Source organism: Convolutriloba macropyga, chromosome 14 (assembly GCF_964194025.1).
Source record: "Convolutriloba macropyga chromosome 14, txConMacr16.3, whole genome shotgun sequence".
NCBI classification, from domain to species: Eukaryota; Metazoa; Xenacoelomorpha; order Acoela; family Convolutidae; genus Convolutriloba; species Convolutriloba macropyga.
In genome coordinates this window covers 816,049-960,227 of record NC_134481.1, presented here as the reverse complement: position 1 = coordinate 960,227, position 144,179 = coordinate 816,049, and the positions used below count along the sequence as shown (strand labels likewise).

The 144,179-nt window shown below is 36.2% G+C and overlaps 2 protein-coding genes across 2 annotated transcripts; both read right to left on the bottom strand.

Annotated features, from left to right (window-relative positions):
- Positions 1 to 43,948: 43,948 nt before the first annotated feature.
- On the bottom strand, positions 43,949 to 141,630 carry LOC142353351 (serine/threonine-protein kinase 36-like). Its single transcript, XM_075405584.1, has 29 exons — positions 141,476 to 141,630; positions 141,075 to 141,215; positions 136,031 to 136,108; positions 135,612 to 135,742; positions 129,887 to 130,003; positions 129,623 to 129,713; positions 124,162 to 124,203; positions 123,992 to 124,085; positions 123,175 to 123,387; positions 111,557 to 111,690; positions 111,209 to 111,271; positions 110,716 to 110,978; positions 110,169 to 110,277; positions 100,117 to 100,311; positions 98,681 to 98,888; positions 95,823 to 95,956; positions 93,901 to 94,104; positions 82,557 to 82,715; positions 82,077 to 82,262; positions 76,317 to 76,625; positions 73,887 to 74,161; positions 72,472 to 72,557; positions 72,140 to 72,216; positions 53,507 to 53,732; positions 52,825 to 53,015; positions 49,653 to 49,782; positions 47,780 to 47,852; positions 45,147 to 45,243; positions 43,949 to 44,470 (listed from the first exon to the last, which is right to left on the bottom strand). Exons 1-29 carry the CDS (start codon positions 141,557 to 141,559, stop codon positions 44,117 to 44,119), a joined length of 4,464 nt encoding a protein of 1,487 aa, XP_075261699.1. The 5' UTR covers positions 141,560 to 141,630; the 3' UTR covers positions 43,949 to 44,116.
- Positions 141,631 to 141,682: 52 nt separating this feature from the next.
- LOC142353353 (phosphatidylinositol N-acetylglucosaminyltransferase subunit C-like) lies at positions 141,683 to 142,835 on the bottom strand. The gene has a single exon (XM_075405585.1). It carries the CDS (start codon positions 142,557 to 142,559, stop codon positions 141,705 to 141,707), a length of 855 nt encoding a protein of 284 aa, XP_075261700.1. The 5' UTR covers positions 142,560 to 142,835; the 3' UTR covers positions 141,683 to 141,704.
- Positions 142,836 to 144,179: the final 1,344 nt, after the last annotated feature.

The following is a 144,179-nucleotide window of genomic DNA, read 5'->3' as shown; positions in this document are numbered from 1 at the left end:
ATTTTTTGAAAATTTTAACTTAGTTTCTAAGATAATTTTCTGCCGTTCGCTTTCGCGGATTAGTATCATGATTTATTTGTGGGCAGTTGATTGACCTGTCGTGTTTTCTAGTTTATCAGTATTCTTACCATTCTGATTAATTTGGGCTTTTTTAACGTTACCAAAGGTTTAATAAAGGTAATGGCTTCAGCTGCATTTACGGTGTTTTGCAAAGCTTGGATGCTTCGAGTCGCTTGCGGAATTCTTCCGGCTTTGTTTTTTGTTTCGCCGTCTGACGCTCTTTTTTGTTTTACTTTTGTTCACACGGTGAAGGTGAATGAGTCAAAATTTCTGATTCTTAATTTTGAGCATTCTTTTGAAAGATGCAACTTATTTTCTAAGGTAGTTGTCTGCCGTTTGCTTTCGCGATCTTTTTCAGATTAGAATCATGACTTATCTGAGGGCAATTGATAGCACTGTCGTGTTTTTCAGCCTATCAGTTTTTTACCATCCTATTTTGTTCAGGCTTTTTAACGTTAACAAACGTTTTCACTAACATAAAGTTTTACCACCTTTTCGTTCTCTTGGTGACAGCGGTTTAAATTTAACCAATTTTTAGATTAGACATGGGGAGGTAATTAGTTAATGGTTTAATACAGATGGTAATGGCTTCAGCTGCATTTACGGTTTCTTTGTGAAACTTAGATACTTCAAGTCGCTTCCGGAGTTCCGGCTATTTCATTTGTTTCGTCGTCTGACGCTCTTTTTCGTTTTACATTTGTTCACACTGAAAAGCTGAAATGGTCAAATTTTCTGAATGGCTTCTTTCTAACTAATGGCGTTTGAGCACGTGACGTCATTTCTCACTCTCTTTAGCAAAAGTGTTTTGCGTGATTGGATTTCGATAACAAGTGACTTAGTTCTCTCAATAAAATGACCTTTGCACTTTAAAACTTAAAATTAATTTGAATTTGTTTAAGGTCAAAGGAACTCATATGTGCAGTAAATGTCCCGAATAAGAGGCTTCTGCGGGATGAATTTTAACAAGGTTTATTAATTTATAGCTGAATGTTTCTTAACTAGCTTTTTGAGCGCCCTCGATTTTTTTCAATTTAGATGTGTCTCTGTTTCTACTTCTATTGCACGGCACTGTACTGAAAATGGAAAATGGGAACTTTTGTCCCAAAACTAAAAAGGGATGTTTTATCCCACTTTTTAAATGGGAAATTAATTCCCACACTGCTGACTATATATAGGAAGCAAATTTTTATATCAGTTAGTACAGCACAGTTCAGTTTCAGTTCAGTTCAGTTAGTAGTTGATATTCCGTTCTTCAATCACCCAGTTTTATAGCTATCACCAAGCATTTGTTCAACAGTTGTCAACCAGTTGTTCTCGTTGAAATTACCAGCAGTTGTTTTGTTTGTTAACAAGTTTTAACATATGATATCAATCTTGCTTAAATCCTTATTTATTTTGTACCACCCCAACTGTTTTTATAATAAAATTTTAAATTCTATTCCTTTTATCTTTAGAACATCAAAGCTAAACTCTCTTTGTATACTCCCATTTAAGCGGCGAGTATAAATTGGTGCGACCAGTGAGGCTCACTCAAGGTTAGTAAATTCTATGTTCTAAAGACTCTAACTTTAATATTTAACTTAAATAAAATCTGCTGCGAGGCAAAAAACTTAGGAAAAGTTTCCAAGTTGTCTCATTTCTATGTTCTGACTTAAATAAGTCGAACTTAACACTTTGTTTTAAATCATATGTTAAAATTGTATCAGCTATTACTAAAATTTTCTATCTTTCGTCAGTTATCTGACTTTAATAAAAGACTTAGAAAAATTTCTAAGTTCTCAAATAAAAATAAATTGTACCCAGAGGACGTAATTCTTAGACTATCTAAAGTTGTCTCTGGTACTTACAGAAACACTTAATTTATCTTAGATAAAATAAAGACTTGGCAAACGTCCAAGTATTTTAAATAAAAATGGCTGATGCTCCTATTTCTCTGAGTAATGTATCTTTAACTACTTTTTCAGGTAACGATCCCAGTCAGAGTGCTCTTGACTTTTGGAATTCTGTTGATCAAAAAGTAAAATTTTCGTTAGGAGTTGTTCCTACTGATCCTGATAAGAAAAAGAGTTATGAAAATAGACAGAGATCTCTATTTGGGTCCCTTTTAACCGATACAGCCTTAGAATGGTTTAATACTATCGATGAGGCTAAAGTCTTAAATGATATTAAAAACGACTTTCTTGATAGATTTACTGACGGTCGTGATAAATTTAAGCATAGATTAGAGGTAGAAAATGCTTCTAGACAAGAAGGTGAATTAATAAAAAATTATTTTCATAGAGTCAAGCACGCGGTTGATAAAGGTTGGCCAGAAGACTTAACAAATGTAGCTAACGCTGATCGAGCGCAAGAAGCAGTAATACAATCCATACAAAGAGAACAGAAATATATTGATTTTGCTATAAGGGGACTGCAACCCCCCTCACTAAAGCGAAAAGCACATGAACGACGTATCAAGAAACCTAACGAAAGTTGGCATGACTTAAAAGAACATCTAATAACGCAAGATTTAACTTGTATAGTTATTAAAGAGAATTCGGCTAAACAACCTTCAGACAAAATATCGTCCTCAGAGACTCAAATTAAGGAACTTACTAGCTTAATAAAAAGTAACGAAGTAAGTGCTATACAAAGTACGAACAACTTCAATAGAGACCCGAATATAAAAGGACGAGCCAATAATACTAGGTTCTGTGAGTATTGTAGAAATCACGGACACTCTATTTCTACTTGTAACAAAAAGAAGTTAGACGATGAAGTACAAAAGATTAGAAAGGAATTATTAGAGCAAAAAGAGACTAAGCCTACATTTAGTAATAACTACAGACGAGGTGCTTGGAATAACAACCAATACAATAGTAGAAATAATAGTTATAATAACAGAGCCCAAAACCCAAATTCCTTTTATAATAACCAGAGCGGCTACAAGTACGGCAATAAATTTAACCAAAATAAGCAATATGACCAAAGATTCCCCCGAGAAAATTCATTTCGGCAAAACGAATATGCTGCTAAACAATTTTATGAGCGTGAAAACAGCCAATTCAATAGAAATCAAGCCCATAGTAATACAAGGCCTACTTTACAACAAGAGACAAAGTCATATAATACGCAAAATGAAAACAACGTTCGTTGGATTCAACAAGAAGAAAACAACGTTGACTATTGTGACGCTATCTCAGATTTATTTCCTTTAAACTAATACGGTCTCCGAAAAATAAGAATAACACATCAAATCCAAAAGCTCGAATTTTCTTGAACTTATATCACTTTGCTACCGGAGACAATAAAAAACATAGTGGCTTAGAAATAGAATTCATGATTGACCCAGGATCAACTTGCACTATAATAAATTACCCAACATTTCTTGAGCTTAACCAATTGGGGCAACAAATAAACATCCAGACTTCAGGCAATAAAACAAGAACCTATAACGGTTCTGAAATACGCATGATAGGCTACACTATACTAACTTCATACTTTGATACAGACGGGAAATATAAAGCAAATCATAGGGTATGGGTTACTGAAGAGAAAACTTCTAATTTACTAGGAGTGGATTTTTGTCATACCTTTCTTAAAGCATTATACTTTGACATCCCAGCAGTAGAATTGAAGACTAACGATAAAGGAGTTCTTAGTTATGGCTCGCTAAATAATGAAAAGGAATATCCCCAAGTCTCTAAATTGAATGCAGTGATAATACATCAGCCCTTATATATCCCACCTAAGTCTACATTTCTCCACAAGCACAAGTGTAGTGAGCAAGATATATTTCCGAAAGGCACTTCTTTTGTACCTAATAGGACTACAGTAAAAACCGAGTTGTGCTTTATAAATACTATTTGTACTAAAAAGGAAAAGCAAATTCCCCTACTCATTGAAAACCACAAAAATCATCAAGTTACACTAAATAAAGGGATAATTGGATTTACTATATGTGATATTACAAACAACACACAAAAATACAGTATTCGTGACTGTAACGAATTTACTTATTCTGTTATCAATAAATGCGAAGAGCTTGATAGTTGCTTTATGTTAAATACAATTACAAATACTATATCCGAATCCACTGACCTAACTGCTGAGTGCATTAGGTATATTAACTTTGACGAGCGTTCAATATTTGACGCCAATATGCCTATTATTCATACTATATCTAGAGACTTAGTATTAGACAAAGGGTTTCCTGCCTCCCTCATTAAAAAATACCCCAACTTAAAAGGAAATATTCTACAATACTTTAAAAGTGTTGGATCGGAGAATGAGGCAGACCACGAGCTAATACATTTTCAAGATGAGTATAGTCAGCAAATAATTTATAGCCTTGTAATGAAAGAGTATTATAACTCTCCCCCATACGAAGCAAGTAAAACTTGTTCAGTATTATGTGAACTACAAAAAACACTTATGCTTGACGGCATAAGATGTATTGCTATGCCTAAGATAGCATGTGGCGGAGACCCCAGACTGTGGAAAAGAATAGCTAAAGAACTAGAGGAACATTTTAAATACACAGGAATAATTATTTATGTATACATTAGTGGCAAAGAATTACAATTAATAAATAATATAGAAAATCGCCCTCTCACTGACGAGCATATCGCCGAAATAATGGAGCTATCCGCAGGAGAACTAGTAGAGACATGTAAAAGCGAGGATGAAATTGCAACTGACTTTTCTAAAGAGGCAAAAAGGATATGCCAGCCCAAATCAAAAGAACAATTTCCAACATTCCGCTCAGCACATCAAGTAAAAGAGTTAATAGATAAATTTACTACGAGTATACATGCTGGACAAAATACTCATTTCAATAAAACAGAATTCTTACAAAAATTCAATTTTACACAAACCGACTTAACTGAGAACGAACTCTTCCGACTTGCAGATATACTACTTACAGACAACGATGTATATTCACATCATAAATATGACATTGGCTGTACTAAACAACAATTTAATATACCCCTAATAAAAAATGCAGAATTCAAAAAGCAAAGACCTAGTAAAGTACCCTTCCATTTAAGGGATAAACTCGAATTACTGATGGACGAGTTAATACAAGCAGGCATTATAAGAGAAATAGATGAACATGACGATATGAATAGTTGGTTCGTTAACCCGATCATAATCCTTCCTAAGAAGGATTACGTCAAACTAGTAATAGATGCTCGCTATCTAAACTCTATTACTGACACAAGTAATTCAAGTTGGCCGTTAGAACCACTACAAGTCCTAATAACCCGAGTAAATGGATCATATTTTACAAGCAGCGACCTTTCTTGTGCTTATCATCAAGTGCCGCTAACGCCCGAAACACAAAAGTTAACAGGATTTATAATAGGAGGAAGACAGTATACTTATCAAGTCGGCTTCTATGGATTGAAGCCACTACCCAATTTCTTTAGTAAATTAATGCGCTATGCATTTGGACCTCTTATAAAAGAAAAGAAGGCTATCACATATATTGACGACACACTACTACAATCTAATACTAAAGAGGAAATGTTCAATATAATAAAAGAATATCATGCTCTATTAAGAAAGGCTAACTTAAAAGCCGCACCGGATAAAACAATGTTCTTTTTACGAAAAGTAAAATTTCTCGGACATGTTATATCAGAAAATACACTTTCTCCAGTTATATCGCGTATTGACGACATTAGAAATTTAAAAACTCCGGAATCAAAAACTGACGTTCTTAGTGTATTAGGAGCAATGGGATTCTACTCAAACTATGTGATAAATTTTCATATAGATGCTAAGCCCTTGTACGATTTAACAAGAGGCGATGTAAATTTCAAATGGGAAAAAGAACACGAGAAAGTATTCAATATACTAAAAGAAAAGTTCGCACATGATATATCCCTAGCAATTCCAAATGCGAACTACCCCTTTCATATACATGCTGACTCATCTAACTTAGGCACTGGTTGTATACTTATACAACAATTCCCTGATAGAAAGAGAATTGTATCAGCGAACTCTAGAGTATTCGACAAAGCTGAACAGAAAATGTCCCCACAGCATAGAGAATTATGCGGAATAATATCTGCACTACAAACTTACGAATTTTATTTAATAGGCTCCCCATTTCCCATATATCTCTTTTGCGATCACAGGCCAATACTATTTTTATGGTCTAGGCGCGGACAACTTTCGCACAGATTTTTCAAATATCAAGTCGTCCTAACTAAATTCCAGAACTTAAAAATTATATACACCGAAGGCAAGAACTTAGCATTTCCTGATTTACTGAGTCGACAAGTCCCAATAGAGGAAGCGAAGAAATTTCAGATTGAACATAAAACAATACCTAAGGATATAAATTTTTACACTTCGGATTTAAAGCCAGTCTCTTACTCTGTTTTGCACAAAGAGGATAAAACAAACTCATCTAACGATTCTTATCCTATACTAGCACAAGTACAAGGTGGAACAAGAAAAGTAATGAATATATCGGATAATGATTTTAGTATTTCTGACGCACCCGAAGGATTTACAGACTCTTGTAATGCTATACATAATGTAGCCGACCATTTCAAATTTGGCAAAAATATAAATCAAATAGTTAAGCTCACAGATAGTAAACAATCGGATAATACATATAGTGAAATACAAGAAGAAGTAAACTATGTAGAATTGGACGACTCAGGATATAATGACGACAAATTTAGTGACGTTATAGATAATTTAGTCGATCCAACATTAATACATGCACTAGAGAAGGCAAAAGAAATCTACAAAGAGCGTACAAAGCATTATACTATTATAGAGTCAACAGCACTACATAATGAGAATGTCAAATCAGATTGCTCTGATTTGCTAACGAAGTTAACTGAATTTGCTAAAAAGGCACAACTAGATATTGACACTATACTACAAGAACAAAATAAAGACCCAGTATTACATATAGTACGGAAATGGATAGAATCAGGCAAAGAACCTGAACACTACTATATGACTCGACAATGTAAAGCATTAAAAGCTTACAAGAGTATATATAAGTTATTATTACTAGATGAGAGTTATAAACTACTATGTTACAATAAACCTAATGAGAATGGTTCCTTCGAACTAAAGATATGTATCCCTATCTCTCTATTTCTAAAGTGCTTCGAGCTAGCACATAGTAACCCAATGAGTGGCCACCGTGGCGATGCTAGTACCCTAAACAATATATCCAGATTCTTTTACTGGCCTGGAATGTATAAATGGGTTACAATGTTAATCCACGATTGTTTAGATTGTCAAAAGAATAAAAGTAAAAGACACGATTTAAACGAAGCACCCTTACAACAATGGGGCGAATTGGAGACAATTCCCTTCCACACTATACATATAGACCATAAAGGACCTTTTCGGCCTTCTAGTAATGGCAAGTACTACTGTCTTGTAGTTGTAGATTCATTCTCTAGATATGTACAAGTATATGCTGTTAAGTCCGCTACTTCTGACGATACTATAAAACAAATGGAGAAATTTATAACTGGCTTCGGAATACCTCAACACATAGTGCATGATAACGGTACTGCTTTCATGAGTAGTGATTTTGTAAACTGGAGTTTTGAGCTTGGAATTACACTGAGGCCACGAACAGCATATTCCCCTTGGACTAACGGGAAAGTAGAAATTCAAAATAAGCACCTTACAAACTATCTTAGACACTTTCTAAATACCACTGGAAACAATTGGGCAAAATTTGTTGACAAATTTGCATTTGCGCATAATACAGCAGTGAATTATAGTACTGGTTATACGCCGTACGAGATTATATTCGGAATAAAGCCACAAATACCTATTTCGCTTAGACTAGGATTGCTGCGGGATAATAAGAAGAATTGTATATCTCAATATTGTCAGGACTTGCCGTCACATACACATTGTAAAAATTCGTGTAGAAACGAAAAGGTAGATAATCTACTACAAAATAGATTATCCAATACTGTACTACAACGTGAAACAGATTTTAAGAACATATATTGTAATACTTATACTCGTTGTCGTCAAGTTACAAATAAAGCCCATGAATATAGAAATAGATTTAAGCTCGGACGACCAATCAGCATTGGAAGCAAGGTCCTATTAGAGAATCATTCTAAAAGCTTACTTATATCTAAGAAGCTACAATCACTTCGGTCCGGTCCATACACTGTTACAAAACATATAACTAATACAACATATGAAATAGAAGGAGACGAGACACAACAAAAAAGAGTAGTGCATAGAAATCACATAGTAGAGTATTTTCCAAAAGAAAGAGAAATACAACCCTTAATCGCCGATTATACTACTGTATATGCTGAACCCGAACAATTCTATGATAACTATAACAGGCATTACATAGACAAATTTAACACTACCCAACCTAGCAATATTATGCACTATATGCCTTGGCCAGTATTCAACAATGTTGAAACGCCGCCGCAACTCCCAAATAGTAGACCCACTACTACTGCTTCTACTAATACTACTACTAGATGTAGTAGCAGTAACCCTCCGATTGATTCCGGCATTGACACATTAGGACTCCGAACATTATTTAATACACAACAGCAAGTTACTTCGCCTAGTAAGTCATTTAGGCCACAGCATATATCTACCCCATATCCAAGAGGACCTCTTAGTTATCCACAAACACCTCATTCCCCCCAGCCGCTAGCACATGATATAAGTCCCTTTAACCTTCAGAGTAGTTCAAAAGTCATTACTACACAACCTACAACCCCACTAGCTAATAAATCAGTAAATGAAAAATTATATACTACTGAACCCAGAAGGTCAGGTAGACAAGCAGTTGCTACAAAGTTATTTAATGATCCTATTCCATGGGACGCTTTCAAGGATAAAAAGAAATAGACATTTTAATGCACAAAAAAATCCTTAAGGAACAAAATGATTTTATTATTAGCCAATCAAATTCTAGCATTTATAAATAAAAGGAGAATAGAAACTCCAAATCCTAAAAACCAATAAACAATGAAAACTTGAATAGAAAAATGGGATAAATATTCCCAAACTATGAAAACCAATGAAATTGCACAAACTGGTTTAAAAAATGGGAATATCTTCCCAGCCAATAAAAAGAAAGAAACCGTCACTAAAAATGGGAATATTTGAGACATATTTCTAAAAGTGAGATGAAACAGCCCATTTCCTACACTATAAATAGGGAAGCAAAAACGCCAACAATCATTCTTCCTTCTTCATCTCTCTCTGTCAACGATTAAATGCTTATTAGGATCAACGGCAAACTAGCCAAATTGAAATCCACTTTCTTTCCTGCTAACGACTTAAGCGTTATTTACGCTACTTTCCTCTTTTCCGATTTAACCACAGAGACTTTTCTAGTGAAAGACACATCAAGTCTATTCGCTGCCTTAAAATTCAACTTCGAATTTAAAATCCCTTCAAGCATTCATACCTTCACTAACATAATTGAATATTAAGATGAATTCAGAACAAGAAACAGTTGAGCTAACCAGCTTTCAGTTCCCCGAGCCCGATCCAGAAGTGTTGGACGAAATAATTGAAGTAAGTAAATTTATAATTCTTCTTTGTTCAAACTTCTACCCTTTCAATATGAGAGTACCTGTAATTGTACCTCTAATAATTTCCACACTACTTTCAATAAATGGAGCCAACGCAGACTCCGAATTTAAAAATACTCTAAAGAAAGTAAAAGTAGGACACTTTGATTGTTCTAAAATAGATTCTAATAAAATGTACTCATTAAACAAAATAGCTCCATGCGATATCGATACTGAGAAAATAAAAGTAAGTGAGGCAACTGCTACTATTATGCAGCGCAATTATAAGACTAAATTAGAAGCAACTATGTGTAAAGCTACACATCAACGCCTAAAGTGGTATTGTGATACTTTTGACGATAGTGGTTTATCCGCTACACAAGCAACTATTAGCTCAGATATTAAATTAACAGCCGAGCAATGTCTCGAAGCTAAGAGAACAGGCTCCGCGACTATTAACACTAACAAAGTTCCATTTACAAAAAATGTAAAGAAACAAACAGTTATAAATAAGGGCGACGTTAGTGATAAATACAGTAATGAGTGCACAGAAACAGGATGGATCTACCACGATACTTACGAGACATATATGCAAGATATTAAATTACTAGTAAATTTAGAAGATGGAACGGTAAATAACCACTATAATATTCCTCTGCCTTGTAGCCTAAACAAAAATGGCTGTGACAGTGGATCAACTGATCCTTATGCATATACATGGGAAAATAGAGAAAATTGTATAATAGAAGAATTACACACAGCTCCAGTAAAAATGATACAAATAGATAGAAAATATTATATAGTAGGAGAATAAGAATCTGAACCTGAATCAACAGAAGCTGTTATTAGACGTGCGCAACCATTTAAAGGGCCACGAAATACTTTCATTTTTCAGATTTATAATAATCCACAGTCAATTTGCGACTCAAACAAAATAGTTTATCCTACTCCTTATAGCTCATTATATATACATTATGAAGGAGGATTCGATATGGATACAGGAAAGGCAAAAAAACCAATTCCAAATGTTGTAAAAAATACTTATGTAAATAGCACAAGAGGCAAATTGCTCGTAAAACGAACTTCATATACAAATGGAGAGCCAAATATTGATCTGCACTCAGGAATAAATTATGAAGCCCATATGGGAACGAAATTTGACTATTACGAATATACTAATATAAGAAGACTACAGCTTTTAGATTTACAAATGATAAAAACCGATTGTGAGTTAGAACGTGCTATAAAGAGAACAAATTTAGTCTATTCGCATAGTAATCCACGTATGGCTGGATTCTTACTAACAAATAATCGCTCAATGTTCTTAGAGACTAATGATAATGTTGCATGGCTATATCATTGCCCACAGTATTTCTCACTCTTACAAATTATGGAGAAATGTTATAATAGATTTCCAATAATGTATCAAAATAAAATACATTTCGTTGATCCAATTACTAGGAAGACATACACTAGCGCTGAAGAGCGATCATGTGTAGATAAACACGATAATTTATTTCAATTAGATATTGAAGATGATAACTCCTGGGTTGAATTAACACCGGGTATAACTAGAGTCAAAGGACCCTCTGTTTTTGAGCCTAATATTGCTCCACAAAGATTAACTAAATACAAATTCCAGGATAGTGATGAAATATATTTATTTACTGATCAAGAATTAAAGAAATTTTGGCGCGGAATTAAATTCAATAACGAAATGAAAGATGCTATACAAACTTTCTCTAAAGAACTTGTTGTTTCTCAAGATAATTTTAAAAGTGAGGATAGAACTTATCTTAACTATCCAATGAGAACAGTCTACTTAGACTCTTTTATTTCTCCTAATTTCTTTGATAACCGCTATATAGAAATGTTCGGTTATACACAATTTATCTTAGAGCAATGTGGAATTTATTTTGCCGCTTTTCTTTTCTTGAAATTTATTATTCAAATTGTTGTAACAATTGTAAAAGCCCTACAAATACATAAAATAACTGGAGCTTCTGTTAATTTTTGGAAAAATCATCTTATTTGCCACTTATAATATTCTGTTCACTTCTATTATGACTTCTATCTTTAAAAATGAGCCAACCAATGAAAAACAGCCAGATGATGCTGAGCATTTAGTAACTGAAATGAAAGAAACACATTTTAATTTATATCCACATATTCCGCACCCACTATATAGTGCAATTAGAAATGAGAGACATGAAAACAATGCTGCAATAGAAGAAAATGGAGATAATCCAATTTCTCCCGTCTAAAAGCAATAATGACTTTAAAAGATATATACGACTATAAATAAAAACACAAATAATTAGTTTGTTATATATATATATATAGAAAATAACTATCTTATCCATAATACACACTTATGTTGTTTCTATTTTTAGAATTTAGGATACGAAGGGGACGACGACATGCCGGATATAGACGACTTCATTCTCCCCGATACCTTCGAGGAACTAATGGGCCAGCAACAAGAACCGCTAGAGCAACAACCAGTACAAACTATACCAGGGAAGAGTATGCAAAATATCAATACCGGGAGAGGAGAAAAAAAATTGGATTTAACAGAAGTAACGATTGCTCCGACAGCTACACACTTGAAGCCCACAGCTACAATCTGCCCTATACAACCACGGATTCTTAGCATGAGTCAAAGATTAGAAAGGCAGAAATTCAACGAAGAAAGAACAAGAAATAGGCAATTCAGAGGACACCCAAATTTTGACTGGGGCCTGCAATACAGAGTATTACCAGAGGGAAACATTTATAAGATTCAATCTTATAACTCGAAATTAAAGACATATCGCCTAAAGAACATAGCACTCGACAAACAGAACTTAACAGTCCCTTACCAGTTTATAACAGCAGACCTCAACAACGAGAGAGACACATACACACTAGGACTGGAGCAAAACTTCCTACGAGAAAAGAAGAAGAACGCAAACCTGATGAATCGAATTAAATTTTTGCAAAACAAAATAAATCAACTCGAAGGAAACCAAAACTAAAAACTCTTATTCTAAATTTTGTTTTTAAACATGTTTGTAAATTTTTATATATAAATTTCTATCTAACCTTGTATATCCAGCCAGTTACAACAAAAACTGCTAAATCGCCGGTTGGATGTACTGAAAATGGAAAATGGGAACTTTTGTCCCAAAACTAAAAAGGGATGTTTTATCCCACTTTTTAAATGGGAAATTAATTCCCACACTGCTGACTATATATAGGAAGCAAATTTTTATATCAGTTAGTACAGCACAGTTCAGTTTCAGTTCAGTTCAGTTAGTAGTTGATATTCCGTTCTTCAATCACCCAGTTTTATAGCTATCACCAAGCATTTGTTCAACAGTTGTCAACCAGTTGTTCTCGTTGAAATTACCAGCAGTTGTTTTGTTTGTTAACAAGTTTTAACATATGATATCAATCTTGCTTAAATCCTTATTTATTTTGTACCACCCCAACTGTTTTTATAATAAAATTTTAAATTCTATTCCTTTTATCTTTAGAACATCAAAGCTAAACTCTCTTTGTATACTCCCATTTAAGCGGCGAGTATAGCACGCAGGTCTATTCTTTCGCAGCTATTCCGGCAATCTGGCGGCTATGTTCGTAGTTCAAAATAACCGTGTTGTGGATTATAGATACAATGTTTTTGAAATAAATTTGCAGAATTGGTGTCTCGTCATACAGAAAATGTAAGTTTTTAGAATTGGGCTACCTAATGATGCAATATAGTCTTACTGGTTACGGATGTCTGTTACCTGGGTACAACACTTCCCCTCTCTCAGAAATGTCTGATGTTAGTCAGATATTTTGTTAAACAGTGTCCAGTGACGATATGGGGCTTGCTTCGCCGATGCGTTGTTCTTTTCTTTGAGGGTTTGGTTGTTCTGGTTTTTGCTTGTGGTTGCGTGTGGTCCCGTTGGACTATTGATTCAATTTCTGAATATTCTTCAGTTGACGCGTGTTCATTTCCGTATTGGACTTGTATGTTTTGTGTCGGCGGTGTTGATGTGAGTGGTGATGTTTTGACCGTGGCTTTTGCCTTGATGTCGTTGTGGTTCGTGTTGCCTGCATTTGATTGATATCACATTTGGGCCTTAATTGTTGCTTTGGAAAATGGGTGATGGTGGGTAGCTGTCTTGCTGACCGGTTGATCGTTTCAATGAGAGTGTCGTGTCCATGAACCCTTGGGGTTACTGGACGTTACCGCTTTTAGTGGAATTGTGTTCGTTGAGTCAGAAACAAGGTTTACTACCTCGATTGTTTTTGAGTTTGACCAGCCTGAGAGGTCCGTATGGATTTGGGAGCTCGGGTTCAATTGATTTGTCTGTTTTGTCATCGCTGCAGTCGATTTTGTGTGTGCTAGGGCTGGCTCTTTGGAATTTTGTCGGAGGGAGCCTTGTGTTTGTTCCGTTTTGGTACCTTTGTTCATTGGCGAAAGACTTTTTCCTGCGTTCTTTTTCGTGGAGCTGGCTTAGTTGTGGCTTGTTTTGGTCGGGGTTGGATGAGGATGATACTGTTCGTTCCATTTGGGTTTTCGGTTAAAATGGTCCTGCTTGGCCCGTTCGGACTTTTGCCTGCTCTTCTAAACAAATAAGTTTTATTTTTTGTTTTTTGCTTTTATATTCACCTATTGTTTTGCATGAAACAAATAGTATTATTAGTCGTGCTTCTGCCTATGTTGTTTTTGCGATATCGCTTTTCTTAATTACAGCATTTTTCTAATATATTTGTCTAGTTGGACTGTGTGCTGTGTGTAAATAACTATGGTGCCAACCGGTAGTATGTTCAAATGTGCTTTTAAAGTTACAGGTGGTTCTGGTTCTCGGCCCATCGAAGTTTTGCGTGCTTTTTGTCTTCTTGTTTTGATTATCTGCCGTTCTGTCGCAGAAAGTGGTTGTTGTGTGAGTAGGTGAAGTGAGCTTACATTTTTGTGGATTCTCGGTTATCAGTGTGCTTAGTGGTAGCGTGTCTGATTGATCATTCGAAAGTGGAGCTGTGTTGTATTCGAATTCTAGGTGTTGTTCGGCATCCGATTCGTGATTCTGAGTTGCTCCTTGGTCAAGCATGAGTTGTTTGAGAAGATTCTTGTCAAATGGATTGATTTAAATTTCTATTTGACCTATTGGAGTGGCGTGGTTTACATAGCATGCCGCTTAGTAAAGTGTTCTGAGGTATGACGAAGTTGGCTTCAAATTCTGTTATAAGTGTATTGATGTCTGGGTTGATTTTATATTTTCCATTTATTGTGAAACTTTGAGGGTAGTGTTCTGTTTGACCATTTTTGTCAATATTTAGTATTGCTACCCGTGTTGAGAAATTCTTCCGATTTAAACATAAGAAACCGTCGATTTTCGTCGCTTTTACTTCGCCAAAACCGATCAAAGCCCTTACGCTTTTTTCGTCGTTTTGATCGGTTTTCGTCGGTATTTTAACGTAAGAATCGTCGGTTTTTGCCAAAAATCTAACAAACCGGACAGTCCCTGCCAGGATGCGAACCTTGGACCCCTATATTACTATCCACCTTCTCCTCCCCTGCACCACTTGTCACTTAGTTGTACTCTATTTCTTTTGTATTTAAAACAAATTGAGACTGACAATACCGACAAAATCTACGCTAATTGACACTTCTTACATCAAATACCAACAATACCGACGAAAACGTGGATAATCGACGTTTCCTACATAAAAAACCGACGAAATCGACAAAAGTCGACCAAAAACGACAGTTCTTGCTTCGATTTCGTCGCAATTTCTCAACCCGGGTAGGCTTCTTTTCGTGTTTGGAGGAGCCTTTCCACCATCCTGTGCCCCTGTGGTCTCACGCTAGTGCTAGTATGAGAATGATGTTCTTGTCTTGACAAAAATTTGACCAAATGGTTCTTGGTATGCCGCGATATTTCATATATTGCGTTAAGTATATGTAGTTTCTTTGTGACAATTGTGATGTAGATGGCATGTGGGTAGCATTAACAACTTTACACAGAAACTAATATAGGTTTCTTTTTTGCTCTCGCAGTTTGGTACTGCAAAATCCATCTGGACTTCTTCCTTTCGTTCTTATATTTTGCTATGGGTTGTTTTGCCCAGGCATTTATTGGTAAGACCGGTTTCAAATTTTTATCTAGTGAATGGTTTGCAATCTTGTGCCAACAGAGAATGTCTTTGTGTATCGTGAGATACCACAAAAACTTTGTCATATATACACCATTTCGGCTGACTCTAGTTGTGTCCGATGTATAGAACTCAACAACATTGTCCTTAGTTGGAGGGGAGGTATAATTTGCCGTCGTAGCAAATGCATTTTTGTCGACCCAAAAGATTTTTTGTAAGGTAAGCCAATGCCGTGCAAATGCTTCCTTAAATGATGTTCCAGTCTTCCGGATTTTCCGTACTTTCAGGCTGTGGAGATCTATCTAAAAAGCTGCTGAGATAAATGATTCGTTGAGGACTCTATGTAGATTGGTTAGGTACTCAAGTTTTTATTCGCTGGGGTCACTTTTGAAAGGAACTTCACAAAATTTGCGTGACCAATCTTTGCAAGCTTTTGCAATTGTTGCAGGTGTAATCTGTTCGTGTCCCAATTGTTATTCATTCTTTGTTTCCCAGTCCTGTACCTTTGTCCCTTTGTGAGGTGTTGCGGGTAATACATTTGCTTGGGGCTCTAAATTTTTCAGATTTTTTTCTGTGATTCCTTTTGGGAGTGAGCATGAGCAGACGTGGATAATTGAGACGTAGCTTTTGACATTAATGAGATTTAATTGTTATAAGGGTGAACGAAAGCACCCTTATTTTCCCGACTCTTTCGTTAAGTTTCATGCACACAAACTCCGGGGTTCCTAACGCAGCTCCAAGAATTTCAAGGCCCAACAAATTTCTTCGTTTAATTCTTTTATCGAGTCTGTCTAAATCTATTGTAGACAACAGTTCGCACTTTTCGACCCTTTCGTGGAGGCTGCGATCATGTCCGAGCTCGCTTAGAAGTTTCCAAGATCTATTGAGATCGTCTTCTGAGCCCATCAAGACACCGTCATCTAGAAACCAAGAATGTTGCTGAAACTCTGGCGATGATTCCTGAATTTTCTCACTAATGGGCCGGCGCGTCAGAGAAAAAAGCAAAGGGCCCAATTGGTCCCCTTGTCGAACACCACTTTCACTACTGACAACAAATTTGACAGAAAAATTGGCTGTGTTGTGAATAACAGAAATTGGTAAAAACGGCAATGCCAGGCAATAAATTGGCAACGGCTTTTAGCATTTCAATGCGTTTTTTGAATTGATTGCATTGAAAAAGTCAACTTGCAAAATACCCGGGGAAACTGACGAGGTGAGTTATTTTTCATACGAAAGCTTAGGCGAATGTATTATGCCTTCCGCTCAACCCTTCACTCCAACACCCAATTGCAAGCACTTTTGGCCTACAACAGGCTTTTCTTCAGTGGCATGCAATTTTTTCAGAGTATCGAGAGTTGCTTTTTTGATTGGTTAAAAACCATCAGAAGCCAAAACTTTCGGTGCTCTGCCGTGTTGGACCTGGAAGCACAATTTCTTTGCACGTTTGATAATCTCTTCAGAGTTTGTATCATGTGATGGTTTTGATTGCTTCAAAGAGCAATCTTCCTTATATAGCCCTCTGTGATACCCGAACATTCATTTATTCTTTAATTTCATTGATGCAGTAAAATTTATATGATGCCTTTAATTTAGTTCATTCTTTTAATCTTAATCTTATGATCTTGTTTCAACTGTCTGGTTGGTTTCCCGCTTCGTGATCAGACATGTCTGATCACGCATTCACGTTGTGCCCGAGTGGCTTCAGTTTATTAATTTCATTGTTCTGACTTTCTGCAACTCAATTCAGTTTGCAAAACCTTCTCTTGATTTCCCGCTCCGCAAGTAAGCGAAACAAAAGTGAAAGTAGATTTCGCGCAGCGAATACTCAAATAATATTCTCTCTGTAATATCGCACCGCGAATCACCACAGCAAAATAGTAAAGTACGACATGACGCAGCCAGCAACGAAACGAACACCCCTTGGAATCGACCCTTTTTGGGACAAACCAACACCGGATCCACCACTTCGCTGGGAGAAGTGGAGGGTACAATACAAACTGGCACTCTTAGCCAAAGAAAACATCATTTTGGACACGCTACTCGGCCCAAAACCTGACATGGTAGAGCTACCTCTAGAGCCAATCTACGAGGAGACAATTGTGGGTGCATCTGCACAATCAGAGAGGGAGAGGAACGCGCGCAAAGCGCAACAAAAGATGAACTGGCAAAACAAATGCCAACAACTTATTGAGGTAGGCATCATGTGTGGCGACAAACCGTGATCCTTGGCAGACCGAAAAATAGTCTCCCTTCTTTATTTGAACATCGGAATAGAGGGACGCCGTATCCTTAACTGTAAGAACCCGCATATCATGATAGACACCCTAGCTACTATCGATTTTTGGAAAATCGTGGAGGAAGCATTCATCCGCCCGCGCAACATATCATTTGACAGACATGTCTTCCTGTTCACAAAACAGCTTAGGGGAGAAACGGTTGAGCATTTTTATGGTAAATTAAAAGAACGGGCGGAAAACTGTGATTTTGAAAACAAAGAAGAAACTCTGATACGCGATGTATTCATCACAAATCTGATCGATTCCGAGATCCAAAAAGAATTACTAAAACAAACGGTAGAACCGCGACAGGCGTTGGAACTCGCAATCAATATGGAACTCGGAATGCGAAACTAACATCAAATACAACAGGACAATAAAATTGTTGTTCCAGCGAATGTCAATGCTGTTCAATTCAACAATAACTCACGAAGACCATATTGGCAGAACAATAATAATGTTCCAAAACAAAACAATAGATCAACACTCTATTGTTCGAATTGTGGAGGAGTCTGGCTCCCAAATCATCGTGAAAAGTGCATTGCAAAAGAAAAAAGACATGCAACAATTGCGGGTTATTAAACCACTTTGCAAAGGTCTGCCGTAAACAGCAAAAGAACATCAACGTCAAACCACAAGATCCTAAAAAAAAGATGGTTCGGGTGGTAGAAGAAGAGCCACACCCAGAGGACTCGGTAAATTTTGTTCAACCGGCAAAACTCTATGAATCAGACTACAGCAGCGGTGAAGAGGACAATACAGTCGCAATGATTGAAACCACAGTGGAGAAAGTTGAACCCCTCAATCTGCCACTCAAGATCGGAAATGTCAATACAACTCAACTCGTGGACTCCGGGAGTGCATGCAGCATACTTCATCATTCACTCGCGTTGCAAGTGGTACAAAGCAGCCCCCGCGCTTTCTGGATTCATGAATCGTCACCACCACAACTACGAAACTTCTCTAACGAACCAATACAGGTACTGGGGAAGATTCAAGCCCCCGTAGCGAGCAAAGGATGGGTATGCGACTCAGCAACTTTCACAGTTGTAGCCGACGGTTTAAAGTCCTTAATAGGTCGTGATTTGTTCGACCAACTTGGACTTGCTGTAACTCAGTCTACACTTCTTAAAGACGAGGACACAGTGCTGCCAGAAGAGATCCTGCCTGACGACAAGTGGATTAATGGATATCGGAGTGATGTAGAAGTAGAACTTGGCATGACCCGAGCTACTACAGAAGCACGATCCAGGGAGCAGGCCAAAACAGATGGGGAAACCAGATTCCTCAAGACCAAGGCGATCCGCCCCATTCCTCTGAAAGAGCGTACGGCCGAATTGAATCTCGCTAGAAAGGTGCACGGCAAGAGACGCTCGAAAAAGAACTTGGAGGGTCTATACGAGGTCCTTGCCCCTGGGTCACACATCCTTAAAGTGAGCCCCACCACGTCGATCATAAAAGAACCGGGCGAGCCAGTGATGACAGTTCGCAATAGCGATATTGCGAAATTTGGCACACAATTGGAGAGGCAAACTCCACTGAAAAATTTTGCTGATAGACGCGAACCCCGTTCTGGAGAAAAAGTCGTAGAAGAGCTGATTCACAGCCATATTAAGGAGTTAACCCGGAAGCAAAAGGGTGACAAGAAAATGAAGCACAGGAAGAGAGAACCGGGTAGCGGAGTCTCATCACAAAGATCGAATATCTCACGCGCGATGCGGGGACGCATACCTAAAGTACCCAACTTCTCTGCGATACGCACTCAACAACCTCCAATCTCGACTAGCGAACCAACCACAACTATGTCTACTAATCCGGCCACAACATCATCGACTACGAGAAGTTCAGACCGTCCTCGTCGAAGCCCATCTTATTATGGCACCGAGACTTCTCCACCAGCGTCTGACATCTTGCCTCCACCGAAACGACCCCGCCGAGCGGGTGATGTGGAAAACTTTGCACCACCTGACACCATTGTCGAATCGGTACAGCAAATTGTGGAAAATCAACCCGAGGAACAACATGTGTCACCCCGTATCGGCTCTGTCTCGCCTCCCGCTACCCGAAATCCGCCTCTGCTATATATGGACATCCCGACGCTGGTTCGAACGATGACAGTCCTCGATGCAGAGAAGCAAGATTCTGACAATGAAGATTGGAATATGTAAGGCTCAAAACATTATATGCAAAAACAAAACATTGTATTGTATTAATCATCGTATTTTTAGCTATGATAACCAGTAAATATATTGATATTATCTATTTAACCGGGGACCTTGTATTAATTTGTAAATATTGTTATTATATAAATTTCGAAAATTGTATTTTACAATTTCCTCTTGCTGCGAAGGGTATGTGATACCCGAACATTCATTTATTCTTTAATTTCATTGATGCAGTAAAATTTATATGATGCCTTTAATTTAGTTCATTATTTTAATCTTAATCTTATGATCTTGTTTCAACTGTCTGGTTAGTTTCCCGCTTCGTGATCAGACATGTCTGATCACACATTCACGATGTGCCCGAGTGGCTTCAAATTATTAATTTCATTGTTCTGACTTTCTGCAACTCAATTCAGTTTGCAAAACCTTCTCTTGATTTCCCGCTCCGCAAGTAAGCGAAACAAAAGTGAAAGTAGATTTCGCGCCGCGAATACTCAAATAATATTCTCTCTGTAATCTCGCACCGCGAATCACCACAGCAAAATAGTAAAGTACGACACCCTCCAAAGTTTCCGCTGTTCCAAGGAACAATGCTTTCGAGATTTCTGAGGTCTTTGCTATTTAAAACTACTGTGATAACAAATTATGTTAAGGTGAAAATCATAAAACATGGTGACACACTTCATTTGGTTTTTAGTAGTGAACTCACACCACTTGAATACAGCTGCTAACACTTGACAAAAATTTAGATCACGTGAGACAAAAAGTCAATGACACAATAGTCAAAATGGTCAAGCAAAAGTTTTGCAAACAAAATAATTAGCACGTTTAACAACAATTGCTCCAAATATCGATCAAGAGCTATTAAAAACTGAATTTTTTCTTTATCACGTTTCTAATTCATTGCCCGAGTGGAAGTTGTCAGAGTACAATGGTAATCCCTTGCATTGGCATGAAAGGTTAGAACAATTTAAAAGCGCCACAGACTCACAGTCCTTGACTGATGATGTCAAATTAACATACTTAATAACTCTTTTAACTGGAAAAGCTAAAACAGCTGAGTTCGCATATTGTGGTGTAATGTATAAGGATGCACTTAAGACACTTGAACGTAAATTTGGCCAAACCTAGGCAGTAGTCAGTGCATACTTAGACAAATTCAGCTCTTTTTCACCACTAAAGATGCACAATAGTCATAACATAAACTATTCTGCAACAATTGCAAGTCTTATTGGGGTCTTTAATTCACTTTCATATGACGCAGAACTTAAGAGCGCCTCACTTCTTAATACAGCTGTGCAAAAATTGCCGCCCAATCTGAAAGAGTCTTGGTCACTCTTCACAGTGAAGAAACATTGGTTTAAGCCAACACTCTTTGACTTCAACTATTGGTTGAAGGAGATGGCCGAGGCACATGACTTAATGAAATAAACTTCATCAAAGGCAAGAACTGAGGATAACACTAACTAAGTAGTCAAGACCAAAGTTGCTCCAAGAACTTTTGCTACTAATACGCAAACTAAGGGCGCTCAGAGACCAGCCTCAACACCGGTAACTCCTCCCACCCCTCGCTGCATTGTGTGTAAAGATAACCACCCCATCTGGGAGTGTCGGATACTCAAAGAAAAGTCACCTACTCAGCGAGCAAAGGTAGTGGCGGAAGTGAAACTGTGCTTCTCATGTTTTAGAGAAAAACATTTCTTCAAGCAAAGCCCAAATCCTAGGAAATGCAGGAAGGAGGGATGCAACAGCTCCCAAAATACACTTTTCCATGGAACTGAGAAGATTTATCCATCAAAATCCTCTTCAACCAACAACAAAAAAAATTCTAATACTAGCGCAAGTAAACCTTCCAGTGTCCAGTAATACTACAACTTTGTCATCTATGAGTAATGTGAAAGGCCTCCTTCAGGTGACTGAATTACAGTTGACGAGCTCTTCCGGTAAAGATACCACGGCTTTAGTTTTGTGCGATAGCGCTTGCAGTAACTCTTGGGTGTCCAATGATCTTGCAAATAGACTTGGTTTGCATGGAACAGCATTTAAACTAACAGTCAAGGGATAAATACCGATGAAGTTGCTGACACTAATTGACGGTAACACCAAGTCACAACCAAGCATTTGAACCATTCAAAGTCAGTTCTTACATGAAAGAAGATTTTGAACGTAGGCGCCGACGTGATCAACATTACAGCATTTCAGGAAACATACCCACACCTACCATCTCCTCTAAACCCAGTTACATATTGCTATGGAAACATCGAGACGATACTTGGACAGGATGTGTATCATGCCATCCGCCCGTCAAAGTACTTCGCTGCCGACGAGAAGTGCTCGCCCTTCGCTGTTCACTAATCATAGTTTGGGTTCTAAGCGGACCTCTACCGTCGTCTTCAAATTTAGTCTTTTTGTTTTAAAGCAAATATCGAGCAAGATTTTGAGCGCGCTAGTCAAGTAAAGTCTTGGTACGACAGAGAGTTGAACGGTGCATTGAAGCAAGTAGACCCACTGTCCGCCAAGGATGAGCGTTCGCTTGACATTTTTGAAAACAATACAGGCCATAATGGAAAAAGTTACGATGTCGGAAGACTATGGGCTGAAGATAACATCGAACTGCCCAACAATTATTTCTAAGCGCTGGTTCAATTGAAATCTTTGAAAAATCGGCTTACGAAAGACCAGCTTTTGAGGGATAAGTATTCGAATACCATCAAAGAGGACTTAGACAGGGGTTATGTAGTAAGGGTCAAAGATGCCCATAAAATGGAAAGTCGCTCGGAACGAGAGTGGTACCTACCACACCACCCGGTTGTCAATCCGAACAAGCCAGGCAAGGTTCGTAGGGTACTAAACGGAGCAGCTCGGCAATTGATAACGCTAAGGAGTACCCAGAAGCTGCGAAAGCTGTCCTTGAGAACTTCTACATTGACGATCACTTAGACTCAGTGGAATCCCCCGAGAGGGTCCTCATTAGGTCGAAGTAATTGGTACATCTTCTCCATCTAGGTGGGTTCAAGCTTACTAAGTTTGTAAGCAATGTACCAGATCTGGCTGACCGAATTGATGGGTCTGCTCAATCCACTGAACCTAAAAAGTCATCGTTTCATCCAAGGAGCAATCAATGCACGTGCTTGGGCTTAAGTGGGATCAGGGGTACTAACAGCACCTTGCCTGGAGTGTTGAAGTGCCGCAGTTAGCTGAGATCACTATACCAAGAAGTTACTTTTCAGGACCATTCCAACATCTTGAACTTCACAAGTTTGCTGATAGCTCGCAAGACGTATTCAGTGCAGTAGGTTTTCTTCCGGCTCAAGTATTTTGCACTTCGGGGAGATTACAACAGATCTGGCGTTCGTCTTGGGCAAGGTCCGTGTTGCACTTATGAAGGTAATGACAGTTTCTAAGTTGGAATTACAAGTCGCCCTCCTCGCTGCCCGTTTAGAAAAGGAAATCTGTCGAGCGTTAACGGTTACTGTGGATAAAGTATTCAAGTGGACAGATAGTACCATTGTCTTGCAGTGGATAATTTCAACCAATAAACACCCTATCATCATTGTAAATCGTGTTAGTGAAATTCTGGACAACACCATCGTTGACCAATGGAACCACGTCGCTACTTGTGAAGATCCAGCAGATGGGGGCACGCGTGGTATGTCCGCTGAAGTTTTGCAATTCAGTAGCTGGGTGAGGACCTCTTGAGAACCAAGCAATTCCATTTCGTACCAAATACTGACGTCGTTGATAACATCAGGCTCGGCGTTGTAATCAAGGAACAAGATGATGACTCCATCTCATCTTTAGCCGCATCCGTAACCAAGCCCCTGAAGCAACAAGGCATTAATCTAATCCCGTTTGACAAGTTCAGTTCTTATCAAAAACTAATTCGTGTCACCGCATATATGCTCCGTCTTTAACCATCTCATGAAAACTACCGTACTGTAGACGGCAGCATAGCGAACCCTGTTAAATTTGACGAAGCCGAACGTCATCTCCAGTACCTGGTTCAAGGAGAGTCCTTTCATACCGAAAGAAGGGATCTTTTGACAACAAATCCGTTAAGAGGAGCCGCTGCAATGCTCATTTTACTCTGCTTATTGGGTCTCATGGTCTCATCCGTTCTTCTGATCAACTCCGAGACGGCTAATGGAAAATGACTTTGACACTGAGCATCCTATTGTGCTGGATGCGCGTCATACTTTTGTTAAACTGTTCCTGCGGCATACTCATCTGAAGAACTATCATCAGGGCATCGATTACTTACGGTCAAAGGTACAGGAACGTTATGCCATCCATGCGTCTTGTGTAAAAAGTTCAGTGCCGCATCCATTCAACAGATGATGGCAGACCTCCCAAACGAGAGACTTGCACAACAGTCTCCTCCCAATACCACCAACTTCGTTTGTCTGACTACTCGTTTTGTCCATGTTGAATTCGTTCCATCCATGGACACTAGTTCCAGGGTAATGGGAGTGGAGCGGTTTGTCTCCCGTCGGGGTACGCCCGTTTTGATTTGGTTAGATAATGGTACGAACTTTATCGGAGCGGAGAAGAGCTCCGTGAATGTAACGAAAATTGGATTAACATCGCCGCCTAACTTGCACATAAGGGCATTAAGTGGAAGTTCAATCCGCCAAGTGTGCCACTTCAAGGTGGCACCTGGTAGAGGTGGGACCGTAGCTCTGAGAGGAGGGTACTGTACACTCTCCTCGGTACACGTCGCCTCACAGATGAGGTGTTGAACACTATTTTTTGTCTCGTTGAACACGCACTAAACGCACGTCCGTTAACGCCCGTAAGCGTCGACCCGTCCAAGCTAGGCGCAATAACACCTAATCATTTATTAATCGGTAACCAAGCAACCGGAATTCCGTCCATCGTTGGCGTCGATGAGTTCGATCATTGTAAGCGGTACGACCGTGCACAGTCCTACGCCAAGGCAATTTGGGCACGTTGGCTTAAGGAGTATGTACCTGCGCTGAACCGTAGATCTAAATGGCAGACGCCTGCCGAGCAGCACCTCAAGATCGGTGATTTAGTTTGGATCGTTGAAGAAAGCAACCCTAGGGGTTACTATCCAACTGCTCTGATTGAAAAACTCCGATACGGCTCCGATAGCAACGCACGCTCCGTTGTTTTGCGCGCCTCCACCGGTTCGCTCAACCGCCCGCTGGTAATATTAGTGCCGATTCCCCCAACATCTTTTGGGCCAAAGAATGCAATCTAACGAACGTAGAGAGCTCCGAAAATGTTCATTTAACGAAATTTTTGTTAAGACTACTAATAAACTAAATCGATTGCGCTCAATTTAGGTTTAATATTTTTATGTTTCAAAAACGTATCGGTGACTGATCTCAGCCAAAAATTGGCTCAGACAAAATACCTGCTAACAAATACAGATAGTATTGCCGAGCCCTTATGACGTGCTTTTTTGCTTTAATGTAACTGGGAGCAGTTGCCTTAATGATGCTTTGTAGGTTTTATAGTTAATCGTTGCTTGCATCATGTTTATGCCTCTTTATGAATTGAAACTTCGATTCACTGATTTGTCAGGAACACCCGACACACATTAAAACAGTTGCCTACAAGCCTCTAGTGCTCGGTTCTAATGCAGCTCTTTTCAATCATTAGGCTGAAAAGGATAGGGGCTCTATGAACATCATAACGGGCCATTATAGATAACGGAAACAGCAGATATAAAACATAGTCGACTAAGTGTTGGGAGAAGTGCTCTCGAACGACTATTGGGAGCGGCAATCGATTGCAGCCTGCTTCAGTCATGGGGAGGGGAGCTTAAATGGGAATGATGTACATAATCATTTTATTTGATGCAGTAAAATTTTTATATCTTCTCTTAGTTTTGCACCTCGAGTACAGTTGCTCAATTTAATTTATAACTTCTCAGTCGTATTTACTATAGGAGTAAACTAGACAAGTATTAGACAAGCAATTCGCTAAGCGAATTCAAGTACAAAACTGTGTTAAGGGCACTCGCCGCACAAGTAAACGAAACAGAAATTCTAAACGTGATTTGCAGTGCAAGTTCAAGTACACAATATTGATTGTGTACGACATGGCTCAGTCAGCAACGCAAATGCGAACCCCACTTGGCATCGAACCCTTCTTTGAAGAACCTAGTGTAGACCCTCCGTTGAAATGGGAAAAATGGCAGATGCAGGCGAAACTGGCCCTTCTTGCGAAGGAGAATATTGCATTGGATTTTATGCTCGAACCAAAGCCCGAGATTATTCAACTTCCGCTAGAACCGATCTACGAGAGTAGAATAACAAGTTCCTCAGCCCAATTGCAACGAGAACGGTTAGCTAGAAATGCACAATTGAAAATGAACTGGGAAAATCGATGTCAGAAACAGAAGGAGATAGGGATCATGTGTGGAGACAAGCCATGGACACAGTTGGACAGCAAGACAGTATCTATGCTATATCTCAGTTTAGGCGCCGAAGGAAGACGTATCATTTGTAGCAGAAATCTGCATCTCAAGATGGACTTATTGACACCGGTGGAACTTCGGTAAATAATGGAATCTTCGTTTATTCGTCAGCGAAACATTACCTTTGATAGGTACATGCTCCTTACCACCAAGCAGTAAAAAGGGGAATCTATCGAACATTTCTTTGGCAAATTGATGGAATTGTCCAAGAATTGCGATCTTGGAAATCAAGAAGATACTCTGATCAAAGACCTCTTCATTGCCAATATGCAAGACCCTGAAATTCAACGAGAAGTACTTAGAGAAACTCACATGTTTGGTGATAGCTCGCAAGACGTATTCAGTGCAGTAGGTTTTCTTCGGGCTCAAGTATTTTGCACTTCGGGGAGATTACAACAGATCTGGCGTTCGTCTTGGGCAAGGTCCGTGTTGCACTTATGAAGGTAATGACAGTTCCTAAGTTGGAATTACAAGTCGTCCTCCTCGCTGCCCGTTTAGAAAAGGAAATCTGTCGAGCGTTAACGGTTACTGTGGCTAAAGTATTCAAGTGGACAGATGGTACCGTTGTCTTGCAGTGGATAATTTCAACCAATAAACACCCTATCATCATTGTAAATCGTGTTAGTGAAATTCTGGACAACACCAGCGTTGACCAATGGAACCACGTCGCTACTTGTGAAGATCCAGCAGATGGGGGCAAGCGTGGTATGTCCGCTGAAGTTTTGCAATTCAGTAGCTGGGTGAGGACCTCTTGAGAACCAAGCAATTCCATTTCGTACCAAATACTGACGTCGTTGATAACATCACGCTCGGCGTTGTAACCAAGGAACAAGATGATGACTCCATCTCATCTTTAGCCGCATCCGTAACCAAGCCCCTGAAGCAACAAGGCATTAATCTAATCCCGTTTGATAAGTTCAGTTTTTATCAAAAACTAATTCGTGTCACCGCATATATGCTCCGTCTTTAACCATCTCATGAAAACTACCGTACTGTAGACGGCAGCATAGCGAACCCTGTTAAATTTGACAAAGCCGAACGTCATCTCCAGTACCTGGTTCAAGGAGAGTCCTTTCATACCGAAAGAAGGGATCTTTTGACAACAAATCCGTTAAGAGGAGAGGCTGCAATGCTCATTTTACTCTGCTTATTGGGTCTCATGGTCTCATCCGTTCTTCTGATCAACTCCGAGACGGCTAATGGAAAATGACTTTGACACTGAGCATCCTATTGTGCTGGATGCGCGTCATACTTTTGTTAAACTGTTCCTGCGGCATACTCATCTGAAGAACTATCATCAGGGCATCGATTACTTACGGTCAAAGGTACAGGAACGTTATGCCATCCATGCGTCTTGTGTAAAAAGTTCAGTGCCGCATCCATTCAACAGATGATGGCAGACCTCCCAAACGAGAGACTTGCACAACAGTCTCCTCCCAATACCACCAACTTCGTTTGTCTGACTACTCGTTTTGTCCATGTTGAAGTCGTTCCATCCATGGACACTAGTTCCTGTGTAATGGGAGTGGAGCGGTTTGTCTCCCGTCGGGGTACGCCCGCTTTGATTTGGTTAGATAATGGTGCGAACTTTATCGGAGCGGAGAAGAGCTCCGTGATTTTTTCGAAAAATGGATTAACATCGCCGCCTAACTTGCACATAAGGGCATTAAGTGGAAGTTCAATCCGCCATGTGTGCCACTTCAAGGTGGCACCTGGTAGAGGTAGGACCGTAGCTCTGAGAGGAGGGTACTGTACACTCTCCTCGGTACACGTCGCCTCACAGATGAGGTGTTGAACACTATTTTTTGTCTCGTTGAACACGCACTAAACGCACGTCCGTTAACGCCCGTAAGCGTCGACCCGTCCAAGCTAGGCGCAATAACACCTAATCATTTATTAATCGGTAACCAAGCAACCGGAATTCCGTCCATCGTTGGCGTCGATGAGTTCGATCATTGTAAGCGGTACGACCGTGCACAGTCCTACGCCAAGGCAATTTGGGCACGTTGGCTTAAGGAGTATGTACCTGCGCTGAACCGTAGATCTAAATGGCAGACGCCTGCCGAGCAGCACCTCAAGATCGGTGATTTAGTTTGGATCGTTGAAGAAAGCAACCCTAGGGGTTACTATCCAACTGCTCTGATTGAAAAACTCCGATACGGCTCCGATAGCAACGCACGCTCCGTTGTTTTGCGCGCCTCCACCGGTTCGCTCAACCGCCCGCTGGTAATATTAGTGCCGATTCCCCCAACATCTTTTGGGCCAAAGAATGCAATCTAACGAACGTAGAGAGCTCCGAAAATGTTCATTTAACGAAATTTTTGTTAAGACTACTAATAAACTAAATCGATTGCGCTCAATTTAGGTTTAATATTTTTATGTTTCAAAAACGTATCGGTGACTGATCTCAGCCAAAAATTGGCTCAGACAAAATACCTGCTAACAAATACAGATAGTATTGCCGAGCCCTTATGACGTGCTTTTTTGCTTTAATGTAACTGGGAGCAGTTGCCTTAATGATGCTTTGTAGGTTTTATAGTTAATCGTTGCTTGCATCATGTTTATGCCTCTTTATGAATTGAAACTTCGATTCACTGATTTGTCAGGAACACCCGACACACATTAAAACAGTTGCCTACAAGCCTCTAGTGCTCGGTTCTAATGCAGCTCTTTTCAATCATTAGGCTGAAAAGGATAGGGGCTCTATGGACATCATAACGGGCCATTATAGATAACGGAAACAGCAGATATAAAACATAGTCGACTAAGTGTTGGGAGAAGTGCTCTCGAACGACTATTGGGAGCTGCAATCGATTGCAGCCTGCTTCAGTCATTGGGAGGGGAGCTTAAATGCGAATGATGTACATAATCATTTTATTTGGTGCAGTAAAATTTTTATACGATGTAATTATTTAACGATTGTACCTAATCTTGCAGAACGTCTTTTAAAGTCATGTTAAGTTCACTATCTACCGCTTTTTTCACGTAGTATGTCTTTTGCCCTAATTCCCGCACTGGGAATTATTTGTTCACATTCTATATGACTTCTGTAGTGGTAATTTATTATAACTTTCTTCTCTTAGTTTTGCACCTCGAGTACAGTTGCTCAATTTAATTTATAACTTCTCAGTCGTATTTACTATAGGAGTAAACTAGACAAGTATTAGACAAGCAATTCGCTAAGCGAATTCAAGTACAAAACTGTGTTAAGGGCACTCGCCGCACAAGTAAACGAAACAGAAATTCTAAACGTGATTTGCAGTGCAAGTTCAAGTACACAATATTGATTGTGTACGACATGGCTCAGTCAGCAACGCAAATGCGAACCCCACTTGGCATCGAACCCTTCTTTGAAGAACCTAGTGTAGACCCTCCGTTGAAATGGGAAAAATGGCAGATGCAGGCGAAACTGGCCCTTCTTGCGAAGGAGAATATTGCATTGGATTTTATGCTCGAACCAAAGCCCGAGATTATTCAACTTCCGCTAGAACCGATCTACGAGAGTAGAATAACAAGTTCCTCAGCCCAATTGCAACGAGAACGGTTAGCTAGAAATGCACAATTGAAAATGAACTGGGAAAATCGATGTCAGAAACAGAAGGAGATAGGGATCATGTGTGGAGACAAGCCATGGACACAGGTGGACAGCAAGACAGTATCTATGCTATATCTCAGTTTAGGCGCCGAAGGAAGACGTATCATTTGTAGCAGAAATCTGCATCTCAAGATGGACTTATTGACACCGGTGGAACTTCGGTAAATAATGGAATCTTCGTTTATTCGTCAGCGAAACATTACCTTTGATAGGTACATGCTCCTTACCACCAAGCAGTAAAAAGGGGAATCTATCGAACATTTCTTTGACAAATTGATGGAATTGTCCAAGAATTGCGATCTTGGAAATCAAGAAGATACTCTGATCAAATACCTCTTCATTGCCAATATGCAAGACCCTGAAATTCAACGAGAAGTACTTAGAGAAACTCACATGTTTGGTGATAGCTCGCAAGACGTATTCAGTGCAGTAGGTTTTCTTCGGGCTCAAGTATTTTGCACTTCGGGGAGATTACAACAGATCTGGCGTTCGTCTTGGGCAAGGTCCGTGTTGCACTTATGAAGGTAATGACAGTTCCTAAGTTGGAATTACAAGTCGTCCTCCTCGCTGCCCGTTTAGAAAAGGAAATCTGTCGAGCGTTAACGGTTACTGTGGCTAAAGTATTCAAGTGGACAGATGGTACCGTTGTCTTGCAGTGGATAATTTCAACCAATAAACACCCTATCATCATTGTAAATCGTGTTAGTGAAATTCTGGACAACACCAGCGTTGACCAATGGAACCACGTCGCTACTTGTGAAGATCCAGCAGATGGGGGCAAGCGTGGTATGTCCGCTGAAGTTTTGCAATTCAGTAGCTGGGTGAGGACCTCTTGAGAACCAAGCAATTCCATTTCGTACCAAATACTGACGTCGTTGATAACATCACGCTCGGCGTTGTAACCAAGGAACAAGATGATGACTCCATCTCATCTTTAGCCGCATCCGTAACCAAGCCCCTGAAGCAACAAGGCATTAATCTAATCCCGTTTGATAAGTTCAGTTTTTATCAAAAACTAATTCGTGTCACCGCATATATGCTCCGTCTTTAACCATCTCATGAAAACTACCGTACTGTAGACGGCAGCATAGCGAACCCTGTTAAATTTGACGAAGCCGAACGTCATCTCCAGTACCTGGTTCAAGGAGAGTCCTTTCATACCGAAAGAAGGGATCTTTTGACAACAAATCCGTTAAGAGGAGCGGCTGCAATGCTCATTTTACTCTGCTTATTGGGTCTCATGGTCTCATCCGTTCTTCTGATCAACTCCGAGACGGCTAATGGAAAATGACTTTGACACTGAGCATCCTATTGTGCTGGATGCGCGTCATACTTTTGTTAAACTGTTCCTGCGGCATACTCATCTGAAGAACTATCATCAGGGCATCGATTACTTACGGTCAAAGGTACAGGAACGTTATGCCATCCATGCGTCTTGTGTAAAAAGTTCAGTGCCGCATCCATTCAACAGATGATGGCAGACCTCCCAAACGAGAGACTTGCACAACAGTCTCCTCCCAATACCACCAACTTCGTTTGTCTGACTACTCGTTTTGTCCATGTTGAAGTCGTTCCATCCATGGACACTAGTTCCTGTGTAATGGGAGTGGAGCGGTTTGTCTCCCGTCGGGGTACGCCCGCTTTGATTTGGTTAGATAATGGTGCGAACTTTATCGGAGCGGAGAAGAGCTCCGTGATTTTTTCGAAAAATGGATTAACATCGCCGCCTAACTTGCACATAAGGGCATTAAGTGGAAGTTCAATCCGCCATGTGTGCCACTTCAAGGTGGCACCTGGTAGAGGTAGGACCGTAGCTCTGAGAGGAGGGTACTGTACACTCTCCTCGGTACACGTCGCCTCACAGATGAGGTGTTGAACACTATTTTTTGTCTCGTTGAACACGCACTAAACGCACGTCCGTTAACGCCCGTAAGCGTCGACCCGTCCGACCTAGGCGCAATAACACCTAATCATTTATTACTCGGTAACCAAGCAACTGGAATTCCGTCCATCATTGGCGTCGATGAGTTCGATCATTGTAAGCGGTACGCCCGTGCACAGTCCTACGCCAAGGCAATTTGGGCACGTTGGCTTAATGAGTATGTACCTGCGCTGAACCGTAGATCTAAATGGCAGACGCCTGCCGAGCAGCACCTCAAGATCGGTGATTTAGTTTGGATCGTTGAAGAAAGCAACCCTAGGGGTTACTATCCAACTGCTCTGATTGAAAAACTCCGATACGGCTCCGATAGCAACGCACGCTCCGTCGTTTTGCGCGCCTCCACCGGTTCGCTCAACCGCCCGCTGGTAAAATTAGTGCCGATTCCCCCAACATCTTTTGGGCCAAAGAATGCAATCTAACGTACGTAGAGAGCTCCGAAAATGTTCATTTAACAAAATTTTTGTTAAGACTACTAATAAACTAAATCGATTGCGCTCAATTTAGGTTTAATATTTTTATGTTTCAAAAACGTATCGGTGACTGATCTCAGCCAAAAATTGGCTCAGACAAAATACCTGCTAACAAATACAGATAGTATTGCCGAGCCCTTATGACGTGCTTTTTTGCTTTGATGTAACTGGGAGCAGTTGCCTTAATGATGCTTTATAGGTTTTATAGTTAATCGTTGCTTGCATCATGTTTATGCCTCTTTATGAATTGAAACTTCGATTCACTGATTTGTCAGGAACACCCGACACACATTAAAACAGTTGCCTACAAGCCTCTAGTGCTCGATTCTAATGCAGCTCTTTTCAATCATTAGGCTGAAAAGGATAGGGGCTCTATGGACATCATAACGGGCCATTATAGATAACGGAAACAGCAGATATAAAACATAGTCGACTAAGTGTTGGGAGAAGTGCTCTCGAACGACTATTGGGAGCTGCAATCGATTGCAGCCTGCTTCAGTCATTGGGAGGGGAGCTTAAATGCGAATGATGTACATAATCATTTTATTTGGTGCAGTAAAATTTTTATACGATGTAATTATTTAACGATTGTACCTAATCTTGCAGAACGTCTTTTAAAGTCATGTTAAGTTCACTATCTACCGCTTTTTTCACGTAGTATGTCTTTTGCCCTAATTCCCGCACTGGGAATTATTTGTTCACATTCTATATGACTTCTGTAGTGGTAATTTATTATAACTTTCTTCTCTTAGTTTTGCACCTCGAGTACAGTTGCTCAATTTAATTTATAACTTCTCAGTCGTATTTACTATAGGAGTAAACTAGACAAGTATTAGACAAGCAATTCGCTAAGCGAATTCAAGTACAAAACTGTGTTAAGGGCACTCGCCGCACAAGTAAACGAAACAGAAATTCTAAACGTGATTTGCAGTGCAAGTTCAAGTACACAATATTGATTGTGTACGACATGGCTCAGTCAGCAACGCAAATGCGAACCCCACTTGGCATCGAACCCTTCTTTGAAGAACCTAGTGTAGACCCTCCGTTGAAATGGGAAAAATGGCAGATGCAGGCGAAACTGGCCCTTCTTGCGAAGGAGAATATTGCATTGGATTTTATGCTCGAACCAAAGCCCGAGATTATTCAACTTCCGCTAGAACCGATCTACGAGAGTAGAATAACAAGTTCCTCAGCCCAATTGCAACGAGAACGGTTAGCTAGAAATGCACAATTGAAAATGAACTGGGAAAATCGATGTCAGAAACAGAAGGAGATAGGGATCATGTGTGGAGACAAGCCATGGACACAGGTGGACAGCAAGACAGTATCTATGCTATATCTCAGTTTAGGCGCCGAAGGAAGACGTATCATTTGTAGCAGAAATCTGCATCTCAAGATGGACTTATTGACACCGGTGGAACTTCGGTAAATAATGGAATCTTCGTTTATTCGTCAGCGAAACATTACCTTTGATAGGTACATGCTCCTTACCACCAAGCAGTAAAAAGGGGAATCTATCGAACATTTCTTTGGCAAATTGATGGAATTGTCCAAGAATTGCGATCTTGGAAATCAAGAAGATACTCTGATCAAAGACCTCTTCATTGCCAATATGCAAGATCCTGAAATTCAACGAGAAGTACTTAGAGAAAGTCTCGAACCACCACAAGCTCTATGATTGGCCATAAATAAGGAACTCGGACAACGGAATTAGTAACAGATTTCAAACACACACACCCGCATCGCATGTGAATGCAATCCCTTCACAACGGTCCTTTCGCCAATCAAATCAACGACAAAATCCTTCAGTCCCTATCCGACAGACGAATCAACTATGCCGAAATTGTGGCCTCACTTGGTCGGCAAATCACAAGGACATATGTATTGTAAAAGGCAAGCCTTGCAATAATTGTGGTTCAAATAATCATTTTTCACCTGTATGCCGTAAACCGAAGTCTTTGTCTAATAACTCAACTCGTCCTAATGTCAACTCCATTGAGGAAATTACAAATGAACAGTCTATCAATGCAATCTAAAATGCCAATTATAATCCTCAATGTGAATCCAACTACGACAGTTCGGATGATAACATGGTCGCTAGCATTGCTAGTTCCATAGTTCAAATCGAATCCAAAAATACAATCTTATAGATCGGAATTACTAAAGTAGGACTTCTCATTGATTCGGGGAGTGTGTGTAGCACTTTGAAAGAATCCCTTGCTACTGAAGTAAACAGCAATTCTACACTAGCACGATGGCTGACAACAGCACCTGCACAAGAAAACAAGACCTTTGCTAACGAACCAATACCCGTCATTGGCATGATGCAAGCGCCGATAGAGATTAATGGTTGGCGGATCGATGACGCCGAATTTGTGTTCGTTCGTGACGGATTGAAACCACTGATTGGTTGAGAATTATTTGAAATTCTGGGAATTTCAATCACTCAAACTTTTCGCTCGGATGAAGGTAGTATGATCAACACTATCACAACTCAATGCCCATTCAAAACACGCATAGCAAATCATTTTCCTCAACTTATCTCACGCCTTGGCAGATCAAAAGGTCACATTGTTAAATCTAAATTTCACAAAAACTTTCAGCCTGAACATCAAAAGGGTAGAAGAGTACCCATTAATTTACAAGACCGAGTTAATAATGAAATTAAAAAACTTTTTGAAGAAGAACACATAGAAAATCTTAACAATTGCTCCGATCAATATTTTATCTCTCCAATAGTTATTACAGTTCAAAGAGATCAAACGATAAAGAGAGCTTTAGACTCTAAAGTTCTCAAAAAAGCCATACATAAAAACAAGTACCAAATGCCGAATATTGAAACACTTATAGACACCATATCACAAATAATAACAGATTACAAAACAGAACCAGCTGATAAATTTTATTTTTTTACTATAGATCTTAAGTGTTTGTATAGTCAATTGAATCTCCATCCTGACACAGCCAAACATTGCAATTTCAATATTTGCAATGGTGATATGACCGGCACATATCGATTTAAAATAGGTTTTTGCCGACTTACAGACATGTCTGCCGAGTTTCAGAAGGCAATGGATTATACTTGAATTGACCTTAAAAATACATTATGTTTACTTGATGATATCCTTATTGTAAGCAAAAGTTCAGAAGAAGATCACGTTCAACTTGTACTGGATTGTCATAAAGAAATTGGATGCGGATAACCTTCGTATCAATCTTCCCAAATGTCAATTTGCGAAGCAAGAAATTTCATTGTTGGGGTATAATATTTTTCAATCCGGAACGTCACCTCTTGAATCTAAAACTTCGCAATCTTTTCATTGCAACCACCTATTACACTTAAAAAATTACGTTCTTTCCTTGGTTCGGTTCACTATTTTAGTAAATTTTTTGCCAATCTGGCAAAACTTAGCTATCCCCTAAGATCCCTTTTCCGTAAATCTACAAAATTCATCTGGACCGACGAACACACCATAAATTTTAAAGCTATAAAAACGCGAATCGCGAATCATACAGAAAACAATCATTGTAACCCGCAACTCGAAACACGCATAAATTGTTATGCTTATCGCTCCGGCTTAGGAGAAGCATTAGAACAATTGACCGCCAATGGTTGGAAGCCGATTTCTTTTGCACCTAGATTTTTGAATAGCAATGAAGAACGCTACAGCATCAATGAACTTGAACTCCTTGGAGTGGTCTGATCCATGGAATATTTTGAAAATGATCTTCATGGCAAAGAATTTTCTATTGTAACTGATCATCGAGCTCTTCTTTCAATTTTAAAAAAACATAGATCCAATAAAAGCTATAACAGTCGTTTATCACAAACGGTTGATCGACCTTTATCCCACCAATTTAAAATAGTACATTTGCCAGGCGCAAAGATGGGAATTGTTGATTATATATCCCGAAACCCTTATCAACCAGCCAAAAGTATTCCTAAATATGATGAAGAATTCATAGTTGCAACATTATCACGTATACAAACTGATGCCAAATTACTTCAAAAAGAAAAACATATTTCGGTCGTCACTCCTTATGAATTTTACCACGATAATAAACCTGTTATACAAACATCTAGCACTACACATACTAATGAAGTACTGAATATAAATTCCGTTAAGCCTAAGTTAATAATAAAAGACACTATGTCACTCGCTCCGCCAAGTCTTAGTCCGGATTTACCCATAAAAACTAATCATAATTTTATTATTGACCCCGCAACGCGTGTACGCTTAACTCAAATTAATCCAACACTTGCCACGCGAAAACATCAATCAAATATACCTCCTTCTAACAATATTAATTCAGATAGTGAACACGCAATGCGCGTACGCTTAATTCAAAATAAATTAATATTCGCCAAGCGAAAGTCTAATAAAATTTCCTTCACATTAATTGTACAAAAATTGATAGCACACCCGCATCGTGAGTACATTTAACTCAGAATTAATTAACACCTGCTCAACACTTTAATACTTCAAAATGAAATACTCCGAATCATCATATTTTTGATGGTGATTTCGATCCGCGGGTACGCTTTAATCATAATAAATTAACACTCGCCGGGCATAATCCCATCTTATTCAACCAATCATATATTTCGCAAAACTCAAATGCCTCATTAGCAACTCACACTAGTAAACACCAAATTAAAAATCAACTCGCGTCGCATAGTACAAATACTACAAAATACTCCACTAAAAATTGAACCTCAAATAGCACTATTTGAGACGCGAAATACAGGAAAATCGTCACTGGCTTACCAAAATAAGCATCAATTCACTGAATTAAGCCACTTTAAATTGTCAATCACAAATAAGCCTCAATTTTCTTCCTTTATTAGCAATAAAAAGTCACAAACCTTAAACAATTCGCGTGTTCAATTGACAAACAACGAAAAGTCTTTTTCTTGCCCAAACTCACTCTGAAGTTCAGTTGTCTTCTCCCTCAATTAATTTAGTGAAAATTCAACAAATTTGTCAAAAATGAGCCAAACAGTGTCCTCAATTAAAGGCAAAGGAACCTCTACTCGTTCTACTAGAACCTCGCCTTGCTTTTCCTCCACGGATAATGCAACCCTCAACACGCCTCGCCAATCACAATCATTTTCAAATATCAGCACCCCGCTCACCGACAGCCCTCAAGTCATATCTTTTGACAAGGTGATTGGTAAAGTAATCAACAAAGGACTAATCGCCTCCCTAACGAGTAAAATGAAGTGCTCAAAGAAGACAGGGACTGAATCATCCGCTCTGACGAGGGACATTTGAAAGAGTTAAACCCCTACCTGCATAGCTACTGGCGGGACTTACATGTAAGCGGTGGTTGCGCTTTCATGGACGAGAAGGTGGTCATCCCAGACGCCTTAAAGAATGCGCTCATCGAGGACGTCCATGCCAGTCACCCGGTAGCTGGGGGATCGTATGTATGGCCCAGCATTGTTGGTGGCCATACCTGAGTAGATACCTTTTGGTCCAAGCAATAGAGTGCAAACCTTGCACTGCAATCGGTAAAAACTTAAAATCTATAATTCCCGCAAAGCAATTTCAAGCGCATAAACCATGTATAGTCCCGAACCAAGAGATTCAAATAGATTTCGCAGGACCTATTAACAATGAAAAAGATCATGAAATTTATTGTTTAACACGCATTGATAGATTTTCCAAATAACCCTTGGCTGAAATTTTTGATAACGCAAATGCTTCCAATGTTATTAAAATTTTGGACAATTATATACACATCCACGGAGTTCCTCGTTCTTTAAGAATAGATCAAGCGCGTTGTCTTATAGAAAACCAGATAAAAATCTTTTGCACAAAAGATAATATCAATCCAATCCCATCTCCAGCAAATGATCATCGAGCTATAGGTTTAGTAGAACGATTAATTAGTACAATTAAACAGCGCCTTGCATGTATAAAAGAAGCAAATAACGAATTAATTTCGCTCAACATTAAAGCAGCACCAAAATCAATCCTCTACCAGCTCAGCATATGTAAACATAAAACTACTAAGATTTCGCCTTTCGAATCACAATTTGGGCGACAAGCCAATATTCCGCTTAGCAATATTAGTACTAAACCACACTCTTCTGGTTTAAGTTATGAGGAAATTTTTAAATCATTATTTAGACGAAGGGGCGGTCACACCCAATGAACTGCTACCAGAAGACCATTGGGGGAACTATCGTAGTGACAAAGAGATCGAGAGAAACTTGTGTACAGCCACAAAGGAAGCCCTCTCTCGCGAGCAGCTTGCGGGCGACAATGAGTCCAGATTTTTACGCTCGACGAAAACTCACCGCCCTATACCCCTCAAGGAGCATACAGTTCAATTGAATAATGCCCGTAAGAAGCACCCAAAGAGACGCTCCAAAGAGAACCTTGACGGGCTATATGAAGTGTTAGCCCCTGGTTCCGTTGTACAAAAGACAGATCAGTTCACGCCACTGATACGTGAACCCGGTAAGTTGGAGGCCAGGGTCAGAAACAGGGATATTGCCAAATGTGGCAACCGTGATGAACGAAAGACGAAATTAGCAGAATACATCAACCGTAGAAGACCCAGAGTACATGAAACGTCAACGGAGGCCATAGTTCTGAGTCACATAAAAAATCCATACAAATTCAGAAAGGCGGTTGCAAGAGGAGACATCGCAAACGTGATACGGCAAGCGGTGTCTCATCCAACAAATCCAAAATTGCTCGCGCAATGCGAGTAAGGATGCCAAAAGTGCCACCTATTCTCGTACCGCCAGAGGCCCTTTCACAACCAGAGACCAATTCCGGCCAACAAATTATAGACTCTGAAGTAATTATTGCGCCTCCACCAACGAATCAACGATCAGAATTGACATTACCTTCTACTTCAGCGCCAGTAGAAGCATTGCGCCAAATCCTTCCTCGTTCAACTAAGAGGACACGAAAAAGCCCAAAATACTAAAAGTATGACAACGAAGATTCATCTGGTGATTCGACAAATTCGTGTCCGCCTAACATCGTACAGCCTCGCAGGAAGCGTCGCGCAGGTGACGTCGAATCCGTGTAGCCTTCGGTGATACAAACAATTGTTGATACTGCAGCTCAAGTAGAGCCAATTCCGAATCCATTTCCCTCGCCAGTCACAGGTGAAGTTTCTCCAATTGACCCTCGCATTCGCCCAGCAGATCACAATCCACCAGAAGAATTGTTTATTGATGGAGAGGATATTTAAACTTAAACTTTCCATACAGTATTATTTATGACTAGCTATGATAACCAGTACATATATTGTTGATAACTCTTTAACCGTTGAATAAGTATTAGTATATAATCAATATTGTTATTAAAATTTTCATGATATGCAATTTTAATTGTCACTAAAAATGGAGTACATAATCATTTTATTTGGGGCAGTAAAATCATTATACGATGTACTTATTTAACGATTGTACCTAATCTTGAATGACGTGTTATAAAGTCATCTTAAATTCACTATCTACCGCCTTTTTCACGTAGTATGTCTGTTGCCATAATTCCCGCACTGGGATTTATTTGTTCAAATTCGTTATGGCTTCTGTGTTGCAAATTTATTACAACTCTCATTCTCTTAGTTTTGCACCTCGAGTACAGTTGCTCAATTTAACTTATTTCTTGTCAGTCGTATTTACTATCTGAGTAAACTAGACAAGTATTAGACAAGCAATTCGCTAAGCGAATTCAAGTACAAAACTGTGTTAAAAGCACTCGCCGCACAAGTAAACGAAACAGAAAATCTAAACCTGATTTGCAGTGCAATTTCAAGTACACAATATTGATATTGTACGACAGGGACTAAGAAGTTCAAAAGTGGGCTTCAAATAACCACATTAGAGGTTAACATATACCACTATTAAGACATAAAGTGAAAAACAGCACCAGTTGCGGCGCACTTTTCATTTGACTTTTAGTACTAAATTGCCGCCAATTGAGTTCAGCTGCTTGAAATTGCGGTTGAGAGTGAATTTTAGATCACGCTAAAACGCAAAAATTCAGGGGCGTAAAAGTCACTCGAAAAGTCAAAACTGTCAAGCAAAAATTTTGCATAAAAGAAGACACACACGTGTACAATAATTGCTATGAATTTCGTTCACGAGCAATTAAAAAGGAAACCAGTTGCGGTGCTGGTTGTTTTATTTTTACTAGTAAACTCCAGCCGATTGAGTGCATCTTTTACAAATGTGAATAAGGCGTCTTATTGTTGTACAACAATGTGGATCACGACGAACTCCCAAATCAAGGACGGGAAGGTACTAAAACGCGCAACTAAACTCCGATGATAATCGAGACAACCTTCATTTGAGAGCCATCAGGAAACACAATTAAGGCAGAGAAATGAAAGCGGACAGCATTGAAGACAAGATTCCCAAAAAGAACGCAATCCCAAAACCTTGGCTCAATTAAAACTGTCAACCCTGATCTTTACTTAAGTCCTTTTGATTTCCGGATTGAAAATTTTCTCGCAGAATAAAGTTTTTTTCAGAAACTGAGCTCGGCTTTCGTTGTTCCGAGACTGCATTCTGCTGAAGCCTATTTAGTCAGAACATATCTCGGAAGAACTCACAAAATGTCACACTTCTGGCCTCAATCCCATTATCTAACCTATACATATTATTAAATTATTTCTATTCAAAATTCAATGATAGCCGGCAGATTGCCGGAAAAAAGCCACCGTTGAAGCGCTTGATGCACATCGGGATTGAAACAGAAAAAAAACAGACAAATTGACTGATTTTTTCCTGTTTTTTTTCAGCGTCAAAAAAGTGTTCTAATTTGGCGTCGTTTGTTAGATTTTACAATTATACTTAGTTCAGCTTCTAAGCTGAAAGCCAATAAACTTAATATCGATATCAGCCAGCAAACTTGATAATGAACTTTGATAATCTAACTCTCAATGACTTGATTACCGGGCTTTATCGGTTTATCCCGTCTCTTTTGATTTTGCTCTTTTGCCCTTGGCTGTATTCTCTATCTCACGTAATTCATTGAGTGAAAGAATTTAAAATACGTTTTGTTGAAACAGTGAGTGAAGTAAGTCATAAATCAAACGTGAAAGTCTTGACTTATAAAAAACGTGATCACAAGGTAAAGCGAAGTAAAAACATAGCGGGACAAGTCCTGACGTACAAATCAAAGAAATTTCATTGACTAAACAGAAAACTAGACCTAGAACGGACTACGAATGGATTGGGAAAACCATTTAGAAAAAAATACGATCCAAAAAATTGAAAAAACAGAAAAAATCAAAATGAAATTGCCCCATGTGAATAAAAAAACCACAAGCGCACAAGCGAGAAAGCGAATTTTTGTTCGAACACCGTTTTCCTACTATACTTTGAACAAAAAAATTATGCCCAGAACGAACTATGAATGGATTGGAAAACTTTTTTCGAAGAAAAATCAGATCAAAAAAATTGAAAAACCAGTAAACATTAAAGTGAAACTGCCGCATGTGAACAAAAAAATCTTTAGCGAGAAGCAAATTTTTGTTCAAACTCCGTTTTCGTATTGTACTTTAAAATTAGAGCGAAAAAATTTCACGCCACAAAACCACTTGTTTTTTCGCTCCACATCCTGTTTTGACGTGACCAAAATCACTACTCGAATTCGACTTCAAAAATTATGAAAAGGTGTGAAAATATCTTAAAGAAAAACAGCCCGAAGGATTCCGGTAACGACACGAAAGAGAAAGTTCCCCATACTTATAACTAAAAAACTAGAACAACTTGTGAACCATGGACCTCCAAAAATGCCATAAAAATTTAAGAAAAAATAGAAACGGAATTCAAAAACAAATTGAACAAAAAAAAATTAGAAAAATTTAACGAGTCTTTTTTTAATAGTACAAGGAAACATAAAGCCGAGTAAAGTTCCTTTGCAATTAGAGCAATGAAAAGCTCATAAAACAATGGGCAAATCACAATAGGCTAAGGAACTTGTGTCAGAATAAAAAAAGAAAAACTGCAAAAAAATTCGAAAAATAGTTTAAAATTGTTCAATTTTTCTGTCATTTTTCCTAAAAAGTTTGATTTATATCAAGAAAAATTTAGTCAATTAATATCTGAATATTCCATAAGTAACAAGCTTCTATTCAAATCCCACTTAAAGCATTAAAACAGGCAATAAATCATTAAATTTCGCCTTAAAAATTAACAAATCTAATCAAAAACCTCCAAATTAACATTTAACTCAAAACATACCCGGCAGATTGCCGGAAAACAGCCGCCATTGATTCCCATCACTCTATTGGGATTGAAAGGAAAATATCAACAAAAATTGATTTTTGTAAAACATTTTTAAGTGCGATTTATTTTGATATCAATTCGTAATTGAACATACTCCTATCTCTCAGTGAGAAGATACAGGGTCTAGTATCAATACCAATAAGTATTATAGATAGTACCTAAAACTTATGAGAACAAAGTTCAAGGTACCGGGCGTCTAAAAATGGGCTTCATGGGTTTATCCCGTTTCTATTTGTGACTTTGATTTTTTATACTGACTCTCTTCATTTTGAATTGCCTTGCTGAGCAGCTGCTGTTTAAAATGACTTTGAGCAGAATGTCAGAAGAATGAAACTAGCCTAGAGAAGTCAAAAAGATTTCATGCAAAATGTCGAAAAAGCGGCAAAATGGGTAAAGCGAAAAAAAGTTCGAAGTAAAAAAAATAGGTGCGCTGTAATAGCCGGCTGAGAAGATGAGGGCGGCTGTTAATTAACAACTTGAAATCTTCAATTCCTATCAAAACAAACCCTAAACCTAATACTAGAATAATTAAACTTCAAAACCATTAAAAGTTGCAAAAAACTGTTTTAAAAAGGCGCACGTGAACAAAAACATTTCTCTCGCTTAGAAAATTTTTTTTCACACATCAATTTCTTGCTCTCAAAAACCGCGGTATGAAATTGATTAAAAAAAGGACTTCTCCAATACTCCTCTTCGAGTCGTGAAAGACAGCGCCCCAATACAGTTCAAATTCTTTGAACTGTAAAAAGGAGAGCGCCTAAATAATAGCCGTTTGAGAGGCTGACGGTGGCTATTAATTTTTCACGAAATTTATACACAAGCTATGCGGTTTTTATGGATTTGAGCTCTTCAACTCTAAGGCTGACAGTATAGTTCAAATAATGGGAGTTTATATAGCAATTTGTTTCTAGTTTTAGAAGCCAGTGGCGTGTTGGAACTGTCTGTCTACACTGAGTTTCAGGTGAGCCCTCTCGTATATTTCTTCATATACACTACCTTCAATCATAATAGCAATCTAAACAAAAACTGTTTCTTTCTAAACAGTACATTGCTTTTCAAAACACAATGAGAACAAAAATGGATTACTATGTAACATATTTACACGATTTACATCAGAAAATACTATTTGAATAAACACGACGCAACAATTAACACAAAAAATCAGATGACACGAAATAAACCCACACTAGGGAAGTAAATTAAATCTTGCTCAATCTTGTTTCAAACTTAACTACGAACTGCCAAGAAGTCCTATGAGCACATTGCAATGGCTTGAAATCTGCACGGGTAGGGGTTTCGAAACAGAACCCGCAGACTGTGGTATCGTATGGCCTAAACTTGTGGCGATTTTGATAGCACTCGAACCCACAGAGGACAGAGGACGACTCGTGTCGATTCGAGCACTGCCGAGATTGCTCGGTTCTCGGGTGAAGGCACTTTGAATTCTGCTGGATATTGCTGCACTGTCTGTTTGTCTGTATGTGTTTAGAGATGCTTTAGATGCCAACCTAGATCGCTGTTTGTCAGACATAACTTCGTTTTGCAATTTTGTAAGTTTTGACACCAAGTCATTCTTCTTCATTTCCTGAAAGACAACGATCATATTGAGCTATATCAGGTTGAAAATTATATTAAACATAGTTGTTCAGACATTCGAAAACCACGGAAGCCAGGATAATAAATTTTAATGTGAACAGCAAATAATTTTTCCAATTACAGAAACATTTTAACATAACCGACTAAACGTCGGAAGAATTGCTCTTGAACGACTAGTAGGAGCTCTAATCAATTGCAGCCTGCTTCAGTCGGGGGCGGGGGGGCTAAATGGGATTAAGAAGTTCTAAAGTGGGCTTCAAATAACCACATTAGAGGTTAACATATACCACTATTAAGATTTAAAGTAAAAAATGACACCAGTTTCGGTGCAATTTTCATTTGACTTTTTGTATTAAATTGCCGCTAATTGAGTTTGGCTGCTTGAAATTGTGATTGAGAGAGAATTTTAGATCACGCGAAATGCAAAAAGTCAAGGGCGTAAAAGTCACTCGAAAAGTCAAAATTGTCAAGCGAAAATTTTGCATAAAAAAGACACACACGTTTACAATAATTGCTATGAACTACGTTCAAGAGCAATTAATTAAAATAACATTTTTAATTGTCAGTTTAACTCGGCTTCATTTATTGGTATTTGCAACACTTCCAAAAGAGAACTTATAACTTATTGCAGCCAAATAAAGTAGGTTGAGGCGATTAGATGCTACCTCTAGTAAAGCCGATTGTGATGCCATAATCCTCAAAGCTGTCAGGGCACTCTCTCGCACTCCGAGATTCGCATCTGATGTACCTGTCTCAATCAGTCTAAAATCAAACAAATATGAATTTAGCTTCGTATTATTGCACTTCGTCCAGCTGCTAACTAAAAATATATGCAAGTTTATAATCGTTTGGCGAATGAAAATGCCCCTGAACAGATCATCAAAAAACATAGCCGGCAGATTGCCGGAAAATAACCGCCGTTGACGCACATAGTGATTGAAACAGAAAAAGAAAAAAATTAATAGATAGAAATTGGCAGGATTTTTCTCAGCGTCGAAGTTTTCTTATTCGGTGTGCAACTTTTGTATATTCGGTCAGCTTCTCAAACTACACTTAATTCAACTTCGAAACTGAAGGCCATTAAGCATAATACTAACACCAGCTAACAACCGCCTTAATGAACTTTGATAAACTACTGCACTATGAGACTTAATGACCGGGCTTTATATGTTTATCCCGTTTCGTTTGATTTTGCTCGTGGACTTTGACTGTATTCACTACATTGCGTATTTACATGCGTGAGAGAATTTCAAAATCCATCCAGTTGAAACAGTGAGTGAGGTAAGTCAACCGTGAAAATTGTGACTTATGTAAAACGAAAAACGTGATCAAAAGGTGAAGCGTATCAAAAAATATATATAGCCGGAAGAATTCAAGAAACAACTCAAAGTCGTATCCCCAGAAAAAAAGCTAATATCTCCTTACAGATTGCATCAAACGCATGCAGAGAAAACAACAGACTTAAAACAAAGAACAGAATTTGCCAGAAAAAATTAACATGAAAAATTAGGAAAAATCAATTTATTTTTAATGCAGTACAAGTACACATACAAACGATAGCCCTTATTTCAAGCTCTCAAAACCAGTTATCCAACCACAAAATATCAGCCAAGCCTTAGTGAGCTCAAACACATCTCAATTTTTGAAAGAGAGAAAAATCAGAAATTCTGTAAAATGATTTATTCTTTTTCGTCAAATTGCATAGAAAGTGACAAATTTGTAGCAAAAGAACCTTGCATCCTTTGTAATAAACAGAGCCTGCAAGCGTGCGGCGTGAATTTATTTACCAATAAATTCAACAGAACGATGCAATGTGCCAAAAATCGCAAAAAGTATCAGCAAAATAGTTGAAAAACCTTCAAATTAATCAACCAAAAGACAAAAGAAGAAACAAAACACATTTCAAAGGCAAAACCGTTCAAAATCAGAAAGTAATCACCAAACAAACATTTTAAGCAAATTCTCATTTCCACAATGACTAATGAACTCAATTGTAAACAAAAACAAAAATCTAAGAAAGGTAAAATTGTTATTTTTGTACAACTGATAAAAGCACAGCTGATTTGAATTATAGGTGTCAGTAAAATGATAGACTGATAAAGGCAAGAATGCAGAGAATAAGGGCCCAAACAGACACATGAAAAAAACAAAAACACTAATTAAAAAATTTTTAAGAAATTTGAAGTAAAAAAAAAACAATTACATTTCCCTGACAGTGCACAAAAAGACTCTCCAGTAATTAAATCCAAAAAATAAAACAAAATCTGAAAAATTATACAAAATAACTGCTATAATCGGGCAAGCATGAGTACAATTCTATAAAACAAAATACCTCACGTTATAAAGAGGCATTCAAAGCATCAAATAAAAAAAAGTAATTTGCGATATGCACTGATTTTTGAAAAACAACTCCGCTTTGAAATTCGAAAATGGAGAAATTATATTAAAAAAGACGGTAACGAATTTAAAAATTGGGAAAAATATGCTCATTTAGAATTCAAAACGCATTATTACACTCAAAAACACTGTGGTTTCAATTTCAGAGGACACATTATTACAGCTTCTATTAAAAATTATTTCTACAAAAAACTAAATTACAGGCAAAAAAACTGGACCAAAAATGGTTATCTAAATGCGGCAATTTGTCAAAAAACACTTCTCACAGTCGAAAAGTCATTAACTGAACGAAGCACATGATCAAAAAACTTCTCTCGCTCAGAAAAAAATTAGTTCACACGGCAATTTTACTCTTTCGCGGTGAGGTCAAAGCACCGGCTGAACGAATGGTACTTCCGGTAAAAAAAAAAACCTGAAGAAAACCAATACTCCTCTTCGAGTCGTAAAAAGAAGAGCGCCTAAATAATAGCGGTTGAGAGGCTGACGGCGGCTATTAATAACCACCGTACGACTCATTGTTCTCTAAACACAAGTGAGGGGTGGACTTTGGTCGTACCCAGCTTGACCTAAGGGGGGCCAGTCGGACTGAATCAGGGGGGGGGGGGGGGTCCATTTCAGGAAATCATGCTTGATCAGCAGCTTCGCCGAACAAAACACTTACATTCTAAGTTGATATTATAGAATCAATAAGCCTTCAAAACATCAATTTGTGAACTTTTTCATTGGACTTGAATTGAGAGAGATTTAAAATATGTTAAAGACAGATAAAAGACAGATTTTAAATAAGACACCCTAGGAGCAACCCAAGATGGTATCACACGAAAAGACTGCTGCAAAACGTCATAGGTACGTAAAATTAGCCCAATTTCGGGCTTGTCTTGAAAAAATTATCAAAACTTACAGTGCAATTGCGTTGCTCCTCAGCATGTGATCTGCAAGTATCCCAGAATGACGACAGAGGTTACCCAGGGCAGCTGAAAAATAGCAACCACTTCAGGTGAAACTGATTAATAATTTAATTTCTTCGTAAATGATAGAAACATACCCGGCAGATTGCCGGAAAATAGCCGCCGTTGATTCCAATAAGCATGATTGGGATTGAACGAATAGAATATATTGAAAAAAAAAGATTTTTGTACAAAAATATTTTTTAAGTCCGATTTATGTTGATGGCATTTCGTAGTTGAACATACTTCTGTTTCTTAGAGAGAGGCTACAGGGGCTACTATCAACACCAATAAGCATTAGAGGTGGTAACTAAGACTTATAGGAACGACGTTCAAATAGCGGGCATCTAAATTTGGGCTTTATGGGTTTATCACGTTTCTATTTCTGACTTCAATTTTTTATACCGCCTCTGTTCATTTTGAATTGCTTTGATTAGCAACTGATGTTCAAATTCACTTTTAGCAGAATGAGAGAAGAGAGAAACTAGCCTAGAGAAGTCAAAAAGATTTCACGCAAAATGTCGAAAAAGCGGCAAAATGGTAAAGCGAAAAAAAGTTTGACGAAGTAAAAAAACATAGCAGGACAAGTCCTGACGTACAATTCAAAGAATTTTCATTGACTAAACAATAAACGACTTATAACGGACTATGAGTGAATTGGGAAAATCATTTCTAAAAAAAATCAGATAAAAAAAATTAAAAAAAAACAAAAAATCGGTGTCAAAATGCCGCATGTGAACAAAACACCACTAGCGAGAAATGAAAATTTGGTTCACACAAAAAACTAGGCCTAGAATGAGCTATTAATGGATTGGGAAAACCATTTAGAAAAAACCCGATCCAAAAAAATCGAAAAAACAGTAAAAATCAAAGTGAAATTGCCGCATGTGAACAAAAAACCACTAGCGAGAAAGCGAATTTTTGTTCACACACCATTTCCCACTCTACTTTAAAATTAAAGCGAAATTTCACGCCACAAAACCACTCGCTTTTTCGCTCCATTTCCTGTTTCGGCGTGACCAAAATCACTACTCCAATTCGACTTCAAAAATCATGAAAATGTGTGAACAGATCTTAAAAAAAAAAAAAAGACAGCGCCCCAATACAATTCAAATTCTTTGAATTGTAAAAAAAATACGAGCGCAATAATAGCCGGCTGAGAAGATGAGGGCGGCTATTAATAGTAAATAAAATATATTCTTATTGTTTTATGTATTTTAGAATTTGTACATTGCCATTTTGTTGACACTTTTAAAGTGTGTAACATTTTGGAATTCAATGTTTTCTTTTTTTTTCAGAATCCGATAGCAATGTAATTCTAAGATGTAATTCTCATTCCAGCAGACCACTTCAAAGATTACGAGGTTTGATTTTTTCCGGCTTCATGCATTTTAAAATGTCATCTCCAGCCGAATAATAGAAGTTTGTACAATCAAATCCAACTGAAAAATAGTTAAGATTTAACGATAATCATGAAGAAATTTCCTTGCAGTGGATTTGATCGATTTTTATTGTAATATCTACTGCCATAATATAGATGACATCAATTTTTGTCGATCTTTGATCAGAGTTACTTTTAAAGCGGCTTTTATTTGAGGTTTGATGTGCGGGGTATGAGGCTAATTTCTGATTTCTCAGCTCACATAGCTTGTGCAACAAAGGAAAAGATCGGATTCTGAATTCGCGTTTGATATTATTACCTTTAATCTGTGATTATGGAAATATAGGGTCGTAAATAGGCCACGATTTGAGACAAATTTTTCGTCTAATGCAAGGGTTGATTTTCGACGTTTTCTGAATATAGGTCGGATGATGTCTAAAAATTACCAGCAGCATTGGCGCGTGTTTTGGCAAATGTGTCTTTGAGAAGATTGACTAGATGAGGAATGGCATTCGAGATGAGTGAATAGAGCTCCTGTGTGTGGAAGACAGCATTCCCAGTCACATAAACTGCACTCTAAGCAACAAAATATTACAAAATGATTGACCCAAAGCAGAAATACCCACTACCATATTGCCTAAAAAGCAAACTGATTTACTGATTTCTTTACGTAGTCACGTTCAATAACACGATATAGTAGCACTTCAGAAAAAGTTTTTTTTTAATCTTCAAAAATGTAAATTTAAAGTTATAACCACAACAAGAACGTTTGGTTAAATATTTACATTTTCAAAATCGCCTCGTAAATATATGAATAGTTTGGTCTTTATACTTCAGTAGAAAAAATTCCTAAAGCCTCTTACTTGTCTATCTATTGGAACACGTTCATGCAGTTTGACCATTTCGCTGCTTAGTTTTTCCTTAAATTTGTTTTTAGTTTTCTCTTTTCGGATTTCAATTGGCAAATTATTCCACTTCCTAGAAAAATTTCTGATCAGTGACCTGTCACTCCATTTGGATTGGCACTTATTCTTTGGAAAAAACTGGACAGTTCTGCAGTTTCTGGTCAATTCGTACTTTTCAAGAATCCTGAAAGAGGAGTTTTTGGTTTCTCGAGTACTCTGTTTATATTGTGAGAGGAGGTGACCTATTCTGTTATGAGTAGTGACCTATTCTGTTATGACTCCCAAGTTACAGTGATTCTATGGCACGCCACTAAGTAAAATTGATCACGAGCGCTCTTGGGCGTAAAAAATTCCCGAAATAAATAAGGCAATCAAAACAATAGGGCAATTTTATGACAGCTGCCGAAACAATAGATCTATCGTGATACAACTGATTCAATTAGTTACAGAATCATTTCTATTACACCAGATTTAGCAAATCTGAAAAAATCTTGCAAACAAAAAACATAGTCGGCAGATTGCCGGAATAACTGCAAAAGAATAGACTTGCGTGCAGCATAATATAGATAGAAACAGATCAAAGTTGAAAGAAGTAATCGACGCCGCTCAAAAAAGCTATGAAAAAACATTCAGCGATAAATTTAAAAAGCTTGTTTAAATTCATTCCGCAGAAGCCTTTTTATACAAGACCTGTTTTAAACACATACTAGTTCCCTTGACCTTAAAATATACTGAACGGCAAAAGTTTTTAAGTTTCAAAGTCATTTTTATTCAGTGAGGCAAGTAACGTATGATCCAAATCTAAAAGTAAAACATAGACGGCGGATTGCCAGAAAACAGCCGCCGTTGACGCGCTTGATGTACATCGGGATTGAAACAGAAAAAGACAAAAGAGATAAATTGACCAAATTTTTTCAATTTTTTTTCAGTATCAAAAAATGTTCTAATTCGGCGTGGTTTCGGTTGGATTCTAAAACTATACTTAAATCAGCTTCTTAACTGAAAGCTAATAAGCTTAATGCCAATGTCAGCTAGCAAACACTCTAATGAACTTTGATAAGCTAATTCTCAATGACTTAATGGCCGGGCTTTATTGGTTTATCTCGTCTCTTGATTTTGCTCTTTTGACCTTAACTGTATTCACTACATTGCGTAATTCATTGAGTGAATGGATTTAAAAACCATTCAGTTGAAACAGTGAGTGAGGTAAGTCAGAAGTCAAACGTGAAAGTCGTGACTTATGTAAAACGAAAAACGTGATCAAAAGGTAAATCGAATTAAAAAAAAGGAGAGCGCCAACATAATAGCTATTTCAGAGGCTGACGGCGGCTATTAATAACTTAAGACGTTTGGCTGAAATTAATGAGTAATTTTGACCATTTCAGCTTTGCCGTGTGAACAAGTGGAAATAAAAATAAGTGTCAGACAATGAAACCAAAAAAGGGAGAAAATTCAAAAAACTTTTTAAAACAAAAAAACCAGACCAAGAATGGATTGGGAAAACAATTTAGAAAAATAATTTAATAAAACAAAAACAATTAATAAAGTTCAAGTTAAATAGTGGCATGTTAACAAAAAACCACCAGCGAAAAAGCAAACTTTTGTTCGAACACCTTTTCCTCACTCCACTTTAAAATTAGAGCGAAAAAAATTTACGCCGCAAAAGCACTTACTTTTCTCGCCACTTCCTGCTTCAGCGTCATCCAAATCCACTTCAAAAATTTGACTTCAAAGATTATGAAGACGTGTGAACAAATCTTAAACATAAACCGACAAATGTCGGAAGAATTGCTCTTGAACGACAGGCGAGGCAATTTAATTCAGGGGCTGTAGCCTAGATCAAATTATGGGTGCAAAAAATTTTTTCCTCCGCCGGGATTCGAACCACTGCCCTCCCGATCCACAGCCACAACTACTAACCACTGCGCTACAGAGCACATACCTCACTTATTCTGCAACCGAATTTATATTAGCTTTACTTCAGAGCAATAGAGATCACTCAAAAATGAAGAACGAAAGCGTGAAAAAGTCACTTGAGAAGTCAAAGAATGTTCTAGAAGAAAAGCGCAAAACTGTCAAGCGAAAAAATTGCATAAAAAAAGATACACACGTTTACTATAATTGCTATGAACTGCGTTCAAGAGCAATTAAAAAGACAGCACACCAATACTATCCACACATTTGGATCGTAAAAAGACAGAGCACCAATACAATCCAAATCTTCGAATTTTTAGAGAGCGCCTAACTAAAAGTCGTCGAGAGGCTGACGGCGGCTATTAATAATATTTTGCACTTAAAACCAGGAATCTGACTTTCGTTGAGTCGGAGACACAAAAATCAGTTGCAGGCGAAAACCAACATACAAGTAAAAGAGTGCCTAAATTGAGAGCATGCCGTTTTCAAAATACCTGATGTCTCAAAACAATCGCACATAATTCTCCAAAGATAGCTTCAAAAAAGACGCAACAAGGCTAGCTATGATATCTGATGTCGAGGAAATTTAGGTTCACGAAAACCTTTAGGTTCACGAAAAGTAGTCGATCATGGATAACCGAAACAAAGACTTCTAAATGCTCCTCTCAAATTAATTTTACAAGTTAAAATTTTTCAGGGCTTAGATTTCATTCACCAAATGACACTTCATAGCATTTTCAGAAGACTTGACCGCATTGCTGACACTACATAAGGTGAAATTAAAGTCAACTTCGCTCACTTTTCGGACGTTGGAGTCCTCGTTTTGTAGACATCTAAGGATACTATCAACTAGAGATGGGTGTCTCTTGAGCACCAGGGAGAAATCGCTCCTATGTTTCATCAAGTTGCCCAATAGTGCACAGGCACGGGAGGCTAATACCACATTCAATTGATCACGTAACATCAGTTCTTTCAGAACACTGAAGTCACCTGAAAAAAATGACATCAGTTCAGTCGAAGAAGGAAGACTGCTTTCCGGGTCAAAAGAAAATACAAATTGATGCAATTACTCGGCTGTGTAAATGCTCATTTTGAAATATTAGGTCATGCTTTAAAAAAAACGCTTAATGTTTTCAGACCAGAAAATACATCTCGATACGTCAAAGCAGCGTCTACCAGACTAACAATTTTTGACAGTCACGCCAGCAGAGCATACTTTATTAAAGACAAAGTCGCCGTATTTTATAAACTTAAATTACATCCGACCAGCTTTTGGGGAGGGCGGGATTACAATAGATATGTCAAAAAGATTTAAAAATTGTCAAAAGGGAGGATAAAAACAACACGTTCAATTTGAGTTTTTTGACAAATTTAGAAACTTCATATTAAAAATCAAAAACACAGTGGTACAAAACCAACAACTATTGGACTTGAATATTTTCTACAGCTGAAAGTTACAATGCTGAAATAATGGCACTAACCGTTTTCTCCTTGGATTATTTTTGTTGTAAATTCAACATGTGTGTGGGATGAAGATCTCGTAATATGGGCCAGAATAGCCAGAACGTCTGCTGATATCTGCTCCCTACTTGACACCAGAGCTCCTTTTACTCCTCCAGTCGGATCGGACGGTTCTTCACCATCATTTGACTCTAACGAACTGTCAATCAAACAAGCCGCCAAGCTAGTTTGAAGAAATGTTTGAAGCTAAAACAATGTTTAACATAGCCGTCAGATTGCCCGCAAACAGCCACTGTTGACCCGCTTGACGCACATCGAGATTTAAACAGAAAAAGAAAACAAGTCATGAAATACAATCCAAAGAAATGATTAAAAAACTTAGAACTAAAGTACCTGACCAGTAGATCAATTGAACAATGCCAGCCAAAAAAAAAACAATTTCAAAAGTCGAGAAGATAAAATAATCAAACAAACGAAACAAAACTTAACCATTGCAGCAATTCTTGAAGCTTTTAACCTGAAGGCTAAGTCTGATCCATCAAAATATACCCATAAACCCAAGTTCAAGACTGTAACTTAACTTACTTTAGGTTTATTGGTCAATAGACAGAAAATCTTGAGAAATGTAATAAGTACTTTAAAAGAAAGTTTCTTAATTTCGCAAAATTAAAATGCTCAAAAAACATTTTTTTGTCACTGGAATCTGTCCAATAATCCATCTGCAAGACCTAAAAAGTTTCATCGCCCCGCAAAAATAACAAAACTTAGAAAATGACCAATTGAAAAAGAAACAATTGCAAATAAATTTTAACTAAATGTTGCTAAAAATTGTGATATTAATTTCTTTACAACCATTTCAATGTTTCAAAACTCTATCCAGTTATCCAATTCCATGCCTTAAAAAGTTTCATTGGAAGAGATCGATAAACTAGGAACATGACAAAAAATTTCAAAAAATGAAAAAAACTATCAAAATGTTGCAAAAATGCGTGGTATTAAAAAGTTAAAACCCTTCCATTTCACTTAGCAACTATGCAGTAACATACTATCAAGTCCTAAAGGAAGTTGTCTTGCCGCTGAGCAAAAAACTGAACAAAAGACAAATATCTAAAAAACTGAAAAAATTACAAGAATTAGTTTCAATTTTCGTTTTTATGTTTTTTATACCGAAACATATGGCTCATAAAATTGCCAGAAAACAATTTTGTCCAGACGTCAATTCAAAACTGATCAATAAAAAAACTCGAAAAATGCCGAAACACGTGAAAAATTGTTTTGAGCTCAAAAACTCCTAAGAATGACCTTTTAACCTTGAATTAAAGCATTCCCAAGAGCTGCACCACCCTAAGCACTTGATGGGACTATTAAGGCCGGCTTTAGGCCTCAACTGATGCCTAATGCCCACTGGCCTTTACATGTTTATCCCGTTTTGAAAGATCATGAAAAATCTTTGAGAGCATCTTACAAACATAGCAGGACAAGTCCTGAAATAGAATCCAGAGAAATGAATGAGAAAGTTGAAATTAGTGCATCTAATCAGTTTATCAAATGGCAGCTAAAAAGGCAAACAGTCCCAAAATTGGAGGAACTAAAACAAACCAAACAAAATAAAATCATTGCTATAACTCTTGAACTTTTACCTTAAAGGTCAATTTTCATCCACTTAAAATCGACGTTTAACCCACGCACAGGCATTGAATCAATTGCGCACTAAAGATGGAAAAACTGAAAAATATTAAAATTAAATACTAATATGAAGAAAACCAAAAACGACAAAAGACTCACGAATCTGTCTAGTAACCCAACAGCAAGACTTTTAGAAAACTATTTGGCCCTTCAACATCGATAAATTCAGAAAATGGCATATATTTCCAAAAAATTAAAAGAATTCATATTGAATATCAATCTTCAGATAATTGAATTCATATAATTAAAAGAATTCAAATTTAATATCAACATCTTTGCTAAAATTGATAATATCAACATCTTGAGAACCTCCAGAGAGAGCTGGGAATATTTTCCATGAGACTCGACCCTACAACTTCTAAACTTTGTTAATAAAATCAAATAGAAAAAAAACTAAGTGCAATTCAAAAGAAAATTTCCACTTTTCGCAGTGAAAAAAATGTTCAAAGCCATTTTTTATCACTGGAGTTCTGTCATGTAACCCATCTGCAGGACTTAAAAAGTTTCCTTGGCCAGTAAGGAGCGACAAAAAATAAAAAATTTTAAAAACAATTGGAAATTTTAACAAAGTCTTATTGATATCTTTAGCATCATTCCATTGAGACTATCCAATATCCCTATTTCAAGCCTTGAATAGCTTCACTGACTCATAAAGATCCATAAACTAGGAACATAATTTTTGCAAAAATTGAAATCATAGACGGCAGATTGCCGGAAAATAGCGCCGTTGAAGCAATTGATGCACATCAGGATTAAAACAGAAAAAGAAAAGGAGATAAATCGACCGAAATTTATTCTATTTTTTCTCAGTGTCAAAAAGTGCTCTAATTCGGCGTGCAGTTCCAATTGGACTCTAAAACTACTCTTAATTCAGCCACTAAATTGAAAGCAAATCAGCTTAATACCAATGTCACCTAGCAAACACTAATGAATTTTGAAAAATTTATTCTCAATGACTTAATGACCGGGCTTTATCCCGTCTCTTTTAATTTCCCTCTTTTGACCTCGACTGTATTCAATCTTGCGTAATTCATTGAGTGAATAGATTTAAAAACCATGCAGTTGAAACAGTGAGGTAAGTCGGATGTCAAACGTGAAAGTGGTGACTTATGTAAAACGTGATCAAAAGGTGAAGCAAATTCAAAAAAAGGAGAACGCCTAAATAATAGCCGTTTGGGAAGAAAAGCTGACGGCGGCTATTAAAAATTTATATTTTATTAAAAAATAGCCAAAAATTGCGTCATTAAAATATTGATAACCAATCCATTACATCTAGAAACTGTTCAACAGATTATTATCAAACCTCGGAGAGGTCCCTTGGCCCCTGTTGCCGGAAGACATCCAAAACAGATTTAAAAAATAATAAAAAAACATGAAAATGCGGAAATTCGCGATATTAAAATCTTGAAATACATTCAATTACATCTAGATGTAACTATGCAGTTACCTATTATCAAACCCTAGAGGACGTTCCTGGCCTCTTGAAGCTGGAGAAATCTGAAAAATTAAAAAAAATCAAAAACTTAAAAAAATTTCACATGTGGAGGCCCGCAAAAGCGTTACGAGAAAATCACTAGGAGGCCCGCAAAAGCGTTACGAGAAAATCATTTAAAAGAATAGAAGTATACAAAAATTCAGATTGTTTTGTACCACACGTACTGGAACCCATGCACCTCGTTGAAAAGCCATAGGTAACGATTTGTTTGGTTTGGGTAATTTATCCCCAAATTCAGCCATCTTTGTTCAAAAACTTTTTCGGCTTTGCTATATTGCATATTTAAGGAGAGACTAGACGTGCACAGATAACGAACATATACATGGTGGCCCGCCGCAACGCATAAACCGCGTTTGTCTGCATGTTTAAGGAGCGCTAAAAGTTGCGAACATGGGGAACTAAAACATGCAAGAGAAAAAAATAAACGAAAGAAGATAAAGCAGAGAGCGGCTAATAGGAGAAAATAGAGAGAAAGGAAACGTAGAAAAAATATAGAAAAAGGTAAAATAAACATATGAAAGGACGAAAAAAGAAAAAGACAAGAAAGAGAAAAGAAAGGGAGATGAGAGAGAGAAAAGAATGAAAAAAGACACGTCAGAGAGAAACGAAAGAGCGAAACAAAAGAGAAAAGAGAAAGACATAAAAAAGAGAAAACTAAGGAAGAAGGAAATCAGAAGAGAAAAAAGCCAAAAAGAAACAGAAAAAAAGCAAGTGAAAGAGCAAAGAAAGGCAGGGAAAAGCAAGAATGAAAAAAAAGAAAAAGACAGAATCAAGGAAAACGACAGAGAAACAAATGAAAGAGAAGACAAAAGAGAGAAAAAAGAAACGAAAAAACAAAGCAAAAGAGAAGAAAGAAAGAAGATGGAAAGATTAGTGAAAGAGAAAAACTTGAGACACCGGGGACAGAAAACAAGAGATAAAAGAGACAAAAGTAAAAATAGGAAACAAGACAGAAGTAAGCAAGAAAAGCGAGAGAAAAGATATAAAGAGTAAAAAAAAGAATGAAAAAAGCTTAGAAAAGAAAAGAAAAAGTCAAGACGAGGAAAACAAAGCGGAATGAGAAAAAAAAAGTAAGAGAGAAACAAAAAAAGCAAAAGAAAGACGAAAGGAAAACAGATAAGAGGGAGAAAAGCAAGAGAGAAATCGAGAGAAACAGAGAGAAACCAAACTGATGAGAAAAGACCAAAACAAAAGAAAACACAAAACAGACAAATGCATTGAAAAAAGAAACGAAAAGGAAAGCGAGGGAAGAATTAAATTGACAGAAAAGAAAGAGAGAAAAGCAACAGCGTAGCGAAAGAGAAAAAACTTGAGACAGAAAAAAGCCAGAGGAGAGAAAGATTAAAAAAATAGAAAACAAGCAGAGAGAGAAATAAACTTGAAAATGAGAGAAAAAAGACGGAAAAAGAAAGGATAGAAATAAACGAGAACAGAAATAAACGAAAGAGGAAAGAGAGAAAAGCAAAGACAAGAGAGAGAGAGAGAGGAAAAAAGAAAGAAACAAAAGAGAAAAGGAAGGCAGAAAAACAGCAAAAAAGAGGGAAAAGAAAGGGCGAAAAAAATACACACACAAAAGACAGAAACGGAAGAAAAAAACACAGAAGAGAGCAGAGAAAAGCAAAAAGAAGAGAAAAAAAGAGAGAAAGAAAAAGAGAAAAAAGATAGGAAAAAAAGAAACGAAAAAAAATTGAGAAAAGAAACGAAACAGAGAAAAGAAAGAAAGAGAGAAAAGAAGGTTAAGAAGCAGTGAAAAAAACAGAAAAGATAGGAACAAAAGAGAAAACAAAGGCAGAAGAAGGAACATAAAAGACAGTGAAAAACAAAGAGAAAAGAGGGGGAAAGAAAAAGCAGAAGGGGGAAAGAAAAACTATAGAAGGGAAAAAACAATAAACGAATGAAGCAGAGAAAAGGTCAGAAAATAAAGAGAAAGGAAACAAAAAGAAAAGAAATGAAGCAAAGGGTACAAAAAGCGGGAGAGGAAACGTTTTAGTGATAAAAGAAAAAAAACAAAAGAGGAAATGATTAAAAAAGAGCAGTAGAAAGAGCGACAAAAAATTTTCTAGAGAAAAGAAGCACAAGCAACAGAAAAAAGAAAAAGTCAGAGACAATAAAGACACATAGGAAAGAGAAACCAAAGAGAAAAGCAAGAGAGAAAAGAAAGGCAGAAAAAAAGAAACAAAAGAAAAAAGAAAGAAAGAAACAGAACGAGAAAAAATAAAAATGAAGCAAAATGACAGAGAAGAAAGAGAAAAGAATGGGAGACAAACAGAAAACTTTGAAGAGAAAAAGAAAAACAAGAGACGAAAGAAGCAGTGAAAAAAGACAAAAAAGATAGTGATGAAAGAAACAAGACAGAAAAGATCACAACAAAAGATAAGAGAGGCAGAAAACAGAACAGAAAAGAGTGATAAAAAAGAAAAGAAGGGGAGAGAGACTGCAAAGAAAGAAGAGAAAAACAATAAATGAAAGAATTAGAAAAAACATACCTCGCACATTGCCGGAAAATAGCCGCCGTTGATTCCAATAAGTATGATAGGGATTGAAAGAATAGATATTGAAAAAAAAAGATTTTTGTACAAAAACATTTTTTAAGTCCGATTTATTTTGATGGCATTTCGTAGTTAAACATAACGTACTTCTGTTTCTTAGAGAGAGGCTACAGGGGGCTACTATCAAAACCAATAAGCATAAGAGATGGTAACTAAGACTTATATGAACGACGTTCAATTACCGGGCATCTAAAATTGGGCTTTATGGGTTTATCCCGTTTCTATTTCTGACTCCAATTTTTTATTCTGACTCTGTTCTTTTTGAATTGCTTTGCTGGGCAACTGATGTTCAAAATCATTTTTAGCAGAATGAGAGAAGAGAGAAACTAGCCTAGAGAAGTCAAAAAGATGTCACGCAAAATGTTGAAAAAGCGGCAAAATGAGGTAAAGCGAAACATTTTTTTATTCGACGAAGTAAAAAAAATAGGAGCACTATAATAGCCGGCTGAGAATATGAGGGCCGCTATTAAACAGACAGAAAAGAAATAGAGGAAGGAAAGGCAGAGAAAAACAGAAACGAAAGAAGAGCAAGAGAGAAAAGAAAAGGAAGCAAAGGGAGCAAAAAGAGGGAGAGGAAACGTTTTAGTGATAAAAGAAAGAAACAAAAGAGGAAATGATTAAAAAAGAGCAGATGAAAGAGCGACAAAAAATTTTCCAAAGGAAAGAAGCACAAGCAACAGAAAAAAGAAAAAGCCAGAGACAATAAATACACAAAGGAAAGGGAAACCAAAGAGAAAAGCAAGAGAGAAAAGAAAAAGAAGCAACCGAAAAAAGAAAAAGCCAGAGAAAATAAAGACACAAAGGAAACAGAAGAAAAGAGAAAAGCAAGAGAGAAAAGAAAGGCAGAAAAAAAGAAACAAAAGGAAAAGAAAGAGAGAGAAACAGAACGAGAAAAAATAAAAATGAAGCAAAATGACAGAAGAAAGAGAAAAGAATGAAAGAAAAACAGAAAACATCGAAGAGAAAAAGAAAAACAAAAGATGAAAGAAGCAGTGAAAAAAGACAAAAAAGATAGTGATGAAAGAAATAAGACAGAAAAGATCAAAACAAAAGATAAGAGAGGCAGAAAACAGAACAGAAAAGAGTGATAAAAAAGAGAAAAGAAGGGGAGAGAGACTGCAAAGAAATAAAGAAAAAAACAATAAATGAAAGAATTAGAAAAAACATACCTCGCACATTGCCGGAAAATAGCCGCCGTTGATTCCAATAAGTATGATAGGGATTGAAAGAATAGATATTGAAAAAAAAAAAGATTTTTGTACAAAAACATTTTTTAAGTCCGATTTATTTTGATGGCATTTCGTAGTTAAACATAACGTACTTCTGTTTCTTAGAGAGAGGCTACAGGGGGCTACTATCAAAACCAATAAGCATAAGAGATGGTAACTAAGACTTATATGAACGACGTTCAATTACCGGGCATCTAAAATTGGGCTTTATGGGTTTATCCCGTTTCTATTTCTGACTCCAATTTTTTATTCTGACTCTGTTCTTTTTGAATTGCTTTGCTGGGCAACTGATGTTCAAAATCATTTTTAGCAGAATGAGAGAAGAGAGAAACTAGCCTAGAGAAGTCAAAAAGATGTCACGCAAAATGTTGAAAAAGCGGCAAAATGAGGTAAAGCGAAACATTTTTTTATTCGACGAAGTAAAAAAAATAGGAGCACTATAATAGCCGGCTGAGAATATGAGGGCCGCTATTAAACAGACAGAAAAGAAATAGAGGAAGGAAAGGCAGAGAAAAACAGAAACGAAAGAAGAGCAAGAGAGAAAAGAAAAGGAAGCAAAGGGAGCAAAAAGAGGGAGAGGAAACGTTTTAGTGATAAAAGAAAGAAACAAAAGAGGAAATGATTAAAAAAGAGCAGATGAAAGAGCGACAAAAAATTTTCCAAAGGAAAGAAGCACAAGCAACAGAAAAAAGAAAAAGCCAGAGACAATAAAGACACAAAGGAAAGGGAAACCAAAGAGAAAAGCAAGAGAGAAAAGAAAAAGAAGCAACCGAAAAAAGAAAAAGCCAGAGAAAATAAAGACACAAAGGAAACAGAAGAAAAGAGAAAAGCAAGAGAGAAAAGAAAGGCAGAAAAAAAGAAACAAAAGGAAAAGAAAGAGAGAGAAACAGAACGAGAAAAAATAAAAATGAAGCAAAATGACAGAAGAAAGAGAAAAGAATGAAAGAAAAACAGAAAACATCGAAGAGAAAAAGAAAAACAAAAGATGAAAGAAGCAGTGAAAAAAGACAAAAAAGATAGTGATGAAAGAAATAAGACAGAAAAGATCAAAACAAAAGATAAGAGAGGCAGAAAACAGAACAGAAAAGAGTGATAAAAAAGAGAAAAGAAGGGGAGAGAGACTGCAAAGAAATAAAGAAAAAAACAATAAATGAGAGAAGCAGAAAAAACATACCCGGCAGAGTGCCAGAAAATAGCCACCGTTGATTCCAATATGCATGATTGGGATTGAAAGAATAGAAGATATTGAAAAAAAAAAGATTTTTGTACAAAAACATTTTTTAAGTCCGATTTATTTTGATGGCATTTCGTAGTTAAACATAACGTACTTCTGTTTCTTAGAGAGAGGCTACAGGGGCTACCATCAATACCATTAAGCATAAGAGATGGTAACTAAGACTTATATGAACGACGTTCAAATAGCGGGCATCTAAAATTGGGCTTTATGGGTTTATCCCGTTTCTATTTCTGAATCCAATTTATTATTCTCACTCTGTACTTTTTGAATTGCTTTGCTGGGCAACGGATGTTCAAAATCACTTTTAGCAGAATGAGAGAAGAGAGAAACTAGCCTAGAGAAGTCAAAAAGATGTCACGCAAAATGTTGAAAAAGCGGCAAAATGAGGTAAAGCGAAACATTTTTTTAATCGACGAAGTAAAAAAAAATAGGAGCACTATAATAGCCGGCTGAGAATATGAGGGCCGCTATTAAACAGACAGAAAAGAAATAGAGGAAGGAAAGGCAGAGAAAAACAGAAACGAAAGAAAGAAGAGCAAAAGAGAAAAGAAAAGGAAGCAAAGGGAGCAAAAAGAGGGAGAGGAAACGTTTTAGTGATAAAAGAAAGAAACAAAAGAGGAAATGATTAAAAAAGAGCAGATGAAAGAGCGACAAAAAATTTTCCAAAGGAAAGAAGCACAAGCAACAGAAAAAAGAAAAAGCCAGAGACAATAAAGACACAAAGGAAAGGGAAACCAAAGAGAAAAGCAAGAGAGAAAAGAAAAAGAAGCAACCGAAAAAAGAAAAAGCCAGAGAAAAGAAAGACACAAAGGAAAAAGAAGAAAAGAGAAAAGCAAGAGAGAAAAGAAAGGCAGAAAAAAAGAAACAAAAGGAAAAGAAAGAGAGAGAAACAGAACGAGAAAAAATAAAAATGAAGCAAAATGACAGAAGAAAGAGAAAAGAATGGGAGAAAAACAGAAAACATCGAAGAGAAAAAGAAAAACAAAAGATGAAAGAAGCAGTGAAAAAAGACAAAAAAGATAGTGATGAAAGAAATAAGACAGAAAAGATCAAAACAAAAGATAAGAGAGGCAGAAAACAGAACAGAAAAGAGTGATAAAAAAGAGAAAAGAAGGGGAGAGAGACTACAAAGAAATAAAGAAGAAAAAAACAATAAATGAAAGAAGCAGAAAAAACATACCCGGCAGAGTGCCAGAAAATAGCCGCCGTTGATTCCAATATGCATGATTGGGATTGAAAGAATAGAAGATATTGAAAAAAAAAAGATTTTTGTACAAAAACATTTTTTAAGTCCGATTTATTTTGATGGCATTTCGTAGTTAAACATAACGTACTTCTGTTTCTTAGAGAGAGGCTACAGGGGCTACCATCAATACCATTAAGCATAAGAGATGGTAACTAAGACTTATATGAACGACGTTCAAATAGCGGCATCTAAAATTGGGCTTTAAGGGTTTATCCCGTTTCTATTTCTGACTTCAATTTTTTGTTCTGACTCTGTTCAATTTGAATTGCTTTGCAGAGCAACTGATGTTCAAAATCACTTTTAGCAGAATGAGAGAAGAGAGAAACTAGCCTAGAGAAGTCAAAAAAATATCACGCAAAATGTTGAAAAAGCGGCAAAATCAGGTAAAGCGAAACATTTTTTTATTCGACGAAAAAAAATAGGAGCGCTATAATAGCCGGCTGAGAAGATGAGGGCGGCTATTAAACAGACAAAAAAATAGAGGAAGGAAAGGCAGAGAAAAACAGAAACGAAGAAAGAAAAGACAGAGAAAAGCAAGAGAAAAGAAAGGAAACAAAGGGAGCAGAAAGAGGGAGAGGAAACGTTTTAGAGATAAAAGAAAGAAACAAAAGAGGAAATCAACCAAAAAAAGAGCAGAAGGAAGAGCGACAAAAAATTTTCTAGAGAAAAGAAACACAAATGAGACAGGAGAGAAAAGCAAGAACAAAAAGAAAAAAGCAACAGAGAAAAGAAGAAGCCAGAAAAAATAAAGACACAAACGAAAGAGAAACCAAAGAGAAAAGCAAGAGAGAAAAGAAAGGCAGAAAAAAAGAAACGAAAGAAAAGAGAAAAACAGAAAAATCAAAAATGAAGCGAAGTGACAGAGAATAAAGAGAAAAGAATGGGAGATGAACAGAAAAAACATCGAAGAGAAAGAAAAAAACAAGAGATGAAAGAAGCAGTGAAAAAAGACAAAAAAGATAGAGATGAAACAAACAAGACAGAAACAAGATCGTAATAAAAGATAAGAGACGCAGAAAACAGAACAGAAAAGACAGTGATACAAAAAGGAGAAAAGAAGGGGAGAGAGAAAGCAAAGGAATATAGAAGAGAAAAGCAATAGATGAAAGAAGCAGAGAAAACAAAGAAAAAGAGGAAGGAAAGGCAGAGAAAAACAGAAACGAATGAGAGAAAAGAAAGAAAAGCAAGAGAGAAAAGAAAAAAAAGGCAGAAAAAAGGAAACGAAAGAAAAGATAGAAGGAATGAGAGAAAAGCAAAATGAAGCGAAAGGACAGACAAGAAAGAGGAAAGAAGGGGAGAAAAAGAGAACATCGAAGAGAAAGAGAAAAACAAGAGATCGAAGAAGCAGTGAAAAACGACAGAAAGGATAGAAATGAACGGAACAAAAGAAAAGGAAGAGCAGAAAGAGGGAGAATAAACTTTTCAGAAAAAAAATGAGAAAAGACAGAAACAAAAGATGAAAGGGAAAAAAAGCAGAAGAAGGCACACGAAATTTAAGGGAAGACACAAACGAAGACGAAAGAAACGAAAGACAAGAAAGAGAAAAGGAAGAGCAAAAAGAAAAAACAACAGAGAAAAGAAAATGCGAGAGAATAAAGACAAAGAAAAGAGAAAACAGAAAGAAAGAAAAAAGCAAGAGAGAAAACAAAGAGAGAAAAGAAACGCAAATAAACATACGAAAGAGAGAAAAGAAATGAAAATGTAGCCAAAAGACAGAAAAGAAAGAAGGGGAGAAAGAGAGAAAAGGCATCGAAGAGAAAGAGAAAAACAAGAGATGAAAGAAGCAGAGAACACAGACAGAAAAGAAAGGAAACAAAAAAGAAAGGAAAAAAAATCAGAAAAAAAGGAGGACAGGAAATTTTTCTAAAGAAGAGAGAAACGAAAAAAATAAGAGAGGAAAAGAAGAAAGCAGAAGAGGAACATTTTTTAGAAAGAAAGAGAATAGAAAGACAGAGACGAAAGAAAAGGGAAAAGCAAGAGCGAAAGAAAAAGCGAAAATCAAGAGAGAAAAGAAAGAGAAAAGCAAGGAGAAAAGGAGAGAAAAAAGACAGGAGAGAGAGAGAGAGAGAGCGCGAGAGAGAGAGAGAGAGAGAGAGAGAGAGAGAGAGAGAGAGAGAGATAGACAGAAAGAGAGAGACGGAAGAGAGAACAGCAACAGAGAAAAAAAACCAGAAGAGAAAAGAAACAAGAGATAAATAAGAGAATTGAAAAAAAGAGAGAAAAGACAGGCAGAAAAAAAACAAAAAACACAAAGGGAGAAAAGAAAGAAAAACAAAAGAGAAAAGAGGGGTAGAAAAAAAAACAGAAAAAGGGCAAAAGAAAGAGAAAAGAAAAAAGAAAGGCGAATGAAAAGAACAGGAAAAAGGAAAGCAAAAGAAGACAGAGAAGAGGACAATACCGGCTAATGTCGGAAGAATAGCTCTCGAACGACAGGCGGGTGGGAAAACACTTGACCCCACCGGGATTCGAACTTTTGACCTCCAAGTTTATAAACATATGCACTACCGACTCTGCTATTTTGCCATTAGTTTTGCCATGCTGCAACAAAATTTATATTAGCATTAAGAGTGAGAGCAAGAAATCACTCAAACAGAACGAAAGCGTGAAAAAGTCACTTGAGAAGTCTAAGAACGTTCTAGAAGAAAAGCGCAAAATGGCCCAGCAAAAATTTGCATAAAGTATTGGTTCCATAGACACTACCAGTCTCTTCATCTATTTAAGCCGTCGGTGCCAGTATTGGTTCCATAGGCTACTTATTAATTAAATCTTAATTCCTCCGCGAACACGTAACAATATCAGTTCCACCAGCAATGATCTAGTTGAAAAATTGATAGCATGTACGACTACGAATTGTCCTGTACATACAAAACTTTGTGCCCACTAATTTTGATTGCTCTCAATCTTTCACTTGCGGCTTTTGTTGTGCTTCTAATAAGTTGAAACCTTCTAAATCTTACTCTGAAGCGGTTCCGGATTCGTTGAAAAACGAGCAGCAGACTCGAGCAACATTGTTTGCTGAAATTCAGCAAGAGCAATCACGTAAAGATGCAAAAATATTTAATTTAATCGTAAAAGGGACAAAGCCATCTGACAATTGTGCTGGCTACGATATTGTTGAAAAGATTGCAAATCAAAATGACGTATCTCTTGTGTCATCGGATGTTCAATGTAAATGGATTGGAAAACCACAACGTGATACAGGAAATCAGTTATTGCTTCTCAAGTTTAAAGAAAGGATAAAACGAAATCATTTTCTGCGTAAGTCAGTAGCATTGAGGGATTCTGAGAACTTCTATAATGTATATGTGTCTAACAAAGGCTGAGAGAGTAGAGCAGTACAATTTGCGATTGCAGAAACGTCAACTTGAAAGTCAAAAATCTTGCAAACATACAAAAATCGCCGAGGTCGTGTACAACAGAATTGATTACAGACAAATTACTCCTCTCAAATTTTGACCCTCCTTCTTAACGTTCAGAGCATTCTATCGATTGAAAGGAGACTAAGATTTGCCAGCTCTTAAGCTTAGTTTCGCCCGCTGTTGTCTGTCTGACAGAAACATGGCTTGATGATTCGGTCATTGATAATGGAGTTTTTGCAGGTCACCCTTATACAGTCGTTCTGCGATCAGATCGAACGGCCGGTCAACATGGTGGACTCCTAGTAGCAATGAGTAACGCTTTCTTGGGTACTATTAGTTTAATTTATTATTCAAAGTGTGAGCAATTTTGTGTTCTTGTCTTAAGTAACCAGATTCTTACTCTCTGCATTATACTTGCATATCTACCTCCTCGAGGATCGGTGTTTTATGTCAAACCTGGTGTTACAGAAGACAAATTGCGAAGTGTTTTTGCTGATGTGGAGGCAAGCCTAAGCTGTGATCAACACAAATCTGTCCCCTGGATTCTACTTAGTGATTTTAATTTTCCCAAAGTACGTTGTGAGTCGATCTCTTCGCCTCATTCTGATGAGGAAAAATTGTTAGAATTTTTATGCAATGATTTATTGCTAACACAAATTGTTGATTTGCCTACTCATAAGCTTGGAAGTATTTTGGATCTTATTTTTTGCTCCCATCTCAACGAATGGGCTTTCAATTTTGAAGAGCGACTGTGCTCAGATCATTATCCCATTCTTTCAACAAATGTTGACCTAGATTACCAATGGGCACAATTATACGATAAGCTCTTTTAACGAGGCTGACTTTTCGCATCTAACACTCACGATCTCTCGCCCAGGAATGCCACAAATTCAATCCTGATTTTCTATCAACGTTCTATGGTAAAGTATTTTGCGCTCTCAACCAAAAGCCTGAACAGAAAACGGCGAAAGCGCCTCGAAGCTCCATTCTATTATTCATCGCAGACAATGCATTGTTTAAACAAACTAAATACAGCTCGAAAACATCAGCAAAATTCAGTTGAATGCACCGAAAAGGAGCTAAAGATTCTTGTCGACATGGACAAGCAGGTTTTGTTGAGCAGTGTACAGAAGTTCAATACAAATGAAGCGTTTGCTATGTTGAAAAATTTAAATGGTAGAAGTTTCCTCCCTAAAAAAATGTTCTACAGAAACGAGGACTCTCTTGAAGGCTCAGTGAGAGCAAATCTCTTCAACCAGTTTTTTCAATCAGTTTTTCAACCGAAAACTGAAATTTGGTTAACTGACTTTGTGTGCGGCAATGAGATCAAGTTATCTGATGTTCAGTTCAGCCTTGACAAAATTCAAAATTATCTTCTAAGTGTCCCAAGTAGCTCGACTCCTGCTTTTGATGGTAGACCGCCGACTATTTTAAGTAAAGCGGCACATACATTGGCATCATTCGTTCATCTTGTTTTCACATATATTATTCATTCACAAATTTGGCCTGAGAATCGGAAATGTGCCTATGTTATCCCTATTCACAAAAAAGGACCTCGAGCGGACGTTGAGAAATATCGGCCTATTTCAATACTCCCGAGGTTATCTTTAGTTTTAGAGAAAATTCTATTTCTGTTTATTTATCCGAAGATTAAAGATCGGCTGAATCCTAGACAACATGGATTTCGTGCAAAGTTACGCAATTGTTCAGATTTTTGCATGAGTTATATCTGAATTTTGACAGAAACATTGAGCAAGTTGTTGTTTATTTAGATTTCAGCAAAGCTTTTGATTCTGTGGACCACTCGACGCTGCTTTCGAAAATTATTCATTTTGGTTTTGACAAGATTTTGTGAAACTCATTAATTATTATTTATCGTCTAGACGGCAATGTGTTAACTTAGATGGTTTTTTATCAGCGATCCTCCCAGTTACTAGTGGTGTTCCCCAGGGAAGCGTGTTGGGACCGCTTTTCTTTTAAATTTTCATTGACGATATGATTGACGTACCCGAAGTATAAAAGGTTCTCTGCTACGTTGACGACACAAAATTGCTCTGCAATGGCGACTTCTGCTTGTATAGTGCTTAAAATGATCTATGCTCGTTGCGGTTATGGGCTTATTGTAACTATTTGTCTTTTAATTCAGCTAAAAGCGGTTATTTACATATTAGTAGAAGGTCATTGGATAATATACTTCTTGGTGATGTCGAGATTCTTTCGCTTGATAATATTACGGATCTGGGAATTGAGGTATCCAAAACGTTGAAATGGAGTCTTCATATTCAAACCAAAATAGTAAAAGCTCGTCGGTCGTTCAATTAATTGAAGCACAGTGTTCCGTTCAACCTCCCATATGGAGTTAAATTCGATTTATTCAAGGCATGTGTTTTGTCGGTTCTTCTATATGGATATCCTGCTTGATTTCCTGAAGTTTCGGATATACGGAAATTAGAACAGCTCAATATCCATTGCCTGCTTTGATTACAATCACTACTCCTCCCTGCTAAAATTATCCAACTCTCTGCCAAAATGCTATCAACTTATCGAGCGGGATATCGAGTTTTTACGGCAATCTTAAACAATGAGAACTGCATATCTTAAAAGGTATTGAACCTACGCACTTTTGATCGTGAACTTCTGGCACTCACACGAGGTAGGAAAAGATATACAGAAAAATAGTTTTTCTTCAGAATTGAACGTATTATGACGCCGCGGATTTACTTAATGTCAGCATCAGTTTTTTCAAAGATACTTGCAAATCCAAAACCACAACTCAAAGTCTACTAATGGCAATGAGAAATGATAAATTTGATTTTGACTCAAATTGCAAGTGGTACCTTAGGTGTAGATGTAGTTTCTGTATAGCATGACTCTGTTCAATTAATGATTATTTTTTTCTAGCTGTTACATAATTAATAATTTCATTTTTTATCTTTGCGCTACCATTTTTATCAAAATCTTAAAATACTTGGTGATTCTAATTTTCCCAAAATACGTTGGAAGTCGATCTCTTCGCCTCATTCTGATGAGCAAAAAATGTTAGAATTTTTATGCAATGATTTATTGCTTACACAAATTGTTGATTGTCCTACTCATAAGCTTGGAAGTATTTTGGATCTAATTTTTTGCTCCCATCCCGACAATTGGGGCTTCAATATTGCAGAGCGATTCTGCTCAGATCATTATCCCATTCTTTTAACAAATGTTGACCTAGATTACCAATATGCAAATGGATACGATTATACGATAAGCCCTTTTAACGAGGCTGACTTTTCGCATCTAACACTCACGATTTTTCGCCCAGGAGTGCCACAACTGGAATCCCGATTTTCTATCAACGTTCTATGGTAAAGTATTTTGCGCTCTCAATCAAAAGCCTGAACAGAAAACGGAGAAAGCGCCTCGAAGCTCCATTCTATTATTCATCGCAGACAATGCATTGTTTAAACAAACTAAATACAGCTCGAAAACATCAGAAAAATTCAGTTGAATGCACCGAAAAGGAGCTAAAGATTCTTGTCGACATGGACAAGCAGGTTTTGTTGAGCAGTGTACAGAAGTTTAAGACAAATGAAGCGTTTGCTATGTTGAAAAATTTAAATGGTAGAAGTTTCCTCCCTAAAAAAATGTTCTACAGAAACGAGGACTCTCTTGAAGGCTCAGTGAGAGCAAATCTCTTCAACCAGTTTTTTCAATCAGTTTTTCAACCGAAAACTGAAATTTGGTTAACTGACTTTGTGTGCGGCAATGAGATCAAGTTATCTGATGTTCAGTTCAGCCTTGACAAAATTCAAAATTATCTTCTAAGTGTCCCAAGTAGCTCGACTCCTGCTTTTGATGGTAGACCGCCGACTATTTTAAGTAAAGCGGCACATACATTGGCATCATTCGTTCATCTCGTTTTCACATATATTATTCATTCACAAATTTGGCCTGAGAATCGGAAATGTGCCTATGTTATCCCTATTATGCCTATTATACCATTATGCTATCAACTTATCAAGCGGGACATACGTGTTTTTACGGCAATCTTAAACAATGAGAATTGCATATCTTTTGAAAAATTTTTCAAGTTGGACTCAAAGGTATTGAACCTCCGCATTTTTGATTGTGAATGTCTGGCACTCACACGAGCTAAGAAAAGATATACAGAAAAATCGTTTTTCTTCAGAGTTTAACGTATTATGACGCCGCGGATTTACTTAATGTCAGCATCAGTTTTTTCAAAGATACTTGCAAATCCAAAACCACAACTCAAAATCTACTACGGGCAATGAGAAATGATAAATTTGAATTTGACTGATCTTGCACGTTGTACCTTAGGTGTAGATGTAGTTTCTGTATAGCATGACTCTGTTCAATGATTATTTTTTTTCTAGCTGTTACATAATTAATATCATTTTTTATCTTTGCGCTACCATTTCTATCATAATCCTTGTTTATACCCTCAGAAGGTGATTGAAGTCCTATACTAATACTACTACTACTCAATGAACTTTGTCAAAATGCATACAAAACGCTATGTTTATGAGGCCCCAAAACATGAAGACTAGGAGCTCAGACATGGTGGTATCGGTATTCACGTTACGTTTAATATATAGACATAGATAGATAAAGATGGATAGAGACCGGAGGAAAAACATGGATCACGAAAAAGTGTGAAGAAAGAGGGAATTTGAGAACAGAGAAAGGGGTACAAGGTTAATGCACCAAATTCCTGAAAAACTACGCGCCTCGCATTCTCCTTAGCTCAACTCATTGCGCTTCCGCTTCTTAATCCCCAGACTCAGGTTCAAACCCGACTGTTGCTTGTCGCGTTTGCAGAACAGTATAATTAAGGCCTTTTAAAACATGAAATAAGAGGCTCTTAAAAATGGTGTTCAGTGGCTCTCTGTCGACGTTGAATTAATATATAGATTACCTGTTTTTTTTAGGTTGTCAAAAACATTTTTTCCATGCAATTGTATAGACATATCAAATTCTATAGCACAAATTGTCTTAAGGATTTCTAGCCCCTGGGTCTAAAAAAATCTGAATAATGATAAATGTCACAAAAATAGAAAAAAATGCAAGTTTTGTCCAAAAAAATGCTAGAATTCGTGATATTAAAATGTTGAAAACCACTCCATTAGCATTAGAAACTATGCAAAAAAATATAATCAATTCCTAAACGAGGTAGGTTCCTTGACACCTAGGGCTGAAAAAACACGAAAGAGGACAAAAATGTTCAAAACAGCTTGAAACAAATTTACCAAAATATATAGGTCTTAAAATTGTCATAAAGAGTACTTATGTTTTGCAAAATACCTTTATCAACTTTAACCAGCCTCAATTTTACATTGGTCCGATAAAAAAATTCGAAAAATGACAAAAAACGGAAAATCGGATTATTTTGGGCGCAAACACTAAAAATGACCTTTTAACCTTAAAGTACGGCCTTCCCGGTAGCTTTATCACACTAAGCACTTCAAGGACTACTAAACGCGGCTAAGGACCTCTGCTTAAACTTAATGCCCGCTGGGAGCTACCTGTTTATCTTGTTTTTAAGGACGAAAAGTTAAATGGTTCAGACGGAAAAAGCGGTCAAGCAAAAAATTGCATTAAAAAGAACAACAGGACAAATATAACTTCTACAAACTTCGCTAGAGAGCAATTACAAAGGTGAACAACGAAAAACCGATAGGAATTACAAATTTTTGCACTTTATTTCAGTAAAAATGGCCTTGAAGTGTCAACTTGTAGTAGCAATATTCCTTAAAACCTATATAATAGCTCCAGATGTCAAAATCAGAAAATCATTTGAAAATCAAATCGGCCAGATTAAACAAAAACGATGAAGCTAATTTTCTTACCTCCGCCGATTCAGAGAACACTGACACAAATTTCTCCAGAAACAAATCGTCCGTCAGCACCAGCTGTGAGAGCAAGCCTAAAGATAACAACCTCTCGAGATGCATCGTCTATTAATTACGCTGATTACCGACATAAACAAGTCCAGGTTATCAGATTGCAAACATCATTTCTAAAGGTATTTAATTATTAGTTCATGTTCCACTTCTAACAGAAATGAGAAAACTCATTTTTAGATGAAATGACACTTGAGGGGGGGGGGGGGTGAGGTATCGAAATGGAGCAGACTCATAAAATTTGTTAATAGTGTAAGATGGTGCTGAAGTCAACTCACCTAAGGGGATCTCCAACTCCTCGTTGTGGAGGATGTGAAGACAACAGTGGATGAGGGAACCAAAGAAGTCATGAGAAGCTGCAATTCTGAAACAGAATTATCTTTCAGACACTATAGGTAAACAAAACTTTTTCATGATGTTATACTCTCCCATGTTATCATGTTGTTAGGATATGGCTTTGAACTAGCAAACATGTCAATTTCCCAGTAATTTTCCCAAATTTAACTTCATAACATATCTGGCAGATTGCCGGGATAGCTGCCAAAGAATAGACTTGGGTGATATAACATGAAAAGTTATCGACGCCACTCAAAAATTGATAAAGCTTGTTAAAATTCAATGCGCAGAACCTTTTCTTTAGGGGCCTTTATTACACATATAGAGTTCCTTTCACCTTAAAGTAATTCAAAGTAAACTTGAGTTTTAAAGTGCAAATGTCAATTTGTTGAGTGAGGTAAGTCACTTATGATCAAAATCTTATCACGTAAATGACCTAAAAACTTTTGCTAAAGAGTGAGAGATGACGTCACGCGCGCAAAAACCGTTAGTGAGAGAAAGAAGTAATACAGAAAATATGACTTTCTCAGCTTTGCTGTGTGAACAAATGTAATACAAAAAATAGCGTCAGTAGAAACAAAAAAAGTTAGCAGGACAAGTCGAGGCGCACAATTCAAAGCATTTTCATTGACTAAACAAAAGACTAGACCTTGAACCGAATATGAATGGATTGGGAAAACCATTTAGAAAAAAATCCAATCCAAAAAATCGAAAAAGTAAAAATCAAAGTGAAATTGCCACATGTGAACAAAAAAACCACTAGCGAGAAAGCGAAATTTTGTTCAAAACACCGTTTCCCCACTCTACTTTAAATTTAGAGCGAAAAAATTTCACGCCGCAGAACCACTCGCTTTTTCGCTCAACTTCCTGTTTCGGCGTGACCAAAATTAATACTCCAATTTGACTTCAAAAATCATAAAAATATGTGAGCAGCGCCCCATACGAATCTTCAAAAAAGACAGCGCCCCAATACGATTAAATTCTCTGAATTGTAAAAAACCAAGATCACCGCAAAATAGCTCCGATCAGCTTACAGCTATAACAATATATTTTTATATGTTGCTATCCCATGCAACTGCAATTATAGTTATTTTTGCGATCGAAGCAATATAACACGTTCATCGGGCTGGTAGCAAAAAAAATATTGGATAATTTTGTGCATAAATTTAAAACTTTTGAGGTTTAAAATAGGTGCTAAACTTTGTTTTGAAAAGAAGTCAAATTTCTCCCAAAAACTACTCAGCGATATATGGAAAATTTTTTTACGGAACCAATGCTTAGAATCGAACAAAATTGGGTAACACACTGAGCTAGTTATACTTGCTAACATAAAGCATAACTGAGCTGTTTAACTTACGTGCATACTTGAGATAAAACTTGATCGTTATGAACTGCAAATGGGAGACAGAACAGCTGTAGGACATCCAAACATATCTTATGAGCTACTTGTTGCACTGGTGGAACTAGGGCACGAGAGGTAGATAGCGAGAGACCGCTAGCCACTGTCCCCGAGGAGATTGCGAAGGGTGAGAGGTACAGGTACTCAAAGAACCGCTTTGATACTAGGGTGAAGAGACACTGTACTAAGACGTTATCTTCGTCTGCAAATAACGATGCACATTCGAATGGTTCCTAAACAGATGTAAAATGAGCAATCCGGATCAGTTTGTAAAAACGGTCTTCCTTTCGGTAATAAAGTTTTCAGTAAAACGTTGATTGAGCTGTTCACTTATTGACACAGTAAGATATCCATTTTCAAAGCAGTGGTCCTACTTCTACGATTGATTGCTGGCAGGTTCGTTGCCAAACCTTAACTACTGCCTCTGATCACTACGTTAAGGCCTGCTAACACAGCTGGCATTGGGAATGCATAAAGCAGATAACTTTCTAAGAAATTGAACTAATGAATTAAAAAAATGAAAACTTCCCAAGCAAATAAATTATTCGATTCAGCGTCACAACAATCTCAAAAAATTTTTTGCAATACTTTTGCAATCGCAAAATACTTTTTGTTGGAGATATATATTGTTACAATTAACTCAAACTATGACAAATATAAAATTTACCAGAAAAAAGACTCGAATGCGGAAAACCACTTATTACAAAAACCTAGTGCCAAAAAACTTCGCATAATAGGCATCAAAGTAGACTGAAAAATCAACAGAAGGAAAAATTTTATAAACTTTTTTAACAACGCATAGAGATAAAGTAAATGAAAATATAATTTATGGTAGCAACTCCAAACAGATATTTTTGAGAAGGTGCTAAACCGTAAAATGTGCTAATAACGGACACATTAAAATATATTCGCAAAAATGCATCTTCATAATTTTAAAAAATGAAAATCAAACAAAATTTGAGAAGAAAAAAATCATTCCATTATTTCCCATCGGAGGTTCGGTTAAAAAAACAGAAATACTTCTGTAAAAATATTGAAAACAGAACTTCGAATATTCAGCGTTTTCGGCAAAAAAAGTCAAAAACAAGATAACTATTAAAATCAAAATTACCAAACGATTTTTTAAAGAATTTCAAAAACTCATTCAAAACGTCAAAAAATATTTGAACTATCAAAAAGACAGTTTTAAATTCACGGACGGTAAGCGAAAAACCTTATTCTAATAATAAATAAAAGACTAACTATAGGCCAATAGCTCTCAAACGACCGGCGAGCTGTTGGCTCTGGTTCAGTAGTATATAATACCTACGTAAAGAAAGGGGGGTTATCATTCAACTCTTAACCATAGGATAATAGGTAGTGGCGGTTAAGTGGGAATAGGATAGGTGGGATAAAATGTTTCCGCCTGCAGTTTATTGCCGTTTGGATTGTTCTATTCCGTGCTAGTTTTACTTTGGTCGTTTGCCTTTGAATTCAACGCTACATGTAAAAAGTAGTCTTACTACCCTAATATGCAGAATTTTAGATGCTAAACGCCAGAAAATCAAGATCCCTGACGCTGCACAAAAAGACTGAGTAGTTAATTCCAAAAAACAAACAAAAATGGGAAAACTTGGACAAAAACTGCTAAAATCGGGCAATCATGTGTACGATTCTATGAAAATACCTCACGTTAAAAAGAGGCATTGAATGCAATAAAATTTAAAAAATGAATTGCCATATGCACTAATTTTTGAAAAAAAAAATCCGTTTTAAATCCAAAAAAAAGGAGAAATTAATTAAAAAGCCAGACGAATTAGAAAAATTGGAAAATTTGAGCTCGTTTAAAATTTAAAACACATTATTGGACTCTCAAAACGCTATGATATCACTTTCAGAGGTTCATACATCAATACAGCTTCTATTAAAACTATCTCCAAAAAAACTAAATTATGAGCAAAAAAACTGTGCCAATTTGACAAAAAAACGGCTAAAAATGGCAATCCATATGCGGAATTCTGTCAATCATTCGATCGAAACGCATAATCAAAAAACTTCCCTCGCTCAGAAAAAATTAGTTCACACGGCAATTTTACTCTCTTTCACTTTTAGGTCAAAACGCCGTCTGAACGAATAGTACTTCCGATAAAAAAACTTAAGAAAACCAGTACTTCTCTTCGAGTCGTAATAAAAAGACAGCGCCCCAATACAATACAAATTCTTTGAATTGTAAAAAAGGAGAGCGCCTAAATAATAGCCGTTTGAGAGGCTGACGGCGGCTATTAAAAAGACGATGAGATCAATAATAGCCTCGCGATCGCTTCGCGGCTATAAAACAACCAGCTATAATCGATTGAATTTGTATTAAACGGCGGATAAAACTGCTGGGAACATAGGTGAACTAATTACCTGGGAAAAAACAACAGAAGCCAATTGCAACATGGCCACAATTCCTCTCGGAGACACAAGCGCCCAGAGCGGTTCCTGGCTCATTAAGCATTTCTCGCCATCCATTTCAGGATGTGAGGTCTTAGAGAAGGTCCCGTTCAAATTAGCACCACTTTTACTCTGGTCTAACAAATCCGCAGCCGAAGCAGAGGCAGTTGGCGGATTTGGGGTTTCCTCTTCTGGTGGGATGTTGAGACATTGAGAGAGACGTTGCCAACAGGTCACCCATACTCCAATCTGGATCATGGACCGGATGGCAGAGGAATCGCCCTGGAGTATTGACAGCAGTATTAAAAAAGGGTTTTATGAACTGTTTCAGGGGAGGAGCCAACCACAGCCAGCAGTTCAAATAGTTTTTCTTCTATTCCTTAAAGGTTGCATGTTAGACTGCAGTTCAGCATTTTTAAGTATAATCAAGTATACAAAACTGTAGTCAATGTCAACATCGAACGGTTAAGTATAGGAGTCATGATTTAAAACTTTCAAATTAAAGTTTACAATCAAAGTTGCAATTTTATGGCTGCAATTCTCTACACTTAGCCTCGAATATACTCAATCCTGCAATTAATCTACAGCAGCGGGCTTGATTCTCTTTCTCTGAGCTATAAATAGGCTGAGTGTAATGTTTTGTCAAATCGAAGCTACGATATTAAACGTTGAGATGCTCTTGCGAACAATGAGATGGAAACTAAATATGACAGACGACGCTGCAAGTGTTAACAATATAACAAAATTAAACTAAAAAATAAGCTGACACAGAACTCAGGCATCCAGCCTAAAATTGAATGACGTAACTAAACGATCATATAATTAAGTGATACCGATATTTTACCTGATAGAGAAGAACCTAAATGAACAATTTTTATGGTGAATATATTCAGCTGATATTACACAAATTGCAAAGAAAATTACAACTTTGCAGCAAACATAGAAAAGAGAGGATCCGAAACAGCACACTAGGTGCTAAACACGTCGGACCTAAGATAAACTATTATAAAAGTTAACTCAAAAAATATAGAAGGGCCCAGCTTTCATTACATCATCTGTTTTTAATGTTTTTATCATAAAATTTTTTGACGTACATTTGACATGGCAATATGACAAGGTGAAAAAGTTAATCCAAAAATTGTCTGGAACACGCAGTATATACTCTTTCAATCTGTGAATTTAATTCTCCGCCTGTTGAAAGACAAGGCAGCTATTGATAAGTTGTTAGTACCAAAAATCACAGGACTACTACCAGCAGGACTATGAATAACAACAGAACCAAAATAATTATTACAAACATTGTTGGAGAGAAATTAACGAGACGTCATTTTTCGCCAGAAAATCTCTGACTTGTACTAACACGCAAAAAAAAGGTAATTAATTTATGTTACTGCAACTTCAAGCTATTTACAAATTTTATTTTAGTGTTGTTCAAAAAATTAGGAAAAGAAAACTTAGATGAACCTGTCGGGTATTAGCCTAGCAAAAAAAAAACTGATCGAATAACTTCACAATGTTTTAAATTTACCTACAAATTTTTATTGATCAAGATTTTATTCAACAGACTTGGACAACTTTCAGTATGCTTTTATTTTTAAATATCGAGGTATTTAAACATACCCGGCAGATTGCCGGAAAATAGCCGCCGTCGATTCCAATAAGCATGATTGGGATTGAAAGAATAGAAGATATTGAAAAAAGATTTTTGTACAAAAACATTTTTTAAGTCCGATTTATTTTAATGGCATTTCGTAGTTAAACATAACGTACTTCTGTTTCTTAGAGAGAGGCTACCGGGGCTACCATCAATACCATTAAGCATAGGAGATGGTAACTAAGACTTATATGAACGACATTCAAATAGCGGGCATCTAAAATTGGGCTTTATGGGTTTATCCCGTTTCTATTTCTGACATCCATTTCTGTACTAACTCTGTTCATTTTGAATTGCTTTGCCGAGCAACTGATGTTCAAAATCACGTTTAGCAGAATGAGAGAAGAGGGAAACTAGCCTAGAGAAGTCAAAAAGATATCACACAAAATGTCGAAAAAGCGGCAAAATGGTAAAGCGAAAAAAAGTTTGACGAAGTAAAAAAACATAGCAGGACAAGTCTTGACGTACAATTCAAAGAACTTTTATTAACTAAACAGAAAAAACTAGACCTAGAATAGACTATGAGTGAATTGAGAAAACCAGTTTTCATAAAAATCAGAACAAAAAATGAGAAAAAAACAAAACCAATATCAAAGTGCCGCATGTGAACAAAAAAACCACTAGCGAGAAAAGAAACTTTAATTCAAACAAAAACCTAGGCCTAAAATGAGCTGTGAATGGATTGGTAAAACCATTTAGAAAAAAATCCGATCCAAAAAATCGAAAAAACAGTAAACATCAGAGTGAAATTGCCGCATGTGAACAAAAAACCACTACCGAGAAAAGGAATTTTTGTTCAAACACCGTTTTCTCACTCTACTTAAAAATTAGAGCGAAAAAAATTCACGCCGCAAAACCACTCGCTTTTTCACTCCATTTCCTGTTTCGGCGTGACCAAAATCACTACTCCAATTTGACTTCAAAAATCATGAAAATGTGTGAACAGATCTTAAAAAAGACAGCGCCCCAATACAATTCAAATTCTTTGAATTGTAAAAAAAACATAGCCGGAAGAATTCCGGAAACGACTCGAAATAGAAATCTGATGCATCACCAGCATATTACCAGATGCATCACTAGCATATTACCAATCGACAGACATTGTAACTAATTCACAAAGAAAAGACTTGAGAACTGGAAACTTGACAAAGGACAAAAGCAAAAAATAATATTCTCCAAAAATCCAAACAAAATTCTCTACAAAAAGATAACATGCAGCTTCCCATCCATAACTCATGGAAATCAATTAGTTATATATTTGGCTAGATCAATCGCCCACCTAGTACTTGCAGAGAAACGTTAAACAACAAACTAAAAAAAGACTAAGAAAAACTATTTAACGAATTAGAGTTTTGTATAATTTGTTTAAATGAAAACTGCCCCGCTAAGCCTTCAAGTGCAAATTCATAGTATCAACACCTACAAAATGCTCCTTATTGAGAAAAAGTTACCAACAAAAAACATTAAATTGGAAGAAATAGGCAAAAAACTTAGAAAAAAGACAAAAAGTGGCCAAAATTTGCTCTGATTTACTCGATTTTCTTTAACAAAAACAACTCAAAACTAATGTCAACCACAATGAGAGACATCCAAAAGAACTACAACAACTGAATTCCACTATAAAACTCCCCAAATGCTCTCAAAGGTTGAGGAAGAATAGAAACGACATTTAAAACCAAATTGAACAAAAAAATCGAGAAAAAGTAAGGTGTTTTTAAATTTTACAAGAAAAAATCGAGCCAAATAAAGTTACTTTGAGAAAATAGAGCAATAAAATGCTCGCGAAATAATGGGCAAGTCATAGCAAGCTTAAAAAAATTGTCTACGATTGAAAAAAAAACGAAAAAAAGCAAAAAATTAAAAAAGTGGTTAAAATATTCTCTATTTTTCTGCCATTTTTCTTCAGAAAAAAATGTTGTATACCAACAAAATTGTAATCAAATTGTATCCCTGATATTCTTTGAGTAACGAGCTTCTACGCAAATTGCACTTAAAGCACTAAAACAAAACAACAGGCCAAAATACATTAAATTTCGTCGAGAAATCAGCAAAACTGATCAAAACCCTCCAAATTTGCATAAAACTCAAATTAACTACTTGAAACCTTCAATTCCTATCAGAACGAGCCCAAATCCAATATAATATCATAATCAAACCTTATACACAAGAAAAATTGCAAAAAAACTGCTTTTAAAAGCCGCACGTGAACAAAAAAATTTCGCTCGCTCAGAGAAAATTTTTTCACACATCAATTTCTCGCTCTCTCAAAAACAGCGGTATGAACAAAAAACCACTCTCTTTTCGCTCCGCTCGTCACTTTTGTTCAGCAACCAAATCACTCCAAATTTTTTCACGCGTTTCTTTTCCCGCTTAAAAATTCACTCCAATAAAATTGATTAAAAAAGGACTTCTCCAATACTCCTCTTCGAGTCGTAAAAAAACCTTAAGAAAACCAATACTCCTCTTCGAGTCGTATTAAAAAAGACAGCGCCCCAATACAATTCAAATTCTTTGAATTGTAAAAAAAAACATAGCCGGAAGAATTCCGGAAACGACTCGAAATAGAAATCTGATGCATCACCAGCATATTACCAGATGCATCACTAGCATATTACCAATCGACAGACATTGTAACTAATTCACAAAGAAAAGACTTGAGAACTGGAAACTTGACAAAGGACAAAAGCAAAAAATAATATTCTCCAAAAATCCAAACAAAATTCTCTACAAAAAGATAACATGCAGCTTCCCATCCATAACTCATGGAAATCAATTAGTTATATATTTGGCTAGATCAATCGCCCACCTAGTACTTGCAGAGAAACGTTAAACAACAAACTAAAAAAGACTAAGAAAAACTATTTAACGAATTAGAGTTTTGTATAATTTGTTTAAATGAAAACTGCCCCGCTAAGCCTTCAAGTGCAAATTCATAGTATCAACACCTACAAAATGCTCCTTATTGAGAAAAAGTTACCAACAAAAACATTAAATTGGAAGAAATAGGCAAAAAACTTAGAAAAAAGACAAAAAGTGGCCAAAATTTGCTCTGATTTACTCGATTTTCTTTAACAAAAACAACTCAAAACTAATGTCAACCACAATGAGAGACATCCAAAAGAACTACAACAACTGAATTCCACTATAAAACTCCCCAAATGCTCTCAAAGGTTGAGGAAGAATAGAAACGACATTTAAAACCAAATTGAACAAAAAAAAACGAGAAAAAGTAAGGTGTTTTTAAATTTTACAAGAAAAAATCGAGCCAAATAAAGTTACTTTGAGAAAATAGAGCAATAAAATGCTCGCGAAATAATGGGCAAGTCATAGCAAGCTTAAAAAAATTGTCTACGATTGAAAAAAAAAAACGAAAAAAAGCAAAAAATTAAAAAAGTGGTTAAAATATTCTCTATTTTTCTGCCATTTTTCTTCAGAAAAAAATGTTGTATACCAACAAAATTGTAATCAAATTGTATCCCTGATATTCTTTGAGTAACGAGCTTCTACGCAAATTGCACTTAAAGCACTAAAACAAAACAACAGGCCAAAATACATTAAATTTCGTCGAGAAATCAGCAAAACTGATCAAAACCCTCCAAATTTGCATAAAACTCAAATTAACTACTTGAAACCTTCAATTCCTATCAGAACGAGCCCAAATCCAATATAATATCATAATCAAACCTTATACACAAGAAAAATTGCAAAAAAACTGCTTTTAAAAGCCGCACGTGAACAAAAAAATTTCGCTCGCTCAGAGAAAATTTTTTCACACATCAATTTCTCGCTCTCTCAAAAACAGCGGTATGAACAAAAAACCACTCTCTTTTCGCTCCGCTCGTCACTTTTGTTCAGCAACCAAATCACTCCAAATTTTTTCACGCGTTTCTTTTCCCGCTTAAAAATTCACTCCAATAAAATTGATTAAAAAAAAGGACTTCTCCAATACTCCTCTTCGAGTCGTAAAAATAGGAGCGCTATAATAGCCGGCTGAGAAGATGAGGGCGGCTATTAAAAAATAAAATCATGCTGAAAGTCGTCAAAGTCTGTGATGACATGATGCTATAAATGTTGCTTACAGAAGTTATGTAGTGGTTGAGGAGTATGGAGAGTCCGTCTAGGATTCCGTAGTCGAATGGGAACTTGATGTAGACACTTTCCAGGTCTGTCAAGATACAGAGACTTGCTTCTAGGAGGTCCTCCTTGTGCATCTCGATTCCCACTCCAAATGACAACAGCTGACTCACCAGCAACGCCGCACACGCCTTAACAAACTGGTTTTGAAACTTCAAATTGTGGTTTCTCGTCCAACTAAATTAACTTTTTTTCAGTTATCAATAGTAATGGACGGGACCGTTTTTTCCGTTAGAAAAATTTGCACACCTTTTGCATATACAAAAATTGAAAAAAATTGTAATAGTAGCTGCAAAATTGTCCAGAACGAAAGCGCAAAAACGGTCAAGCTAAAAGTTTGCTTAAAAAGATAACCACGTTCGAGAGCAAAATTAAACATCTGACAATGGGGGAGATGAAAAATTTTAAATGGTCAAGTGACTAACCGAATGTATGGCAATCTGGCTATCAACGTAGAACTTGGAGACGGCGTCATTTGCCAATTGAAGTTGGTCAGGAACTGTCTCTAATTGTAGGATGATGGTAGAGAGAATGTGCAGACACAACTCTATCGCACTATTCACTATCACCTCATTCAGATTCACCTAAACAGCACATAAGTAAGTTACAGAAATAACCAATTTAACAGAATTCTTGATTTATGGTAGTCTATGTGTCCCAAAAAAAGTGATATTTCATTTGCATTCTTAATACGTAGCCAAGATAAATATAGCATGTCCTTTTACTGTGCACTACTTTGAGATTAAAATAATTAATAGATACTTTGCTTAAGAGCAATTACATACGAAATAAATATATATTTCAATAAACTCCTTTGAAAAGCAACGAGGCTGTTAAGTGGGTCGAAAAGTCAAAAGTGTCAGACAAAAGATCGGTCAAGCGAAAAAATGGCATAAAAAAGACCACAGGACTAATATAATTGCTACAAAGTTTGTCTGAGAGCAATAAAAAGCCATTTTTATCGATTCCATTAGGTGCATAATAGAAAAAATAGCAACTGAAGACAAGACTCAACAACCTTTCAAATGATGTCAAAGTCAAAAAACATCAGCTAAAAAATAAGAACGAATATGAATAAGCCAGTATACTAAAACGCATTAGAAGACGGATGAGACATTTTATTATTAGGCTAGGCGACGAAACCAAGGACGTTAAAAACGTTAAAGAGTAAAAGTTAAAAAACTCACTAATTTTTCATGTGAAAAGAAATATATTTTCGTTTGAATAACGTTCATGTCGTAAATAGCAATAGCTGTGTACCGAAAACACCAATTAAACTGATTTACACCCCATTAATAACCGCTGAGTCCTGTCATAAATGTCACCGAATGATAACGTAACAAAAATACGGGCAAAACTCAAACTAATATATTATGACATTTACACTCAGAGCCACAGTAGCTAACAATTGGAGACAAAAAAGCTTAGTAATACCTCATCAAAAGCCAACATGAAATGCCATTAATGAGAGCAACAGCTTTGACGGCAAAAACAGCAAAATACGATCAAAACACAAAAATTCAATATTGCACTAAAGAGAAAAACATTAAACATACCCGGCAGATTGCCGGAAAATAGCCGCCGTTGATTCCAATAAGCATGATTGGGATTGAAATAACAGAAGATACTAAAAAAAAAAAGATTTTTGTACAAAAACAATTTTTTAAGTCCGATTTATTTTGATGGCATTTCGTAGTTTAACATACTTCTGTTTCTTAGAGAGAGTCTACAGGGGCTACTATCAATAACAATAAGCATTAGAGATGGTAAACAAGACTTATAGGAACGACGTTCAAATAGCGGGCATCTAAAATTGGGCTTTATGGGTTTATCCCGTTTCTATTTCTGACATCCATTTCTGTACTAACTCTGTTCATTTTGAATTGCTTTGCCGAGCAACTGATGTTGAAAATCACTATTAGCAGAATGAGAGAAGAGAGAAACTAGCCTAGAGAAGTCAAAAAGATTTCACGCAAAATGTTGAAAAGGCGGCAAAATGAGGTAAAGCGAAACATTTTTTTATTCGACGAAGTAAAAAACATAGCAGGACAAGTCCTGAAATACAATCCAAAGAGTTGAATGAAATACTGGGAATTAATGAGAACCTGACCAGCAGATCAACTGAACAATTCCAGCAAAAAGACAATCACAAAGTTGAGAAACTAAAATAATCAAACAAATTTAATAAGAAAATAATCATGGATAAAACTCTTGAAGCTTTTAATCATGAAGGCCAAATATGATACAATTCAAAATACTCAGTTACTCACGCACAAGACATGAAAGAGACTCCACTAAAGGTAGATAAACTCGAGAAATTTGACGAACGCTTCAAAAAAACTGACAAGTGCAAAATTTAAAGAAATTTACTAAATTTTGCGGCAATAAGATGCCAAAACCATTTTTTGGTCTGTGGTGTTCTGCCATATAACCCACCTGCAAGACCTGAAAAGTTTTGTTGATGATCGAGAAACCTAAAAAATGACAAAAGCTTTCAAAAAAACTTGCAAGTTTTATCAAAAAATTGCAAAAACTCGTGATGTTAAATTGTTCAAAAACCATTCCATTTAAACTAGAAACTATGCAGTAATCTATTATCAAACCCTGAAGCAGGTTTTTTGAAACCTAGGGCTGAAAAAGCTCAAAAAATGACGAAACAATTTTTAAAAAACTTATTAAAACTTTAAATTGTAAAAATTAGTATAAAATTGCGTGTTTATATTTGAAGCACCAAAACATATAGCTCTTAAAACGGTCATTGAAAATAATTATGCCTTGGAAAAGACTTTTTATCAACGTTTACAAACCTCAATTTCAGACTGGTCCTACAAAAAATTCGAAAAATGGCGAAAAAACATTAAAAAAATTGGAACATTTTGGGCTCGAAAACTCCTAAAAATGACCTTTTAACCTTGAATTACGGCCTTCCCAGTAGCTTCGCCACTCTAAGCAATTGAAAGACTATTAAACGCGTCTAAGGGCCTCTAATGAAAGTTGATGCCCGCTGAGCTTTACCTGTTTATCCCGTTCTGAAAGCTCAAAGTCATGAAAAGTGTGAAAAAAATCTTACAAAAATAAAAAAAAAGACAGAGCACCAATACAATTCAATTCTTGGATTGTAAAAAAATAGGAGCGCTATAATAGCCGGCTGAGAAGATGAGGGCGGCTATTAAAAATAGAAGTTTTAATTACCAACCACAAAATTTTTCCTCAAAAACTGAAAATGCTCTCAAATATCAATTTCACACTCCACTTTCAAAGCAGTCTGGCAAAATCAGGCTTCAAACAAAAATCACTTTTTCGATCAGTTTCCTACTCGAGCGTTACTAGAATCACCGCTAACTTTGACTTAAAGATCTTGAAGACAACTGGGATCTTGAATCACCGCGATCTTGAAGACAACTGGGAAAAAAATGGCCTAGGATAACTGCGGAAATGACCGTAACTGAACAGTTGACCGCCCTCATTGACATGAGGCGCCTTCTAGTTAATTATACTACTCAATTGAAATTCGAAACAAACAGGAGAACTAACACCAAAAGCATCTGAAAAACTAGAAAATGTGAAAAAGACCTTTAAAAGTTCCGACTCCAACATAAGCATTGAGAAACGACCTAGAAATATACTTATTCACTAATCCAAAGAACCACTACCAAACAACCGAAAACAACAAATTTCGAACAACCACAAACCATACAGAGAAAACCAATGAAAGTGAAAGAGATCAAGGATATCATCATACACAAACCGATTAGCGCCGCACGACATGCTCTCGAACAACTGGAGAGGCAAATAATTTTGAGGGGGCATAGTCTAAAGAATTTTTTAAGGTGCAAAACTTCTGACTGATGCAGTTGAACCGCTGACGTCCCAGATTACAAACGAGGACAATAACTTCTACGCTACATGAGCAATGAACTTTCATCGCTTACAATCGGTTTTAAAACGTTACTACCCAACCATTATTCAGAGGACAACTATTACTTCTTCTGCTCCATCCTTCGAACAACCACCCAATATCTGTCAGGAAATATTGTACAGCAAATACAAGATGCAAAAAAACCATATGCAACACTCAAAAAATAGCTCTCAAATAAGGATTCAATAAAAAAAAATTTATAGCCTGAAGCGCAAAATTTAGAGAAATAGGTAGAAAACTTAAACAAACCGGACAAAATGGCCAAAAAATCTAACATTTTAAAATTTTCTTTAACAAAATAACTGAAAAGTGATATTAATGCAACGAAGGATTTAAAACTGATGTAGCCTGAAAGTATAGTATTTGCTTCAGATGGCCAAAAATTCTGCCAAACGCATTATTGCCAGTTAAGATAATTGACCCAAACAGATTGAGTGAAAGGTTAGAGTTTAAACAAAATTCTGCTTGGAAGAAAATTTTTTACACCAAATTTGCTCTCTCTCAAAAATGAGGCATGAAAAGAAAACAACTCTTCTCTTTGCTCATCAGCAATTTGACCTATACAATTTTTTTCACGCATTTCATTTCTTGTTTCAAATGCACCTCTAAAATATGCCCTACCAATACTTTTCTTCGAGTCGTGAAAAACGGCGCGCTAATACAAACATAGCCGCCAGATTGAAGGAAAATAGCCGCGATAGACGCTTTTGGTCCCGCATGAATTGAAACAACTAATAAAATAAGATGGACAGATCGACCACCAGTCCTTTAATAGACCACTAGACTTTTTAGGTTAGATTCGGACTGTCTTTTTTATGACACATACAGTCTATACTCAAGACTAATACTCGAGAATTAGGGCAAATAAATTTGGCACTACTTAGATGCACACTATTGATCTTTAATTAGTAGTTTTTTTATTTTTAGTGCGGTAAGCCACGCAATTGACCTAAAAGCAGAAATGACATCACGAATACAAATTTTAACTGCAAAGCAGCAGTTACTTAAGTCATTGAATAAGTCAATTCCAACAAGAAATATAACAAAAATCTGTTAGACGAAGAAAAAAAACATAGCACGACAAGTCCTGATGTACAATTCAACGAATTATCATTGACAAAACAAAAAATAGACTTAGAACGGACTATGAGTGAATTGGGAAAACCATTTCGAAAGAAATCAGATAAAAAAACAAAAAAAACCGAAAATCAATGCCAAAATGCCGCAGGTTAACAAAAAACCACTAGCGAGGAAGAGAAATTTGGTCCAAGCAAAAAACCGGGCATAGAAAAAACTATGAATGGATTGCGGAAACTCTTTTTAAAATATGCGATCCAAAAAACTGAAAAAAATAAACGAAAACGAAACGAAATTGCCGCATGTGAACAAAAAACCACTAGCGAGATAGCGAATTTTTGTTCAGACACCGTTTTCACACTCTACTTTAAAATTAGAGCAAAGAAATTTCACGCCGCAAAACTACTCGCTTTTTCGCTCTTTTTCCCGTTTCGTCGTGACCAAAACCACTACTCAATTTGACTTCATGACTTCAAAAATCATGAAAATGTGTGAACAAATCTTAAAAAAACATAGCAGGACAAGTCCTGACGTACAACTCAAGAAATTTTCATTGACTAAGCAAAAAACTAGACCTAGAACGAACTATGAGCGATTTGAGAAAACCATTTCTCAAAATATCGGATCAAAAAATAAAACATAGCTGACAGATTGCCAGAAAATAGCCGCAAGAGCTTCGTAACAGTAAAAAAGACAGACCAAAAAAATTCGTCTTTTCATTGAAGGCTGATATGTTATATTTTGATTGAAACTCTGCAATTTTTGCTACCCCTATAAGCAGCTCTCAAATAACCTTCATTTAGAAGGACACAGACCCATTTGAATTAATATTTCTCTTTGAATTAAAGTAAAAAAAAGTCAATTTCAAAGAGAGGAAGTCATTTTTGAGAGTGAGGTAAGTCAAGAGGTAACCAAGAGAAGACCAATAACAGCCCCAGCTATTGCTGTGCAGCTATTAAAGAACATAGCCGGCAGATTACCGGAATAGCTGCGAAAGAATAGACTTGCGTGCCGTATGATACAGATAGAAACAGAGACAGATATCAGTTGAAAAAGTTATCGACGCCGCTCAAAAAGCTATGTAAAAAAATTAAACGATAAATAATTGAAGCTTGTTAAAACTCATTGCGCAGAAACCTTTTCGTTAGGGAACCTTATTACATATATAAGTTCCTTTGACCTTAAACTAATTCAATATAAACTTAAATTTTAAAGGGCAAAGGTCATTTTATTGAGTGAAGTAAGTCACTTATGATCAAAATCTAATCACGCAAACAATTTTTGCTAGAGAGAGTGAGAAATGACAACACGCGCGCAAAAGCAGTCAGTGAGAGGAAGAAGTCATTCTTAAAATTTGACTTCTCAGCTTTGAGGTGTGAACAAATGTAAAACAAAAAAAGAGCGTCAGACGACGAAACAAAAAAACATAGCAGGACAAGTCCTGACGTACAATTCAAGAAATTTTCATTGACTAATCAAACAACTAGACCTAGAACGAAATATGAGCGAATTGAGAAAACCATTTCTCAAAATATCGGATCAAAAAATAAAACATAGCTTACAGATTGCCAGAAAATAGCCGCAATAGCTTCGTAGCAGTAAAAAAGACAGACCAAAAAAATTCGCCTTTTCATTGAAGGCTGATATGTTATATTTTGATTAAAAATCTGTAAATTTTTGCTACCCCCATAAGCAGCTCTCAAATAACCTTCATTTAGAAGGACACATCCATTTGAATTAATATATCTCTTTGAATTGAAGTAAATAAAAGTCAATTTCAAAGTGAGGAAGTCATTTTTGAGAGTGAGGTAAGTCAAGTGTGACCAAAAAATTAATCACGCGAATGAAAAAAAAGCCTCGTTCCAATAAAAGCCAAAAATGACGTCACACACGCATTTCAGTTGAAACTGCATGAACGAAAGAACTAAAAGCAGATTTGAAGTGGTTTTGACGTCATATGGTCGTAACAGAAATCGGGACGACGAAATAAAAAAACCAACAGCAGGCCAATAATAGCCCCAGCTATTGCTGTGCGGCAATTAAATACATAAACGGCAGATTGCCGGAATAGCTGCGAAAGAATAGACTTGCGTGACGTATGATACAGATAGAAACAGAGACAGATATCAGTTGAAAAAGTTATCGACGCCGCTCAAAAAGCTATGTAAAAACATACCGGCAGATTGCCGAAAAATAGCCGCCGTTGATTCTAATAAGCATGATTGGGATTGAAAGAATAGAAGATATTAAAAAAAAGCTTTTTGTACAAAAACATTTTTTAAGTCCGATTTATTTTGATGGCATTTCGTAGTTGAACATACTTCTGTTTCTTAGAGAGGCCACAGGGGCTACTATCAAAACCAATGAGCATAAGAGATGGTAACTAAGACTTAAAGGAACGACGTTCAAATAGCGGGCATCTAAGATTGGGCTTTATGGGTTTATCCCGTTTCTATTTCTGACTTCAATTTTTTATACTGACTCTGTTCACTTTGAATTGCTTTGCTGACCAAGTGATGTTCAAATTTACTTTTAGCAGAATGAGAGAAAAAAGAAACCAGCCTAGAGAAGTCAAAAAGATTTCACGCAAAATGTCGAAAAAGCGGCAAAATGGTAAAGCGAAGTTCGACAAAGTAAAAAAAAATTAGGAGCGCTAAAATAGCCGGCTGAGAAGATGAGGGCGGCTATTAAAAATTACAAAGTTATGTAATTTATTTCAGTAAAAGTGGCCATAGCTTTAAGTGTAAACGCTTTACAGGGAAAATATGAAAACATAAACGAATAACATCGGGCGAATTGCTCTCATGATGAGGGCGGCTATTAAAAATTAAACGATAAATTAGTAAATCTTGTTAAAACTCATTGCGCAGAAGCCTTTTCGTTAGGGAATCTTACTGCAAATATGAGTTCCTTTGACCTTAAACTAATTCAATATAAACTTGAGTTTTAAAGTGCAAAAGTCATTTTATTGAGTGAAGTAAGTCTTTTATGATCAAAATCTAATCACGCAAACAACTTTTGCTAGAGAGAGTGAAAAATGACGTCACGCGCGCAAAAGCAATTAGTGAGAGGAAGAAGTTATTCATAAAATTTGACTTTTCAGCTTTGAGGTGTGAACAAATGAAAACGAAAAAAGAGCGTCAGACGACAAAACAAAAAAACAGCAGGACAAGTCCTGACGTATAATTCAAAAAATTTTCATTGACTAAACAGAAAACTAGACCTTGAACGGAATATGGATGGATTGGGGAAAACCATTTAGAAAAAATCCGATCCAAAAAATCGAAAAAACAGTAATTACCAAGTAGTGAAATTGCCGCATGTGAACAAAAAAAACCACTAGCGAGAAAGCGAATTTTTGTTCAAACACCGTTTTCTCACTCTACTTTAAATTTAGAGCACAAAAATTCCACGCCGCAAAACCACTCGCTTTTTCGCTCCACTTCTTTTTAGGCGTGACCAAAATCACTGCTCCAATTTGACTTCAGAAATCACGAAAATGTGTGAACAGATCATAACATAGCCGGCAAATTGCCGGGATAGCTGCGAAAGAATAGACCTGCGTGCCATATAATAGAGATAGAAACAGATACAGATCTAAATTGAAAAAAAAATTGACGCCGCTCAAAAAAACTAGGTAAAAAACATTCAGCGATAAATTAATAAAGCTTGTTAAAATTCATTCCGCAGAAGCCTCTTATTAAGGACCTTTACTGCACAAATGAGTTCCTTTGACCTTAAACAAATTCAAATCAAACTTAAGTTTTAAAGTGCAAAAGTCATTTTATTGAGTGAGGTAAGTCACGTATGATCAAAATCTAATCACGCAAATAACCTAAAAACTTTTGCTAAAGCGAGTGAGAAATGACGTCACGCGCGCAAATGCCGTTAGTGAGAGGAAGAAGTCAGTCAGAAAATTTGACTTTTTCAGCTTTCCTGTGTGAATAAATGTAAAACGAGAAAAGAGCGTCAGACGACGAAACAAAAAAAAACATAGCCAGAAGAATTCCGGAAGCGACTCGAAGCGTCAGAAATTCAATAACAAAACCGTAATTGCAACGGAAGCCCTTACCTTTTGTATTAAACCATAAACTCACTACCTCTCCAGGTCTGCTCTAAAAATTGGTGAAAATTAAACCACTGTCAACAAGAGAAACAAAATGCAGCAAAATTTTATATTACTGAAAACGTTTGGTAACGTTAAAAAATCCAAAATGATTAAATGGTAAAAAAAAGCCTGAAAAGGCTGACAAGGCCATCAATAGCCCTCAAATAATTCATGATTCTAATCTGAAAAAGATCGCGAAAGCAAACGGCAGATAATAATCTTAGAAACTAAGTTAAATCTTTTCAAAAAAGAAAGCTCAAATTTAAGAATCAGAAAACACCTACAATTACACCTCTAATCACTGCAATTAAGACAAAAAACAACACCCACGTTTCCTTCTTGCATATAAGCTAAACAACATGATTTCATACTTAATCAAAAATAAAATTGATCATAGAAAAGACATAAGCAGCAGAATATTCAAAGACAAAAATCGTTTTAATTAAAACCAAGGCCGGAAGACAGCTGTAGTAATTAGTCATAAGTGGAAATTTTGGAAAAAAACTTGCTATCAAACTCTCAGTACTGCCTTATGTTGAATGAAATCAATTGCAAACCAAAGAAATGTCGAAAATCTAAGAAAAAGCTGAAATCATTCATTTTTTACAACTGAAAAAATCAATAAACCGAAAATAAATGTAGATGCCAGGACAAAGCTAGAATGATACTAACTAGAATGTAAATATGGGCACAATGTCAGGAACACCGTAACAAAAAGACATTCTTGATATTTGAAAGTTGAAAATCAATTTCAAAAATTCAAGAAAAACGAATACATTTTATTTTTCAGCAATAAAGACATAGAAAAGATAACTAGTCATACAATACAAAGATCTATCCTCCTGAAGAGGACAAAAAATAGGAAAAAGCAGAGTTCATAAATACGAAACATTGAAACATTTTGCACAAAAAATGGTCAAGAAATTTTAAGTTAAGACTACATTTATGAAAAAGTGTTAACTGTTTTTTCACAGCTTACCGCCAAAAAATGATTGAATTTTTATTGAAACGAAATTAAAGCCCCTCTTGTTGCAGAAAAAACTATTTCTAGCAATTACAAAGACAAAAATCGTTTTAATTAAAACCAAGGCCGGAAGACAGCTGTAGTAATTAGTCATAAGTGGAAATTTTGGAAAAAACTTGCTATCAAACTCTCAGTACTGCCTTATGTTGAATGAGATCAATTGCAAACCAAAGAAATGTCGAAAATCTAAGAAAAAGCTGAAATCATTCATTTTTTACAACTGAAAAAATCAATAAACCTAAAATAAATGTAGATGCCAGGACAAAGCTAGAATGATACTAACTAGAATGTAAATATGGGCACAATGTCAGGAACACCGTAACAAAAAGACATTCTTGATATTTGAAAGTTGAAAATCAATTTCAAAAATTCAAGAAAAACGAATACATTTTATTTTTCAGCATTAAAGACATAGAAAAGATAACTAGTCATACAATACAAAGATCTATCCTCCTGAAGAGGACAAAAAATAGGAAAAAGCAGAGTTCATAAATACAAACATTGAAACATTTTGCACAAAAAAATGGTCAAGAAATTTTAAGTTAAGACTACATTTATGAAAAAGTGTTAACTGTTTTTTCACAGCTTAACGCCAAAAAATGATTGAATTTTTATTGAAACGAAATTAAAGTCCCTCTTGTTGCAGAAAAAACTACTTCTAGCAATTACAACCAAAGTAAAAACGAAAAACTGACGAAAATCGGAAAAAAACTACCAAAATCGGATTAGCATATGTACAATTTTATGAAACAAAATTTCATCGAGGTAGAAAGAGGCGTTGATTATAGGAAGTTGCAAAGAGAAGTTGCCATATTAACTGATTTTTAACAAAAAGACGGTCAAAAGATCCAAAAATGAAGAAATTAATATTAAAAAAGACAAAAATTAACTAAAAAATTAAGAATTATGTGCCAATTTTCAACTTGAAACGCATTTTCAGGCTCTGCAAAACACTGTGGTAAAAATTTCCGAGGTTGACATTTCAATATAGTATCGAATACAATTTATTTCTGCAAGAAACCAAATTAAAAGCAAAAAAATTGGGCAACTTAGACGAAAAAACGGCTAAAAACGGTCATCTATATGTGCAATTCAGTCAAAAACTACTTTTCAAAGTCAAAAAGTCATTCACTAAACGCAGCGCATGATCAAAAAACTTCTCTTGCTTAGCGATAATCTGTTCACCAAGACAGCTTTTCTCACTTTCGCTTTTAGCTCAAAATGCCGCGTGAACAAATCTACTTCCTGTAAAAAAAAACCGAGAGAAAACCAATACTCCTCTTCGAGTCGTAAAAACCAAGAGCACCGCAATATAGCTTCGCTCAGCTTACAGCTTCGCAGCTATAAAAAAAAGACAGCGCCCCAATACAATTCAAATTCTTTGAATTGTAAAAATTCTTTGAATTGTAAAAATTCTTTGAATTGTAAAAAATCAGGAGCGCAATAATAGCCGACTGGAATTGCTGGCGCGGCTATTAATCAAACTCATCTCGACTTTTAAAATAAAGGAGAACACCTAAATAGTAGCCTGTGAGATGCCGTCAGCGGTTATTAAAAAAACTAACGAAAAAAGTCAGCAAAACAGATAGACGCGGCTTCGTAACCTTTCTCTAATCTTATCTAATTTAACCAAAAACTCACCTGGTTGGTGATTATGAGTACTGCAGTTTCGATGATGCCCAAATCTACAGCCATGTCGCAAAACTGTGAAGAGCTCTGGCACAGGGCATACACCACTTTGAGAGCATTCTCCGCGTGAACAACAGATCCACACTGGTCCATTAGCACTTTCAACTGGGGCTCACATTGTTCACTCATGAGCTTATTCACAAATACGCCACATAACTGAAACACAGTAAAAAGAAAAATTCAACCTCATAAACCGAGATATAAAAAAGCAAATTACAGCCGAAATAATTGTCGAAAAATTTGGGGAGCGTGAAATTACCTCCCGCAAAATTACCTTTCGTTAGTTTTAGGGTGAAAATTACCTTTCGTCAGCTCTAAGAGAACTTAATGCCCTCTGGGCGCTACCTGTTTATCCCGTTTTTGAGGATGAACATTCAAATGGGTCAGACGAAAAATCGGTCAAGCCAAAAATCGCATAAAAAAAGACCAACCGGACTAATATAATTGCAACAAACTTTGTTTGAGAGCAATTAATTATGTCAGTAAAAAAATAGACCACGAGAGATAACAACACTCCGAAGTGAGGTCAAAACAGCAACATATCAACAAGAAGTGCACAAACTCAAAAAATCAGAGAAACATAGCCGGCAGATTGCCGGAATAGCTGCGAAATAGACTTGCGTGCCGTAAAATACAGATGGAAAAAGATACAGAAGTGAGTTGATAATAGCTATCGCCGCCGCCTATAAAACTTACAAGTTTATTTCAAAGGAGGTTGTTTTTGGGTGCACAAAAATTTTCCCTGTCGCGTCTCGAACCGGCGACCTCCGGATTAACCGCCATTCGCCTTAACCACTCGGCTGTCGGACCATACAATCTGTTTTCTTACAATCAAATTTGTTTTAGGAACAGATTCTGTTTCTGAATAACCGCAATTTAGGTCACGCAGAAAGCGTGAAATCAAGCGCGAAAAAGCCATTTAAGCAGTGACGAGACAGAATGTTCTAGAACAAATGTAAAACGAAAATGAAGCGTCAGACGACGAAACAAAAAAACATAGCAGGACAAGTCCTGACGTACAATTCAAAGAATTTTCATTGACTTAACAAACAACTAGAATTAGAACGGAGTGAATTGGGAAAACCATTTCTAAAAAAATGAGATGAAAAAAAACAAAAAAAAACAGAAAATCAATGTCAAAATGCTGCTAGGGAGAACAAAAAACCACTAGTGAGATATGTAATTTTGATTCTAACAAAAAACTAGGTCCAGAATGAGCTGTGAATGGATTGGTAAAACTATTTAGAAAAAAATCCGATCCATAAAATCGAAAAAACAGTAAAAATCAGAGTGAAATTGCCGCATGTGAACAAAAAACCACTACCGAGAAACCGAATTTTTGTTCAACACCGTTTTCTCACTCTACTTTTAAATTAGAGCGAAAAAAATTCACGCCGCAAAACCACTCGCTTTTTCGCTCCATTTCCTGTTTCGGCGTGACCAAAATAACCACTCCAATTTGACTTCAAAAAACATGAAAATGCGTGAACAGATCTTAAAAAAAAGACAGCGCCCCAATACAATTCAAATTCTTTGAATTGTAAAAAAACCAAGAGCACCGCAATATAGCTACGCTCAGCTTACAGCTTCGCAGCTATAATAAAACAAAAATTTATCTTAATTTTATTGTGCTTTTTGAAACTGTACCATTGTAGTGCGCAATATTCCGTTATTTGAACTTTCCATTTCCAAGAAAACGGCTGAATTCAAATTCAAAAGGCTATGGAATTGAAACAGTTCGGGTTTCGAGTACTAATTGCAAACAAACTGTGATCATCAGACCTGACTTGCACAACAACCGCAAAGAGTAGATTGTTGAATCGTTCTCATACTGTTTCAGCTCACTAATAGATAACGAAAAGTTCATAGTGTACCTTTCTTTTAACATGTGTAAAGTACTCTTCCGAAATATTGTTGTAAACGAAACTGCCCACACAAGCAATTGCTACTCCCACATAGTGCACACATTTCTCCTCCTTCTCTGTGGACCCACTGCCGTCACCAGAATCTAAATTAGCCCAACCGACACACTCAATTTATGAAAGCCCATTTTAGCTACTGTTTTAGCGCCTATTTTAGCTACTTCAATTACTTATGACGATTTACTAATATCGCCGGCAGATTGCCGGAAAATAGCCGCGATAGATGCATGTGGCCTCCCATGAATTGAAACAACTAAAGAAATAAAAGACAGATCGACCACCAGTCCTTTAATAGACCACTAGACTTTTTGAGTTAGATTCGGATTGTCAATTTAATCACACATGCGGTCTATAAGGAAAAAACCCAAAAACAGCTATTTCGAAATTCATATTCAAAATCAAAAACTCAAGACTAGTATCAAGAATTAGGACATAAGTTTGGCACTACTTAGATGCGCACTATTGATCTTTAACTAGTAAATGTTCATGAAAGTTCCATAAGCGAGTTCAGATGTCATTTTTTTGAGTGAAGTTAGTCACGCAATTAACTTAAAAGCAGAAATGACGTCACGCATACAAATTTTAACTGCAAAGCAGCAGAAGTCAATGAAGTCATTGAAAAAGTCAATTCCAAGAAGTCAGGTCGTAAGAATCATCGACGGAGACGACACATTAAAACATAGCAGGACAAGTCCTGAAATACCATTCAAAGAATTGAACGAAAAACTTAGAACTACTCTACCTGACCAGCAGATCACGTGGACAATGCCAGCCAAAACAAACAAAATCATCTACAAAAATTGAAACAAACAATCAAACAAACTAAACGAAGATATACTCATTGCTAAAACTCTTAAAGCTTTTACCCCTAAGGCAAAATTTGATCCCCTTAAATAAACGTATTTCAAAACTATGTTCAAAGCAATTTTTGTGTCTGAAATCGGTCCAGTATTAAATCTGCAAGACCTGAAAAAATTAATTGGCCCTTGAAGATCGAATAAATCGAAAATGACCGGAAAATTAAGAAATCAATTGCAAATTTCAATGAAATGTTGCTGAAAATTAAGATACTAAAATCGTCAGCATCATTTCTGTGTCTCTAAGAGGCTATCCAAGCCTTAAACACAATTCCAAGCCTTAAAAAAACCAATGGCTCAAAGATCGATAGGCAATAATTGTTAAAATGTTGATCACCATTCAATTGCCCCCTAGAAACTATTTAATAACAGACTTTCGAATCCTTGATGAGATTACCTGGTTACTGACGCAAGAAAAACTGAACAAATGAAAAATGTTTTGAAAAAAAATTAAAAATTGCAAATTTTATCAAAGAAATTCTATAACTAGAAAAATTAAATTGTTAAAAACAAATCCATTGAAACTAGAAACCACGCAGTAAATTTTTATCAGACCGAGGAATAAATTTTCTGGCACTTGAGCATGGAAAAATATCAAAAACTGACAAACTTTAGGAAACCTTAAAAAATTTGCAGATTTTTTAAAAAAAATAAAATGCTTAAATTCGAGACATTAAAAAGTTGAAAGCCAATTTATTGTTACTAGAAACTATGCAGTGCCCTATCATCAAACTTCAAAGGAAATTCCCTGGCCCCTGAAGCAGGGAAACCTCAAAAAATGACAAACATTTTCAAAAATTTTGAAAAAAATGCAAAGATTAGTACCAATTTGCGTGTTTGTGTTGGTAGTACCAAAAGATATAGCTATATTCGTCATAACAAAAAATTTTGTCTCGCAAAAGTCCTTCATCAACTTCTAAAAACTTCAACCTAAGACTAATCAAACAAAAAACTACATCAAACAAAAAAATCAAAAACATGAAAGATTGCACCATTTTGAGCCCAAACTCTTAAAATTGACATTTTACCCTTAAACTAAGGCTATCCTAGCAGCTGCAGGATCATAATCATAATCAAACCTCATAACCATCAAAAGTTGCAAAACTGCTTTTAAAAGCCGCACGTGAACAAAAAAATTTCGCTCGCTTAGAGAAAATTTTTTCACACATCAATTTCTCGCTCTCTCAAAACCTGCGGTATGAACAAAAACCGCTCTCTTTTCGCTCCGCTCTTCACTTTTGTTCAGCACCAAAATCACTCCAATTTTTTTCACGCGTTTCATTTCCCGCTTCAAAAATCACTCCAATAAAATTGATTAATAAAAGGACTTCTCCAATACTCCTCTTCGAGTCAAAACAGTAAAAAACATAAACCGACAAATGTCGGAAGAATTGCTCTTGAACGACAGGCGAGGCAATTCAATTCAGGGGCTGTAGCCTAGATCAAATTATGGGTGCAAAAAAATTTGTCCTCCGCCGGGATTCGAACCACTGCCCTCCCGATCCACAGCCACAACTACTAACCACTGCGCTACAGAGCACATACCTCACTTATTCTGCAACCGAATTTATATTAGCTTTACTTCAGAGCAATAGAGATCACTCAAAAATGAAGAACGAAAGCGTGAAAAAGTCACTTGAGAAGTCAAAGAATGTTCTAGAAGAAAAGCGCAAAACTGTCAAGCGAAAAATTTGCATATAAAAAAGACACACGTTTACTATAATTGCTATGAACTGCGTTCAAGAGCAATTAATCAAAAACAGTAAAACCCAAAACAGTAACCACTAGCGAAAAAGCGAACTTTTCTTCAAACACCGTTTTCTGACTACTTTTAAATTAGAGCAAAAAATTTTCACTCCGCAAAACCACTCGCTTTGGGGGTTGAGAGGTTTTGGGGGAGGGAACCACTTAGCTGGGGAGGTATATCTCAAAAGATTAAAATATACTTCCAACCTTTGTTCAGCTCTGCTACCATGCCCTTAGGATCTCTGAGGGCATGCAGAAGAGCTGTAGAAGGTGACGTCACATCTTCATCATTCTCTCCTAATTTTTTATCATGATTCTCTTGTTGTTGGTGACTTGGACAGAGTGCAGATAGAAATGCAACACTCTTGTCATGTGGCATCAGTTTGTGTATGTTCTCCATTAAGTACATCACACACTAAAACCGACATAATAGCATTGCCAAAATCACCTCGTTTTAAGCAATTCAACCATCCAACTTCAATTATTCAATCATTCGCACCAATTCTACTACAACAGAAGTATTGTTATGAATTTTCAAACCTAAGCAACGCAACATTACACGGTCCTATTATGAAGCCACTTTTTAATTGTAATTTCAAGCAGCATTAGTTATTTCACATCGAATGAATAAACATATCACTTAACAAAGCCTCAAAATAATGTCAAACAAAACGTTCTAACGACGGCGTGATAAAAGCTAGCAGCATACGCTTAGAAAGGCTAGTCTCACAGGGCGGCAGTAAGATAACGGGGGGGGGGGGGGGGGGGGGACCTCTCTAACGGATCCCAAAATTTCCCCTTTACTCTATGCCTTCACAATATTTGGTGCAAATCAGAGATTCAAAACTCCGTAACCAAATTTAATTTACCTCCAGTTTATCCAAATACGCTATGGTACCACGCACAAAGATACATACACCTAAAGAATTTTTTAAAAATCATTTCTAAGAAGCACGAAACATAGCCGGCAGATTGCCGGAATAGCTGCGAAATAGACTTGCGTGCCGTAAAATACAGATGGAAAAAGATACAGAAGTGAGTTGATAATAGTTATCGCCGCCGCCTATAAAACTTACAAGTTTATTTCAAAGGAGGTTGTTTTTGGCTGCAAAAAAAATTTCCCTGTCGCGTCTCGAACCGGCGGTCTCCGGATTAACAGTCAGTCGCCTTAACCACTCGGCTGTCTGACCTTACAATCTGTTTTCTTACAATCTTTGTTTTAGGAACAGATTCTGTTTCTGAATAACCGCAATTTAGGTCACGCAGAAAGCGTGAAATCAAGCGCGAAAAAGCCATTTAAGCAGTGACGAGACAGAATGTTCTAGAACAAATGTAAAACGAAAATGAAGCGTCAGACGACGAAACAAAAAAAAACCAAGAGCACCGCAATATAGCTACGCTCAGCTTACAGCTTCGCAGCTATAATAAATAATACAATAATTAGAGTTCAAGTTATTCCTCTTGAAACGAGTAATTACGCACGCCTTAAGCATTTGAAACATATAGGAGACGGCTTCTATTCTTTTCCAACAAGTTTATAACGAGAGCACAAATTGTGCAGCTTTTTTGTTACCAGTGTAATTTCCATGAAAAAAATAAAACCGATAAAACATAGCTCTGAAGCTACTTAAAATTTATCTAACATAGAGTGACTGTAGCTGGACTCTGAGGTCATTGTCAGGAGAGTTGAAAGAGAGCAGCTGTGGTAACAGACTCACAAAGTGAGCTCCTCCTTCAGCCACAAGCTCACTTATCACCTCATCACAAGTCTCAATTGTCAAGAATGAGGCCAACACTGTCAACAATTCAGTCACCACACCTCCAATCACTTCTGCCGCCTAAAAATAACAAAAAGGAACATGTTAATTCCTGAAACGATATATAAAATACATCATGCAGGTGGAGTATGCAATAAATAAATAAACAAAGTCATTTTTGAATTGTGAGCACCGAATAATTGAAATGGTAGATAGATAGATTAATATATAGATAGGTAGGAACAGCACACATCATGAACTAAATTTGAATTCACGCCACGCTAATTAGCCAAACTGAATTTGGCCTGGGTCTTTCTTGAATTTTTCTAAAACGTGAGCTCTGTATCTTTTTTTGGCAGTTACAGAATATTTTGACAACGTTTTATTCGCCCTCAAAATTTCATTATGATATCTTACACCACTGTTGATCACCCCTGTTTAAGGTATATAGGATGATTTTATTTACTAATTTTCTCGTCCGATAGTGAAAATAAAGTTGACCGTTGGCAATGAAATGCCAGATATTTTTATGCTGGCTTTATTTTTATTTGTCTAGTAAATAGTTCAACCCTATATTGCATTAACATTCGATTCATTAGCCAATATGCTATTGACCAAGTAATATGTTACAGATCAGCTTAAGATTGTGAGATGAAACAAACTTTCTACGATTGTAGCAAGCTTTGACTGCCCAGTTCAATTGTTTTTCGAGAATTAAAAGATTCTGATATGAGCACAGAAATACTGCTGGATAATGCAGATGACTTATAACAAGAGAATTAATTAGTGTTTTTTAAGCTTTCCAGAACGCAGTTTCGTAATGTTTTTTCGTCGTAAAACATTCTTTAAACTCGGATTGAAGGAAGAGCTTCATCAATAGTAACCCCAAGAGATTTCACTTCCGTTTTTCTATAATCCTTTGTCCGTCAATTGTAACTGACATCAATTCCGTTTTGTCAGCATTGAGCTTAAGAAAATTGCAATAAAAAATTAACCAAATTTTTGACATCCTTTTCAAGAAATTCGAGACTATCTTGAACCTTTTTTTCGGAGAACAAAATGATTGTGTTATCTGCGTATTGAACTATATTAGAGATTATGTTGAATTGTAGGTCGTTAAAGTAAATATTGAACAAATATTTACCGTACCTTGCGGAAACCCTCTGATTATTTGCAACCAGTCAGATTCTACATTGTTTACTCTGACATAGTGAAGCCTATCATTAAAAAACTTTTGATAAAATTCTTGGCTCGACCGATAAAACCCATGGTTTTGAGTCTTGTGAATAAATTCTTATGGTCTATCGAATCTAACGCTTTTGACAAATAAAAGAAAATGGCTGCTATATGATCTCTTCAAGCAGCATTGTATTGTTTCTGTTAAATATACCAGTGCGTCTATCGTTGAATAATTTTTCCGGAACCCAAATTGCGTTTTGTTGTAGATATTAGCTTTAAGATATTCTTTACTTTGCTCTTTGAGTAGTTTTTCAAAACCTTTGATCAGGCAGGAGTTAAATAGATGTTTTTAGTTTAAAGGATTGTCAATATCACCTCTTAAATAGCTGAGTGATGTGAGCAAATTTCAGTTGCGAAGGAAATTGTTCGGCTTTCAAATATTCATTCAACAGAAAACAACGGTTGAGCTCGTTCTGGTGCTCCTAATTCAAGTGCCCGAGCAGACAAGTTAGGAGCCAGCGGTTTATTTTTTTGTTTAAGTCAAGAAGCACTCTTAGGCATTCATGGCTAGGTGCAAATCTGAAAGAAAAATTGAGAGGAACCAAGTGGCGATTTTCAACCTGATATTTTCTATCATTATTGTTAAACTTAAACACTCCTGATTGATTAAAAACGTAGTTGAAGTGATTAGCAATCTCTTGTTTATTTGGTATGAGCTTACCAAAGCTAATTTGTAAACAGCTGACTTTAGCTGCTGTTCTTTTGAAGTTTCTAAATTCATTGATAAGATTCCATTTCTTTCGACTGCATGAGTTACTCTCAATCAACAGTTTCTGATACTTTTCAAAATCTTTCTGGTAGTTGGAGTTCAATTGATTCCTTGCATTGAGTAGTTTTTCAAAAATTTCATTGTTAAGTAGATCTTCTTTCTTAATTTGTAGCTGTCTAGTTTTTGCGCTAACAAACTGTCGTTGCGCTAACAAATTTTTGTTGCATCTTTTCTGTTTCTGCTCCCAGTACGTAACAACCCCGTTATAAAGCACACGTCATAGCATAGTAAATCATGTAAAAGTATGGCACGGGCGTCTGGGGGTGCAAATAATTTGCACCCACTAAGCTCGGGAGGGCACAAACAGAAAAGCTCTAAATAACCTAAATGAGTTTCGTAGTTTTCTCCTCAAACCCTCTTCAGAATGTTTGACTATACCTCCCGTTTGACTATACATTTTGTTTCTATAACCCTCAACAATTAGTTTAGTGATCATTTCAGAGCGTAAAAAAGTACCAATAGACCAGTCCTGGCTTTTCAAAATGAATTATCTCAATCTTCATCTCACGCGACTCATCTACTAATTTCATGATAAAAATACACCTGGTTAGCTATTGTTCCATCGAATGTTTTAACATAATTCTGTTCCTTATTTCATGAAGCCCATAAAATCAAATGCTTCTCACTTTTTGACATCGAAACCAGCTGAAATCAGCGATTTCCCCCGTTGGACTTATGAAAATACCCCATACGACCAAAACTCGAGTTCTGTTGGAGTAGCCAAGCCAGAGGCAAATTGGTTGGCATGCAATCCTCTGCTCAGCCGCATAAACATTTGTCCCATCTACTCACTGAAGGAATAGCTCCAAGCGGAAAAAAGCAACAAAATTTTTCAAAAACAACCAAATCTGACCAACAAATTGCTGGAAATTAGCCGCCGTTGACGCACATCGGGAAAGAAACAAAAATTAAAAAAGAGCAAAAGTGACAGGATTTTTTTCTAAGTGTCAAAAAATGTTCTAATTTGATGAAGTTTTAGTTAGAATCTAAAACTACATTTAACTCAGCTTTTAAACAGAAAACTATTAATTTAATACAAATGCCAGCTAGCAATCGCTCTAATGCACTATGACTTATAACCGGGCTTTATCGGTTTATCCCGTTTTTCTTGATTTTGCTCTTTTGACATTGACCGTATTCAAACCATGTTTAGTTCAAGGGTAAGGTAAGTCAAGAGACAAACGTAAAATTCGCCACCTATGTAGAATGAAAAATGCGAACGGAAGGAAAAACACAGCAGGACAAGTCCTCACAACAATTGAAAGAATTTTCACTGACAAAACAAAAAATTAGACAGAATGGACTATGAATGGAATGGCAAAACCATTTAAAAAACATAGCTCATAGATTTCCAGAAAATCTGCAGTCTCCAGAAAATCTGCTCATAGATCTGCAGTCTCAAGAAACAGTAAAAAAGACATACCAAAAAACTCTGTTCATTAAAGGATGTGATGTTAAACTTTGATTAGGAATCTGTATACGTTATGGCTGCCTCTATTAGTTGCTCTCAAATTGTTGCGCAATAGCTTTGTAGATCTGCAGTCTCAAGAAACAGTAAAAAAGACATACCAAAAAACTCTTTTCATTAAAGGATGCGATGTTAAACTTTGATTAGGAATCTGTATACGTTATGGCTGCCTCTATTAGTTGCTCTCAAATAACCTTCATTTAGGGTGACACATATTCACTTGACCTTATCTCTTTGATATAAAATAAATAGAAGTCAATTACAAAGTGAAAGGTCATTTCTGAGAGTGAGGTAAGTATTTGAGAGAGGAACAAAATTTTAATCACGCGAATGAACAAAAACTCGCTCCACAAAGAGCGAAAAACGACGTCACGGACGCATTTCAGTTGAAATTGCATAAATGAATGAACAAAAAGCAGATTTGGAGTGGTTGTGGCGTCAAACAGTACTAACAAAATTTTGAAACAAAAACCAAGAGAAGGCCAAAACCCACTTTCTTCTTCGCCCCACTTCCTGTTTTGGCGTGACCAAAATCATCGCTTCAATTTGACTTCAAAACGTGTGAAAAATCTTCGAAAAAACACAGAGCCCCAATACAATTCAAATTCTTTGGATTGTTAAAAAAGGAGAGAGCCTAAATAATAGCCGTTGAGGCTGACGGCGGCTATTAATAACTTCACAGTTTTATCGAGCAGACAAGAACATCAAATCACGTGTCACACACAGAAAGCCAAGTGTTGAGAGGATGCAGCAATCATTGACAAAGGAAAAACCAAGTAGTGAGGAAAATCGCAAAGTGCGACCACGAAAACTACAGTGATATCAATAATGGCCTCACAATCGCCTTGCAGCAAAAATAATGCATGTCTGTATTCGCCAACAAAGATGATTTTAAGAGATGCCGGATTAAGATGAGAGGTAAGCAACATCAGGTGCGCAAAATGATGTCATCGATGTTATGAGAGCTTATTACAAATAAGCTAATTAAAAATCTGGACAGCAGTTTTTAGATCTCGCAAATCAAGCACGAGAAAGTAACTCGAACAGTCAAATAGGTTAGACATAGTCACTACTAGAAATATCAAGAGAAAAATTGTAAACCTACCCAACAGATTGCCGGAAAATAGCCGCCGTTGATTCCCATTGGCAAGATTGGGATTGAAAGAAGAGAAATCAAATTTAGTGAAAAAATGATTTTTTAAAACAATTTAATGTCAATTTAGAGCCGAACATGCTCCTGTTTCGTAGTTAGACCACACAGGGTCTAGTATCAATGCCAATAAGCATTAGAGATGGTAACTAAGAACAAAGTTCGAGTAACGGGCATCTAAAATCGGACTTTATGGGTTTATCCCGTTTCTATTTCTAATTTCGTTTCTTTTTTGATACCGACTCTGTTCATTTTTAATTGCATTGCTGGGCAACTGCTGTGTAACCACACTTTTAGCAGAATGAAAGAAAAGTGAAACTAGCCTAAAGGAGTCAAAAAGATTTCACGCAAAATGTCGAAAATGCGTTAAAATGAGGTTGACCCGCTTGACGCGTATTGTGATTGAAACAGAAAACTAAGAGAAATTGACAGAATTTTTCTAAGTGTCAAAGTGTTCTTATTTGGTTTGTAATTTCTGCATAGTCGGTTAGACTCTAAAATTACATTTAATTCAGCGTGTAAACAAAAGATGATTATTATGGAACATAATAATAAAGCCAGCCAGCAATCGCTTTAATGAACTTTGATAAACTAATGCATTATGACTTAATGACCTCGCTTTATATGTTTATGCCGTTTTTTTTTGAATTTGCCCTTTTAATTGGACTGTATTCACAGCAATGCGTAATTCAATACATAAAGAAATTGAAATCTATTCAGTTGAAAGTGAGTGCAGTAAGTCAGAAGTCAAGCGTGAAAATCGTGACTTAGTAAAACAAAAAAACGTGATCAAAAGGTAAAGCGAAAAAAACATAACAGGACAAGTCCTGGCGTGCAATTAAACAAATTTTCATTGACTAAACCAAAAAATAGATCTAGAACGGAGAAATTTGGTCCAAACAAAAAACTGTGCATAGAAAAACTATGAATGGATTTCGGAAACTTTTTTTAAAATATGCGATCCAAAAATTTGAAAAACAGTAAAAATCAAAGTGAAATTGCCGCATGCGAACAAAAAATTAGTAGCGAAAAAGCGAACTTTTGTTCTAACCCCATTTCCTCAGTGTATTTTAAAGTTAGAGTTAAAAAATTCACGCCACAAAACCCCTCACTTTTTTGCTACACTTCCTGTTTCGGCGTGATCAAAATCACTACTCCAATTTGACTTCAAAAATCATGAAATGTCTAAACAGATAAAAAAAAGCCAAAAGAATTCCGGAAACAACTCGTCCAAAAAACCGGCTTTTCAAATACCTAATATCGCTATGCCGAAGGCATCAATGCAGAGAAAACAACAGTCTTGTTACAAAGAGCGAAAGAACTTTTGCCAGAAAAAATTTACAAGAAAAATTAGGAAAATTAAATTTATTTTCAGCGTAGGACAAGTACACATTTAAACGAAAACCGCTATTTCACGCAATGAAAACAAATTATTCAACCACAAAAAATCAGCCAAGCCTTGATAAATTGAAAAACACGCTATTTTGAAGAAAAAGAGAAAAAATGAGCAAAATTTGTGTAAAAAACCTCTAATGCATTGAAAGAGACAACTTTGTAGCAAAGGAAACTTGAATTCTTTATAGTAAATAGAGCCAACAGGCCAGAGACTTTAATTCGATGTTCAATAAATTCAAGAAAACAATATAGTGGTTCAAGAATTGCGAAAAGACAATCAGCAAAATAATTGAAAAAAAAACTTCAAATTATTCAAGGACACGACAAGAAACAATAGTTTAAAATAAAATCTCGCTTGTATCAATCTAAGACCTCAAAAATATTCGCACACAATTATCGATCAAAATATTTAATCGGCATTTCAAGCAAATTATCAGTGCCGCATTGTCAAACGAAATCAATTGCAAACAAAAAATCCAAGAAAATAGCTAAAATCATTATTTTAAACGACTGATAAGAGAAAAGCTGATCAGAAACATAAGTTTCCGAAAATGATAGACTGATACGTAGTAGCATGCACAGAATAAGTACAGAAACAAAAACACAAAAAAACAGACTAGCTCAAGATTTTTGAAAATTGGAAATAAAAAAAATGAAGAAAAACAATTACATTTCCTTATTTAGCATTAAAATTTATAGCTATCCTCCTAAATAGATTAAAATTTAGAGAAATAGCTAAGGGATTTGAAATAATATAATGTTTAGCGATCAAATTGTCAAAAAAAAATTCAAAATTACAATTAAGAAAAACTTTTTTTGCTGATTTTCAAAAACTCAACTTCGCAAAATCATTCAACTGTTAGTAAAAGCAGATTAGGCTCCCTGACAGTGAACAAAAAGACTTTCTAGTAATAAAATCCAAAATACAAATAAAAACTGAAAAAATTTGACATAAAACTGCCGAAATCGGGCAAGCAAGTGTACGTTTCTAAAAACAAAAATACCTCACGTAATAAAAAGCCACTTAATGTATGATATATTAGAACAAAGTTGCAATAAGCACTAATTTTTGACAAATTTTGAAAAATCGTCTTTAAAAAGAAGAATTTAAAAAAAGCCATATACGAATTAAAAAATTGGGAAATGTGTTTTTTTTTGTTAAAATGCGTTCTTAGACTCTGAAAAACACGGTGGTAACAATTGCAGAGATTCATACAAAATTAAAGCTTCTTATTAAATTTATTTCTACAAAAAAACTAAACTAGAAGCAAAAACATTGGGCCACTTAGAAGAAAAAAACGGCTAAAAATGGTTATCTACACGGGGCATTCTGACAAAAAACACATTTCGAACTCGAAAAAACAATCCCTGATCGAAGCGCATGATCAAAAAACTTCTCTCGCTCAGAAAAAAGTTCACACGGTAATTATACTCACTTTCGCTTTTAAGTCAACGAATAGTACTTTCGGTAAAAAAAAACATAGCCGGAAGAATTCCGGAAACGACTCGAAATCCACTTAAATGCCATCAAACTACTCCTCAAACAAAACTTACCTCTACTAATTTAGGATTATCTTGATACAAAACCATAACACAAAAATTAAACAAAACCAAATCTATTTAAATATGATAGAAAATCTGATCAAATTTTGTCTTAAAATGAGACCGCGAAAAAACTATCGCATCCAAAATTACTTCATCAACATCACTAGTACCTGGTGAGCCAGACTTTTAGATATAAATGAAGCCAAATCATGAAAAATTACAGAAGCACATAAATTCAAAAAATTCTTTTCAGCCAATATGTTGTCCAATCGCTCGCAAAACAATAGAAGATCAGTAATAGGCCGAAAAACTTGCCTAAAGACCAGCAAAAAAACTGCAACAAATTAAGAAAAATAGTTCCAATTTTGCAAAAAAAAAAATTGATAAAATTTGTCATATTAAGAAACAGAAAGCTATTCTATGGCAAATAAATTTGTTTCACTAACTTATTATCAAACCCCTAAGGACGTTTTTGTCGAAAAAGGTTGAAAATCGTGATTTTAAAATGTTGAAACCAATCTACTACCACTAGGACCTATGCAGCAACCTAATATAAAAACCCTAGAGTAGGTTTCTTGACATCGACATCTAGGGCTGAAAAAACACAAAAAACGACGAAAATTTTCAAAAATCTTGAAAAAATTTGTGAAAATTAGTAAAAAATTGCGTGTTTTTAGCGATCGATTGATCGTCAGTAGCCACGGGAGGCCGGGGGTGTAAACAGGGGGTCTGATGGGGAGAGGTTGGGCAACAGAGGGGTGGGGGGGGCAACAGCGCGGTGGGGGGTGGGGGCAACAGGGGGCGGAGTCAACAGTGGGGGTGTAGTCAACCTCTAAGCACCGCCCTTCACAACATAAGTATAAGTCTCCAAAACAGTTTGAGCTGAAACAGAGCTGAAAGGCTCTAAGAGCACTTAATAACCGCTGGGCGCTGACAGTTTATCCCGTTTTTGAGGACGAAAAGTCAAAAGCGTCAGACGCAAAATCGGTCAAGCGAAAAATCGCATAAAAAAAGACCGACAGGACTAATATAATTGCTAAACTTTGTTTGAGAGCAATTAAAAAGCATTTTTCCAATACTCATCTTAGAGTCGTAAAAAAACCTTAAGAAAACCAATACTCCTCTTCGAGTCGTGAAAAAAAGACAGCGCCCCAATCCAATTCAAATTCTTTGAATTGTTAACATAGCCGGCAGATTGCCGGAATAGCTGCGAAAGAATAGACCTGCGTGCCATATAAGAGATAGAAACAGATACAGATCTAAATTGAAAAAAAAATCGACGCGGCTCAAAGAACTAGGTAAGAAACATTCAGCGATAAATTAATAAAGCTTGTTAAAATTCATTCCGCAGAAGCCTCTTATTAGGGACCTGTACTGCACAAATGAGTTCCTTTGACCTTAAACAAATTCAAATCAAACTTAAGTTTTAAAGTGCAAAAGTCATTTTATTGAGTGAGGTAAGTCACGTATGATCAAAATCTAATCACGCAAATAACCTAAAAACTTTGGCTAAAGCGAGTGAGAAATGACGTCACGCGCGCAAATGCCGTTAGTGAGAAGAAGAAGTCATTCAAAATATTTGACTTTTTCAGCTTTGCTGTGTGAACAAATGTAAAACGAAAAAAGAGCGTCAGACGACGAAACAAAAAACATAGCCGGACAAGTCCTGACGAACAATTCAAAGAATTTTCATTGACTAAACAGAAAACTAGACCAAGAACGGACTATGAATGAATTGGGAAAACCATTTATGAATGGATTGGGAAAAACATTTAGAAAAAAATCCGATCCTAAAAATCGAAAAAACTGTAAAAATCAAAGTGAAATTGCCGCATGTGAACAAAAAACCACTAGCGAGAAAGCGAATTTTTGTTCAAACACCGTTTTCTCACTCTACTTTAAATTTAGAGCGAAAAAATTTCACGCCGCAAAACCACTCGCTTTTTCGCTCCACTTCCTGTTTCGGCGTGACCAAAATCACTACTCCAATTTGACTTCAAAAATCATGAAAATATGTGAACAGATCTTAAAAAAAAAAGACAGCGCCCCAATACAATTCAAATTCCTTGAATTGTAAAAATTCTTTGAATTGTAAAAAACCAAGAGCACCGCAATAGCTATAAAACATAATTAGGAGCGCCATAATGAGGCGGCTATTCATAAAAGATCGCTATGACACAAATAATTGTTAAAAAAAGTTCGAGAGCAATTAATAGCTTGATTAGAATTTTACGTGTGCAGAATTTGAATTTTCAAGCGTACAGAATGACCACGATTCGTTGATGGCTATCCAAGATTCTAAATTTGCTATTGTTGCTCAGTAAGCCACCTCATTGAATTTTTTACAGTAATTCAAATGAATGTTGAGTTACCTGCTCTGTTGAAGCATGATCGGTGACATCCAACAATTTGCCGAGCAAACTCATGTGGAATGAAGGAACGTGCAGATTCTTCACCACCGATTCAAGATCAGACGCATCTCTATAAAAACAAACAATACTGCATTACTGACAACAATCCAACATTCTGAAAATTCGGGAAATGCAGAATTTGGAAAACAGGATTGGGAACTGTATTTTCGGACGGTGAACAACTTTTTTATTTAGATAAGTCTATATGACCAAAATAACTCGCTTTTTAATTGATAACGGTCTATGTAGCCTTATACGAGATGGTTGCAGTGATAACAGTTATTATATTATCACACGTGGGCAAATAAATCTATTATAGATCGTCACATTTTCTACCGCAGGGGAGAGGGAGGGGGCATATTGTAAGGTTAATATTTAAAATGTACGAATCTGAATTTTAACTGCTTTTTAGTTTTTTGCGATTACCGGATCCACAATCTTTACCGACTCGTGTTTTAAATTGTTAGTTGGTTAAAGCGGACTGAACTACTTCGGTCACTACACTTACAAATTGGTGTTGAGGATGTTGGTTGATATTCTCATTGCAAACTTCATCTGTTCAACAGTCTTTTCTTCGGTTAAATTTGCAACACTACTGTTACTGTTTTCACTCATGAACAAACTCTCGATCTCCTTATGCGCAAGCATCAGACGAGAGATTACATCTTCGAGATTATACGGGGTGTCAGAAGCAGGATTAGTCACTTCAAACATTTCTAGCCAGGGATCTTGCGGTTGTTCAGTCTCAATGACTGGAACAGGCTCTGCTTGCTGGACCAAAAAGAGGAACATTTTACTATTCATAATTACAGCCCCCCGAGTCCATATTATACATGGTTTCTATGCCTCTGAGGGGGTTTTTAAATTCCAGAAGCAGGAAGCTGCGGCGCTATCTTAGCACACCGTCAATTATTCCGACTATCAGACGAGACTGATTCGTTTGACAGAATTTAGAATAGTTACTGCTGACCTAACAAAAAGAAAGACAATCATGGTCTCACTTGAAGGTTGCTATTTGTGACATCATTTGGCAAATCAGCTGCAACGTTTGAATCTGCATCATCCTATAACACAATTTTAAAGCCAACATAGTAATGATTGATGGTATGGTTGAAAGTTACAGAAAGAGGGTCAAGAAAAGAGTGGCTGAACTCAATACTCAAGTTGTATGCAACAGTAATAACCGCAGCAGAAATTGGGTAGAAACAGTAACATAAATCTGCAACAGGCCTTTCCGAAGTTATTTAACACCTTGACTCAGCCTCGGTCGTGTGTGATTAGGACTCACTAAACGTCGGTGCAGAATGATGAAACTAAAAACGTGAAGTGGAAAACAAAATTAGTCTAACGTTAGGTAGCAGTTTTGTCTCGGCTGCAGCATCTCCTTTGCCATTTCTACTCCTTTCATCCGCGGCATTCTTCCCACCCATTGCTTCATTTTCGCCTCCCATTCTAGATTCCATGGAGTCTTTTGGAAGCTTTCCTTCAACCAAAATTAATTATTAACTTCAGTGAGCCAGAAAACTTTATAACATCTAAAACATAGATCAGCCGAAAGCGAAAAGTAAATTCAAAAACGCCGGATTGGTAAAGCAAAACATTACATACACAAGACCACTACAATAATTGCAATGAGCTTTGTTTCAGAATGACTGTTCAATAAAAAACATAGCCGCCATATTGGCGGAAAATAATTGTCATTGACCCGCTTGACGCATATTGGGATTGAGACAGAGGAACAAATTAAGAAATTGACAGAAATTTTCAAAGTGTAATTATTTGATGTGTAAATTCTGCATATTCGGATAGATTCTAAAACAAAACTTTATTCAGCTTCTAAACTAAAGAAGAATATTATTAATCTTCATAATAACGCCAGCCAGCAATCGCTTCAATGAACTTTGATAACCTAATGCATTATGACTTAATGACCTCGAATAATGTTTATCCTGCTCTTTTGATTTTTCTCTTTTAACTTGGACCGTATTCACAGCATGGCGTAATTCAATACGCAAAAGAATTTAAAATCTATTCAGTTGAAATAGTGAACGAAGTAAGTCAGAGGTCAACCGTGAAAATCGTGACATACATATAACGATAAACGTGATCAAAAGGAAAAGCGAATTAAAAAACATTACAGGACAAGTCATGATGTACAATTCAAAAAAAATCATTGACTAAAAAACTAGACCTAGAACGGACTGAGTGAATTGGAAAACCATTTCGAAAAAAAGATTAAACCAAAAAAATATAGAAACTCAACGTTTGGTTGAAACAAAAACTAGGCCAAGAATGAACTATGAACGGACTGAAAAATATATTTAGAAAACAAATCCCATGCAAAAAATCAAAAAACAGAACATCAAAGTTTTATTGTTGCATGTGAACAAAAAACCATTAGCGAGAGGGCGAATTTTTGTTCAAACACCGTTTTCTCACTCTACTATTAAATTAGAGCAAAAAAATTTCACGCCGCAAAACCACTCGCTTCGAATACCTCTAATGTTAAAGTAGAGTGAGAACTAATTCTTAATTTTTGCCAAACTGGCCGTCTTTCTATTTTCTTATCATTTAGTCTTTTTAATTACAGGTTTTATCGCTTGATTCTGATGAATAAGTGAACCTTATTAGTTGCTTGAGTACAAAGCAGTCGTTTTTACGATTTTGACAATTTACAAACGTTGATTTTGTTGTGTGTTTGTCTTGTGGTCTTAGCGCTTATTCTCTAAGTCTTAGCACTTTGTCTCAAAAATGAATGTTCTGATTGGCCCTCCAGGGCTACCTATTTTGGTCAATTTTTTGGCTCTAGATTTTAGTTTACGTTTTCTTTGATTGAGAGACCGTGTTTTTGAAATCTTAAAGCGTACTTTTGAATATTGCTCTTGTTTGTAGTTCCTTTGTTCCGTTTTCAGCCATTAGAGCTGCTGATAGTTATTTCATGCTTTCTAAAGTCATAGGGTGTGCCGCGGTTAAAGATTGTGGCTCATAGTTATGTAGAGTCAATATTTTGTTGCCATTGATAAGAGAAAATTTTGATTCCTCGTCTGTTATTGTTCCCATAACGTTGTATTGTATAGTGATTGATAGCTGCCCTTCTATAAAATTTCTCACTACTTTAAGAATAGAGTGAAAAAAATTCACGACGCAAACCTACTCGCCTTTTCGCTCCATTTCCTGTTTCGCCATTGCCGCAAATTGGAATTGGAAGAGAAAAATAGAAAAGAAGAGAGATTGACAGACATATTTCCTCTAAGTTTCAAAATTTATCTAATTTGGTATGAAGTTTTAGTCTGGCTACTTAATTAAGCTTTTAAACTGAAAGCCAATCGGTTCAATAATCTATGATTAACCCAATGCACTATGACTTAATGATAAGGAGTTGTCGGTTTAGCCCGTTTCTTTTGACTTTGTTCTTTTGACTGACCATACTTACTACATTGGGCGATTCAATTGGGCGAAAGAATTTAAAATCCGTTCAGTTGAAAGTGATGCGTCAGAAGTCAAGCGTGAAAATCATGACTTATGCAAAACAAAAAACGTGATCAAAAGGGAAAGCAAAAAGGAGAGTGCCCAAATAGTAGCCGCTAAGAGCGGCTATTAGTCACTATACAATACAAACTTATGGGAATCAATGACAGACGAGGAATCAAAATTTTTTCAAATCAATGGCAACAAAATATTGAAACTACATAACTGTGAGCCAAAATCCTTAACCACGGCACAACCTATAACTAAAGAAAACATTAAATACCTATTAGCAGTTCTAATAGCTGAAAACGGCACAATAGAACTACAAACAAGAGAAATAGTTAAAAATTCACTTAAAAATATCGAAAACAAACGGTATCTCAATCAACGAAAACGTAAACTAAAATCTAGAGCCAAAAAAGACCAAAATAGGCAGCACTAGAGGGCCGATCAAAACATTCATTTTTGAGAAGTGCTAAGAAAACAAGACAAACAATTTGTGAACATAGAGAATAAGCTCTAAGACCACAAGACAAAATCAATTTTTTTAAGGTGTCAAAATCGTAAAAACAACTGCTATGTACTCAAGCGACTAATAAGATTCACTTATTCATCAGAAGCAACCGATAAACCTGTAATTAATGAGTCTAAATTAAAAGAAAACAGAAAAGCAGCCAATTTTTGCAAAAATTAAAAGAATTAATTCTCACTCTACTTTAACATCAGACGAGTTTGAAGCGAGTGGTTTTGCGGCGTAAAATTTTTTCGCTCTAATTTAAAAGTAGAGTTAGAAAACGGTGTTTGAACAAAAATTTGCCTGAACACTCTTGGAAACAAATAGTGTAAGAAGTCTAAGAAAGCTACGTCAAGGACTGAAATATTTATTTCGATTACCTATACCCTCATTAGCAACCAATGAGACCCGTCATTATGCGATTAAGTAATAAGACAATAAATAGTAGCAAAACTAAAAAAAAATCACATAAAAAACACGCCTTAAGTAATTATGGGAATTAGAAAAAAATACGTGTTTTTAACGTGTAAAATACGTGTAAAATAATGGTGTCAAAACTATCAAACTCAGCATGAAAAGAAACCACTCACACAACTAACGCTCAGAAAACATACAAAACGAGCGGAAAACTCCTGGCCCAGGAAAAGCAATGAGAACAAGGACAAAAGTAACATCAAAATGATCCAAAGGACACTCATATATTGATGTCCTTGTCAGCATCATAATAATGAACGTTGAGAAGTCTTCGTGATTTTCACCAATTTACAAACAAAATGAAACGAAGGAGCGTATTTTGCCGCATTGAAAGGCCGATGAGACGTAACATCAGACCAAATGAAAAAAGAATAAGGGGTAAAACTAACTAAATTACGAAAGCAGTGTTCATGCCATTGAATTAGCCACCGTTGACGCGCTTGATGCAGATCGGGATTGAAACAGAAAAAGAGAAATTGACCAATTTTTTTTCGTTTTTTTTTCAGTGTCAAAATGGTTCTAATTTGGCGTGCAGTTTCAGTTGGATTCTAAAACTATACTTAATTCAACTTTTAAACGGAAAACTGATACGCTTAGTACCACTGTCAGCAAGCGAACACTAATGAATTTTGATAACCTAATTCTCAATGGCTTAATGACCGGGGTTTATCCCGTCTCTTTTGATTTTGATCTTTTGACTTTGACAGATGCACCACATTGCGTAATTGAATGCGTGAAAGAATTAAAGTTCCATTGAGTTGAAACATTAGGTAGAATAAAGTCAAAAGTCAAACCTGAAAATCATGACTTCAACAAATTTTCATTGACTAAATATATACCTAGACTGAACTACGAACGGATTGGGAAAACCATTTAGAAAAATATCCGATCCAACAAATCGAAACAGTAAAAAACATTAAAAATCAAAGTGAAATAGCCGCATGTGAACAAAAACCCACTAGCTAGGAAGCGAATTTTTGTTCAAGCACCGTTGTCTCACTCTACTTTAAAAATAGGGCAAAAATTTCACGCTGCAAAATCACTCTGATTTTCGCTCCACTTCTTGTTTCGGCGTGACCAAAATCACTTCTCCAATTTGACACTACTCCAAAAGTTATGAAAATGTGTGAACAGATCTTAACAAAAAGACAGCGCCCCAATAAAATTCAAATTTTTTGAATTGTAAAAAAGGAGAGCGCTTAAATAATAGCCGTCGAGAAAAACTCAAATATTCACTATCAATGAGAACAAGTATTGTTTCAGTCACAAATTTCAACAGCTATAAACAATAAAAGCAAATTCAACTCACCCATGCCTCATAAGGAAGCCAGAGTTGTGATTATTAATACTACTGACAAGACAGCAAATACGCACGAAACTCCAAAAGGAACAAATTTATTTGAAGTTAAATAGAGTTAAAGTCAGAAAAACCATTCGCTCACCACAGATGGGTACACAAAAATGAATCGGTACAGCATTAGAAAACAAGTAAAACCATTAGTACCCTTCGGAGAGAAATATCACTGGAAACAAAAAAATGTGACCTATCATTGACATCAAAAGTCAAAAAATGTGTGAAAGGATCTTCAAAGAACATCGCCGGAACACCCCGGAATTGACAGAAAAATCACGAAGACCTCCAGCCAACATCAATTTGAAACAAAAACGGAGAAAGAATTAAAAACACAACTGATTAACGTCAGGCGAATTGCTCTCAAACGACTGCTGCGCAGTTGAATTTGTCAATAGCTAGCTAAGTTTCGCGAGGCTAGCTTTAGCTCAATTTTAGGGGAGTTGCGTGAGAGCGGCGGGGGGGGGGGGCACGGGGTCATCAAGCACGATGGGTTACGACGAATAATATGCAGGGGGTGGGCATTAGGGGGAGGGGGGTGATTGAGGGGGGGGGGCTGATGGGAGAGAGAAGTGAAGCGTGCGGCAGGATGGGGGAAGTGAGGGGGGGGGGGGGTGTCACCAAACCTCCAATACAGTTTTGATGAATCGCATACTTTGGGTCTACCAAGAGTCTAAGAGCCCTCAATTCTCTTAGGGCGTGCGTTACCGTGCGTATCCTGTTTTGCGAAGGAAAAGCCAAAAAGTTTAGACAAAAAATTGGCCAGGCAAGAAATAGCATAAAAAAGAACCATCTGACCAATATAATTGCTAAACTTTGTTTGAGAGCGGCAAACTCTGATCTCATCTTGCTGAAAATAATAGCTCGCACAAGATCATGCGATGGAGTTTTCTGTTTTCAGTTGACGGGAACAATAAAGGGGAAAAAATCACGAAAACAAACGCATAAAAAACTCTAAAATTACATTTAAACAAGAAAAATTACTCTTAAAAGCAAAGGAACAGAGGGAAAATACATTTTTTTAAATGGACAAAAAACAAAATTGACGCAATTTACTCTTTTTCTTCTATCAAAACAACTGGAGAATAACCGCAACATGAAAGGGTTATCAGAACCACAGAAATTGATGTCAACCAAAAAGTTATCCTTGTCCAAAGAGGAAAAAACATAGCCAGCAGATTGCCGGAAAATACCCGCGATAAACGCTTGTGGCCTTCCATGAAGTGAAACAACTAAAGAAATAAGATACAGATTGACCGCCAATCCTTTAATAGACTACTAGACTTTTTGGGTTAGATTTGGACTGACAAATATACGCTATATAAGGAAAAACCCTAATGGAGCTTTTTAAAATTAAAATTCAAAATAAAAAACTCGGACTCTAGTACTCAAGAATTAGGGCATATACGTTTGGCACTACTTAGATGCACACTACTGACCTTAAACTAGTAAATGTTCATAAAATTTAAAGTTCATTAAGCGAGTTCAGAAGTCATTTCTTGAGTGAAGTAAGTCACACAGTTGACCAAAAAGCAGAACAAATGACGTCACCCACGCAAATTTTAACTGCAAAGCAGGATAAACCACTGAAATTGAAAAACTCCATTCCAAGAAGTCAGGTCGCAAGATTTATCGATGGAGACGACGAATTAAAAAAAAACATAGCACGACGACGCACACTTGAAACAATTTTCATTGACTTAGAACGGACCTAGAACGGATTAAAACCAGAACTAGAACGGACTATGATTGAATTGGGAAAATCATTTCTAAAAAAATCAGATCACAAAAATAAAAAACAGAAAATCCGTATGTCACAATGTCGTATGAGAACAAAAGACCACTAGCGAGAAAGAGAAACTTGGTTCAAACAAAAAACTAGGCCTAGAATGACCAATGAATGAATTGGAAAAAACCATTTAGAATAAAATCCGATCCAAAAAAACGAGAGAACAGTAAAAATGAAAATGAAACTGCCGCATGTGAACAAAAACCAATGGCGAGAAAGCGGATTGTTGTTCCGCTTTCTCACTCTACTTTTTCCACCGTTTTCTCACTCTACTTAAAAATCAGAGTTAAAAAATTCACGCCGCAAAGCCATTCGCTTTTTCACTCTACTTAAAAATCAGAGTTAAAAAATTCACGCCGCAAAGCCATTCGCTTTTTCGCTCCATTTCCTGTTTAGGCGTGAACGAAATCACTACTCCAATTTGACTTAAAGAACAGATCTTAAAGAAAAAGACAGCGCCTCAATACAATTCAAATTCTTTGAATAGTAAAAAACCACGATATCCCCAATAATAGTCGCTATCGCTTCGCGGCTATTAAACAACACAAATAGCATTAAAATGCCTCTTGTTAAATTTATTCCAGGCTTGTTCCCCTAGCGCAAATCTTTTCACACGTACTTTTCTAGCTATCTTTTGCAACATTTATGAATATCACCAATCTTCCTCTCCAAATTCGTTCAACAAAAAGGAAATCAAAGTTTTGCAACGTCGGGAATTGACTTTTACATCCTGTTTATAACAACTAGATCGAACAACTCGACTTGGAAAGTCTGATGTTAAAAAAAGCAACGGGACCAGATAAACTGGGAAACATCATCTTGAAACAATGCTCATAATCACTTGGCAAGTCACTAAAATTAGTATTCAAGACAGCACTAAACAACGGCATATACCCGAAGTACTGGAAAATCAATCGAATCTCACCAATCTTCAAAGAAGGTAATAAAGCCGAGGAAGCTAATAAAGGCAATTCAAAGTATGGTTGCATCGAAATCAGATTGGATTTAGAAAACAACAGACCTGAGACATTTTAGCTTTTGATTTTTCTAGATTCTATAATAAGGACGACAATGAGACGACAAACTCACATTCTTGCATCTGGACTTCACCAAAGAATTCCACAACGTTTCCCATCATATCCTTATAAAGGAGCTTAACAAAATAGCTTTAAATAGGTGGTAAATTTCTGACACTTCTGCATTCATACCTTGAAGACAAGCAGCAGTACGTAAAGACAAATGATGACTTCTCTGAGTACCTGGATGTCAAGTGGTGTGCCTCAGGGATCCATCCTTGGACCTCTGCTGTTGCTGACTTTCATTAATGATCTCCCAATTACGAAACCGGAAATAGAAAAGTACGGCTTTGCATATAACTTTTAAGTGATTGCACAGAGCCAAAGGGAATTGAAAGCTGGAACCATCTACATTGAAAAATGGTACAAGTAACACCAAGTTGAGCTCAATGCCTCAAAATGCAAGCTACTGAACCTAAAACGTACCTAAAAGGTCAGCTTTCAGCAAGTCTAAACAAAACTGACCTGAAAGAAGCCCCAGTACAACAAGACCTAGGGCTCCACATCTCAACTGGACAGAAAATGTGAAATCCGGAACCAAAAAGGAACTGGTGCGTTTTTAAAGATAAAACGTAACATATCAAACAAAAGCAGCATCTCAACAAAGCTTCACGCACCCAAAGGATACGTCCCAATCCTTACGTACTGCTCGCAAGCGTGGTATGTCAGCAAGACCAACCTATCGAAATTCGAATTACACCAGATCAAAGCGAAAAAATGGATTGTCAATGGACAAGTATCAGGATACAAGGAACGCCTACTAAAGCTCAAACTGCTACCACTTAGTATGTATGCTGAAAGCCATGACTTGCTAGTTTCGATATCGCTATACCCGAGTGAATATGATGTTGAAATGCGAACATTAGAAAACCCGTCAAATATTAGGAAGAATAGCAGAGGTGAGATTGAAAATATAGCTCGCAGATTGCCAGAAAATAGCCGCAATAGCTTCGTAGATCTGCAGTCTCAAAAAAAACAGTAAAATAGACAGACCGAAAAAATTCGTCATTTCATTGAAGGCTGATATGTTATATTTTGCTTAAAAATCTGTATAAGTTTTTGTTGCCTCTATTAGCTGCTCTCTAATAACCTTCATTTAGAGTAACACACACCCATTTGACCTTATCTCTTTGAATTAAAGTAAATAAAAGTCGATTTCAAAGTGAGGAAGTCATTTTTGAGAGTGAGGTAAGTCAAAGCGTGACCAAAAATTTAATCACGCAAATTAACAAAGAGCGTCGCTCCAATAAGAGCGAAAAATGACGTCACACACGCATTTCAGTTGAAACTGCATGAACGAATGAACAAAAAGCAGATTTGAAGTGGTTGTAACGTCACATGGTCGTAACAAAAATCGGGACGACGAAACAAAAAAAAACCAAGAGAAGGCCAATAATAGCCCCAGCTATTGCTGTGCGTCTATTAAAAAACATAGCCGGCAGATTGCCGGAATAGCTGCGAAAGAATAGACTTGCGTGCCGTATGATAGATAGAAACAGACAGATATAAGTTGAAAAAGTTATCGACGCCGCTCAAAAAGCTATGTCAAAAAATAAACAAAAAATTATTAAAGCTTGTTAAAACTCATTGCGCAGAAGTCTTTTCGTTAGGAACCCTTATTACACATATGAGTTCCTTTGACCTTAAACTGATTCAATATAAACTTAAATTTTAAAGTGCAAAAGTCATTTAATTGAGTGAGGTAAGTCACCTATGATCAAAATCTAATCACGCAAACGACTTTTGCTAGAGAGAGTGAGAAATCACGTCACGCGCGCAAACGCAGTTAGTGAGAGGAAGAAGTCATTAATAAATATTGACTTTTCAGCTTTGAGGTGTGAACAAATGTAAAACGAAAAGAGCGAACACAAAAGAACTCGCTCCGCGAAGAGCGAAAAATAACGTCACGCACGCAATTCAGTTGAAATTGCATGAACGAATGAACAAAAAGCAGATTAAAATTGATTGTGACGTCATATGGTCGTAACAAAAATCGTGACGAAATAAAGAACATAGCAGGACAAGTCCTGACGTACAATTCAAAGAATTTTCATTGACTTAAAAGAAAACTAGACCTAAAACGGACTATGAATGGATTGGAAAAACCATTTAAGAAAAAATCCGATCCAAAAAATCGAAAAAACATTAAAAATCAAAGTGAAATTGCCGCATGTGAACAAAAAACGACTAGCGAGAAAGCGAATTTTTGTTCAAACACCATTTTCTCACTCTACTTTAAATTTAGAGCGAAAAAATTTCACGCCACTAAGCCACTCGCTTTTTCACTCCACTTCCTGTTTCGGCGTGACCAAAATCACTACTCCAATTTGAATTCAAAAATCATGAAAATGTGTGAACAGATCTTAAAAAAAACATAGCCAGAAGAATTTTGTTATAAATTAAGATCCCGAAAAAACTACCTCTGCCAAAATAACTTCATCAAAACAACTAGTACTTTCAAAAACCACCTATGTGAATTTTGAAAAAAAAAATACTTTAGATTAAAATTATGCAAAAAAGCTCTTAAAAACAACTTTCACTGAAAAACAGGAAAAAGTTACTAAACTTTTTAATATTTCAAAAACATATAAATCCAAAGAAAAATTCCCTTCAGCCAATAGGGTATCCAGATGCTTGCAAAACAATAGGCAAGTCATAATAGGCAATGAAACTTAGCTAAAAACAGAAAAAAAACGGAAAAATAGTTCCAATTTTCGCCATTTTTTTGTCATATTTCTCAACAAAAAAAATGATTCTTACCTACAAAATTGTAACCAATTGATATAATAAAATTGCTCAAGTAGAACGGGTTTCTTCAATACCCATTTGAGCCAGCAAAACAAAATCGTCAAAAAACGCAAAAATTAGCCCGAAAATCAGCAAACTACATTAAAAACCTTCGAATTATCATAAAATTCATATTAATTTCGAGAAACCTTCAAACCACTACCGAAACCAGCCTAAAATTAAAACAAAATCAAAACCAAACCTCTTAAACAAAATAAATGAAAAAAACTGCTTTAAAATGCCGCACGTGAACAAAAAAATTTCGCTCGCCTAGAGAAAATTTTTTCACACATCAATTTCTCGCTCTCTCAAAAACAGCGGTATGAACAAAAACCACTCTCTTTTCGGTCCGCTCTTCACTTTTGTTCACCGACAAAAATCACTCCAATAAAATTGATTAAAAAAAGGACTTCTCCAATACTCCTCTTCGAGTCGTAAAAAAGACAGCGCCCCAATACAATTCAAATTCTTTGAATTGTAAAAAAAGAGAAGGCTAATAATAGCCCCAGCTATCGCTGTGCGGCTATTAAAAAAGACAATAGACTTGCAAAAGTGGATTAAAACATCGTCCAACGAACAAAGCACCTTTATAACATTGTCTCCCGCGTATCAAAAACTACGGCGAAGTACTCAACAAGCAAACAATCACCAACATCTACTGGGAATACTTCACAAAAAGTTTCATTCAACTGAACAAGTGCACCTGGCAAATGTGGAACATGTAACAACTGGAAGAAGACAAACTTAAATAGACTGATAAACAATGGGATTGACACCCCACAGGCGAAAGCCCGAAGCTTGTACTACTACTACCACTACTATTGAAAACATAACCGACTAAACGTCGGAAGAATTGCTCTTGAACGACTAGTGGGAGCTCTAATCAATTGCAGCCTGCTTTAGTCCGGGGGGGGGGGGGCTAAATGAGACTAAGAAGTTCTATAGTGGGCTTCAAATAACCACATTAGAGGTTAACATATGCCACTATTAAGATTTAAAGTAAAAAATGACACCAGTTTCGGCGCACTTTTCATTTGACTTTTTGTATTAAATTGCCGCCAATTGAGTTCAGCTGCTTGATATTGTGATTGAGAGGGAATTTCAGATCACGCGAAATGCAAAAAGTCAAGGGCGTAAAAGTCACTCGAAAAGTCAAAATTGTCAAGCGAAAATTTTGCATAAAAAAAAGGCACACACGTTTACAATAATTGCTATGAACTACGTTTAAGAGCAATTAAAAACTTAGATCATCATAGCTGCTTTTCACGTCATAAAAACACAGCACCCCAATTCACTCCAATTCCTTCGAACTAAAATTGCCAAAATGAGACCAATATTATCCTCGCTAAAGTTTCGCGGCAATTAAAAAAAAGCAATTTGTTTGCAAAAATTTCCTAAACACCATTCCGACTGCCACGCAAGTTTAACTCCAACCAAGTCGAATACAGTGCTTGCTTGTTTAATTTTGTAATTTAAGTGATAGAATCGCTGCAGTATCATTTTTTAACCTTGCTGTGTCTGATTGTTCTGAGCTTCAGGTGCTGTTTCCTCTGGAACTACCCCGGCCTCTTTCATCTTCTGCCTGGCCTTATTGAGAAGCTTTCGAGGTGCCCCCTTGTGCTTGCCCATATAGTCTCGAATAGCAGCATCTCTGGCCTCTTGTATCTCAGAGGTTGGCTCTTTTGTAAATGGGTCACTTGCAACGTTGATTGATTCCCGCACTGTAAATTTTACAAACATTCACTCAGAAAGAATTTGCTATTTTTTGACTGAATTTATTTAGTTACTTCCTGAACATCAAAGTTATCGTTCGAGAAAAAGCGCAGACAGATAACGAGACAAATGTCTACTTTCCAACCTGCCCAAGTTTTTTAATATATTTTTGATCAACACTATTGTACGCAATTTCCTCAAATTATAAATTAAACTTATTATTTTTTTTTAAAAAACCATGACCAATAGCGTATTTTACATTATGCGGTATAGTTAAGCAGATAAATCGATAACAATATTTTCGGTGTTACCATTAAACGTCAAGCTTTTTAAAAATAAAATTTAAACCTCTAGATTCTAATTGTTTGTACTTACTTGTTTGAAATAGTACAACAGATGTGGGGTTCAGTTAAGTTCGATATTTACGGTATTTTTACATTATTTAATACCAGTAGCCAAGCTAGTGTTTTCAATTCGGCGTTAACCCATTTATTGTTGCTATTAAATAATATCGAAACAACAATCTTGTCAATGTCTAAAATAAAGACCACAAAAGCCTTTCATTTTTATAATTTTAGCTGCTTTGAAACAGAAACTGACATTAAAACTTACCATTTACTGAGTTCTTCACAAACGGGTGATTTAGAAGATGAGGCCATGCGAGACGTTTTCTCGGATCTTTTGTCAGGAGACCTTGCAGAAAATCCTAGAAACAAAACATCGCTTTCAATAGATATCATCGCAAAACCATTCATGTCAACTGCTTGATTGAAAAAAATTACCTTGAATACAGGACTCATGTTCTTTGGCCACTTAACCGGATCCTGAAACAAACGTCTAATAGATACTTTAAAAGTTTCCTGATACATATCAGAGAGCCTTTAAAAAGGTGATTGATGTTTTTATTTTTATTTAAACCGATTTTATTTTTGCAACAACCTTTACTTCGGAGTGAGAGCAATAGAGATCACTCAAAAATAAAGAGCGAAAGCGTGAAAAAGTCACTTGAGAAGTCAAAGAATGTTCCAGAAGAAAAGCGCTAAAACGGTCGAGCAAAAAAAAACTGCATGAAAAAGACCATCATGTTTACAATAATTGCTACTTCGTTCAAGAGCAATTAAAAAGAGGTGGGACTATATACGATAACGATTACATACAATTTTGTGTAAATAGAATAGCAACGATTCATGTTAATTTTACTGTATTTTTTTGTGAAATTAGCCGCGATTGACCCCACTGCCTACGTTAGCATTGAAACAGTTAGGATAAAAATTGTCAACAAATTCTAAAAACATAGTAATTTCAGCCTCTCAATTGAAGGACAACAAGTTTAATACTCATAGCAGTATACTCTAAGGAACTTTTATAACTTAATGCACTCAACTTGAACATTAAGACTTAGTGCTGGGCTTTATCGGCTTATCCCGTTTTTTATTTCTTTTTGACCTCAAAGTACTTGCGTGAAATTACTGAATGAAATCTAAATTCAATTCAGTTTGAAAAAGTGAGTGAGGTGTCAGAAGTCCGACATGAATCTCGTGACTTAAATTAAAATCAAAAAAGCGAAAATAGTTTAAAAAAACACAGCGGGACAGCTTCTGAAATATTCACCGGATCTTGTGCGCCCCCAGTACGTTATCCGGACCGTTTGTGCACCCCCAGTACGTTATTTACATAGTAAATCATCATGTAAAAATATTGCACGTGCGTCTGGGAGATGTAAATAACTAAGCTGGGGGGGGGGCACAAACGGAAAAGATCCTATTCACAAAAGAAATGAATGAAAAATTATAAAATCCCTCACCTGACCACCAGCCCAATTGAACATTAGAGGCCAAAAGACGAAAAAAAATTCACAAATTTAGAGAAATCGAAATTTGTTGGAATTTATATCTCAGATTTTTTCATATCAGGGTTTGAGTAACAAAGTTTCCACTTGAAAAGCAGAAAAAAAGAAAGACTTGCCATCTAATTAAAAAATTTAATTGCATATAGACAAGCAGAGGCAAGCAAAACCATCAAAAAACTTGACAATCAGCTAAAAAACAGTGAAGAAATGGTGTATAAATCACAAGAACAAACATTGTATACCTAAAACCGACACAATAACACAGCTTCAATCTGAAAAGAGGTTTACCTGGGCACTTGAACTCAACAAAAAACACAAATTGAAAAAAAAGTTTGCAAAACGCCTTACTAGTTTGTCATATTTTTTATACTTGAGACATGAAAACATTCATTCATGGGAGGACTCACTAAAAACTAAATTGCAGCTAAGCAGAAAACCGGTTCGACATTAAATAGACAGAGGCAAAAATGACAAAAGGTTTAAACGTTTTGAAAAAAATGGCAAGTAAGAAAAGTTGATAAAGCGCTTAAAACTTATATCTACACAGCCATTTCCACTTTCGATATTTACCCTATACCCCACAAGCAAACCATAAAAAAAGTTTCATTGGCCCCTTGTAGTCAAAAATACAAAACAAAAACTATCTAAAAAAGTTTTTAAGTGGGCAAAACCAACACATATACCTCAATATACCTCAAACATAGCCGGAAGATTGCCGGAAAATAGCCGCCGTTGACGCGCATGATGCACATCAGGATTCAAACAGAGAAAAAAAGGGAGAAATTGACCTATTTTTTTCTACTTTTTTCAGTGTCAAAAAGTTTTAATTCGGCGTGAAGATTCGGTTGGATTCTAAAACTATACTTATTTCAGCTTCTAAACTGAAAGCTAATAAGCTTAATATCAATATCAGCTAGCAAACACTCTAATGAACATTGAAAACCTAATTCTCAATGACTTAATGACCGGGCTTTAATTGTTTATCCCGTCTCTTTTGATTTTGCTCCTTTGACCTTGACTGTATTCACTATCTTGCGTATTTCATTGAGTGAATGGAGTTAAAACCATTCAGTTGAAACAGTGGGTGAACGTGAACGTTGTGACTCACGTAAAACAAAAAACGTGAAAAGCGAGAAAGAGAAATTTGGTCCAAACAAAAAACTAAGCCTCGAATGAACTATGAACGGATTGGGAAAACCATTAAGAAAAAAAATCCGATCCCAAAAATCAAAAAATCAAAGTGAAATTTCCGCATGTGAACAAAATACCGCTAGCTACAAAGCGAATTTTTGTTCAAGCACCGTTTTCTCACTCTACTTTAAAATTAGAGCAAAAAAAAACCACTCGCTTTTTCGCTCTACTTCCTGCTTCGGCGTGACCAAAATCACTACTCCAATTTGATTTCTAAAATCATGAAAATGTGTGGAAAGATCTTAAAAAACACAGCCGGAAAAACTCCGGAAACGACTCGAAGTGGAAAACCATTTAAACCCCATCCAACTACTCATCAGACAAAACGTGCCTCAACTAATTTATGATTATCTTGAAACAAAACCATAAAACAAAAAAGTATAAACAAGAAAATCAAATCTGTTAAAATATGATTAAAATTGATCAAATTTTGCTATAAATTGAGATACCGAATCAACTAATTCTCCCAAAATTACTTCATCAAAACAACTAGTACTTACTTAAACCATTAATGTGATTTTTTTTAAAAAAATATCTTTGGCCAAATTACGAAAAAAAAGCTCTAAAAACAACTTGCACTAAAAAACTGGAAAATAGTTAATAAATTTTTTAATATTACAAAAGCATATAATTCCAAAGAAAACGTCCTTTCAGCCAATAATGTATCCAGATGCTCGCAAAATAATCGACAAAAAATAATAGGCCACGAAACTTGTCTAAAAAACAGAAAAACGGAAAATTGCAAAAAATTAAGATAATAGTTCCAATTTTTGCCATTTTTTTTGTCATATTTCTCAATAAAAAAAATCATATCCATAAAACTAACCAATTGCTATATCAAATTTGGCCAAGTAGAAGGGGTCTTTTCAAAACCCTTTAGAGCCAGTAAAACAAACCAATCGTCAAAAAAAAACGCAAAAATTAGCCCAGAAATCAGCAAAATATATGAAAACCGAATAAGCCTAAAATTAGCATAAATTAACCTCTGAAATAGCATAAAAATCATAAGAATTTTAGAAACCTTCGAACCACTTCTAAAACCAGCCTAAAATGAAAACAAACCATAACAAAACCTCTTAACCAAAAAAATGAAAAAAAAAAACTGCTTTAAAATGCCGCACGTGAACAGAAAATTTAGCTCGTTTACTAACGTTTTTTCACACCTTAATTTCTCGCTGACTTGGAAACAGCGATATGAACAAAAAACCACTCTCTTTTTGCTCCACTCTTCATTTTGTTAGCAACAAAATCACTAACTTTTTCACAAGTTTTATTTCCCGCTTCAAAATTCACTCCAATAAAATTGATTAAAAAGAGGACTTCTCCAATAGTCCTCTTCGAGTCGTAAAAAAGCCGGCACCCCAATACAATTCAAATTCTTTGAATTGTAAAAAAAGAAAGAAACGCGCCTAATTAATAGCCGTTTGAGAGGCTGATGGCAGCTATCAAAAAAACAGTCAGGAAAAAAAAGTCTACCTGGTACAACAGCGCCATGGACTGGGCGTCAATCGAATACCTATCGAACAAAAAAAATTAAAACACAGCCGGCAGATTGCCGGAATAGCTGCCAAAGAATAGACATGCGTGCCATATAATAGAGATAGAAAGATACAGATCTAAATTGAAAAAAAATCGACGCCGCTCAAAAAACTAGGCTAAAAAAAATTCAGCGATAAATTAATAAAGCTTGTTAAAATTCATTCCACAGAAGCCTCTTATTAGGGACCTTTACTACACAAATGAGTTCCTTTGACCTTAAACCAATGAATTTAAACTTAAGTTTTAAAGTGCAAAAGTCATTTTATTGAGTGAGGTAACTCACGTATGATCAAAATCTAATCACGCAAATAACCTAAAAACTTTCGCTAAAGCGAGTGAGAAATGACGTCACGCGCGCAAATGCCGTTAGTGAGAGGAAGAAGTCATTCAGAAAATTTGACTTTTTCAGCTTTGCTGTGTGAACAAATGTAGAATGAAAAAAGAGCGTCAGACGACGAAACAAAAAAACATAGCAGGACAAGTCCTGACGTACAATTCAAAGAATTTTCATTGACTAAACAGCAAAACTAGACCTAGAATGGACTATGAGTGATTAGAGAAAACCATTTAAAAAAATCAGATGAAAAAAAAACGAAAAAAAAAACAGAAAATCAATGTCAAAATGCCGCATGTGAACAAAAAACCACTAGCGAGAAATGAAAATTTAGTTCAAGCAAAAAACTAGGCCTAGAATGAGCTGTGAATGGATTGGGAAAACGATCTAGAAAAAAATCCGATCCAAAAAATCGACAAAACAGTAAAAATCAGTGAAATTGCCGCATGTGAACAAAAAACCACTACCGAGAAACCAAATTTTTGTTCAAACACCATTTTCTCACTCTACTTTAAATTTAGAGCGAAAAAATTTCACGCCGCTAAGCCACTCCCTTTTCGCTCCATTTCCTGTTTCGGCGTGATCAAAATCACTACTCCAATTTGACTTCAAAAATCATGAAAATGTCTTAACAGATCTTTAAAAAAAGACAGCGCCTCAATACAATTCAAATTCTTTGAATTGTAAAAAAACCAAGAGCACCGCAATATAGCTACGCTCAGCTTACAGCTCCGCAGCTATAAAAAAGATGCACAATTTGGGCTCAAAACTTCCAAGTGATCTTTTCACCTTGAATTTAATGTTCACTGGGCTTTTACGGTTTATCCCTTTATGAAAAAAAATTCATCGAAAAAATGTATGATCACATCTTACAACAGACTGCATTTGATTGTAAAAAAGGAGAGCTGGTTTGAAAAGAATCCTCAGCTATGCTAGCACAATTCTTCACTAAAAAAATTTTAGTCGGTTTAATCGTTAAGAGCAAAAAGAATTTCATTTAAAGAAAACCAGATCCAACCAATATTTTTTCAATCGTTAGATTGATAAAAGAGCATCCACATTTTGGAGGCAACCCAGTCCAAATGAGTGTTTATGTTCAACAATAGCAGATTTTTGCCAATATTCTGTGCTATAAAGATGATACTACAAGAAAAATGCTACTAGCTAGATCAAAACAGCTAGTTTATTTTAACTTAATTTTGCGTTAAATCGTCATCAAACACTCATTTTTGAGATTTTGATAAAAAAGAATCGGCATTTAAATAGAAATATTGTTATTTTGCAATGAAGCAGTATTCGTTTGGTTGACTGATAGTTGAGTTGTACTAACTTTGACGATGAGGTTGATCAGTTGGAAGATACTGTTTGTGTAGAAAGGAGGCTGTCCCACAAACAACTCATAAAGAATGCAGCCCAGAGACCTGCCAAAAATAAACTAGAATCGATGAAGTTGACAGATTTTTCTCCCTTTGTATACTACCTCTGTAAATTTGACTGCAGTAGTATGAGCTTTTACAAATATTAGGAAAAATACAAGGTATTTTTTTCTACCCGGGAGTAGAAACAATTCCCTGTCGAAGATGTGATGTCTTACCATAAATCTGAGGTGTGGTCATAAGGTCTCTCTTCTACCAACTCAGGTGACATGTAAAGTGGAGTGCCCTTTATTGACGTCAGCACCAACGTGTTACTGCTCATTGCACGCGCAAACCTATAATTCATTCACACTCTCTTCTCTGCAAAGAATATAGACACGTGCACTTATTTATAGCCTTTGTGGTGAGGATTTTGTGGTTACACGAATGTGATCATTCTGATTTTCAGTCAAAATTCCTTTTCATAGGATAGTCTTGTAAGTTATTCATTTAATTCAAGAATCTTATCACTAAGTGATTAGCTCAAAATAAACTCATTACAGTCAAAGAGATAGCCCATTTGAAAATTAACAACACCTTAACTCATCAATGGGCAAAAAGAGGTTGAGGAGAAACTCGTCCACTTCATCCTCATCTTCTGGTACGTTTAGAACTCTAATCAAATTATACACATTTTCGTTGTACCGAGAAGTCAGCAATTGACAACATTAGAATACTTCACCGACGCTACAAAGACAAAACAGTCGACAAATTGCTGGAAAATAGCCGCCGCTGACGCACATCGGGATTGAACCAGAAAAAAAAAGCAAACGTGACAGAATTTGTTTCCGAGTTTTAAAAAATGTTCAGATTTAATGCGCACTTTCAGTTAGATTCAAAAGTTATACTCGATTCAGCTTTTGAACTAAGGCGATGAGGCTTAATACGAAAGCCAGCTAGCAATCGCTCTAATGAACTTCGATAACGTAATGATCGGGCTTTATCGATTTATTATGTTCTCTTGATTTTGCTCTTTTGATATTGACCGTATTCACTACATTGCGTAATTCAATGCGTAAAACCATTTAAAACCCATTCAATTGAAACAGTGACTGGGGTAAAGCGTGAATGTAAAACGAAGAACGTGATCAAACGGTAACGCGAACTAAAAAAAGCCAGAAGAATTCCTGGAAAAGACCCGACGTCGTATCCCCCGAATGAACTGGCTTTTCCGGTTCAAAAGCGATTATATCCGTGAAGAACATATCAATGCAGAGAAAACAACAAAATTAAGTCGGAAAACAAAAGAAAATTTTGCCAGAAAATAATATGAAAAAGTAGTATAATTCATTTATTTTCATACAGTACGAGAACATATACTAAGAAAAAACTTTGTTTCGTGCAAAGAAAACTAGTAATCTAACCACAAAATATCAACTAGCCTTAATGAGCTCACAAGCATCTCCATTTTCAAAGATTTAAAAAACACGAAGTGTAGAAATTATCATTTTTTTGTCAAATTTCATAAAAAGAGCATAAAACTTTATAGCAAACGATACTTTTATCCTTTGTAGTAAACAGACCCCAGAAGCATGAGTCTTTAATTCAATTACCAATAAACTCAATTAAAAAATACAATGAGCAGAAAATCACAAAAAATAGACTAAAATTCAGCAAAATAGTTGAAAAACCATCAAATTAGCGTTAAATTGCTGTTATTTACAAAAAACATAAGAGGTATCAAAAAAGCTGAATATTATTACGTTTGTTAACAACAACCTTCTAGACAACAAAAAACCTTAAACTTAAAAAACAGCTTCAAAAACACGCACGTGAACATAAAAATTCAACCGCTTAGCGAAAATTTCTGTGATACCTACATTTCTCGCTTCCTTTCAAAAGAAATTGTGAACAAAATATCCACTCTATCTTTTCTCAGTTCTTCGAATTTCATCACTGACACAACTTTTTCAAACTTTATGTACTCCCTGAACTTCCGGTTTCTTTGCTCTCTCTCACTTATAAAAAAAAACAACCATAACGCCTCTTCGAGTCGTAAAAGGATAGCGCCTAGATAATAGCAGTTGAGAGGCTGGCGGCGACTTTTAACAGAAATCTAGTAGTTAAACCTTAATGTAAGACCGCTTTAAGAGATCTTATCGCCTTTATAACTTTTTATTTAACCAGCGACAGCAAAAGTTCTGGCACTGTTCTTCACGCCTAAGGAGTTAAAAACTCCAATTTCATCAATAATGCCTTTCTAATAGCTTGCTTCCGACCATTAAAAAGTTATCCAAAGCAATCGAGTTTTGCAGCTTATAGTTGATATAAGTCGAGCAGAATTCGACAGACACTTATGTTGAATTAGGTTTGCGAACGGTAATGAAAATTGACTCACTGTTGTAATGACCATCGAGAACTTATCAAACTCTCAGGCGAAGTCGAGTTGTTGAATAACTTCGAAAGGGTAATAACAACCATGTGGCAATTATTTTAATCAAATCTCGTTGCGATTACAAAAGTTGCATACCTTACAACACACTGAACTTCATTAAACTATCGGTGTGTCATCGCAACGAGAGTTCATTAAAGCATAAAGTTTAGTCTAATTATGAAAATTCTCTTCTTCAATCTGATATCAATAAGGAGCACAATTGAAGCGGAAATTGAATAAGGAGGCTCGGTAATGTGCGTTCGCACATTTTTCGACCCCACTCATCCACATTCTCGACTTATTTGGCTAACAAATGAGGAAGAGATAGAAAACGTTCAAAAATATTCATATCGTTCAACAAACCACTAAAGGAAAAATTAATGCCAAGTTTCAGGGCCGATGAAACTTGTTGTTAATAGGACTACTAGAAAAGACAATCATAAAATTTAAAAATAAAGACCAAAACAATATCAAAATCAAACTCAAATCCGATAAAACCTTAAACAAAAAAAATTGACCTAAACTTCATTAGAAAAGATATGGTACCTGTCCTAAAAGCGACCGGGTAACAGATCGACGAAAAAAGCAAAAGGGGCGAAGTTCAAAAAGAATTTTAGATTTTTGAAAATTATTAAAATCAAAGTGATTAAAATCAATAAATATTAATTCAAATCAATAAATGTTCATCTATATCTACATAGGAAGCAATCAAGACCTGTCATTAAAGTGTACGTCATACGACTACAAAGATGACAACACCGTCAAAATTTAAAAAAGTTCAATTAAACCAGCCCGAATTGGCAGTGAAGGCGTTAAAACAATGTTTGTCACTAAGAACAATAAAAAAGATCAATTGCCTAAATTTTTCCAAGGCCAATGGGACCTACCAATATTTTTATAAATTAAAAAGAGAAGGCTAGTCCTATAAACTGTACAAATATATAAAAATCAAAAACAATTCATTAAATCTCGTAGTAACGAAGGCCCGAAACAAATGGTTGAAAGTGAACCCGTTATAAAGATTAAATTATAGCTCATTGGAAAGGAGTTTTGCCTGTTTTCAAAGACTGAGGTACAAATCAACCGAAAAATGATTAAAAAAATGGCAACGCCAAAAATTCCAGACAAGTTTTTGAAAACAAATATTCTCAAAAGTCATAACAGACATATTTCAACTAAGAGGAATGGATTAACTATTTCAACTAAAAAAATTAAATGGCCAAAGCCATCAGTCAAAACCTATAACCTACAGAGAAATTAATATTTGAATCAACAAAAGTAGTTTTGACATTTCTTACTAATGAGGTTAAGTTACAAGGTAACGAAAATGAGAGCAAAAAGAAGGAGTTAAGTTACAAGGTAACGAAAATGAGAGCAAAAAGAATGAGAGCAAAAAGAACATGAGAGCAAAAAAAATCTCCATCCGTTTTGAAAAATTCTTTTGAGCCATTAAAACAGTTAGCTATAAACTGTTTTCTTTAAGAAGGTTCAATCATGCGTCATGAGGAAGCAATCAAGACATATCCTTATCCGGTAGAGGTCGTACAACCACAAAAGAGAGAAAATGAGGCAAAAAACCCATTAAATTGTGCTTGAGATAACTATCTCAGCGCACAAAAGCATAAACAATTTAACATAATCAATTAATATATTCATTTGCGCCTTTTTCAAAAGCTGTGAATCTCTCGTCATGAGACTACAAAAATAATAACAAATAAAAGCAAAACAAGAAGTCCACTTTACGAAACATTACGTCAAAGCCATAAAAACTATGAGGTTAACTTAGAAACCACGATTTATGCTTGTTGGGCCCCATTTGTTAGTAAATAATATCTGTCAATAAACAAGCCCTGATTTAAAATTCTTGTCAGTAATTAACAGAAAAACAATACGAAAAATGAAAATATTTTAAGGCCGCGCCCTAAAAAAATCTAGATTCTTTTGTAAGGATCCATGGGGAGATCAAGATAAGCCTTGATATTGCTGCGCGTCTAGGAAGACGCTCTATCGTTAAATGGTTGCCAAATAGATCAATTTTTAAACGAAATTTTTCAGTGTTTAAAAAAAATTGCATTTTGTATAAGTATCGAGTTTAAATTTGCAAAAAACCGGCAAAATAATTATTCCAGAAGACTCTTAAAGCCAGCGGGAGTTAAACTAGCTCTCCTTCTGAGCAGACAAAGAATATCTCCGCAGTTTTTTCATGCATACTTTTAGCAAATTTGAAGAAAATGGTCTGAAAAGCATATTTGGGCCCATTTTTGACGAAAAAGTCTGAATTTTCAAAAATTTAGCAAAAATTCTAGCCAAAAAAATCGGATTGAACAACTAACAACCCTCATCTATCTCTAAAGATAAAAATAATAACACTATTGTTTACATTTTAGCTTAAATGACAAAAATTGTGACAAAAATTGAGGAAATTTTAACGAAAGCAACGCCATTCGGCCCAAATGTGAACAAAACTTAAATTCTCGATAACTCCCTGTAAAAAGTGAAATTAAAAAACTTCTTTAATTCCATATTCTACGCTGGACGGGCTTTCCGATGATACCACTCAACTCTTTACGATGATTACATCGATCGGCCGAAATTGACTGAAAAAAACCATTTGAGTGCATAGTTCCTCCCCCCACCATAGTGGGTCGGAACAAAAATTCCACAACGGACTGGTTTTAATTTCAACTAATAATGAAATCTACAAGAGTTAGGAATCAACAATCGTACAAATCAAAATCTATATCACAAACATAAGAACCTCGGGACAGCGAGTTATCAATTACAAATGAAACTATATGAAAACCAGGGTTCTAATTCGAAACCGTAAAATCCGCTCTCAGCTGCTTCGTATTTTTCAGACGATGAGAAATGGAAAACGGACCCCTATTGCAACCTCGGCTGGGTGACACCTAATCAATGCTGCGATAGAAGACCAAGGCATTATCATTCTAGCTACAACTGTTGTTTCCCCAGCTCACCGTGTGACTTGATAACCGATTATATAATCTATCCAATTTTTCAACTTACTCGATCTTGCTTGTTCATTGCTGTTATTGTCATATCACTCTCACTGTTTTTCATAGATTTAATTTAAGATATTTACAGAATTTAATTTAATTCGACCTGAAGCAATAGAGGAAATAATTTCCTTGTGGAAACGTTAGTGATAATTTAAACCTTCTTAGAGATCGGTTGTTATAACTGTCTTAATGTACTGATGTAAAGGTTGAGTTTTTTCTCAGAAATATTCACTGGATAAGTTCTCATTTGATTATTCTGGAAAATTTTTATGTGGTAAGATCAAGTCCTTGCACCATTAATGATTTTGTTTTGAGTGGTAAAAACATTTATACCAAATTTAATTAACGAAATTTAAAAATTCAGTTTATTTATACAACTTCGCCACTCACCCATGTTTATAGCTCCTAGGATATGAACTCAAAATGCAACAGATACAAAATTATCGTCACCACAGACGACGATCTTAAAAACGAGCATTACTTATTTAATACTGTTATTGATGTGCTAACCCGAAATCACACAGTTTCACTTGTCCTGATCTGCCGAGAAGAATGTTTTGGGGTTTCATGTCTCTGTGAATAACTCTGTGAGAGTGAAGGTAGAACAGTGCAGACACTAACTGACTCGCTATTGATTGCACCTGAAAAAAAGACTCTCGTAATTTCATGCCCCCCTTCCAGTAACAATTTATATACTGCTATACAGTAGGTTACTATGTAAAAATGGCGTATGCATTTTAGTGCTGTATAAGATACATGCCCAATAATCTGCACGGGGAGAGGGCATCTTAATACATGTTAAAGGGCCTTAACATGTGGCATATTGCAATTGGTAACAATACAATGTTTTTGTCCTTTGTGGCCGAGATCCACAAATTAGCGCAATATTAACCAAAGTCAGGTGAGACGAATCCTAATGTATAAATCACCTGTTCTTCCGGCAGAGTTCCATCATCCTCCAATACTTGGAACAATTCTCCCTCTGCAAAATCAGTCACTGCACAGACCTAAAAAAATACAAATTACAAATTTAGTTACAAGATTGGAAACGAACAGTCAGATGATTACTAAGTTAATCTGCATCTCCCTAACACACTAAACGGCCCACTCGCAATTGATGGTTACAGCAGGCCCCATAAAATTGAGAATTGTCAAGCACTATTGTGTAAGTATTGCTTATAAGTAAATTCCATTTTAGATTACATCTATATTCCTTGAATTACATCTGTAAAACCTGCTTACCTTTTACTACAATCATGAACTGGTACTTTTAAGAACGATGAACGCATGAAATCTCAGGAGCACTTCTTCAGAGGGACACGAGCACTCGAACAAGAGGACATTCGAAAAAGTTGTTAACTCGAAAGAGCAACGGAAAACTGAGGAACAACTTCTTCACGGAACGAATAGCCAAAACGTGGAATGAACTTCCTGAAGTGATTGAATGTGAAAAGGTAAATTATTTCAAAGCAAGACTGGACAAATTCTGGGAACACGAAACGTTTAAATTTGACCTAGAAAAACATCTAACGTCCAGTAGATACATGTAGCAAAAGAAGTTGCTAGGAAAACAAGAGCTGTGCAAAGAGGAATACCTGCTCACAGAAAAGAAATGATGATGATGAAAGTACAGTAAGTAGTCCAAAAAGGCAAAACATAGCTGGCAGATTGCCAGAAAATAGCCGCAATAGCTTCGCAGACCTGCAGTTTTATAAAAGAGAGACAAAAAAATCGTCTTTTCATTAATGGCTGAAAGGTTATATTTTGATTAAAAATCTGTATGGGTTTTTGCTGCCCCTATTAGCTGCTCTAAATTAACCTCCATTATAGAGTGACACACACCCATTTGACCTTATCTCTTTGAATTAAAGTAAATAAAAGTCAATTTCAAAGTGAGGAAGTCATTTTTGAGAGTGAGGTAAGTCAAGTGTGACCTAAAATTTAATCACGCGAATAAAATTTAATCACGCGAAATTTAATCACGCGAATTTAACCACTAAGAGCGAAAATGACGTCACGCACGCATTTCAGTTGAAATTGCATGAACTAATGAACAAAAAGCCGATTTGAAGTGGTTGTCACGTCATATGGTCATAACAAAAATCGCGACGACGAAATAAAAAACAATATAGCAGGACAAGTCCTGAAAAACAATTCAAAGAATTGAATGAGGAACTCAGACGTACTCTACCTGACCAGCAGATCAACTGAACAATGCCAGCCAGAACACAAACAAAATCTCAAAAAATTGAGAAAAAAAAGGAATCAAAACTAAACAAAAATAAACTCATTGCTAAAACTCTTGAAGCTTTTAAACCAAAGGCTAAATTTTTTCCCTTTGAAAATAAATATAACTAAAAAAAGAGAAATCAATTGCAACTTAAAAGGAATTGTTGCTGAAAATCGCAATAAAATATCTTCAGAATCATTTCTGTGTCTCTAGAGGCTAATCAGTAACCCAATTCCAAGCTATAAAAAAACATTGGCTCATTGATCGATAGCCAATAATTTTTAGAAAAAATCTCAAACTTCAAAAAATAGAAATTCGTTCTATTAAAATGTTGAAAGCCAATCAATTGCCCGCTAGCAACTGATTTATAGCACACTATCAAACCCTGGATGATAAGATTGCCTGGCTACTGAGGCAAGAAAAAATAAATAAAATAAATGTTTTGAAAAAACTTGAAAAAATTGCAAATTTTATCAAAAAACTTCTAGAAGTCGAAAGGTTAAATTAATGAAAACAAATCCATTGAAACTAAAAACCATGCAGTAAATTTTATCAGAACGTGGAATATGTTTTCTAGAAAATTCGAGACACTAAAATGTTAAAAAAGATTCCATTGTTACTAGAAACTATGCAGTGTCCTATTAACAAACCTCAATGGAGATTGGCTGGTCCCTGAAGCTCAAAAAAACGAAAAATTTCAAAAACTTGAAAATGCGAATTTTGTCAAAAAAATTTGTGGTATTCAAAAGTTGAAACCTTTTAAAAGGCAACTAGAAATTTTTCAGAAACTTATTATCTAACCCCTGATGAGGTTTAATGGCCCCTGTATTTTTAATGAGAATAAATTTCAAAAAATATGAAAAAAATTGCAAGTTTTGTCAAAAAATGCTCAAATTCATGATGGCAAAATGTTGAAAACCATTCCACTACCACTAGAAACTAAGCAGTAATCTATCATCAAACCCTTGATCAAACTCTAGAGGAGGCTTCTTGACATCTACATCTAAAACATGACAAAAATTTTCAAGAAACCTAAAAAAAATTGCAAAAATTAGTATAATTTTGCGTGTTTGTGTTTGTAGTACCAAAACATATAGCTCTTAAAAGGGTCATAACAAGCAATTTTGTCTCACAAAAGATCTTCATTAACTTTTAAAAACTTCAACCTAAGACTAATCAAACAAAAAAAACTAAAAAAAAAACACAAAAAACATGAAAAATCGCACCCTTTTGAGCCCAAAAACTCCTAAAAATGACCTTTCACCATTAAATTAAGGCGATCCCATCAGCTTCACCACTCTGAGCACTTGAAGGAATACTAAAACCCACTTTTGGCCTCTAATGAATCTTAATGCCCGCTGGGCTTTACCTGTTTATCCCGTTTTGAAAGATATATGTCATCCAAAAATGTGTGAACACATCTTAAAAAAACACAGCGCACCAATACAATTCAAAATCTTTGAACTGTAATAGCAGGAAAAATCCTGACGTACAATTCAAAGAATTTACATGGACTAAACAGAAAACTAAACCTAAAGTGGACTATGAAAGGATTCGGGAAACCATTTAGGAAAAAAATCAAATCCAAAAAATCGAAAAAACAGTAAAAATCAAAGTGAAATTGCCGCATGTGAACAAAAAATCAATAACGAGAAAGCGAATTTTTGTTCAAACACTGTTTTCTCACTACTTTAAAATTAGAGCGAAAAAATTTCACGCCGCGAAATCACTCGCTTTTTCGCTCCATTTCCTGTTTCGGCGTGACCAAAATCACCACTCCAATTTGACTTCAAAAATCATGAAAATGTGTGAACAGATCTTTAAAAAAAGACAGCGCACCAATAAAATTCAAATTCTTTGAATTGTAAAAAACCAAGTGAAGGCCAATAATAGCCCCAGCTATCGCTGTGCGGCTATTAAAAAGCAGACATCAGTAACAAAATTTTGCAACAATAAAGCCTCAATCTCAGCCGGTTGAGGATTCCATAAGTACTGTTGTCGAGGAAGGGAGGCTTTTATGTTGACTATGACTCCCTTTTGTTTGATTTTCATTTACTTGTTTTATGACTTGATAATTTTCATCTCATTTTTAAATTAAAGTATGCATCTCTTAAATAATATGTAAAACCTGATTTTGACAAAGTGTTTGGTTGGGTAACTTATGTTTGAAATCAGTTCTAAGTTAAATTGATTCCCAGAAAGTTTTATTACCATCACTTTTGGACCCACAAATCACCATGGTACCAACGCAATTGAGTCTTTGCCTTTTGTTTCTTCCCAAAAACCCTCACAATCGGGTCTTCAAAATAAACCCTTCCCCGTATCCACCCATGCCCAATTTTGTCTCGCAAAAGATCTTCATTAACTTTTAAAAACTTCAACCTAAGACTAATCAAACAAAAAAACTAAAAAAACAAAAAACATGAAAAATCGCACCATTTTGAGCCCAAAAACTCCTAAAAATGACCTTTTACCATTAAATTAAGGCGATCCCATCAGCTTCACCACTCCGAGCACTTGAAGGACTACTAAAACCCACTTTTGGCCTTTAATGAAATTTAATGCCCGCATGGCTTTACCTATTTATCCAGTTTTGAAAGATAAATGTCATCGAAAAATGTGTGAACACATCTTAAAAAAAACACAGCGCACCAATACAATTCAAAATCTTTGAACCAGCAGGAAAAATCCTGACGTACAATTCAAAGAATTTACATGGACTAAACAGAAAACTAAACCTAAAACGGACTATGAAAGGATTCGGGAAACCATTAAGAAAATCAAATCCAAAAAATCGAAAAAACAGTAAAAATCAAAGAGAAATTGCCGCATGTGAACAAAAAATCACTAACGAGAAAGCGAATTTTTGTTCAAACACTGTTTTCTCACTACTTTAAAATTAGAGCGAAAAAATTTCACGCCGCAAAATCACTCGCTTTTTCGCTCCATTTCCTGTTTCGGCGTGACCAAAATCACTACTCCAATATGACTTCAAAAATCATGAAAATGTGTGAACAGATCTTTAAAAAAAGACAGCGCACCAATACAATTCAAATTCTTTGAATTGTAAAAAACCAAGTGAAGGCCAATAATAGCCCCAGCTATCGCTGTGCGGCTATTAAAAAGCAGACATCAATTACAAAATTTTGCAACAATAAAGCCTCAATCTCAGCCGGTTGAGGATTCCATAAGTACTGTTGTTGAGGAAGGGAGGCTTTTATGTTGACTATGATTCTCCTTTGTTTGATTTTCATTTACTTGTTTTATGACTTGATAATTTTCATCTCATTTTTAAATTAAAGTATGCATCTCTTAAATAATATGTAAAACCTGATTTTGACAAAGTGTTTGGTTGGGTAACTCATGTTTGAAATCAGTTCTAAGTTTAGTTGATTCCCAGAAAGTTTTATTACCATCACTTTTGGACCCACAAATCACCATGGTACCAACGCAATTGAGTCTTTGCCTTTTGTTTCTTCTCAAAACCCCTCACAATCGGGTCTTCAAATTAAACCCTTCCCCGTATCCAACCATGCCCAATTTTCTCTCCTCTCCTTTTTTACATTCGCTCGAGACCTTTCTATAAACACTGTTTTTGACCACCTTTCCGAAAAGGTTGACTTGTTTGCTATCATTGATCAATAAAGTATATTTCCGAAATCTATATCCACAGTGTAAAATGCTTAAAATGGGACTTCTAGTTATGCGATGCTGTTTTCTTATATTACTTGTTTGCTATATACCTCATTTTGGGTCTCAAAAGTGTCAATCATTTCGACAATGTTGTCATGATGCATCGATTTCATGATCTCGATCTCGCGCCTCAGTGTTCGTAATTCTTTCTCAGTCCTTCCGATTTTGGAGATAAATTTCATCGCAACCACCTAAAACAATAAGGCGAAATTGACATTGAACAAATAACAGGCTAAATTGACCTTAATGTGAACAAAAAAACTTTTGAAAAAGCTTAATTTTTTTGCAAAAGAAATGAAATTCTGTGTCATCATCTGTTATAAAAATAAGTGGGATTCAAAAAACATCCATATATGGCCGAAACTAACTGCATTCTCAAATGAAAAACTTTGAGAGAGCAGAATTGATGAAAGACGAGATAACCGTTGACTGCAAACTGAGAAAGATTCACCTGGCCACAAAATTTTTTTCGTCCTTTGTACACTTTGCCAAAAGACCCTTCTCCTATCAGCTCCAGGACATGATAACTTTCCATGTTTGAGCTTTCTGTCAACTTGTACTATCGGTACTAAAATACTTTTGGGCTCATGATTCCATCTGAAAAGATAAACCAAATTGTTTGATTCAAGTGAGACGGCTTTCATTGTTCACCAACAGATTGAGTTTAAAAAAATCTAATTTTAATCAACTTTTAAGACAGCTTCGTCCCAAGGGCCATGGATTGTGTTTTTCATGCACTGCATCTTTACAAATACGAAAGGCAAAATAAGCAATATTGAGGTGAAAAGTAAAACTATCAAGCAAAAAGCAACTAGATTGATAAACGCAAAAGCCGAGGTAACCGATATAGTGATCAACACGTTAATAACAACCGTATGAATAGGATACTTTTCACGCATCACTTCCGTAAATTTTGGCGCATACGCAAAGAAAACAAAAGATTGAATAACCATTGTAAAAGTATGCACTGTTCCGTCCAAACGTGAAGCTAGAAGAACCGACACAAAAATTGCACAATTGAGAGATATAGGGCTAAACAATAAGCTCGAGTACGTACCATAATTATGGAACAAAATATTCAGCAAGAAGCAGATAGTAGACAATGCGTAAATAGTATCAGAACTTATTTCAGCTGTCAAGGTGTTCAGCACAGGGGACAGTATAAAAACGAGACAGGCTAAAAGGCTGAATCGCCTGAAATCGTTCACAAGCATTTTGGGTTTCGACCTGTTCATATCTATTTCGGCATGTGCGTGATAAATTAGGTAACAAACTCCAACGAAGAGAAGCATAAAAGCTAAAACGGGCAAAGGGCTGAGACGTTCATGTGAGAACAAAACAAAAATTCCGATTTCTAGCAAGACAAAGGATATGTGTTGCGCTATGTATGAGCTTGTTTCCGAAACAGCAACGAAATCATACAGTTCCACATTTAAATTTTTTCGCAAATCTTGAAGGAATGAATTGGGTACGTAATTATCTGGCCTGTCAACTCTCCTGTATAAAATTTTCATTGAGCTAGAGCGTATTCTCATTTCCTCTCTGAAATATCATGTGCACTGAAACTTGAGATCTTTTTGTCGGTAGCTACTTCGTTTGTTCGGCAATGAGGTTAAGTTTTTCGTGTAATTTGTTTCAAGCTCATGTCTCTGTTTGATCGAAAATAAAGAGATGTTGGTTAGGATCTATTCGCCCCCTTCTTAGGCATACAACTGTTTCGCCCCCAAGCGCACATGCTACTTCTTACATAGTAACATGCTATGCAAAAACATATACTGAACGGCAAAAGTAAGTTAGCACCCCCTAATTTTACGAAATAAAAATTCAATTTTTGAGGCAATATTACTCCAAGTTCGATTAAATTTCGAAAACAATTTTTACACCATTGATTCCCTACACTAGTCCTCCTCTCGTCTACCTGTGAAATTAAAATAAAACAAATTGTTCTCGCACCAGAAATCCCGTTGTAAAGCTGACAAACTCCATCTAATGTATTTGAGGGGCGTAAAAAAACTCCGTGACAAGGAAAACATCAGGCCTTAAAAGCTACGCCAGGATTAACTTATTATTATTTTCATTAGCAAATTATTAATTTTAGGGATCTCTTCATGGAGGAAAATGTTTGCGCCAACGATTTATTATTTGCAAGTTTAATTTCATTTATTACACCAAAATTTCAATCTTTATTTTGGAGTTTTTGAAACTCCCGGGTATATTGTTTTCTATTCATTAAACGGAGTTTTTACTTCATTCCTATCTGTTGTTATCCTTTACTTGTTGGATTTGACAAATTTCGAATAAACATGTAACAAAATAATATTTTAATTTCAATAGTCAATATTTTTTCATTTGAACTAATACCTCAATATCAATTCTCGCCCCCGGTACTCGCAGCACATATTTAGCTGCGGCTAAGCTTTTTGATGTAGATCACTCCTATTGTGATCAGTTTTTCAACCACGCGACATGCACCTAGAATCTCCCATTCAATACTGTGCGCTGTACCACAACATTCAACGAGTTGTTATCGCACAGGTGAACTATTATTTCAGATGGAAAAATTTTCACTATTGTATTTGAAAGATTTTTTGGTACATGTTAATTCGCAATTTTTCAACCCCAACAAGTAAAGGATAACAACAGCTAGAAATGAAAGAAAAAAACTCCTCATTAGGAATAAAAGACTTTTTCGGGAATTTCAAAATTTCCAGAATGAAGATTGAAATAACTTTGAACATCAATGTAGATATCTGTAAAGAAATTATTTTCGAGTGGTACTCTAATATCCGTGAACTGTCTACGGTTACGGTTTGGGTTGGGTGTTATTCTTAAGCACTTTAAACCTCGGAGTTACTGAATTTCGGACTTAATTGAGCAGATGTAAATGTACAATCAGTTTAATACAAAGTTAGATCTATTGCTTATAAATATTAGAAGTTTTGTGAAGATGTAAAGCAATTATTTAAAGAGAGGCAGCTCGATTGTGTAAGGTTTAGTTTTGATTATGTTATTTGGTTTCAGACCTATCAATGGTTAATTAATCTTAGGTTATTTTTACTCATTTTCGTTAATCTTTTTTGGATTTTCTCATAGTTATTTTCTACTGCACGGGTCCCTGTTAGTTAAACTAACAGATAACAGGTTTACCTGCTTGA

Coding starts and splice junctions, on each gene's coding strand:
- LOC142353351 (XM_075405584.1), bottom strand. CDS start 141,559: ATGGAAAGTTATCATGTCCTGGAGCTGATAGGAGAAGGGTCTTTTGGC. Junction 141,216..141,475: donor GAAAAAAATTTTGTGGCCAG/GTGAATCTTTCT, acceptor TTATTGTTTTAG/GTGGTTGCGATGAAATTTAT. Junction 135,743..136,030: donor GAACTCTGCCGGAAGAACAG/GTGATTTATACA, acceptor TCTTTTTTTCAG/GTGCAATCAATAGCGAGTCA.
- LOC142353353 (XM_075405585.1), bottom strand. CDS start 142,559: ATGAGAATACGCTCTAGCTCAATGAAAATTTTATACAGGAGAGTTGAC.